At 42.2% G+C, this 144179-nt stretch overlaps 3 protein-coding genes across 3 annotated transcripts in view; 2 read left to right on the top strand and 1 right to left on the bottom strand.

The window, feature by feature from the left end:
* The window catches only part of LOC307241326 (histone-lysine N-methyltransferase SUV39H1-like), a gene marked incomplete at its 5' end in the record, with an annotated part of 14344 nt that extends 3527 nt beyond the window's left edge, over nt 1-10817 (top strand). Inside the window, 3 exons of the mRNA XM_080015363.1 lie at nt 1155-1301; nt 6096-6225; nt 8202-10817. Of these exons, the coding sequence (XP_079871489.1) occupies nt 1155-1301; nt 6096-6225; nt 8202-8335 (411 nt within the window). The 3' untranslated portion in view covers nt 8336-10817. The remainder of the gene's footprint in view (nt 1-1154; nt 1302-6095; nt 6226-8201) is intronic.
* Nucleotides 10818-20281: 9464 nt separating this feature from the next.
* LOC307240787 (putative G-protein coupled receptor 173) lies at nt 20282-21466 on the bottom strand (the record flags this gene model as incomplete). The annotated part of the gene is made up of 1 exon (XM_080014646.1): nt 20282-21466. One exon carries the CDS (start codon nt 21464-21466, stop codon nt 20282-20284), a length of 1185 nt encoding a protein of 394 aa, XP_079870772.1.
* A 51702-nt stretch (nt 21467-73168) lies between these two features.
* On the top strand, nt 73169-143342 carry LOC307241732 (semaphorin-3F-like). The gene is made up of 18 exons (XM_080015946.1): nt 73169-73388; nt 97896-98044; nt 107249-107409; nt 107942-108004; nt 126346-126465; nt 127137-127230; nt 128469-128588; nt 129198-129343; nt 129904-130018; nt 132270-132339; nt 132429-132573; nt 134043-134265; nt 134651-134739; nt 135281-135322; nt 136061-136218; nt 137518-137585; nt 139447-139571; nt 140892-143342. Exons 2-18 carry the CDS (start codon nt 97930-97932, stop codon nt 141342-141344), a joined length of 2307 nt encoding a protein of 768 aa, XP_079872072.1. The 5' UTR covers nt 73169-73388; nt 97896-97929; the 3' UTR covers nt 141345-143342.
* Nucleotides 143343-144179: the final 837 nt, after the last annotated feature.

Genomic DNA, 144179 nt, shown 5'->3' with positions numbered 1-144179 from the left:
CCCAATGCATGCACATCGCAGATACAGTATGAGCAGTGTAACGAAATGTGGTTTCATTTCATACGGCGCTTTTGACATCGCAGATATGAGCAGTGTAGCGAAATTAGGTTTTATTTCATGCGGCGCTTTGTCGTCATGAGCATATCATGAGCATGTCAGACTGCCATCACATGTGGGTATAATCAAGCAGTCCTCTAGTGTTTTTTTAGTTGATTATGTGAATCGTCATTGTTAACTTATTTATTTTATCGTACATTTGCAAATGCACGCAAAAAAATGCATTGCTGATTCGGCAAAATTGTTTCATTTTCAGACATCACGTTAAAACAACCAATATAATTATTTCAATAATAACAGGTGATTGCTTTGAATATCACCCAAAACATAGGAAAGAAAGAATTTCGAACATCCGTCTCCGCTCTGCGCAATTGTGGTGCTGAAGGGACATGGCGCAGACATAGTGCCGCAATGATTAAGTGTAGAAAAGGTAAATCCATATCGGATGGGGAAAATGAATAGGCCTATCTGGGAAAATAAACTTACATTAAGATACATTTTGTGGTGAATTAAGCCATATAATATATACCTAGTGTGTTTTTGAAGCCAATAGGTCTACATCAGAATCTTAAAAGTAACGCACACAAAAAATTATTAATCGGTAAATGCCTCCGACACGTCGACTAGCAAAATACTGTGTCGTTAACATCACTATTGTTTACTATGTAATTAATGAAAATATGAACTGTGTCATCCCATGCTGTGTTGCTTTTCAACTTGTTGGAACTTCCAACTGTTTAGGATGTCAAGTAATTTTCAGGGAAAGAAATACTGAACATGAAACATTACACATTTTAGTACGGTGGGGTGATGAAACCATTGGTGTAACATATTGGTACTGGGGCTTTTTATCAAGATCATTTTTAAATGTAAAAGAATGACATTTACATTAAGGCCATTATTTGCACGGAGAAATTCTGTTCAATCTTTGTGTGTGTGTGTGTGTGTGTGTATCTTACCCTGTTTTTACAATTGCCAGTCAAAGAATTGTATCTCACCGCAGTTGAAAATAAAAAGGAACCAAATCCACTATCCTTTTGATTATCTAAACTTTTTGTATTTTATGATTTTAAGTGGCTTCTGATTTGTTCTTCCAGATTATTACAACAGATGAAGCAGAGAAAAGGGGCCACTTATACGACCACCAAGGTTCCACGTACTTGTTTGACCTGGACTACGTAGAAGATGTTTACACAGTGGATGCTGCGCATCAAGGCAACATCTCCCATTTTGTCAACCACAGTGTGAGTACTGTGCCTCTTCAGCGCTGCTGTGTCTGAAATACATAGAGTTAACCTCTCCTTAGAAGGATGTAAACGATGGCAGCATCAAATCATTTATTAATATAAAATTTCCATTTATATCCATTTTCAATTTAGAGAGAGAGGAGGCAAGAGGAAGATGATTAGATGTATAGATTTATAGATGGGGCAAGAATGATACAGCATAGTATCGCAAAATTTTCCGACGGCAAGAATATATAAAAAACTTTTTTTTTTTTTTTTTTACATCTGGGGCCGGACTAGTGGGGATACATTTACAAACTCTGTTTTTGTGTAAAATGTTTTCGGTCTGCACAAGTGTTTCGCAGCGTTTTCAAAAGAAGTTGGCCAAAACAGATTGACTTTGTTGACAAGGGCAGTATTATCATCATGCATTTAACATATTAGTAATTTAAGATTCTCAACATGTCCAAATCACAAGACAAACAGAAAATCTGACAACAAACGTGACACTTGATTCAGCCCCGGAGGTAAATTCAGGCATTATGGCAGCAAAAGGTAATGTTTGTGTATGGATCGTAAGATCCATACACAATCCTGTCTGGACGCTCAAGTTGGAGAGACTTGAACTTTTAATGGAGACACGGCAAACAAATTTAATAACTTGTAAACATATAATTAAACATACTAACAGTACTGACCAGTGACCACAGACAAACTGGAGCAAAAACCAAACCGGAGGGGGGGGGAAGGTGTGTTTTAGACTTTTTAAAAATTATTTTTACTGCAGTCAGATGAGAAAGAAATGTATAACGATCTGTCTGTCGATCGATCGAGATATCGATCGATCTCTTGATCTCTTGATCGATCTCTCAATCGAGATATATCCATCTATCTATCGAGATATATCTATCTATCTATCGAGATATATCCATCTATCTATTGAGATACATCCATCTATCTTGAGAGCGAAAGAGATATACAGACGTGGACAAATTTGTTGCTACCATTACAGCTCATTGAAACAATGCTTCATTCCTCCTGAAAAGTGATGAAATTAAAAGCAGTTTTCTCATGTATAACTGCATGTCTTTGGTATGTCATAGTGTAAAGCAAAGAAACTGTGAAAAGAGATACATTTTTGCTAAATAGATAAATTATATTCTAAAATGGCCTGGACAGATTGGTTGGTACCCCTAAGCCCCTAAGAAGAAAGTATAAATAATTGGATTATAGTGATATTTCAAACTAACTGTTTTCTTGAAGTGGTATGACACATGTCCTCAATCTTATAATAAGTTATTCAGCCTATTTAAGTTGAGAAAAGTAGTCACTCTGCTGTTTTGTATCATCTTGTGCACCACACTGAACATGGAACGGAGAAAGCAAAGGAGAGAGTCTGAGGAGATCAGAAAGAAAATTATAGACAAGCATGTTAAAGGTAAAGACTATCAGACCATCTCCAAGCAGCTTGATGTTCCTGTGACTACTGTTGCAAATATTATTAAGAAGTTTAAGGTCCATGGGTCTGTGCCAACCTCCCTGGATCCGGCCGCAAGAGGGAAATTGACCCCAGATTGAACAGAAAGATAAAAGAGCCAAGGACAACTTCCGAAGAGGTACAAGCGGAACTCCAAGGTCAAGGTACATCAGTGTCTGATCACACCATCCGTCGCTTTTTGGGTGACAGTGGTCTCCATGGAACAAGACCCAGGAAGACTCAACTTTTAAAAGAAAAACATAAAAAGGCCAGACTGGAATTTGCCAAAATGCATATTGACAAGCCACAATGCTTCTGGGAGAATGTCCTTTAGGCAGATGAGTCAAAACTGGAGCTTTTTGGCAAGTCACATCAGCTCTATGTTCATAGATGAAACAATTAAGCTTTCAAAGAAAAAAACACCATGCCTATTGTGTAACATGGAGAAGGCTCGGTTATGTTTTGGGGCTGCTTAGCTGCGTCTGGCACGGGGTGCCTTGAATCTGTGCAGGGCACAATGAAATTTCAAGACTATCAAGGCATTCTGGACGTACTGCCCAGTGTCAGTAAGCTCTGTCTCAGTCGCAGGTCATGGGTCCTCCAACAGGATAATGACCCAAAACACACAGATAAAAGCACGGAATGGAAAGAATGGATAAGAACAAAATATTGGACTATTCTGAAGTGGCCTTCTATGAGCCCTGATCTGAATCCTATTGAACATCGATGGAAAGTGCTGAAGCATGCAGTCTGGAGAAGGCACCCTTCAAACCTGAGATAGCTTGAGCGGTTTGCTCAGGAAGAGGGCCAAACTACCTGTTGACAGGTGCAGAAGTCTCATTGAGAGCTACAGAAGCAAGAGCTTGAATTTTGTCCTCAGAAATACAAGTGCTGGAACACCTTGATAATATAAATCACCCATTTTGTGCTGAAGTGTTTGAAAAATCCTTGGGGAAAAAACGTATCGAAAAATAAAAAAATATTGAAAACCTGTGATGTTCCCCCTGTTTTTGTTGTAATTCAAATCGCAACGTAATGAAAGTTTTCCAGAATAGCTTTTACGACGGATTATGATGGGGAAATGTGGTTGGGGTTTTCATCAGGCATCATTCCCACTTGTGACGATTCAATTAAGTCAAATAAAATTAAATAGCCCTTCTTAACAGTCTCAGATATTACATGTGAAACAATATAACATATACGTAGGCTAGTGTTAAATTAAATAAAACACATAGCTAAGCAATGCCTGAAGGGATTAGGCCAAAATGCAAATTTCAGGGACACTCCCTGTTTATTCTGCTTGTTAAATAAATAAACAAATAAGTAAACAAACAAACAACAAAAGAAAATGGCTTACCTGTTTCATTTTTAGTTGACTTTGTCAAAGTTTCGTGCCAAGAAGACGAGCAAGTTCACCCATGAGCGGGGAGTGAGACTACGTTTCCAGCACTGCTAAAATCCGTTTGGATACATTATTATTAAACATATTATTAGGGGTGCAGCCCTAATACCATTTGCGCCGTGTGAGCTACGTAGTGTTGACTCCACTGCGGTGTGTGTGTCTGTGTGTGTGTCGGTGTGTGTGTGTGTGGCCTTACTTGCTTGACACCAGCAGGCTTTTAGTTTGATATTTTATCTCTTTAGCCCTTTTTGTAAATATAAACACATTCTGTTCGCATCTAACCCAGTGCCGTGTCCCTCCTTATTTTGCGGCATTTGAGCCAGTTGTAACACACAAACTGCAGGAGTAGAAAACAGTCAAACATTCTGTGTTTGTGTCCTCACACATGGAATTCGCTTGCATACTCCAGAGCAACGGGTCCGAAACGTGTCCGTTTTATTTTAGTCCCAAAAGTTTAAAAAGTTTACAAAATGTCTCTTAGGAACATGCAGTGTTCAGTCCGTTGGAATGGAACCATGTTGTTGGGAACTTCCACACTGAGTGATTTTCTTCCACAGTGAGGCAGGACTCTGGACTACAGGTAGTAGACAGCCACCTTCAAATTTTTAGGACAAACTAATAACACGCAACATGTGTATTGGCTTGTTATCCGAAAAATTGCGTCATTACATCAGCCAATGCTGCGATCAAAGGAAATTCTGAAAATTGTAGTTGTTACCTTTTAGTAGTAATGCTAATGTAATGAAGAGCAGCAGTGCAAACTGATGCTACGTTCCATGGGAACTCTAAAAATTGTAATTGGTGTTGATACTACACCCTGTGTATTGCTGCCTGCAGCTATATTTATTAGTAGTAGCGGTAGTAGTGGCCTAGTTGTTGTTTTAATTATTATTAGGCTTTTATAATTATTACTACATCCTACAGCCCCTTTTACTGAGCATGTTCAAGGCGGGAATGTTACTCCTTTATTCCGCCTTGCCGTTCTGTGTAAAAGGTACGAACATGGAATGTGGGTGCATTGTCGAGCCGCCTCTGAGCCAGCAGCAGAAGTAGTTACAGAGGCGAAACAGGGCCAAAATGCCACCTGTGTAAAAGGCACAGCCAGCATGTCGGGACAGGGGTGTGACGTTTTGATGACCAGGTGTTTCGTTTGTTGGTCGGTCGCCTCCTTTACGGAGAAGTTCCCACATGGAGAAACAATCCAAAAAACTTGTAGTCCCATCAGAGCCTGGGGCATAGAGACGGAATGGGCTTTAGATGACTGTTACGGAGATGTTGCGCGCTGGTGCACCCCTGGCCGCTCATAGCTCCGCTGTCAGCAATTCAACACATCCTCACCCGAGGCTACAGCATTTATTAGATTTAATTTCATTTTGTCATTTTAAATAAATTTCTTAAATCAGCGTGATTCTCCTCAACCGTATGTTATACATCACACCAAAGGTTGATGCTGTTGTGTTGTCAGAGACAGCGCGATTGTTGCAGGGAGAAGTATTGTCTGCTTTGTTTTTGAGGGATTGTGTGGTGTTTCAGCAAACATGAAACTACTTTATTTTATGTATGTTATGTATATTTATAGGTAGATTATTTTATACATTTTAGAAAAACATTAACAACTGGCGATTATGACTTTTTTTTTTTGCGTGTGCCAGTGACAACCGCCAATCACCTGATAATGAAATAACCCGCCCAGCCCTACATAGTAGATGACAATGAGATTAATAATAGATATACAGATGTGTAGATTTATATTTTATTTATATAATAATATTTTATTTAATAAAGATAACACTTTAATTTGAGTCATTGAAAATGGAAGAAATAGTGCCTAAAAAAGTACTTTAAAGCTTTTTAGAATTTTGTAAAGAAGGAATGAACCCTGTTTCGACTTCACTTCCAATTATAGTACAAATGTGAAATATCCTTTTCCCAGTGCACCCCCAACCTCCAGGTATACAACGTCTTCATAGACAACCTGGATGAGAGGCTGCCGAGGATAGCACTGTTTTCGACGCGTGCCATCCGGGCAGGAGAGGAGCTCACCTTTGACTACAAGATGCAGAGTGAGTGTGCCATCATTTACAACTACTCTCATGTCGATTACAACATTTATACCTTTACAGACATTTATATTGATCAGCCTACAACTGATGGCTGCTCTTCAAATCAAGCTTTCGGAAAAAAGTTATTTCTGCACGGACTGCGAGATCTGACTGAGGGCGTGTTAACAATTAATTTACTAGTTCACAAAGACATATGTTTGTTACTGGCAGGGCTCTACCAAGTTTCACATGAACATAAAAAAACCCCCCAAAAAACACTGAGTTTCAATTTGTGCTATGCTAATACTGGAAATTATATTTAAACAGTGTCATAAACCATGACACGAAAAATGGATTTGACTCAATTAAAGATGGTCTCATGATATCGATAGAAGTATGTGACTCAATACTAATGTTATAACTCATTGAACCCTAACCCTAACTCTGGATGGGGGTTTTTAAACCTGATGCTCATTAGCCCAACCAACAAGCATCAGGTGTGGCTGCTCAAGCCACCCCATCCACCACATTCATTTTATGATTTATGGTTATAAAAACCCACTTAGAGACAGGTGTTAGATTAGTGAAGCTGTACATACTGTAATATAGTACATTTGGCAATCGTCCTTAATATATAAATGTATATGTATCTGTTCCTATGCAAATGAACCATCATTTTGACCATCCTCGAATAGTTGAAAAAAATAAAATAAAATAAAACTGCAAACCCCCCCCCGTCGTCTGTGTCTCTGTGCCGGAGGCCCCTGGAAACGCCACTTGGGTGGTGTATGGTGACGAATTTGCCACACTGGCATGTGAGCAGGGACTCGCCGACACAGGGAAGAGACACAGATGACGGGGGGTTGATACAACAGTTTATTGTAGAGATGAGGCTAGGTGGAATTCGCCAGGAGCAGATGGAAAATGTCATGATACAGGGCTCCCATCCTGAATGAGTGTGTTGACGGGGTTTTTAAACCCGATGCTTGTTAGCCCAACCAACGCGCATCAGGTGTAGCTTCTCATGCTACCCCATCCACCACAATGAAATACAAACAAAAGATAAAAAGAAGAAAGTCTTGATGTTAAACGGACAAGTACGGGTACACGCAAGCCAAGCGTTAAGCTTTACATTCAGAGTGTACCCTGGGTATTAACGCAGGTTTCATTTGCATTAACCTATATGGGCAATACAAATTGTACACATCAGGAATGATAAAGAAAAAAAACTCCTTGTGAGCAAACCCAGGTGTTTAGTTATAATGCTTATTCCTTTTTCAAATGTCCATTTTGATGTCAAGGAAATAGTCAACTCCTGTAAAAGACAACACGACTAGCTTTGTCGGCATGTCCCTTGTTTGAATGGTTAACCTGGAAATCGGACAACTTCAGACTAACTTGGAAAGCAGAGAATTGCAGAACCCCCCCCAAGCAGTTTTTCACAGGTTTATATCCCTGGCCTCTGTGACACTTGTCATTTCAATGCTACTTTTGTGATTTGATGTGCCAGATTGGAACACACAGATGTAGCACCCTATCTTAACAGTTGAGGGCAAATTCTGTCGCCAGATCCACGTTCAGATTTTATGTCCCCACAGCATATTCTAGATCCATCCTTGTAAAATGCTGCTGGGATGTGAGAGAGGTTTAGTGGTAGGGCCCACATCTGATTGCGCTCTACTCATGCAATTCCATAATGGCAGATTGGGATCCTACGGAGAGGAGGGTGTCGATCTGAGAGCACACACAGCCCTGGTGGCAACATCTCACCACTGGGGCCTTCTATGTTGGCACCTACATAACAAGCACACCGATCTCTGTGCAACCTTGGCTGTTGTGTGGTTTTAATGTCGTGAGACACTTGTCTTATCCGTACACCTATGAAATCAGATTGTGACGTAAGCCTGACTGCCTTGGAAAGCTGTCCGGCTCATCGAAAACCCCCCGACATCGGAACGAGACATTGAGCTGTGCAACCTCTTGTGTCCTTTTTTCAGTTGATCCAGTAGACACAGAAAGCACCCGAATGGACTCGAGTTTCGGTCTTGCAGGGATCCCCGGCTCCCTGAAAAAGAGAATACGGGTCGAGTGCCGATGCGGCTCCAACTCCTGTCGGAAGTATTTGTTCTGACCGCCGGACGGGAGGTGAATCAACCGTAACCGAATCAACGGCCATCTGAAAATGTAAAAATATTTTGTATATATTTTACGTAAATGATGAAGCTGTTGATTTTTCGCGGCAGTATGCCATGATCACACAATGTTTAAGTTCACACAAGTCTCCCAAGTGTGGGATCTCACAGAACTTAGTTTAACAGGAAAAATATTTGTCGCTCTATGTCAGAATTATTGCAAACAAAGTAAAACTACACCTCCTCTTTATTGGGGCATTTTTGTACTTCAAAGTTCATTCGACATACACCTAGCGTAAAGGCATACATAGTTTGGGTTTAGGCAGTCATTTCAGGTACATCATTTGTCATTTTACCCACCTACACACACGATATGTATGCATTATACACCGATCAGCCACAACATTAAAACCACCTGCCTAATATTGTGTAGGTCCCCCTCATGCCGCCAAAACAGCTCTGACCCGTTGAGGCATGGACGCCACAAGACCTGAAGGTGTCCTGTTGTAGGCGGCACAAAGATGTTATCGGCAGATCCTTTTGAAATGGACCTACACTACTCACAAAAAGTTAGGGATATTTGGCTTTCGGGCTAAATTTACGGCAAATGTAAAAAGATCACGCTACAGTGATATTATATCATGAAAGTAGGGCATTTAAGTAGAAGCATGCAGTGGTGATCTCCTCATCTCAAACAATTTATTGAAACAAAAGGCAACAACAGTGGTGGGTATACCACAACAAAAAATGTCTGTCTCAATAACTTGTCATGTGGCCTTGAGCATCAATTACAGCTTGACAACGACGTCTCATGCTGTTCACAAGTCAACTTATTGTGTGCTGAGGCCTGGCCCCCCACTCTTCTTGAAGGGCGGTCCTCAGGTCATTGAGGTTCTGGGGCGCAGAGTTACGAGCCTCTACATGGCGACTCAGCTGATCCCATAGATTTTCTATGGGATTCAGGTCTGGAGAAAGTGCAGGCCACTCCATTTGAGGTGCCCCAGTCTCCAGCAGCCGTTCCCTAATGATGCAAACTCGATGAGCTGGAGCATTGTTGTCCATGAAGATGAAATTAGGCCTGTGTTGTTCATGCAGGGGCACAATGACTGGATTAATGATGTTATTCAGGTAGTATGGGCTTGTCACTGTACCATTCACAAAGTGTAGGGCTGTTCTGTATTGACTAGACACACCTGCCCACACTGTAACACCACCACCACCAAAGGCTCGTCTGGTGACAACAGTGGCTGATGCATAGCGCTCTCCTTGACGTCTCCAACATCATTGGCAGCCATCATTTTTGCTCAACGTGAATCAACTTTCATCAGAGAACAGCACTGAGGCCACTGGTCCCTCGTCCAGCGTAAATGCTCCCTGGCCCATGCAAGACAATGATGCCTGTGCCTGGTGGTGTGGTCAGGTACCCTTGCAGGTCGTCTAGCACGCAGACCACGCTGATGTAAACGGTTTTGAATGGTCTGACGTGACACTTGGGTGCCTCTCACCTCCCTTAAATGTGCCTGGAGTTGAGTGTCATTCATCATCCGGTTCCGCAGGGCACTGTTCACAATGAAGCGGTCATCAGTGTGGGATGTGGCCAAAGGACGTCCACTTCTATGCCTTTCTGTGACTCTTCCAGTCTTTCTGTATCTCTGTTGCAACCGTGCTGATGACACTCTGTGACACTCTAAGCTCAGTGGCCACTTCCCTCTGACAACATCCTGTTTGAAGCCTCGCAATGGCGAGGTACTGTTGATCAGTTGTTAGGTGTCGTCTTGGTCTCATGATGTCAAAATGTGAACAGCATAATGAAGAGGACTGTTTAAAAAACAATTCTAATTGAACCAGGAAATGTATTGGTCGATTCATGGATCAAACACCTGTTGTGAATTTTGCCGTTCAGCTCCTTGTGAGAGAACAGCAAGTTGTGCAAAAAGTACTGAAACATTGAGCAGTTGGACATGTGCATTTAAAAGTTTAGAGAAGGTCAAATTAAGTTCACCTGTAAAATTTATAGTGCATTTTAGGTTCATCCTGAAATTTCACCTGAAAGCCAAATATCCCCTCTAACTTTTTATGAGTAGTGTATTTTGCTTACAACATGTATCTTATACTGCCCCACAGTTCAGCCTCTGTCTGAAACAAGCCGTATTAGTTCCTGTCTCGTGAAGCCCCTCCTCCCTAAAAGCCCACTTTCTTCTGATTGGCCAACTTCTGGAAGCCTGCAATGAGCCTTGGGCGCCCATGACCCTGTTTACGGTTCACTGGTTGTCCTTCCTTGAACCACTTTTGGTAGGTACTAACCAATGCATACCGTGAACACCTCACAAGACCTGCCTTTTTGGAGATGCTCTGATGCAGTTGTCTTGCCATCACAATTTGGCCCTTGTCAAAGTTGCTTAGATCCTTATGCTTGCCCATTTTTCCTGCTTCCACCACATCAACTTCAAGAAATGACTGTTTTTATGTTTAATGTTGTGGCTGGTCAGTGTAAATATCTCATTGTTTTAAGAGTATTTGAAATTTTCTATTTTTTTCATGGCTCAAGAATGATGGAAATAAATATCTAAAAAATATAAAAATATTTCATTTGAATATTCATTGACATGGGTGTTTGTTTGTTTTAGTTTCCTAGTTTGATTAATTATCTCTTCTGTAAACTGATGTCCAAATTGGCACATTTAAAGCCTAAAAGTGTTTAAGCTCCTTATGAAAATGGGAAACAATATTTCCAGACAGCCTTTTTATATTATCCAGAAAAAATGAAAATAGTCTTAAAGCAGTATTTTGTAAATTTTAATATTTGGGATTTGGCGCAAAACCAGGACCAGGCCCGATAAGCTGAGTGCAATTTCTCTTTTACACCACTGTCATATAACCGGTGTCCGAAAATAATTTGTTTAACCGGAACAATTTGAGCCTTATCGGTCACGTTTCAATAGCAGTCCATGTCACAAACGCAGATATAATGTACACCTAGGTTACAGTGCCCCTTGCGCGGACCTCACCGCTTCCTGAAGCCGCGGGGAGGGAGGGATGGGGTCCCCTGCTATCAATTAAAATGCCAGATGTGCTCGATCTGACAGATCTGCTTGCACATGCGAATCAGACGGTGAAACAAACACCATGTTGCAATGAAAGTGAGGGCTGGCGCGCGCCAGCTGAGATGTGGGTGCCAGGCGCACCACTGGCCCGTCTCGCCTGCGCTGTCTGGGAGGTGGAGCGTGGCTACGTTTTGTATGAGCATTATTACAAGACATTTTGACCGGCAAGTTTATAATTTATCTGGGTTTTTAAAATTGGGTTTTATCAGGCACAAAAAAACAGTGATCACCAGAGCCAAACATCAAGCAAGTGATGTAGTGCCGTAAGGCCAAACGCACTTTTCCTGCGGTTTCCTACCTGAACACAGAAGTTACATAGTGCAAGAACAGGGGTTTCGGCGGGTGGGTGGGAATGAAAGATGTGAAGTGTACCATCAAATTGATTTTGAAGCTGTTATTTTAAAGTAAACAAGTTACATGGTGTTGTTTTATTGACTTCTTCCACTGTATAAGAAGCAGGAAGTTCTGGCGCCTGGCAACCAACCATTTTCCATCAAATGGGATATTACTGTTATTCAAAACATTAGTAAACGATTTTATGGTTTTGTTTTTTTTGTTTGTTTTTAAGGCTTTGGGAGTGCTAAAATGTGATAGTGCAAAACATGTTGTAAAATGTGACTATGATGCAAGTCCCACTTTACCCCCCAAAATTTAGAATCAACATTTTTTTTTAAGGCTTAAAAGATTGCCACATTGGACTGCATTGAAGCACAGGGAGAAGCTACAGTGGAGCGGTAAGTTTCTCAGTAGTAAGGCACTGAGCGAGGTTGTGCCCTATGAAGGGTTGTGAGTGACTGGAACCAACATTTAATGGCCTGGGTTGAAAAGTGGTGAACCTACCCTTTTAAATAACACTTTCATAGATCTCTTGCTCTCTACATTCTAACTGATGGCTAGTGTCTGGACCAACATCTCATTTGGCACATTCCCGACTTGTAACATGGTATTGCGAAGACATAAACCTTATCAATGTTATGCTTAGTTTGTTAATTATATATATATATATATATATATATATATATATATATATATATATAAAATGTCCTTTCCATTGCAATTTTCTTTTTTTTAAATGGATAAAAGAAAAAGTGTCAACCCAAGACATTTCATAATTTATTATTATTTGAAATGTCGTCTTATGTCTTACCGCAACTCTATGGGGGTGTGAAACAAGTAACCCTTTAAAGAAAACACATTCTCTCAAGTCTGTTGTTGAGTTTTTTCTTGTTCTATAAAAAAACTTGTCAAACAATTGAAAGATAATTTAGATTTTTTTTTTGTTTGTTTTGTCGTCATTGACATTTTGGAGTGGATTAAGTTTATTATTCAATAGAATTAGTTTGAATTGTTCCGAAATAATGTGCTTCAAACAAAACAAAAACTTGAATCAACTTTTTATATGTGTATGATACAGCAACACTGTACAACCATACACTTCTGTAACACGTCGTTAGTCGTACATAGGACGTAATACGTTGTCACATAGCTGTAAAGGCAACCTATTATGAAAAACTCACTTTTTCAGTGCTTGTGCACATACATTTTGGTCTCTGAACACATTAACTGAAATAAGACAACCCAGTTTATTTGTGAGCTATTTCAGAAAATGTGATGAAACAAGCCAATCAGATTTGCAGCCCCTTCCTCTATCACATGGGGCCTCAGTAGAATTAGAACCGCCCCCTATCTGACTAACTCCACCCACGGCTGGAGAATAACAAGCACAGCTGGAAACTGCTCTGTTGGCTTATAGACCAGCACAAATATTTTAAAAGAAAGGGGAATTAACACCAACTGGCTGAAGAAACTGCGGACGATATAAATGTAAGCGCTTAAAAAACATTTTCTTTCTGGAATAAAAAGTATGTGGTAGATCAGTGGTTCCCAAATTTTACAGTCCGGTACCCCTTCACACATTCAACCTCCAGCTGTGTACCCCCTCTCGTACCAGGGTCAGTGCAGCACACACGTACACACTAAGATACATATATGATACGCCTCTATAAGACAGTGTGAGTTATCGATAATTTTGCTCTTTATTTAGCCATCTCACATATAAAACCCTATTTGGGCACCAGCTCACGCAGTGAAATTTTTAGAAGTGAAGTTTCAGTCTTAAATCATTTTCTGCTCAGATTCAGTTCATTCAAGCGAGAAAAACATCACTGAAATGTATCAGCCAGTTTGAAAATTGGAATGACTGGAATAGACTGGCTAAGAATTGCTCTAGACTAATTATTTTCACCACGTCCCGAAAAAATATTTGAACCATTGTCCCAAATTTTAAATTTTTCTTCACATTGTGATTACTTCATAAGTACATTGTAATTTGTTTAAAGGCATCCCTAGTGATTCCTGGCATAAATGCAAGACAATTCAAGGGATTCCGAAAAAAACAATTGTATTGTTATACCGTGTAAATATTTGCTTTCATGCTTGCATGTTGACCGAAAGTATACTTTGTTACCAATATAAATTAAGGCTAGACCTACAGGCTACAACTTTATAATTAAGTTTGTTTGGAGATTATATCAAGAGGTCTGGATTTCTATATTGTATGCCATATAAGGCAGTTGTCTCCATATTAACAGTCCGTGTTAAGATTGGCAAGCCACCTACAGCTGCACGGCGGGACTTAGTGACTTAGTTAAGTCTGGCGAACCACTGTTTTTACTGAGTGAATCGTCAGGAAGCCTCAAAGAGTTGAACCTTTCATCACCAGCGCAACTTGCGCATTCTCTACAAACAGCCACCCGCTGCAGTCACAGTGAGATGCACACTCCGCACAATTTATGATTTGCCAGATAATGGAAAACTTGTTTTATTTTAAAATTTTCTTGGGTCACGTTAGTCACGAGCCCTGGTCTGTTTGAAAATGTAAATCAGAATTTATTTGGCGTACCCCGACATCACTACGCATACCCCAGTTTGAGAATGTATGTTGTAGATAGACTGTTGGTTGTTGTGCATGATGCACTGTGCATTTATCCAAACAAAACCAATTAAAATAGTTGTTTTTATTGTAGATGTGTTTATTTTAAATTCTGACCTTTACATGAAACAAATAAATCCACGCGTTGGATGTCCTGGTGCAGTGTCCCCCACACGTTTGGAGCACGGCAATGAGAGTTGGAACAAACTTTTCAATTAGGCCTTGTAGATCTAATATGAGTGATGATTCAGCAACTGGATTGCTTATTTCTCGCCTCAATTTTTTTCAGATACAGATTTTGGGTGGACTGATAAGGCAAAATCAGTGAAAGTTTATGGACTAAATACAACAGAACCCGAAAGTCAAGCTCAAACCACATTTTCCCACAGAACCTGGAACTTGCGCTCAAACCCCATTGGCACACAGAACTAGGGCCTCAGAAACAGAGTGTCCTGGAACAGGATGGTTTAGAGGCATGTTAGAATGGCTAGAATGCATAATCTGAGTGGTATTTTCAGCAAAAAAAAATTCAAGAATGTGTTTTGGGGACCTCTGAGACCTATATTAACTTGTTCAAAAGGCGCATAATAGGTCCCCTTTAAGATTTTAATTTATCTATTCTCTTTAGTAAACCTAACATTCATACAGGGTGAGTAACTAATTTAGGGATACATCAAGGAGTACTCACACTTGGACACTGATACAGACTATGGAATACTTGTATATTTTCATTCACAAGAACTGTGAGATCATTAATTAGTGTGTTTTATTTTCAGTACCTGATTTATCCACTGATTTGTTTGGAACCAGATCGTACAACAATGAAGCTATTTCCGAGTTTCGCAAACGCAGCTGGTACTGGGGACTACTTTTGTGTTGAAGCCTCTGAGCCTCTTACAATTATGTGTGTTCCTGTGTACTGGTTTTTAGAGTATGGCTTCATAAACAATGATTGTTCTGGTGATGTAAAACCAAATCAAAGTGATTTATTTAGCAACACAGGTTGACGTTGTGAGTCTCCCATCAAATCACTTGGAAGACAACTTTGCTGACCGCAGACGGTGAAAGTGTGTACACTGACAATCCGGAGACTCTCCTTTAAGCTTTTTAACCTTTAGGTTTGTGATTTTCCAACACAGACCATGCTAAAATGTGGGTTTCTGTCATTAAAAAAAATAAAAAATTTGCCTCGAACGATTTACTGCTGAGAAACTGCTGCATTTTCTCACATGTGCTTAAACCAGCCTGATGGAGGAAAACAGGAGTTTTCAGTGTTTTTATCGACTCTTATGCGCTTCCTACTTTAGCCAACATCAGGCTTGCGAAGTGCTAAAAAGTAAAGTGCAAAAAAGTAGTACTGAATAAAATATGCTGTTACAAAATTTGACTTTTCCCTTTTTTTTTTTTGTCAAAAAGGAGATTCAAAATGTTTTAACACTAAAAGGTTTGCCCCATTGGACTGCATGTAGACAGTGAGAAGCTGCAGCAGCGTGGTACGTTTCTCAATGGAAAACGCTTGGCGACGCTAAAAAACGGTTATAAATTAACAGAAACAACGTTTTGCATAACTTGTCTTTGTAAGAAGAACAAGAAGAAGAAACAACAGAAATATCCCACTCTGACGTTGAGCCTGGCTATATTTTGTCTTGGATTCGTTTTTAGTTTCTAAAATATGGACTTATTATTGAATTGAGTTTTAGCCCTGTTTCCAAGTTAGAATGCACATTTTACATCACCCCTTTTTTCTAGCTCACATTTTTTGCCTTTTAATATTATTTTTTGGACACTGACAAATATAATACCACATATACTTTTTTGTGTCAAAGGTACTTTTAGTTTTGTAGTATTTGTATTTGTTAACTTCACCATTTCACAAATGACGGACGGAGGCGCCATTGTGGGATGAATGAATACAAAAAAATGGCTAAATTAAGTCACTTTGACAAATGTGCGTATTTATGTATGGATTCTCTTGTGTCTCATCCTCATCCAGCATCTCAAATTTGAATATATTCTTATTTAATTCTCTAAAATAGGTAAGCACAAAATCCAGGTCCTAGACAAAATGGCTCGGCAAATGTTGGTAGATTTCACAAAATGTCATTTAACTTCATTAAATCGATTCTGCGAGGAAGTGTTTGCAGGAGTGATGTCTCCCTTTTCCTCTCATTCACCGGTCACTCTCGCCATCTATACATACGCACATCGTACTTACACAGAAATACACACCGCGCACCGTAAAACGATTGGAGAACCTACATCCCGTCTACTTTTTAAAGGCATCTTGCCGTCCATATAATACACAGTGAATTTACAAAACAAGGTTGTAAGTCAGCCGAAAGCAACTAAAATAAGTACTTGCAGGCTTGACAGCTCAAGAGAAAATCCCTCACCTTCTTCCGCGCTTCCCAAATATAACTCCGCCCCCCTCAAAAAAAGGTAAAATCCTCGAGTTCACACTTTTATTTATTTTTATAAAATTAGAAAGGAGAATTAACTCAGTACCCCGTAGATAAAAAAGAAACACACAACACAACACAACAGCGTTAATACCCCCATATCCCCATTGAACCACCCTTTTCTTTTGTCTTATAAGAGTCCTTTGAGGTCGTAACAACTGGAACAACGTTTCTTCCTTTCCCCCCAAAAAAGTCAGCAGTTTACACAGTTTCACGTTAATCATTCCTCTTTCAGTCAGTAGCTTCAGTACAGAAGCAGGCCATGTATTTGTCTTTATCTCTTTTTTCTTGCATTGGTTGAGGGTTTTTTGCGGGGGGGTTTAAGGCCGTAGCACTAGAAACACTTAATTTAAAATCTTTATGGTGCGTAACTTTGTTAAAAGAAAAAATACACAATTCACACTAATCGGACATTTGGACATTCGATTACATGTTACAATCTCTGTGTCTTCCTACATCAAGACCGAATTCCACTCAAAGACTGAGCTTGTTTTCAAGAGAGGAGGAATGAATGCTCCAAGTTAAACAACTGAACAAGTTTTAAGCAGAAATGGAGGCGGATTTTGGTCACTGGCCCGCCTAACTAGGAGTGGGACTTCTTGACTTTTTTTCCCCCTTACATACTCGAGAGGGGGAATGAACAGTCCTAGTTAATCAACTGAATGTTGATAGATGTAGTTTAAGTTATTGTTTTTACTTTTAAAATTATACGCATGCATCAATTTCTTAATGAATGGCACAGAAAATATAGACACAAAATGTTATCTCAAAACTAAGCTAACTAGAAATTGCCATAAATTTAAGAATATGGAGGGGGAAAGTTTTTTATTTTACCAATTTTTGCAACTTAATACCTGCAATAGATCAGGAATGCATTCATAGTGGGTCTTTTGCCCTAAAATGGGATAAATAGAAGAGAAAGAAAGATCACACAAGCGTCTTATACAAATCCTTGTATATGACAAATACAAATTCCAACTGTTCAGGTAGGACATTTCCGGAGAACCTAAGCTAATGTTTTTGTTTATGTGTATGTCCTTGCTTACTTAAGTCTGTCCTTGCCACCAAACGACGCATGTTGTTGAAATGGTTTCAATAAATGGCTTTGTCCATTGTTGTGATGACTATTTTTCATCAAATCGGATAGAGCAGTAGACATAAGGGCGAATGTTCTAATTTATTTTGCTGGCTGTAAAGGGCTTTTATTGGACGCTCCAATGTTTTCTTTCAGTTCCCTTCAATATTTGAACAGGATAGTTTAAATTTATTTCATTTAATATAGAATTTAAGAATTTTATATAGTGCATGGGTATTAACATAATCTTAAAGCTGCATTAGCAATATTTCTGCTAATGAAATAAATCAGAAATGAACCCCCTCCACCAATAAGGTGAAGGATATGGCTAAATACTGCCATCGCCATCAGTCATCCCCCCACAGTCTACCGTGACATGTGCTTGTTGGCCAATTCTTCCGTTATGGCGTTCCATCAGAGCGAACTGGCTATGCTACCTGTTTAGCTAAACAATGGTAGAGCGTAAAATCAAATAATTTGCAGTGTTTGTGAACCATCTTCTGTGGTATCGTACCTCGTAAAGACCGGACAGGTTATTTATTACACCTGCCTTTGCTTGGGCGATTAATTTCCCAATTGTTCCATGGGATTTCGCTTAATGCAGATTTAGGTTTTCAGTTACTACGGTCAATGAGGCCTTCCATTTGAGTTGATTTGGGAAAAGGGTTCAAATACATTTCTTGTTGGGTCGAACGACTACATAAAGTCCAATTTGTAGTATTAGAAGCAGGCACCCGTATTGTGCAATGCAAACGTTTCAGCGACAAAATTACTTAAATTGTCCCAATGCAACTTGACCTTGGGTCTGTTATGGTGGTGTAATATGTTTTCTTTAACCTGGGTATAATAAATAACCTTTTACTTTGAATTTCAACTGACAAAAATAACTCTGAGGCTGAGAAAGTGTCACAGAATAGAATTTCTTTAACACAAAAATACAATTCCTTTTAGGTACACTCTTACACGTCCTTATGGGGGGATTTTTTTATGTATTGTATTTGGCTCTTCTGAATGACAATTCAAATATTCCATGAACTCCAATGAATCTTAATGACTACTCGGTAAAACTGGTTTGAACCTCTGTTGACTGAAAAGTTTGCCAAGCTGGATTAACCACAATCTTTTGGTTATGAATACACATTTTTAAACACCCATCTTAAACTAGTGGATTTAAGATTTAGGAATGTAGATATTAGACCAATAGTGAACTTATTTTGGCTGTGTTGGCGTCTGAAAGCTCCGTTGGAGAGTGCAAAATGGAGGAAGCAGTCATTTTAGCTGTGTCCCATCTCATTTCCGACAATCTTATATACAATGTAGAATTAAAACTGCCACAGAAAAGAGACGTGACATGGTTTGCAGTGAGTCGTGTGAGGGAGGGGTACATGGTGTGGTTATGTTTCCTTAATTTGTGTCACTTTTTGTTGTTGGTGAGTGAGCAAGCCTGCTAATTTAGCTGTGGAACTAGTATTCTTACCTCTCAAGGATACAGAAATAAACTTGCAAATTTCTGTAACCTAGGCCTATGACCTTTGACTATCAAGATGGCAAAAGGGAGACATACTGTATTTCCTCAAATATAAACCGGTAGTCAAATAATAACTGGGCCTCTAATAAATGCTGGGGGCATGGTCTACACAAACAAATAAAAGCCTGCCTCAAATACAGACTTGGGGAAAAACTAATCAGAGTTGCATTGCTGCAGCATTGCTCCAGTGTGGAGCTCCGCTCCCAAACAAAGCAAATAAAAACAGTGTTTTTATTGAAGATTTAGTTTACTCCATTTCCTACTGCTACAGATCGCTACAATCGCCCTGCTCTGAGCGCGCTCAGAGCAGGGCTGCTTGGGCTTTCCAGCGCTCCAAGCAGGAAGTGGTGCGTTCAAGCCGAATTTGGAAAACTCTAATTCCATCGTCGGCTCATCTCATCTCAAGTCCGACTTTTAGGGCAGCTACTAGCTCTCTATTTTTTGTGTTTGCATGGCATGGCACCCAGACGAAACTTTGATTTAAAAGTCATGCTAAATTATGATCAAATATACTTATTAAACAGAGGGAATTATATATAAAAGCCTGCCTCTAATATAAGCCTGCTTCTAATAAGGGCCTGGTAGCCTCTGCAGTTGAGGTAAATAAAGGCCCTGGTCACTGTATTTGAGGAAATACGGTAATTACATTTCCAACGCCTCAACCATCACTTTCAATCATTTATTTCAAAACCACTTTGAAATAATCATGCATTGAATCAAAGGCCACAATAACTCAAACCCTGCAGCAGTGATCCCTTTCCCTTACTTCTTGAAGCTCCCCCCTCCCCCACTCCATTTCATCAACTGAACATTCACACCTTCCACATGTACAGATCTGCATCTCTCCTCACATGACACAGTAAGGCTCTCGTGGCAGATGAGGTTTAGTCCTGCAACAGGCTGGCAGGTGGGACAGGAGCCCTTTCTTCAAGTCTTTGTTTAGGAAGAAACAGACGATCGGGTTGATGCCGGCCTGGGCAAAGCTCATCCACACAGTGGTGGAGAGATATCGATGCGGTATTGTGCAGGCCTTGACAAAGACCCGCCAGTAGCAGGCCACTATGTAGGGAGACCAAAGCACCAGGAAAAGGAGGGTGATCACGTAGAACATTCTTCCCAGCTGCTTCTCAGCTTTAAATTCGTCCATACCCAGCAAACGCCTGTTCTGGTTGTGCAAGTTCTGCCGGATTCCAAGTAACGTTGGCGGCATTGGGCCCCGGCCGAAGCCAGCAATCCAGTTGGCTGCAGCTTGGCCTGTGGCCCCCGGTCCGTGGAAAGTCCAGTTTTGACTGATGGCCGGCACCATTTGGACGGGCTTCATCTTGCGATGTTTATACTCAAAGAGAAGTAATTTAATGTAAACAACATGTGTGGCCAAGATTAGCACGGCCAACATCAACATGAACCCCAGTGTGTCGTTGGCCTTAAAGTAGCGATGCTCAAAAATGCACTGGTCCTCCTCACGGATGAATTTGTAGGTGCCCACGTCGAAGATGGGCGGAAAGGCCATGGCCACCGACAGTGTCCACACCATGCACACCACTGCCACGCAGGTCCAGAATGTCATGCGCTTAGAGTAGAAGCGGTGGTGGGCAATGGCCATATAGCGTGTGACACTAATGCAGAACAGCATAAATGCAGAGTGGAAACAGAAGAGAACCGCCATGAATGCCACCACTTTGCAGCTCAGCATGCTGTAGGTCCAGGCCGAGCCGTTTTTGATGGACACTAGCACGAAGGGGAAGCAGACAGCCGAGCGGATAGTGTCAGCCAGGCACAAGTCCAGCAAGAAATAGTATGGTGCCTTGTGCAGGGTGCGGTCTCTCAGCACAAGCAGAGACATGAGCAGGTTCCCTACTAGGCTAACACAGATTATTAACCCCAGCAGCACCAGCTTCAGATAGGTAGAAACGGTGGAGGAAGGACTCCCCGCTACCACACCTCCCGCGGTGGCCACCACTGCTCCCATCGGCCCGCCCGGCCCTTGGCTGCTCTCGTTTCCGTTTGCCATTCCATACGGCCCTCCTCCCATGATAAAGCCTTGATTACTGAAGCCACTGCTCTTCCTCCGCCTCCTCCTCCTCCTCCTCTTCCTTCTTCCTTGGTATTCGTGGTTGCTCCCCTTTTAGGGTTCACGATGTACAGGAAGACTTCTGTTTGCATTGCCCCATTTCAAGTAAGGCCCCTTCTTTTGGTGTGGTGAGACGGATCACTCTCTGTCAAAAAGAAACATAATCAAGTGTTTCAATTATGGATTGAATTCATGCATGGATATATGAATTCAAAAGAACATTCTTAAAGTTCAATACAACAATAGACAGTACAGTTTTGCAATTTTATTGAAATGAGCAGTTGCACCTGACAGTATTTAAAGTAGTAAAACATGATAAAATGCCAGAAAATGCAAATATCTTACAATGTCCACGTAACATTATAAGGTAATTTTATTACTAAACAGACTGTGAAGCATCTCCCAATAAAACAAAATATCTAAAAACTATTTTGCTATACATGTTGAATACATTCAATATACTCAACCTAAATAAACCTATATCCCAAAAAGCCCAGGGCAGATTTCCCCTGATTAAGTTTCATTGGATCCGACTAGCCAAATATTACGGACACTCAAAATTTTGGTGTATTATGCAGGGAATAAACAGGGGGACACGGTAACTGAGAAAATGGTCTCCCTGGACAAATGCTTCCAAAAATACTGCCACAAAGAGGTTGTTCCATATGAGTTTAGAGAGGCGGTAGGCTTAATCTTAGTAATTCATTTGGTTTTGTTGTTGCAAAGAATATTACTTAAAATGAACTTACTATCAATGTTTGGATAGACATTATTTTTGTCACCTTTCTAATATTGTCAATATCAAATGACGTTTCTTAAATCATTTAAATTAGTGGCAATGCTGCTTGTTTCACTCCCATCAGTACTATCTGATTCTTCTGTTTTGTCAATTGTGTATGAGTGGGTGAATGCAGTCCATTTACCATTTTACACAGTTAAAATTGTTATATTACAGTATATGATAGCCTTTAACCCCTTTTTATCTCAACACAACACACATGTTTGGAGGGAACTGGTGCTCTCCAGTAGAATTATTCATCCTATAATAAACGTATCACTAAATCAGTCAATGGTCTCTCCAACAGACAGAACAGGTGTTCAACTTGGCAGCCGCTGTAGGCCTGCTGTGACAACACACAGCCCCTCACATACCAATCAGATCAGCTGTTTTCCCCACACGCTACATGGTGTGACCTAAACTATACTCTCATTTTACTTACCAGTCTAGGTAAGGTTGCTAGGCTACAACACCATACCACTCGTTTCTGTCTGAATTTAAGCATTGGTGCCACACGTCCATACAGCGAAGGAGGACTTTGCTATTTTGGTAGTGTTTCACTTCCTATGGAAGAGGATTAGGGCCAGGTGGGAAAAAAATATTGCCACGTGAAAAGATGTTAATGATTTGAATTGTGCAATTAATGTCAGAAAATATCCTCAGGGTTCTGGGGGGAGTGGGGGGGGGGGCAGAATTCAGAGAATCACAGAATCTTGAGACGGAATTCTGACTTCCAAGAGCAATTATCAGGTTACATTTTTTTAATGAATTAACAATCTTGGGCTTATAGAGAACATGGTTTGAAAAAAAAATACAGGAAAAATGTTGATGTTTGTGGGTAAAAGAAAAAGCCAATTTTTTTACATCTTGGCTGGTGGCGTCACACAGGGTTCTATTAATTAGAAGTAAAGAGTATTTATACCAATAAAATCCAGCTTTACAGAAATTCACTGGGTATGTCAACCTGAAAGTTGCTCTTTAATATATTAATTAATATATAATATTAATTATCAATATATTAATATTAACACTGGAATATCAAGAGGCTGCAAAACATCCTTGATGTAAGTCAGTTGTTCCACAGGATGAATGTATGTATGGATTTTTAGACATTTGTGAATATTTTATCAAGTGTCTGTTGTTTGAACACAGACTGTAACACATAACTGACTTATATTGTGTTTCTACATATCTAATTAAAATCAGATTACATTGTCCTCCCCCCCCAGCATATTTCAAGGCAGTCTTTCTGGGGGGGTGGAGTTATTTTCTCCTTCATAGTACCTACTCCTTCATATACCTGGGTGAGTGGAGAGACATGACTGACTGGAGATTATTTAGTCAATGTCGAATACACACGTTGCAAATAAATCTGCTAATTGATAATACACATAAAAGATCACCTCATGGCATTTTGTATATTTCTATCTCTATAAATGCATATCAGATATATCTTTATACATGTGACTTTTTCTGTTTTGTATTTTTTTGGCTATTTGTATATATTTGACAATTTTATTTAAATTTAACTTTTTATTTGTTTATTCTCCATTTGTTTGACTGTTAAGCTTTTCATTTATTAATGCTTATATACTGCAGTGTAACTCAACAAACCGCACCAAAACAAATTCCTATTTATGTCAATGTCCTGAATAGCTGAAATATACTGATTTTGATTCTCTACTTTCACATCGCCCTCAAAGTCACTCTGCCATTTATTAGCAGTGGAAAAGCTCTCTTATTTATGTATTTATTTGAATGGCCACATCTTTTTTTTGTTATTTGATATTGTATTACAAAAATACATGAGCGGTAACTACAGCTGATGTACATGTAACTTGGAACACATCGGTATATTAGACATATCCAAATTTTGGACAAGGGAGGCAAACATTTCACAATTATTGTTAATAAATGAATCATTATAAAAACAGTGTAACAACAAAAGAGAGTAATAGATTTTCCAATACATTTTTTTTAATAATTTGAATTCCGAGAAAGGGCTATTCAGACATAATGGCACCACCGTGAAACCTACCGGAATGGTCTGTGGCTCGTAAGGGGCTTAACAGACATGGAAGTTGGTTGGTGGACAGCGGAGTCATGGCCAGGAAACCGGGTAGCAACAGCGAACCAATACCCTTTCTCAATGGATTTTGCCTCAGCTCTTCGAGAAAGTTGCGTTTATTAAAATAAAAAAAAAAAGAAATAATTCATTAATTTTAATACGGGATTCTGGTTTGCCCTCTCTTGTTTGTTTTTGATTATGATACATTTTTTGGAGATGGGGAGTAACGAGCTGTAGCACACTGAGCTTACTTCTCGTACAACCTAATGTGAGCTTCATAATTATTATTGTTGTTATTATGGTTATTAATAAGAATTTATTAGTAGTATTATAAATCAATAATCACAATTAAAGTCATAAATAAATACATAAAAATGTGTAGTGACGGGATATAAAACCGGGACGTCCCCAGTGACATTTCGTCCACATTTCGTCCACACAAAGGAGGGCGCACAGTGCGCCCCCTGTCGGCGAATTGTCACTGGGGCGCATCAGGGTAACAACCCTTTTTTAAATCCGTTTAAACTAGACGTGGCCTTCTGCGTGTCGAAACAGGTAACGCTCAATCCCTTATCTGAACAGAGACCTTAAATCAACCTCTCTTACTCTCCCCGCAACAGAACCTGCCGCCTATACCGGCGATAACGCGTTCACCAGAAGCAAATTGCGCGCTGGTCTTTATGACGCTGTCTGTGCGCCAACTATCAACGTTTGCCTCAACTGTCGCATAATTAGCCTCATCTAGTTCGATCTGCGTATAATAAGAGATACATAGGCCTTTACCCCCCCCCCCCCCCCCCCACACACACACACACAGTCTGTGACATGCGTCACGAAACAAGCAGAATCATAATTCAGCATGGGGGGGGGACCATAAGCAGGGGCTTCCTATGGTGGATGATCTTACCTTAAGTTTGATGCATACCCCTTGCCACCCTGGCAGACAAAAGGCTTCCTGATCATATTCTAGGCCGGTGTTTGTTTTTAAATCAAAAAATCAATCTGTTTGCTGGCCCACACCGGGGCTAGGGCGATTCACTTGTCACTTCCATTTCCATCGCCGACTAGAAAAACACTCCAGTGAATTCGTTCGAAAACTTGATAACGGACAATAAAGGCATGCATGATGCGGGAAAGCACCCAAACAGACCAGACCATGTAACGGGGAGTGTGCAGAATGATCACACATCAGAGGCCCGTTTCTAAAGCGCCCCCCCGCCCCCCGCGCGTCAAGCCTGTTGCAAAAATCCCCCAAAAACACAGGATGCAGAGAAAAAGAAACAACGCACAGAAAAAGAGCGTTTCCTCTTTTTTCTTGTGCATGTCATGTCTTCTTTGTATTCATGCAACATTCCAGTCCATCCGGCAATACGTTCCAGTCCCAGCGGCGGTGTACCGTTGGAAATCAAGTCGACTACCAAATCACCATTGGTTGGCATTTATTTCCTCCTCGACATTTAATCCAAGGACCCGTGACACATTAACTGATCTTTCTTTTTGCTTCCCCTCATTCTTTTTTTCCTTGATAGTATTTAGGCTGAAGACAGCACACCACCCAGGGTTTTAGCTGATGACACTGGGATTACAATTTCTTCCTTGCGCCCATTGGAATTTTTTTTTTTTTTATTGGGAGGGAGGGAGGGAGGAGTGATGAGCACAACGGCACCTCCTTCTGTTTGGAGGAAAACATTGACCGGAAATAAAGAAGACGAGAATGGAAATGTTGAATAATAATGGCTTCATAGAAAATAATGGAATAATACAAATATTGAATAAGAATTATACAAATTAAGAAACAAAAAAAAAAAAAAAGATTTTTTTTTTTTTTTTACAATATCCACTTGTAAATATTGTAGGTCTCCAGAGTGGAGGCTTGAGAGGAAGCAGTAAACAGCAATGGTGAAGGACATCTCTTCAAGTTCAAGTTCAAATTCGAGGAGATTATTTGTCACATACATATGTATGTGACAAATAATCTCCTCGAATATATGTATGACATACGGTCATACATATATGCAGTGAAATGTCATGACACCTGGTGATTACGCACAATAAGCTCTATAAACTCTAAAAATACTAAAAAAATACTATCTGCATGCCAAAAGTATTGTGGAATGGGTCCATGGCAACCTATTTTTCCTTTTTCTATTTAATTTCATAGAAATGTTTTATTCATTAAATTATTCTTGATGTAAAATGACCGCAGGCCTCAGTAATTATTTGTGAATAAACAAGTCATTTAAAAAAATAATGACCCACTTACATTCTGCTCTGTCGCCTACGCCCCCAGCCCGCTTTGTCAATCACATATCTCCAGTATGAAAATATTTTCCAATTATGAATGGTGTGGGATACACTCTGGAGTTAACTGGTGTGAGAGGCCTTGTATTTCGACAGGAGCTGAATTACTGAGCTACGGGCCAGTTTTTGTCACCATGGGCTGGAGATGAGGGAATATTAAAAGCCTGGAAACATGCTAACATAGTTTCTAACTGGTGATTTTACTACAGAAAAGTAGTTAATTTCTTTATTTATGTGTATATATATGTGTGTGTGTTTGTGTAATGTGTATATATATTCATACATATATTATATGTATTTATACAGTATATGTGTGTATTTATATATATATGTATATATACTCTATGTATATATATATGTGTGTGTGTGTGTGTGTGTATGAGAGAATAATTCGAATGAGCTTATTCTACCAAGTACATTTACATATACAATGAATTTTTCATGGTGTGGATATGTTTTACAGACAATTAGCATTCAAAAAAGCAGCCTGAAACAGTCTGAGATAAATCAAAAATAACAGTAAAATAATATATTATAGATATACTATATTACAATATTACTATATATATATATATGGTATATCAGTGTCTAACCCTGTTTTTACAATTGCCAGTCAAAGAATTGTATCTCACCGCAGTTTGAATATGCAAAAAATATGTGTGTGTGTGTGTGTGTGTGTGTGTGTGTGTGTGTGTGTGTGTGTGTGTGTGTTTTTGAGAGAGAGAAGAATTTGAATGAGTTTATGCTGCCAAGCACATTTTTCTTTCCATGTCACCTCCAGGGTTGTGTATGTCTGTCTTAATACTCTATATACTTTAAGATAAGATAACTTTATTAATCTGGAAATTCTGGAACCACAGTTTGCCTCATCCGATTATTTCAAAACACACTTGCGGATAGTTGCAATTGTGACCAATGTCTTTGCAACATCAAAAGGTTGATGCTATTTAATTAACTTGTTTTCTTTGATAATTGTGATATCATGCATATGCCCACTTACCTGATTGAAAACTTGTACTTTGATTGAATATGATATTACTGGAACAGTGAAAATGCCAGAAATCCTTTCAGCAAAAAGTGAAAAAAAACAAAAGCTGGTGATACTGTTGTTGATGCTATTGCAATGCATTGCAAAGTTGAAATGTCCCCCACATTATATTGTTCACCATATGAGGTTTAATCATTGTTAAGAATTGTATCTTTTTTATGTCCCTATATATGTCATCATCATATCATTGCAATTTCAGATGTTGGTTAAGAAAGTAACAACTGTTACTTTTAGAGCCATGCTTTTTCTGCCTTCACTGAAAATGGGGTTGTTGAATTATTTGCAAATATTTTATTTGTCAGGATTCATCTTGCATTAAATCGAATTTAATCATGAAACAACAAAGGCAAAAGATGAAGAGAAACATGCTCTGTGATTGTGAATCGAAGAAAAAAGGAAGAAACATAATTCTGACTGGTCTTTTTTTATTTTATTTTTAAACGAGAAAAACCTTAATAATCAATCATTTTTTTGATAACCGGTATATTCCCGTTGATTTGAAGATGAGAAAATAAAATAAAACAGAAGTTATGTTCATGTAGTTGCTGTACCTTTCCAAAGGCAATTGCACAGGTTAGTGAGTTTTGACATTCAAAAAGGACCTGGCATCCGTTTAAACCTCTCTGGCGTGTGTCGGATGACCTTTGATAGCTTAAAGAACAGATAACTGCCTCGGTACGACCTGTTTACACCTGTGTAGAATGTCATACTTTTACCTCAACGTGGACTTCCCCCTGTGCAGTGGATGTCCTTTTGCTATTTATGCTTTATTTTTTTTCAGTATTTCTCCCTCAAAAGTGTGCCATTTTGCAACCATTTGGACATGGAGCGTGCTATTAACGACAGTCGTTAATCAACATTGTGACAAATATGTTGCATCTGCAAATACTGGGATAGCATTTAAAAAGGTGAAATCATTCCTCTGTAGTTATATTTACAAAAGTTTTTCAACCCAGGCTTCATTATAATGCGGGTTTCCATCGCTTATAACTGTCCATCGCACAACCTCGCTTAACGCTTCATTAATTGATAAACTTACCGCTCTGCCTCAGCTTCTCTCTGTGCTAGAATGCAGCAGAATGGGGCAAATGTTTGAGCCTATAAAAAAAACATGTTGAATCTTTTTGAAAACAGGAAACTTTTTGTGCTATACCGGGGAAAGAAAAGTTTGCAAATCATGCTGTTATGTTCACTGACTCAGAACGGATGTGAACCCATATGCACGACACAAAAACAATCAGGTAAGAAGTCAAAATCCACAAAGTTTATTTAAAAATACAGGCAGAGGTCAAAACCAGGAGATCAGTCAGAGAAGGCAAATTTATCCGGCAGAGAATCAGGGTCCAGGCAGAGGTTCGGGCGGAAGGTACAGGAAACAGGTAGTGCGGGAAAGCTCAGCGCATTGCAAGAGAGAATCTGGCAGAGAATAAAGGAAAATGGACTGGTATTTATACTGAAGGACTAACGAGGGAATGATCTGCAGGCGGGGGAAACCAGGTGAAGGGAAGGGAGTGACAGGCAAAGCTGTCAAGTGTCATGGCATGAGAAAACGCCCAGATGAAATTAAAACATGAAAACACATATAAATACTGGGAGATCAGGGAGAATTCATGGCAGAACCCCCCCGGGGGTAAGGGGGGCGGCAGTGACGAAGTCCAGCGACGAGGGACCACAGACAACGGGGAATCGGCAGAGGCTGGAGGAGACCAGTTGGGGCTTGATGGGAGTTCCTGATCTGTGAGCATACAGGACATGTGGCCACAAACTGCCTGGTGTCCTGATCCATGGATTCCCACATGAAAGGCAAAGAGTCCTGGCTACATGCTACATGCTTGTTCTCCAGAAGCCTCTGTAAAACCCACTTGACATGGCAGACGTGTTTCTGCTCATATCTTGAGAACATAAGGATATGATTCAGGTAGACAAAAACAAATACATAAATATAATAAAGTCTCTGAAAACATATCATATACAGTATAGTCCGCCCCTCGGGGGCAAAGAACCAGGAAGAAATTCAATACTGCAGTCGTAGGGCCGATGAGGTGGAAGCAAGGTGGTCCAAGCTTTGTTGACACCTCCTTCAGTGGCAAGTACTCAGGAGGTATCCCAGAGAGGTCAGGAAATTCTGCGGGAGGAGAACTAGTGACAGGAGACAAATCTGAGGCATAGTGAGTAGCAATATGAACTCCATTATAGAATGGAACCCACTCCCCAGTCAATCTGTGGATTATGTGTCAGGAGCCAAGGGAAACCCAAGATCACCAGTAGTTGAGAATCTATCAGGTGGAATGTAAGAGTTTCATGATGGTTACCTGATTGGAGACAACGAGTGTTGCGCTCTGGTGATTTCTGCTATTTGGTGATTGTATCACTTGAACTACTTTACACCGCGTTCCAAATCATTATGCAAATTGCATTTAAGTGTCATAAACATTACATTTTTTGTTTTTCAATTGAACTCATGGATGGTATTGTGTCTCAGGGCTCTTTGGATCACGGAAATCAATCTCAGACATCTGTGATAATTAGTTTGCCAGGTGAGCCCAATTAAAGGAAAACTACTTAAGAAGGACGTTCCGCATTATTAAGCAGGCCAAAGGTTTCAAGCAATATGGGAAAGGAAAAGGATCTCTCTGCTGCCGAAAAGCATCACATAGACAATTCTTACCTTGTCCTAGCCTTGGACAAGGTATGAAAACATTAGATATTTCACAAAAACTTTTTTTTTACCAATTCTGTCAGCATGCTGGGCATACAACACAAGAGTAATTGTATGCCATTGCATCTAGGACAGAGTTAGTCTGCAAGTGGAGTGCAAGTTCTCAACCTGCAATGCAACTCTTTATTAATTCTTAAATCATAAAGAACTGCTGCAATTACTCTGTCCTGTGGACGACCTGTAGAATGACAAGAGCACAGTTTTTGGTTATGGAGAGCCACCACCACCCCCCCTCTTTGGAGAACTATTTATCATGTTTGGGTCTATAAACAACTGGTCACCACTCCAAGAGGGGGAGAATCACCACAGTGAGACAAAAAAAACTGGAACTACAACTGGTCACGTGGCCTCTTCCTGTCAAAATTATGGCAGCAAATGAGGGAGGAAAGGAGAGGAATGCAACCAGGAGGGTGCTGGTGTGCACTTGAAGCAGGTGTGTGTGTGTGTGTGTGTGTGTGTGTGTGTGTGTGTGTGTGTGTGTGTGTGTAAGAAGTCCACCGGTGAGTGTACATGAGTTATCCCCATCGGTATTGGTGTAGAAGGTCGGTAATATGTCGCGGCGCCTCTAAGCAGCGGAAGGGGCCCGAAGCCCCCCGAACTCCACAGCCCCATGGACACTGTACGGCTGCAGGAAAGCCCTGAATACCCTGCCCTGCCCCCCAGAGAAGCCAGAGGGCCATGGAGCAACCCCCACACTCTGCCCCGAGGAGCATGACCCAGTTCCAGGGAGCACGAGGAGACCCCACACCCCAGGGGCGCACCCATACAACCAACCCCCGGGTGCAGGCACAAGACGCAGCCGGTGGCGCAGAACCCAGGCCACGGGCACAAGGCACGGACCACGGGCCCAGATCCCGGCCCCACAGCGACAGACCGACACCCCGCCCGCCCCACGGGCAAGCTGGCAGGACCCCCATGCCCACCCACGCCCCGCACAAGGGGGGGCCCGCCCCACCACAGCCGACGAGATGCCCCACCTGCCGTGAGTGCCAAGTGCCCATACACGTAGCAGCATGTGCCCAGCACGGGGCACCTCGATGTTATGTGATGGGGGGTGTACAGGCCAGGTATACAGGCCCTCCGCCACCCCCAGCAACCGGGGCGCCCGCCGCAGAGAAGCCACACCGCAGAAGCAAAAGGCCAACAGCCGCCCCCCACACCCCAACCCACACCCATAACGACATATTTCACAAAAACTTAAACATGATCATTGTACTGTGAAGAGATTTGTGGCTGATTCAGAGCACAGACGGGTTCATGCAGATATAGGCATAATGAGGAAAGTTTCTGTCAGACAAATTCATCGGATTAAGAGAGCAGCTGCTAAAATGCCATTACAAAGCAGCAAATACTGTAAGTATTTGAAGCTGCTGGTGCCTCTGGAGTCCCGTGAACATCAAGGTGTAGGATCCTCCAGAGGCTTGCAGTTGTGCATAAACCTCCTATTCGGCCACCCCTAACCAATGCTCACAAGCAGAAACGGTTGCAGTGGGCCCAGAAATACATGAAGACTCATTTTCAAACAGTCTTGTTGACTGATGAGTGCTATGCAACCCTGGATGGTTCAGATGGATGGAGTAGTGGATGGTTGGTGTCCCAACAAGGCTGAGACGTCAGCAAGGAGGTGGCGGAGTCATGTTTTGGGCCGGACTCATGGGGAAGAGCTGGTAGGCCCCTTTAGGGTCCCTGAAGGTGTGTCAATGACCTGTGCAAAGTATATAGAGTTTCTGACTCACCACTTTCTTCCATGGTACAAAAAGAAGAACCGTGCCTTCAGTAGAAAAATCATCTTCATGGATGACAATGCACCATCTCATGCTGCAAAGAATACCTCTGTGTCATTGGCTGCTATGGGCAGCAAAGGAGAGATACTCATGGTGTGGCCCCCATCCTCCCCTGACCACTACTACACTATTGAGAACCTTTGGAGCATCCTCAAGCAAGAGTTCTAGGAGGGTGGGAGGCAGTTTGCATCGAAACAGCAGCTCTGGGAGGCTATTCTGACATCCTGCAAAGAAATTCAAGCAGAAACTCTCCAAAAACTTACAAGTTCAATGGATGCAAGAATTGTGAAGTTGATATCAGAGAAGGGGTCCTATGTTAACATGTAACTTGGCCTGTTAAGATGTTTTTGATTGAAATAGCTTTTGATTTCAGTAAATAAAAAACTCCTAATGCTGCAAATTCAACAAATGACCATTTTCAGTTCTTTACAACCTATAAAAAGTTTTGAAACTCTGTTGTGCATAATAATTTTGAACAGTGCATTTTGAGTTTTTTATTTTTGAAAAAAATGCTGTTATCATTTGGAGGTTTGATCAATAACATTTGAATTATACCCTAACAGTTGATGACTTGAAAATTATACTGGCTGTCATTTGCATCGACTATTTAGGAAAATCAGAGAAAAATATCATTTGCATAATAATTTGGAATCCGTTGTACATTCATTCACAATTTTTACAAATCATAGCTTCAAAAAATTGTTTAATATACATTAGCTTTTGATTCTGCTTGAATCAACTTGTTTAACTGCTTGTTCTTGTTCGGGGCTCCTGTTTTCTGTAATGTACTTAAATCTACAGTTATCTGCTAGTCTTTTTCTTCCATCTCTCGAATTCCCCCCCTTAGTGTGTTGGTGAAGCTCCGCAAACCTCGGACTACACCGGCGACCAGCTACACCTGCTACAAGCTACAGTGGCTAGCATCTAAGCGCCTACAAGCTATAAACACACTGACCCGCTGTGTGCTGCTCTGACACAGCGGTGAGTATGGACTTGCGTTCCTCGTGTACCCTGCTCCTTGAGAGGTTGTCCCTGCTAGAGGGCAGTGTCAGTTAGTGCAGAGTAATCTGATAACTTTAGATGTGACGGGCACCCCGATAGCGTGGGTCGTAGCCGGCCCACTAGCCAGGCTAGCATTAGACCTAAGCGCTGGCTAGCTGCGGAGAGCCTGTTGGTTTCCAACAGATTTTCCCCTTTAGCGAGTCCTGTAACAGCTAGCCCTCATGGCTCCAGCACCTTAGTCAGAGGTGACTCCATCACCCACCACGTCAAGCTTAGAAGGCCAGCGCCATTAGTGTGTTTACCTGGGGCCAGAGCATCCGTCATTGAAACTAATCTTAGAGTGTTGGCAAGCAACAGGAACAGCCATAAGAAACAGGCACACAGCTATTCTGATATAGTAATTCATGTCGGCTCTAATGTTGTGAGGATAAGGCAACCAGAGATCACAAAGAGTAACATAGCTAGAACTTGTGATCTAGCCAGAAAGATGAGTCGGCATTGAGTAATCATCTCTGGTCCCTTGCCTACGAGAGGCAACGGTAAGGGTTCAGTAGATTAGTCTCGCTTAACTGGTGGCTGGCTAAGTTCTGCAGAGATCAGGAGATAACTGGCCCTCCTTTTGGGGGTGACTCGACCTTCTGAGGATGGATGGCCTTCACCCTAACAGGGAAGGCACCGTCACTCTTTCTAGGAACATAGATAAATGTTTGAGTCAAGCATGACATCTCACTCGAGAGCAGGTTGGGACACAATTAAGTAGAGAGCCTGGTAGTACCACTTTAAAGGGTGTGGACCCGAGCCTAGCCAAGGTAGGGCAGGCTAAATGCAAGCCTGCACATGCTACACCCTCAGAGGGTGTAGAGTCTGCCAGATTAGCTAGTATTACGCAGGACAGTAGTAACCTGCAAAGAGTACTAGAGAAGACAGATCCTGCCAGACAGACTGATGTAGTACAGACTGATGGAGTACTGTGTGAGGCATTTAATCATCCTTCCTCTCATCTGTCTTAATCACAGTGTTTGTAGATCACTCGGCAGTTCCTACCAGATGCAATGACAATTAGTTGCATTTAATCTAATCTCCTCAATTTCCCGCTGCATTTATGGTTCCTCGAATTATAAATCAGGCTCTAAACAATGCAATCTTACTAAAATTAATACCAGGGAGGGAATGGGGGTAAAGGGCATTGATCAGACTACTTAAAGGAGAAATAGTCTAATGAATATCAGATCACTCCCCTCCAAAGCATTGTTAGTTAATGATTTGATCAGAGACAAAGACCCCAATATGATGAGTCTATGGAAGACTTGGTTAAAGCTAAACGATATCTTACCACTAAACAAATCTTCTCCACTAAACTATGGTAACTCCAATGTTACGCGTTCATCCTAGAAAGGAGGTGGTGTTGCCCTTATCTTTAAATCTAATCTTAGCCTCAATCCTCAATTGAACATTGACTAAAACATTTGAGGCTCTTGTTATGCGGTCCTCAACACCACTGACTATCTACTTAGCAGTGATCTACCATCTTCCTGGCCACTACTCAAGCTCCTTAGATGAATTTTCAAGCAGATAATATATTATATAATATATAATATATAATATATAATATAAGTGCTGCTTTTTATGCTGTTGGTCATAACCTACTGTTAGATCGCCTTGACACGCGTATTGACATTAGAAGTTTGGCACTTTCTTGGTTTAGATCTTATCTTTCAGAGTGGACATACTGTGTAATTCATGGCAATGTGACCTCTGGGTATTGTAATGTTACTTGTGGAGTCCCACACGGATCAGTACTTGGTACAAGTACTGATCCATGTGGGACTCAACAAGTACTCAAGCTACATTGCGACAGAGACATTAGTGTAACAATAAATACTGCTAAGTAGTGCTAAGTAATTGTAGGTTAGGAGAGGAGGTACTCACTGAAGAGCTGGGTCTTCAAGTGCTTCTTAAAGACAGAGAGGGAGTTCCCTGCTCTGGTCATTTTTGGCAGCTCGTTCCACCAATGTGGAACTACAAATGAGAATAGCCTGGATTGCCGTGGCTGTATGGCCGGCAGAGCCAGGCAACGCTCATTTGACGAGCGCAGCATCCGGGGGGCAACATGTGCTCTTACAAGAGCATTTAAGTAGGCGGGAGCATTCCCAGCAATCACTCTGTAGGCCAGCATAAGAGACTTGAACTTGATGCGAGCGGCTACAGATAACCAGTGGAGCTCGATGAGCAGCGGAGTGACATGTGCCCTCTTTGGCTGGTTGAACACCAGTCGCGCCGCCGCATTCTGTATTATCTGTAGTGGCTTCACCGCACAGGCCGGCAAGCCTGTTAAGAGTCGAGACGGGACATCACCAAGGTTTGTACCAGCAGTTCAGTGGCATATTGGGTCAGGTAAGGCCTAACTTTTCGGATGTTGAGTAGTGCGAAGAGGACGGTACCGGGAGACGGCGGCAACATGGTCCGAGAATGTCAGTTGGTCATCAATAATGACACCAAGATTCCTTGCAGCCTTGATAGGAACAAGGGATAGAGAGTCGATTTTAATATCAATGTTGTGATAAATACCTTGTTTGGCCGGGAAGACCAGCAGTTCCGTTTTCGCCAGATTTAGTTGAAGATGATAATCCTTCATCCATGTGGATGTCAGCGAGACAATCCGAAATCTGCGTCGAGACAGTGGGGTCGTCGGGCGGGAAGGACAGATAGAGCTGAGTATCATCCGCATAGCAGTGATATGAAAAGCCATGTGAGCGGATGATCGGGCCCAGTGAGGTGGTGTATATGGCAAAGAGGAGGGGTCCTAGCACCGAGCCTTGGGGCACCCCTGTGGTGAGGTTGTGAGGCACAGACAGCTGGCCTTGCCATGTCGCACTGAACGAGCGCCCAGTAAGGTAAGATTCGAACCAGGAAAGTGCACTGCCCGTTATGCCCATACTTGAGAGTATGGACAGGAGTATGCTGTGATTGACAGTGTCAAAAGCAGCTGATAAGTCTAGCAGAATGAGAACCGAGGATTCGGCAGCAGCTCTAGCAGTTTTTAAGGCCTCTGTCACAGACAACAGGGCTGTTTCGGTGGAGTGACCACTTTTGAAGCCAGATTGAAGTGTATCGAGAAGGTTGTTTCTTGACAGGTATTCTGTAACCTGTCTAGAGACCGTCCTCTCTAAGGTTTTGGAAAGGAATGGGAGGAGAGAGACCGACCGATAGTTTTCTACTTGATTGGGATCAAGTGAGGGTTTTTTGAGCAGTGGTGCGACCCAAGCCACTTTGAAAGCGGAAGGGAAAGTGCCGGAAGTTAGGGAAGAATTAATCATATGTGTGATTGCCGGGGTGATAGTCGGTGATATGGCTTGAAGGAGGTTAGATGGGATCGGATCTAGCGGACAGGTAGTAGGACGGCTACATGTTAGTAGTTTAGATACCTCACTTTCAGCGAGGGGGGTGAAACCAGGGAACGATGAGCCTAGGGCTGGAGAAGACAGGTTGTGAGTAAGTTGTTTAGTGAATTGGCTGCTGATGGCTGCCACTTTGTTAGTAAAAAAGGAGGCAAGGCAGTTAGCAGTGAGGTTAGTAGCTGGGGGAGGTGGTGGAGAGTAAAGCAGAGACTTGAAGGTGGCGAATAACTTACGTGTGTCTGTGGCACCATTGATCCTATCGTTGAAGAAGGCCTTCTTAGCAGCAGTGATGCTGGAAGAGAAGGGGGACAGCAGTGTCTGGTAGCTTGCAAGATCTTCAATTGTTTTGGATTTTTGCCATTTCCTCTCGGCTGCTCTGAGGTCAGTGCGCGTTGTCCGGAGGGTGTCAGTCAGCCAAGGGTGCGACTGGGTTGATCGAGCAGGTCTGGTGGATAGTGGACACAGGCTATCCAGACATGAGCTCAAGGTGGAGCAGAGAGAGTCAGTGGCACCATAAAAACCTAGAGGTGTTTCTTAATGAAATCAAACAGTGGATGTCTTGTAATTTCTTGCTTCTCAACACTTAGAAAAGAGATACTGGTTATTGGTCCCGCCGGACACAGGCACCTGTTGAAGGATACCACTCTGAACTTTAATAGCTGTACTATTACCCAAAGTAACTCAGTAAAAACAATTGGAGTTATATTTGATCCCACTCTCTCATTTCAACTGCAGATTAAGACATTACCAGAACTGCATTCTTTCCTCTTCACAATATTGCTAAGATAGGGCCATTCTATCCATGAGTGATGCGAAGACCATAGTCCATACATTTGTAACATCCTGTCTAGATTAATGTAATGTGTTGCTCTCTGGCCTTCCCATGTCTAGAATTAAAAGCCCTTAGTTGGTACAAAACGCTGCATCTACAATCTTGACCAGTATTAGAAACTTTGATCATATTACCCCAATACTGGCTTCCTTGCAATGGCTCCCGGTTTACCTAAGATGTGACTTTAAGGTTTTGATACTTACCTATAAAATAGTACAGGGCCTATCACCTTCCTATCTCACTGACTTAGTGGTACCTTATATACCATCTCAAGCCTTACACTCACAACATGCTGGTCTTTAAGCGATTCTGAGAGTTAAAAAGTAGTTTGCTGGTTCATGAGCATTCTCTCTCCGGGCCCCGCTACTCTGGAATACTGTACCTGCGGAAATCCGAGCTGTGACTTCTGTTGAAATGTTTAAATCAAGGCCCAAGACAAATTTTTACAGTCTTCATTTTGGTTAACCACACCCGTCCTATTAGCTTGCCTTTCACCCTGCCTTCACCCTTAAGCACTGATCCATATCGTTTGCACTCTTTTGCTCTGGTCAGGCTGGTGCAAGCTACTTGGATCGGGACGGATGAGGACCACATTCAAGGAGACATCTACCTGCGGCGCTCTCCACCAGCAAATAGACTCGCATACTGTTTACAGTAGTTTTGACATAACATTGTTTAGAGGTACAATATACGCCACAAGCATCGTCAACATCACAACCTTCACAACCTTCCACGATAACAACCATAATTTCCCTTCATAAACCTATGGTAGCACGCTCATTATCACGCCCCCTTACTCTTAGACTTGGTTAAGTCAGGGACACTGCAGTCCTCTTATTGGGGGGGTGCTGTTATCTTTAGAAATTATTTTAAAAGCACTCCCATCTAACATAGCAGTTTCGCATCATTTGAACATCTTGATTTTATGTTCAATTCTAAGGACCCCGTCATAATTTTAATAGTTTACAGACTGCCTTGACCAAATATTTAACCAAGGAGTTGCTGAGTTGTTATATCAATTTATGTCAAATTATGACAAAATTCTGATTTTAGGTGATTTTAACATACATGTCTGCTGACCCAGCCAAACTTTAATTACTTATTTTATGGAGGTTCTCGACTCTTTTAACCTCCCTCAAGCAGTACGAGAACCTACACATTCTGAGGGCCACACCCTTGACTGAGTACTGTACAGTGGTCTCAGCCCTGAAAACATTGAGACAAAGGATATCTGTGTGTAAGATCACAAAGAGGTTTTATTCAGTGTGGTCACAATTTTTTATCATTCACAATCCTGTCTGCCGCCATGTTTTTAACTCTATGTCAGCGAGCAAGTTTTCTCAGCTTTTAATTTCTGCTGCTTTGCCTTTAACTGCCATTTATCAAGATTTTAACACAGAGGAGCTTGTCTCCATTTTAATGACGTGTCTGACTTCCCTGGACTCTGTCACCACATACAAAGACAAAAGTCAAACAAAACATCACAGCCCTGGCTAAATTAATCCACCCAGGACCTAAAAAGTGTAGGAAGAGAAAGTACCGGAAATGGAATTAACCACGTGCAGCCTCGATATTATCCCCACCACATTTCTTAAAGAGGTGATTGACACAATTGGACCCAGTATATTATCAGTTATAAACAGCTCCCGGGAGAAAGGCATTTTTCCTTCTGCTTTTAAACATGCTGTGGTCCATCCTCTTTTAAATAAACTGTGGTGGATGGGGTGGCTTGAGTAGCCACAACTGATGCTCATTGGTTGGGCTAACGAGCATCAGGCTTAAAAACCCCGTCCACACACTCAGTCAATAATCCAGAAATATGGACAATTACAAAGCGGCATCATACAATCTGCGAAGGGAGGTGAAGGAAGCTAAACGGATGTACAGAGAGACTGTGGAGCTACAGATGGAGCAACGGGACACCAGACGCTTGTGGCAGGGGCTGCAGACTATAACAAACTACAAGAGCAGCGCCTCCCCAGCCACGAGTGTCGTCGCCTCCCTAGCCAACGAACTGAACTCCTTTTATGCGCGGTTTGAGTCTGGCAACAGCACCGCTAGCTCGCCGGCTAATTGAAGTGACACTGCTGGGGATGAGTGCGCACTCTGTGTCTGAGCATGATGTCAGAAGGGCTCTAATGCGGGTGAACACCAGGAAAGCTGCGGGCCCAGACGGCATATCTGGGTGAGTACTGAAGACCTGTGCTAACCAGCTAGCCCTAGTGTTCACTACAATATTCAACATCTCCCTGGCTGAATCAGTGGTCCCGTCCTGCTTCATGAGGTCCACCATCGTTCCTGTCCCGAAGATCTCCTGCCTGCCTGAATGACTACCGTCCGGTGGCCCTCGCCTCGGTGGTCATGAAGTGTTTCGAGAGGCTGATTAAGGATTATATCTGCGCCTCGCTCACCGCACCTTGGACCCATTGCAGTTCGCGTACCAGCAGAACAGATCCACCGATGACGCGGTTTCCAAGGTACTGCACACCACGCTCACACAACTGGATGGCTGGAAGGGGGCCTACGTGAGATTGCTGTTCATCGATTATAGTTCAGCTTTCAATACCATAGTCCCCACCAGACTGGCTGTAAAACTGAAGGAGTTTGGACTGAATACTCCGCTGTGTGCCTGGATCCTGGACTTCCTCTCAGTCCGGCCCCAGGTGGTTACAGTGGGGAAGCACATGTCCGGCTCCCTCACTCTGAACACAGGATGCCCCCAGGGCTGCGTCCTCAGCCCCCTACTGAACTCTTAAGGCGTGGATTACAACCGAGGACGCACGCGTCGCTAGTGATTAATGGGATTTCTGTCGACAGGGTGAGCAGCTTCAAGTACCTGGGATTCCACATCACAGAGGACTTAACATGGACTTTACATACAGACACTCTGGTGAGCCTCACCTCAGGCAGCTGAGGAAATTCTGGATCTTGGTGAGGATCCTCAAGTCCTTCCACTGTGGAGCAGTGGAGAGCATCCTGACAGGCAACATCACTGCCTGGTTTGGGAACTGTACTGCTCACGACAGGCGGGCCCTGCAAAGGGGGTGCATTCAGCTGAACGTACCACTGGAACTACCCTCCCCTCCCTGCAGGACTTATACACCAGGAGGTGTAGTAGCAGAGCCCGCAGGATCATGAAGGATCCTCATCACCCCAACAACGGACTGTTACAGCTGCTGTGGTCAGGCAACGCCTCAGCAGTCACACAGTGAGAACAGAGAGACTGAGACAGAGTTTCCTCCCACAAGCCATAAGAACTGTCAATGCTGACCTCACCAGGGGTCCTTCACAGAGCCACACACATAGACTCCACTACTTTATTGTAGTGTATGTAGCATACTGTACAGCATACTGTGTCACTGCGAGCACCTTGTGTCGATTACGCACATTTTGGTATTTTTTAGTATTTATAGAGCTTATTGTGAGTAATCACCGGGTGTCATGACATTTCACTGCATATATGTATGAACGTATGTATATGTATGTGACAAATAATCTCTTGAACTTGAACTTGAACTTGAACTTGTTCTGGGTTGTTCGGTGTTACCGTATTGCTGCGCCGTACTGTTGTATACTGTGCTGTATATCTCACAAACACTACCTCACTTTATTCACATGCCACTAAAATGCACATATCTGTATATACATAAATAGCCTACACCATATACATAAGTCTATCCCATATACATACATACAGCCTATTCCATTTATCTATTTTATACCCCTACCCTGCATTACCTCTGAGTTCTTATTTTATTTTATTCTGTATATTTGATTTTATTCTATAGTATTCGACTTACTGCATTACTGTAAAGCTCTAAAGCCAGATTGGAAAGATGTTATTATGACACATAAAAGCCAAAAGCTGGGTTAAAACCAGCTTCTCTGAAACCTTTGAAAGAAATGGAAGTTTAGAAATGGGTCTAAAATTGTTAAGAATAGAGGGATCAGGGTAGGTTTATTTGGCAGACCCGGGGGCGGGGTCATGCGGGCTCTGGGAGGCGAGGGGAAGTCAGTGTAGTAGGCTGGCGCTCCCTGCCTCGGTGCCAGCTGTGGCCAATTGAATGACTGGCCAATCACGACAGCTGGGAAGCTCCTTATGTCTGGTTTCTCTTGCAGTGAGGGGATGGCAGAGGGACCGCACGGGAACTTGCAGCGGGACGAACCGTGGGAGCCAGTCTATAACAGCACCTTCGTTATTGTGTGGACGGGACTTGAACCGTGCCGGCGCTTCAGCCCAAAAAACTCTGTGTCACGCGTCCTTGGGGGAGCCAGGGGCAGCAGCATGCGCTACAAGTAGCGTAGTTGACAGGATCGGCCGGCGCTGGTGTAGGCCAAGGCTCGGAATCGCTGTGGGTGTCCCTCCGATGTCAGCCCAGCCGGTCTAGGATCGCCTTCCTCACCACCTTATCATCGAGGCAAGCAGGGGCCGGCAGGCTATGGGCCGCCTGTTGCGCTTCCCCCCCTAAGCAGCGGGAGCAGCCGCAGGGTGGTTTCTTACCCGGACCACCCACCCACAACCGCCGATAGTTCAAGGGTGGCGAGGAAGGCTACGGCGTCGTCCTCGCCTGTCATCCGGTGCAGCGCGACCGGGGCTGGAGGGTCCGGACGCCGCTCGCCGCTCGTTGGTGGGTATTCCCGGAGCAGCTCCCGGAGCAGCTCCTGGAGCAGCTCCCGCAGCGCTTCGTGGTCCGCCTCCTGTGTCCGCGTTATTGTCCAGAGCGTCTGGGTCTGTTGCTGCAGTAGGATTGTTTGCGCCTCCTGCATCTGGGCCAGGTGGCCGACCAAGTTTTGCAGCTGGGACCGCTCCATCTTGTGCATTCTTCCTTAAAATCCTACCGACTACGCCTTTTGAAGTGCGGCCGCTACCCCCGGCTCCCCCAAGGACGCGTGACAGTTTCCCGTGCTGAAGCGCCGGCACGGTGGGGTTTTATTGCACACACTGTTTCAATGGTTCAAGTGCTGTTATAGACTGGCTCCCATGTGTCCCGCCACAAGTTCCCGTGCGGTCCCTCTGCCATCCCTTCACTGCAAGAGAAACCAGACATACGAAGCTTCCCAGCTGTCGTGATTGGCCAGTCATTCAATTGGCCACAACTGGCACCGAGGCAAGGAGTGCCAGCCTACCACACTGACTTCCCCCCGCCCCCGAGTCTGCCACATAAACCTACCCTGATCCCTCTATTCTTAACAATTTTAGACCCATTTCTAAACTTCCATTTCTTTCAAAGGTTTCAGAAAGGGTGGTATCAACCCAGCTTTTGGCTTTTATGTGTCATAATGGCATCTTTCCTGAAATTCCAGTCTGGTTTTAGAGCTTTACATAGCACAGAAACTGCTCTCCTCAAAGTAACCAACGATATCCTTTTCGCAGCTGACGGGGGAAAGTGCAATCTTAATTCTTTTAGGTCTAAGTGCAGCCTTTGACACTGTAGATCATGGCATTTTAATTGACCGTCTTTATACCTGGGTTGGCATCAAGGACACTGCACTTGGCTGGTTTCATTCCTACCTTTTAGAAAGAAGCTTTGTGGTCTCCATAGGTAACGACTCATCCTCTACAACTCACATTACCCGTGGTGTACCGCAAGGTTCTATTTTAGGTCCAATTAGATTTTCTATTATCTATGTGCTGCCTCTTGGCCAAATTATCCAAAGACACAATGTCTCTTTTCATTGCTACGCAGACGACACACAGATATACCTTCCTCTGAGACTGGTGACCCAAACAGCCTAGCTGTTGTTGTATATTGTCTCAATGACATCAACCATTGGATGGCACAGAATTTTCTTCAACTCAATAATTCAAAATCTTAAAACTTGGGAGTACTGTTTGACTCTGACCTAAACTTTGAACAAGAAATTAAGAAAATTGTCGATTTCAAGAATCAAAACAATACTATCACACAGCAACCTGGAAAAAGTTATCCGCGCACTAGTTTTCTCATGATTAGACTACTGAAACTCCCTCCTTTCTGGCATCAACCAAAAGTCACTCTCTCTCAGCTAGTTCAGAACGCAGCAGATAGGCTTCTTACCGGTTCCAAAAGAGGACATCACATCACCCCAATCCTGGCTTCTCTCCATTGGCTGCCTGTTCTTTTTTGTTCTATTTTATTTTTTACTTATTCATTTATTTTTATTTTTTGCCTTTAATATATTACTATTTCTTATTATCATATTGTATCTATTGATTTATTTTTTGTCTCTTTATCCACTTTAACATTTTAATGAAGGGGAAGGTCTACAGGATGGTAGTGAGACCAGCTATGTTGTACGGTTTAGAGGCGGTGGCACTGAGTTGAGGATGTTGAGATTTTCATTGGGAGTGACAAGGATGGACAGGATTAAGAATGAGTACACTAGAGGGACAGCTCAGGTTGGACAGTTTGGTGAAAAAGTGAGAGGCCAGATTGAGATGGTTTGGACACGTGTGTAGGAGAGATGAGAGCTACATTGGGAGAAGGATGCTGAGGATGGAGCTGCCAGGCTAGAGGAGAAGAGGAAGGCCAAGGAGAAGGTTTATGGAATTAGTGAGGGAGGACATGCAGGTGGTTGGTATAAGGAAGGAATAGGCGCAGAACAGAAGGTATTGTAGGTAGATGATCCACTGTGGCGACCCCTAACAGGAGCAGCTGTAAGAAGAAGACGATTTAATTCCTGTTTATTAATGTTACTTTGCCTTTTAAATTCATGATCTGAACACTCTGCTTTTATTTCCTCTTTCAAAGCACTTTGTAAACTGTGTTTTTAAAGGTGCACTATAAAAAGCTATTATTATTATTATTATTATTATTATTATTACTACAATATCCTATGATTTGTCATATTATATTATTATTCTAGCCCACTCGGCATCCATTGCATCCTGAAAGGGGGATTCCTCCTTCTTGACTTGACTTGATATGCCAAGATGTAATGGGAACAGTATAAGTGACATGGCAGAGAAGGTGACCACCGAGAGCTCTGGCGTCGTTGGGTTTCGACAGAGGCTCCCGGGGAATGTAGTTTGGATTGGATTGCATGGCTCACCAGCACTCTCTGGTTGACTGATGAGCCCCTCCTTTTACAGGACAGTTGGACATGTAATGTCCCCCCTGGCCACAGTACAGGCAGCAGTTCTCCCTCCGGCAGTGCTTTCATTCTGCTGACAACAGCCTGGTCCTGCCGAGCTGCATGGGCTCTGCCGAGTTGCTCGAGGTAGGATCCGGCAAGGAAGGAGGAGGCGATGCTGATGATTGCGGAAGACCTTGGGAATGACTGGTCAGCGCCCTCTCACACCTCCGCTCTGACTCAGAAAGGATGTGAACCTATAAGCGCGACACAAAAACCATCAGGTATGAAGTTAAAGTCCACAAGGTTCATTCCATAAAACAGGCAGGGGTCAAAACCAGAAGATCAGTCAGTGAAGGCAAACTTAAATGACAGGGAACAGATAAAGAATCAGGGTCCAGGGAAACTTGCAGAGAATCAGAGTCCAGGGAATCAGGCAGAGGTTTGGATGGAAGGTACAGGAAGGAAGGATGGCAAGATTATGTACATCATTTTTTCGAGAGCTCATTTATTTTGCTAAGTAAACAGCTCCACCATTTTAATAAAATAAAAGTACACATGGCACCATCCATCTATATAATGTATATTAAATATGGAAATGGAGAGAGGTTTGAAGTGTTTGCCTCGCCCACAATGTCAGTCGATTTTGAGCCATCAACACCCACAAACGGCAGGGGCACAGAAGCCCCGTTGCCAGCGGTGTGACCGTATGGCAACAAGACAGGAGCTACTTGGTTTCACACTGCAGCCCCGTCGCCGGCGGTGTGACACTAGCTTTATGAGGGAATAAGCTGCAGGCAGGGGAAACCAGGCGAAGGGAAGGGAGTGACAGCAAAGCAAAAGGGATTGGGCGGATCCAAAATGACATGGAGGTGAGTGACATGGCATAAGGAAATGACCAGATGAAAATAAAACATGAAAACAAATATAAATTCTGACATCAGGGAGGATTCATGACGCATGCATTTTATCATTTTGTTCAGTGTTTTATAGACTCTTTTGCATCCCTGTACATCAACCCTTTTGTCTATTTTTACGTAAGAGACTAGAAAGTGGAAGTGGCTTAATTTTCACTCACCAGGTGTGAAGGCAACCTACTGTTACTCGTTTGTACTGCAGCAATTTCAAAAAGTAGTACTAAATGAAATGGGATTGTAAAAGTTCCGCCTGCCACTTGGCACCCGAGTGGCATTTTCAAGGCCCTCCAACACAGAGACACAGGCAATAGTGTTGAAACGTACTAGTTTATTGGAGAAAGTGGGCAAGATGGAACAAGCCCAGAGCAGATGGAAACATGTCATGACAAATGCTCTTCCCCTGTGTGGGGGGGCGGATGGGTGATATAACCTATGCTTGTTGATTGCTCTGATGAGCAAGAGGCGTACTGACACCCCTTATCCCGGGCCCAATTAACTAGACCCAAGACAGGTGTGGCTGCTTAAATCACACTACCCCCACAACACATACCTCCAACAACAAACTGAGGCCAGAAAAAAAATACAATCAATTTGCCTGGACACTGAAACAGGGTTCCCATACCTGAAAATGACCAGACTCTGAAACATGGTCTCCATACCGTAACATAATAAAAGTCCGGACTCTGAAACAAGGTTTCCATACCTTAAATAATCAAAAAATGTCCACTAAAATGGAAACAGTCCCCTTTCCCAGAGACCTGGTTCCCCGGAACAGCACGGTCCATGGCACCTGTGCTGGCTGGTGGAGGTGTAGCCGTGCTTGGCTGTTGCGGGGACTTTTTGGAGGGGTGGTCTGGCTGCGGGGGTGCTGGATGGTCTCTACAGTGGCTGCTGTGAGAAGCGGATAGCTGTAGGCGGTTACCCAGGGTTGTTGCCGCAGCTACTTCTCCCCCGGTCCTCTGCCGGACACCCTGAGTGCTGCTGCTGCCAGATGGGAGAGAGTTGGTGTTCAGAGAGACAGATGATGAGGTTGAAACACATCAGTTTTATTGTAGCGGGTGGGCTCGGGGGAACAAGCCCGGAGCTGATGTACATGCATCTGCTCCTCTCCTGTGTGTGTGTGTGTGTGTGTGTGTGGGGATGGGGATTTTACCTGTTGCTCGTTGATCACACTAACGAGCGACAGGCATACAGCCACACTGATCCTGGGCCCAGTTACCTAGACCCAAAACAGGTGTGGCTGCTCAAACAACACCACTCCCACACCACAGTACATTTCTCAACAGCAAAGCATTCAGAAAGGTTATGCTATGATGAATATGAATATGAATAAATATATATATATATATATATATATATATATAAATACTGTATATGTGTGTGTGTGTGTGTGTGATCTTAACCAGCCTTTTCATTTTTAAAGGCCTGGATTGGACAGTGAACATATCCTTTACTTCCACAGGACTACAACATATTAAATAATAAACTCTTTTTGAAGAAAAAAGGTTTTTGAATATAACTAGCGAAACATTATGATTTTACAAATTGAGGATGGGCACAAAAATAGCTATCATTTCATGTATCATCTATAATGTTGAAACACACATATATGCTTTATAAAGTGTAATAATTCATAACAGAGGGTGTCAAGCTAATTCAATCAATCTTTGTAAAAAATCATAAAGGCACCAAAAAGTCTCCAGCTGCTTTGTTTTATGACCCCCCCTGCCAAAAAATGGCACATCCCACTCAATTTCAAAATACAGGTGCATACCATGAATATATCTCAAGTGGTTCCAGTTAAGTGAATGCCAAATGAGTCTTTCATACTTTCATCTGGTTGGGCGTTCTCACAGCTGACTCGTCAATATTCAAGCAGATTTTGCTTGTGCCGTGACTCAAAACGAAAAAGAAAATAAATTTGCAAACTGGGAATTTCAGCAGAGAGGCTATTCCTGTTTTTGCAACTTGCTTGCACATGGTGAGAAAAAAAGAGATTCCTCCTCTTTATTTCACAATATAATTGTGGCAGTTTCACCTTTCAGGGACCTCCGGCACAGAGACACAGACGACAGGGTTGTGGACACACCAGTTTATTGTAGAGAATGGGCTAGCTGGAACAAGCCCAGGAGCAGATGGACATGTGTCATAATAAGGGTTCCTCTCCTCAGTGTGTGTGGGGATGGGGTTTTACCTGTTGCTTGTTAGACCAACCAACGAGCAACAGGTATGCAGCCACTCTGATTCTGGGCCCCTATTACCTAGGCCCAGGACAGGTGTGGCTGATCAAACCACACCATCCCCACACCACAATAATCATTGTGTCAGTTTCATTTAAGTGGATGGTTTTTAAATATGGGAAATAACTACACTGGGCTATTGTGATATTGTGTTAAATCCAGTCAACTAAATTGAGGAGGAAACGAGACAAGCATCTGAGGAGAGGAGGTCAGGTAACGAAACAAAGTTGCCCTTTAAAGAACCTTGCTCTTTTAAGGTTCTTTGTGGGAACAAAGATAGTTCTTCTACCTTCATTACTGGCATGACAATTCTACTGAGTTTCCCTTTTTGCGGGTCAATCTAAATGGCTAAAAAAGTTAATTGGGAGGACTTTGCGTTATCCAGAATTCAGCAGCTAAGCTTCTGACAAAAATGAGATAGCGAGAGCTCAAGTTTTAGCTGCTTACTATGGAATAATCTGCCAGAGAAGAAGAATATTAGAGGCAGACCTCTGTAGGCACTTCAAGGAAATGCTCAAAACCTTTTTTTTCTTTTTGTACTAGCGTATTCCAATTCCAATTGGTGTATAGGTTTCCTTTCCTAGGTTGTTTCCTGTTGTGAATTGTACAAAAACAAAGCCGGGTCGAGTCTTGCTTGGCACGGTAATTGTGACTCTGATCGCTTGACTTAACTGGTTCAGTTTGAATTGTCTGAACAACTTTGAAACTTAACCATTCGCTGAGGAACGATCAAAGTAATTTCCCCCTAAGTAATTTCCCCCTGGGATTATTAAAGTATTTCTGATTTTGACTCTGATTCTGATTCTGAAGATCCTTCAAAGCCCAAAGCCCAGCTGAAATGAGTATCATATTTATACCTGTATTTATTAATGCGTTTTGCTTCATATGGAAGGAAAAGCTATACAAAGAAAATGTTGTCTTCTTCTTATTCTTCTTTTTCTTCTTCTTATTCTTCTTCTTATTATTAATGTTATTAGTATTTCAGGAGAACAATCAGAAAAATGTTTGCTCACACACTTCTCAGCCACAGTAGAAAGAATAAATGAGTATTACCCAACAGCATTTTAAGCTGCATACAACAACAGGTCCTTCTTGACCATGTTGAAATTTCACCATGTAGAATGTAATAACCCGTTTGTACAAGATCCCATTACATTGTTAATATTTTGATTATTTACATCCGATCCTTTCTCCTAATAGCCAATTGTATAGAAATATTTGCGTTGTGTTGTGTTTTGTGTCCAATTCTGAGGGACACAAAGGATGGAATGTAAAATAATAAAATGCAATTATATACTTCATAATTTCATTGTGGCCTCGAAAGACTCAAACATGCTAGTATGGTACATTTTATGCAGGCCTTGTTCGGTCCAACGGCATCAAATGTCAATTCAAAAGACTTAAGAATTAGAACTATCCGAGCTGAGGCGCACCTCATTTAGCAGTCTTCATAACGTCTGATTTATCATCGTACATGTTTTCTTGTGGTTTATTTCTCATAGCCAAAACACGTTTCCTGTGGAATAACTCCCCCTCTGAAACGTGTGTCTGTGTGTGTGTGTGTGTGTGTGTGTGTGTCTGTGTGTGTGTGTGTGTGTGTGTGTGTGTGTGTGTGTGTGTGTGTTATCTCTTTCTTCATGTTGAGGCATCTTAGAAAGAAAATACCCAAGAACAGGGAGACAGAGCACAGCCAGTCATACAGTGTGAAACATAAGGTAAGATGAAATTTCAATGTTTTGCGCCAAAAAAAGCATTGTGGTCGTCACCGTCGTTGTTTAATAGAAATTCCTTGTAGGGGCCTCAATGTGCTTGGACGGGGTATTTATTCGGATTGAGCCTACAACAGACGGTGGAGATTGCGTACCGTGGTCAAGATCCGATGTCCCCTTTGATTTGGGGGTAACTGACGTGTCTGAAAAATACTGTGTTATGGAAATGAACATAAGGGAATAAGAAACCCCGGGTGCCAAAATTCATTATCATCATCATTTAAATAATTTTGTGACAAAAACACATGTTTCACTATTGCGCATCGCATTCTCTACATCTTAAAAGTGTACTTTTAAATTGCATTTATCCGCGCACAATTTGAACAAAGTGCAAGTGTTGTCAAAGCGTCTGCGGGTACTTAAAATGTCTTGAATTCAGTGTTTATCAATACTAGGCTTTAAAAGTAGTAAATCGATTAAAATTTTGACTTATGAGATCTTAATTTCAGCATTCAAATATTTGGCCTGATTTGGTTCATCCATATATTTATTTTTGTCAAAATGAGAAAAGTTTTTCTGCATCAGAGTCAATATTCCTGATTTAATGAAACCCTAAGCTGAACTGAACCCAATCCCTACCTGCTTCATTTACCTGTTGGAAAAATACCTATTCTAATCCAACTCACTTATTTACCTGTACAGAGAAATCCAAGAAAATACTTTTACTTACTTTTCACAACAGTTCATAGAATCATCTAGTTTGTAATCTGCCCTGTTTCCACCTAATACTGTACTTATCTTTGCCCTGTACAAAATACAGTATATAGTTCCTACCTGCAATACTTTATTGAATAAGAGTGATTTGTCCAAAGATTTGTCTTAAATGTCACTTTTCATCTCATTAAAATTAGTCTTTAAAAAGTATTACATTTTGTAAAAAGTATACAATAAATTAAATTAAATTAAATTACATGAAATTACATCAAATTCAATTTAGAAAAAAACCCAATTGTGAAGCCACTGCCGTACTTGCAAACACAATGCACATATCACTAATTATTTAAAGATCCTGTGAATACTTTTATTATCTCTTAAATTTATTCAGGTGATGGGACATTTGCTCAGAGGAAGCTGACAGCCTTTAAACTTCAAACTTGTGTTAACTTCGGTCTGTCAGAGTGGAATAGACATTTTGGATACTAATACTAAAACCAGAAATGATACACTGTATCTTTAATCATTAACCATTCATCGCTTGCAGCAACCTTGCACAATCAATAGGATGCATGTGAATGTCCTTAACAATTACATTCTGAATAATGCCAACAATGAGAAAAAAGAAGAGAAAATTCTTATTATTCTTATTCTAATAAATCTGAAAATAAGTATTTTATTTTTATTCAAGGCGTGTTTTTTTTGGGTGTTCCCAAAAGTATACCTCTGGAAGCGCACGCATCATTTATCCATGCTTGAGAATATCCCTCAATGTGCTGATTTGGTTTTAGCCTTTTTTTCTCACCCATATTCATGTAGCCCAGTGACTCAAAAAATCTAAGTGCGATTATTACCATCCTTGGCAACTATGTTTTTAAAAAACTTTGATCGAGAAATAAAGGCTCAGTCATGGACGAGTAGAAATATGCATTTGAGGAATATACTTCTATTTTATGTGTTATGGTGGTTATAAAGATGGCTGAGTGAGTATACGCTATGTGAAAAGTAGTGGCCATATATTTCTGCCAAGACCCAAAAATCTGGATTTCATTTGCAAAAGGACTCTTGACTTTTTCATCACTTAGTTCAAATTTTGTCATTTAAATTGAAGGTAGTTAGTCTTTGTAATTGCATGTAATCTCTTTAAAGTCTGTGTAGACTTTGTAATTGCATGTAATGTTTGTAATGTAGCGTAACTCAAAAACAAAAAATCAAATAACACAAATGCACCTTTAATAAGACTATAATTGATTTATTTATCAGACTGTCATCAGATTCACATTTTAATCCAACCAACTCTATTCCCTTTGCTCCAACCTCGTCAATTATATTATTTTTAGGTTACCCCCCCCCCCCCCCCCCCCCACACACACACACACGCACGCACGCACATTTATTTCAAAGTTTCAGTTTTAGCAAGATGTGTGTTATTTGAGAGATACAAGTGAGTAATAGAATCCCACAACTTTGAAGTGAGACATTCTAAATTTCCATGTAGTAATGTAGTTTTTTCTGGAAAATTCTGATTTAAGCAAATTTGTGGCAAATATGTTTACCTCCCTCAAAATTGAGTTCTGGTTTGAAGTTCACATCATCAACCTTCCACTGCCAAAAGTCAATGGTTAAAATGTCGGAATTTATAAATAACCTTCTGGGATTTGTATACCTTTGTTAGCAATAAACTTAAATTAGACTTAGAATCTGACATGGAGGAAAATAGGCCAGTTTCACTTTCTCCTAAATTTCTGTTTCTGACTGCACACATTTGCAATATACACGCTCTGCGAATTCAAGACATTTTCTTATTTACTCTGAGGAAATGCAAGGTTCCCCACCGCCTCAAAGTAGTCTCTGATCTTGCAAGAAGTCAAATGTTGGTAGCAACACAATAGGCACACTAGAAGCAACTTTAAGAAGTACGTCTACGTTTTTTACCATTCCAGTAATTTCCTTAAATTGGGTTTTTGCCTTTCTTATTCAGAATATATTCTAGACTAGGATGAAGATCAGAATTTTGGCTTTGTTCTATGTCCATTTACTCAATGAAAATAGTTACGTGTTCACTGACAATGGATCCATATTCCCCAGCCTATCCAAGGAAGCCAGAATGGTGCATATAGGCATATACTGTATTTGTTTCAGATTCGGCAATAGGGATTGTATGTGGGGTGAAGGGAAACTATTTGGATGTTAAACTTGTGTTGGATTTGTGCTCAACCTAAAGCTAGATAAACTGTGGAGGCAGTATTACTGTATGTGTGTTATGGCAGCATGGTGGCTCAGTGGTTAGCACTGCTTCCTCACAACACAAACCCGGCTGGAGCCTTTTATGCATGGAGACAGATGCATGTTCAGGGTCACACTCCTGCCAATGCCCTTGAGCCAAGCCACTAGCACCGGAAAAATTTGAATTTATATTTGGTCTATGCTTTCTAAATAAAACGCTGCACAGTCTTTGTGGCTTTCATTGATCAGATGTCTTTGACTAAGATCAACAAATGGGAACGCATGACATAAAAGGTGTCACGTTGCAAAAAAAAACACTTTCATAGACACTCTGACGCAACAGGGACGCTGTTGTTGGTTCTGTGGCGTGTGCTGCTATCATTGTAGCCGGAATTTGCAGCTGTGCATAACCACAGCGTTTCTCTCGAGGCACAAGACAGTGTTTTGAACTTCTGGTACCTTTTTACTCCTGATAAGAAAGCAAAGGCACGCAAATATTTCAAACTCCCGAATAGATTGCATACACAATGCTTTGAGTAATTATCAAAGCCTGCAGCACAAGATAAAGAACAGAGGCAGTTGAGGCAGTTGTAAATGTCAATATATTGAGTTAATTGTTGGAAATACTTATGTGGCAGTTGACAGTCGAATACGCCACCCAAGTGGCGTATTCAGGACCCTTAAGCACAGAGACACAGACAAAGGGGTAGAAAACACACAAGTTTATTGTGAAGAGGGGCCTTGATAGAACAAGCCCCCGAGCAGATGGACACAGTTCACGACAGGGCTGCCCCTCCTGAGTGTGTGTGAGGATGGGGGTTTTACCTTTTGCCCGTAAGACCAACCAATGAGCAACATGTATGCAGCCACTCTGATCCTAAGTCCTCAGTTACCTAGATCCAGGTCAGGTGTGGTTGCTCAAACCACGCCATCCCAACACCACTACTGTACACTTTTAATATAGATAATGCAACTGTGAAATGTCTTTCAAGATCTGAATAGAATCATGAGGAAGTCTCTTGTCTTAAAGATGGTTAAGAGTGCACTCCTGTAACTGGCAGTGACAGCAGTGACTTGAGATGGCCAGATACTCTTGTGATCAGTCCTCGACTAGTCTGGGACTTGCCAGAATATCAGGTTGGTTTAATATTATAGTGTGTGTACTACTGGGATTGAAAAAAGTCTTTCAATGTGTGAAGCTGTCTTTTAAAAGTCTTTTGGTGTATCCCTGTAGTGGATCTCTCCTCAGGAATGCCAGAGACTACCAATGAGAGGCTGAGATGTGGGAGGGATGGCAGTGGACGGCACCCACAAAACCAAGCCGAAAAAACCCCCGAAGAACCACGTTCTTCTACTCTGCTTCAACCCAGGGAGTTAGTGTTGCCACCGACCTCTGGGGGACAGGTAATGGGCACTTCTCCCCTTCAGCATTTGCTACATCTGAGCAAAGAAAAAAAGCCAATGATAGGTCTTACTACCACGCTCCATTCTGCTGCTGTAATACTGTTAATGTAACCACATCCTTGTATTTTTTAAAGGATCAGATCTTTTTAAATGTTGTAGGGACTTCTATGATGAAGAAGAAAGTGCACTACACTGTACAGCTAGGTGGAAATTATGTGTTATTGAAAGCTACAAGACTGTGCGCACTTACAACACTTCTCGACACAACTGCAGAGGTTCATAACTTTTACTGCTTCATTGCCAACAACCTTCAGACAAATGGCGCAATTCATTATTTCCCTTTATAGCATTTAGATCATATTCCGATTCATTGCAACCATGTTGGGAAGTGGCAAATTTGTGCATCTGGTTACAACAGAGTTAAACATTGAATTTTGAATTATGAAAGCAGTATCTTGTGACTCTGATTCTATAAAGACTATTTTACTATGTTACTAGTAAAGTAACTAAACAAGGCAAAATATTTATCTGAATCTGATAACTGCAAAGTCACAAAGATACCAGTTCACTACATTGAGTACACATGTAAGACTAGTTTGTACTTATTTGGACAAGAAGTTACGGAGAATTCAAATGGAAACCCAAATTTTCTTTTAAAGACAACAAAATGTTGACGGAGCGCCATGTTGTTTTTCAACTGTCAAAACCTTCTGAAATGTCCCAAAATAATTCACCCTTAAGGATTATTTTTCAATTCCCAGGTAGAAAAACAACACCAACACAGATTTCTGTGATCGCTAATAAGGGAATGCTTGACATTACAGTTCATTACATAACATGATGTCATTTAGTGCACACTTTTGTCCAAAGCGATTTACAATAAGTACCTTTGTCACAGTAAAAACCAACTGTATGTCACAGCCAGCTAAACATTCTCTAGAAACAAGCAGTACTAGTAGAGTTAGAGAGTATTATTTTACATTTTATGTATATTTTTTGTAAAATATTTGGTAAAGTATGTTAAACAGTCAAAAGAAAAAATATGCTCAAGGGACAGGTCAGTGCAAGTAGATGTCTGATGGAACAGGCAGGTAGTCCAGCCATAGGCGCGTTGCAGTAGTCTAGTCGAGAAATGACAAGCACCTGAACCAGAACTTGTGTCACGTCCCTCGTGAGGTATGGCTGTATTCTTCAGATGTTGTTCAGGGAAAATCTGCAGGAGAAAGTTATAGCAGTGACAGGGGCAGAGCAGGAGAGCTTGTTTTCCAGAATTACATAAAGCTTCATGGTAGTCTGAGATGGAGATACTTTGGTGTTCTCAATGGTGATGGAGAGGTCTGTGTTAGGGCAGTCTTCCCCAGGGTGAAGGAGGAGCTCTGTCTTGTCGAGGTTGAGCTTCAGGCGTTGCCCAGACATCCATGCATTAATGTCTTGAAGACATGCAGAGATGCGCCTCTCAATATCCCAATATTCTGAAGAGGGAAAGGTGAGATAGTGTCATCAGCATAGCAGTGGTAGGAGAAGCCATTGAAGATCACGTCACCAAGGGATTTACTATACAAGAAAAACAGTAGAGACCTTAGGGCCGAACGCTGAGGGAGGGAGGGAGGGAGTCCCTATTACATTTCACTGCATATATGTATGAAAGTATGTATATGTATGTGACAAATAAAAAATCTTGAATCTTGAAATGTTTAGGGTGCAAGGTTTGGATAGGGATCGTCTTCATGGGACCTGTATGAGAGATTGACCAAGTATGATGTAATCCAGGCGTGCACAGATTCTGTAATTCCAAGTTCAGAGAGGGTGGAGAGAAGGATTTGGTGGTTAACTGTGTTGAAGGCAGCAGACAGATCTAGGAGAATCAGGAGAGATGAGAGGGATGAAGTCTTGGCAGTGTGGAGAGCCTCGATCACAGCAAGGTGAGCAGTCTCGGTGGAGTGGTCATTCTTGAGGCCAGACTGAAGCGGGTCAAGGTGGTTGTTCTGAGAGAGGTAGAGAGAGTGGATTGGCGACGGCTCACTCGAAGGGCTTGGATAGAAAGGAGATAAGTTACACAGGTCTGTAGTTCTGGAAAAAAGCTGAGTTGTGGGATGGTTTCTTGAATAAAGGCAGACTTCAGGGCAGTAACAGAGCCAAAGGAGAGGGAGGAGATGATGACTTTAGTGAGGAAGGGCAGGATGTCCGGTGGGATGGTTTGGAGGAGAGTGGAGGGGATCGAGGAGGCAGGTGGTGGCTCGGTTGGATTGGACGAGTGTCAAGACATCTTCTGAGAGAGGATCGGAGGATGCAAGCCCAAAGGGGGGAAGTGACGAGTTGGGTTCGAGATGAGGAGAAGAAGTCAAAGAAAGTAGGAGATTGTAGTGTCTCTGGTTGGATATTGAAGTCCCCCAGGAGAACAAGCGGAATGCTGTCTTCAGGAAAGTGGTGAGGAAGAAGTCCATCTCATCAAGAAAGTTGCTGAGCTGTCCAGGGGGGCAGTAAATCACCACAATATTGAGTTTTGACTGGATGAGATACTGACACAGCATGGAATTTGAATGCGGAGACTGAAAGGTGTGACAGCGCAGGAGACATTATAAGTCCACTCAGGTGAAATGAGGAGTCCCGTGCCACCTCCACGGCCGGTGGGCCTGGAGGTGTGAAAAAAACAAACTACCCAGCTAAGAGTGCCTCTGGTGTTGCAGTGTTTGATGTGATCCAATTTCCATCAAGGCTAGGAAGAGGAGGGATTCAGACCGTGCACAGGCAGTTCCAGAGTCCTCCGGTGTGGTAGGGGCTGCTAGAGAGGGTTTGGTAGATCAGGTTCGAAGGGTTTCTGCACCTGGACCTTCTAATTTTGAGTGATAGTTGTGACAGGGATGGGCGTAAGACACATACTGAAGTAAACAGGAAGAGAGTAGAAGAGTTTCTTGTTCTTCTGCGGATGGAGGTAGGTTAGTGAATCCTCAGTGGTCGTCTCTCAATGGATTCTCACAGGTAGACTGCCTAGACTTTGTGTGCAGAAGCTAATGCTGTAGGGTGACTTGGTGGACAAGTACACATTCACCAAATGGAGATAGGCCCCTCCCAGCAATTAGCTACTACTTCACACCCACTGACAGTTCCTTAACAATGTAAAACAACACAGCTAAATGAGTTTCCTTGGGCAACTAGTACAGATTAAACACAGATTTTACTAAACAACAGATAGAATATAACAATGACCCACGTAAAGACGTATGGATTTTGTTTAACATAATTTTTATTTTTAAAGCACACCTTACTCTTTTTTCTTTCCTCATAGAGTTACAATGACGTCAGCTGCAGAATACATCCAGCCCCTGCTCTGCCATCCCACATCCAATACAGACCTTCCGTCTTACGCCAGGGCACCCAGTCAAGCAGCTCCCCTGCTTCAAGATGTCGACTTGGTAAGCACATGGTTGGACTGTCCCTTATAGTGTGACAGTGGCAGCACATGTTTTCTACAATGTCAAATGCAAGCAAATGGGCTTCTCAGAAGAGCTGCACTGTAAGTGGAATTTCTATTTGAAAAATAGCAAACATATCCTTTAAAGGTGCAGTGTGTAGAATTTAGTGGCATCTACTGTAGCGGTTAGGTTGCAGAAAGCAACCATCTGACTGATGGCAGTGCAACATGGTGGTCTCCATGGAAGAGACGGTGGCCGCGAAACTAGCCAAAAATGTGAATGGGCCTCTCCAGTGTTTGGTTTGTCCGTGTTAGGCTACTTTAGAAGAAACATGGCGGTGCAGCATGGCGGCCTCTGTAAAGCATACCCGCACCCATGTAGATAAAAACGGCTCATTTGAAGGTAATGAAAACAGGATTCTTACTTTAATGGGATTATACACTAACTAAAACATACTTCTGAATATTATATTCCATTTCTGTCAAGTCTGTTCCGTAAATTCTACACACTGCACCTTTAAGTATTTCTGAGCATATTATACTAATAGTTTAGTTTTAGCTTTTGGGGAAATAGTTTCTAGAAAAATATTTACAAATCAATGATTAATCTTAATCTTAATATTGTTAAGTCCTACGCAAACTCTTACCTGTGCTAGAGTTTATTTCCAGCAGGTTATAGGGACATCTAGTGGACTCAATTCCATGCTGTTGAACAATTTTCAGCGGATCAATTAGAAAACCATTCGACAATGAAATGTTGCTCGTTAGACCAATCAACAAGTAACAGGTAAAAGCCCCATCCCTACACACACAGGAGAGGAGCCCCTGTCATGACATGTCTTCCATCTGCTCCAGGCTTGTTTCACTTTGCCGTTTCTCTGCAATAAAACTGGTGTGTTTTCAACCCCATTGCCTGTGTGTCTGTGTCGGAGGGCCCTGAAAAGGCCACTTGGGTGGCTTATGGCAAGCGGGTCTGCCACACTGTGCTCCAGTGTTATGGAGATCAGGCAATTGAGGATGTCTTTAAAACAGCTTTTGGTTCATCTTTCACCAATTTCCACTTCTACCTTGCAGAAAATGGTTCGTCCCAACTGGTTCCTATGTGCAAGGTTGAGGTGCAGGTGGATGCAGCTCAACATGGACAGTCATCTCCCATGCATGCTGGCTCCTCTCCCAGGCTAACTGGTCACTCCCTGCCCCCAAGAAGAGGCAGTCCAAAGCAGAACTCCATGGAGTCCAGGGTGCACGATGAGTGAGTTACTTCTGGTTAAATATACTCCACTATTTTAGGCAATTCCAATTTTTTTGTCTATCTTACGCATGAAGATCATTACCAATTTTATCCCTGTGTGTCCAGTACCGAGATAGCGATGGTCTACATGGTAATTATGTTAGCTGTTATATGTAAGACTGCAGAAGGAATCAACTAGCCTACCTCTGGTAAAATTAGAGAAATACACCTTCTAGTATCTCAAAAGCTGAGTGATTTCATCCGATGTTTATCAACTACTGCGCCATGCTGCACTAGTGTGTCGTGAGAGCTCGCTAAGTGTGCCATGAATTATTTTTAAATTCCACTTAAAAAAAATAAAATAATTATATATATATATATATATATATATATATATATATATATATAATCGAAACAAGTGTTTTTGTTGCAAGATCAAAATTGCAAGGCTGTACTAATGCATCAGTTCCAGCCAGCATACCAACTCTGTGTTCATCAGAACAAGCCCAAGGTTTCACTGAAATTGAGAACTATTAGTAGTGGTTATTGAGTCACTCAAAGTGACTGGTCAATAAAGTTTCAAGAGTTGTTACATTTTCCAACCCTTGGAAACGTTTGTTTGATTCAGTTGGTTTACTGCACGACGAGTGAGGAATGAATTGGAAATTAAGTCTTCCCCCACCATAGCCACTAGTGGGCGGGTGCCCTTTTATTGTGAATACCCGCCCACTAACCCCCCACACCATAACCTATCCACCCCATCACTGGGATAGATAACTGAGAAAACTGTTTTAAAACAAATTATTTGTGATATTTATGAAAACCCATGTTATTTACTACTACTCATTATTAGCTAATGAATTTAACCCAGAGTATATTTTTTGTGCGGTGGCCATTTTAAGATGAAATTTTCCATCCAGTGCATGTGTAATGGATGATTAAAAAAAATGCCCCTTTTGTGCCCTGGGGTAAATATGTTGTCTGGGGAGCTTAACATATTTACATTTCATTGTTTTATTATTATATTAAACGACGAAACGTCAAAGAAATGTATTCTTTGTTATTACAAATTCTGAAAATAAAAAGGCCAAATGGCACCCCTCTAATGGAATGACTTTAATGCCATATTTACGTATGACATCTCCTGCCGGGGATAAAGACTGAATAACAGGGGGCCAAGTACATACCCATGGGGGACCCCACAGTTGACTTTAGATAGTAATAATTTGTCAGAAATCACATTGCCATGGATTAAATGATATGTCCTCTCGAATAAAGCTAGAGCTAAACCAGACATTCACAATCTGGCTGCTGTAGCTCCAATCCTGCCCACAAGGCTGGCAGTGAATTGAGGCTAGGAATTTTACAAAATTGTCAGACATGGTCAGACAAAGCAGAAGTTTCCATTGCACTCGATCCCCACTATATCATCTCTACCTCGTGGCTGCGTTGCTTCAACAGCAATATCTTGCGTCTACTGTTCACATTTGCTGCATCAATTGCTATGCAACGGCATTGCCCAACCTCAAGTCTCCACAGCAAATAATCATATTGATTATGTTTACCTCAAATAATGGTCATTAATTATGGAATGGTTAATTTAATTATTCATTTTTATTTTTCGTTTAGAAAACAAGTGACACAATCGGGTATGAAAACAATTTTTCACTTATAAGGAACACATAGGAACACAGCGATGGGTCATCAACACTTTTAGTTGACCAGTGGAGGTTATTACATGATAGGATTAATATTTTTCAACACAGTTTTTCCAAAACCATTTTGCCCATTTATAAAAAGGAGATTCATAATGTTTCTTAAGGCTCAAACATTTTCCCCATTGGACTGCATTTAAGCACAGTGAGTTGAGTTAAGCTGCAGCAGAGTAGTACTGTGAGTTTCTCAATAGTAAAGTGTTGAGTGAGATAAATGATGGATTCCTATATTTCATTAAGGTCCCTGTTTAAATTAGCAACCTATCTTTTAATGATGGAATATGTCGTCACACTGAAATTTGAGCATTCATAATGTTGAATGATTACTTTTACTTTTGATACTTGACACTTTTACAGAAGTACTGTTTTAGCAGAAAAATGTATACCCTAATGTGTCACGTAAAGGATACTGTACTTTCAGTACAGTTTTTGAAAATAACCAATGTTGACATTGTTTTAAAGATGTATGTATGATATTTATGGAGATTATGGTGATCTTTTTCATTGTGGAGAAACATCAACCACCACCCTCATCCTCCCAGCAGCTCAAGACCTCCTGGCTCACAGACTGCCAGCGCTCTGTTTGTCAGTGGATTGTGCCGCTGGCCCGGGTGTGACGCGGCATTGGAGGACTTCTCCAGCTTCTTAAAGTAAGTCATCGTGAGAGGGTACATGTACAGTTTCAAATCACTTTGAAAATGGTACTTTCATAATGCCGACAATCTCCTGTCAATTGTTATTAATAAGATAATAGACTGGCCTACTATAATTCGCTGATGGACTAAACACATAAAGTAAACCCATATTTTAAATGTTTATATTTTTTATTCATAAACTGACCATAAATGTTGACAGATTAAGATGAATCAGCAATTTCATGTAATGTAAATGCACCATTGAATATACTCAAGTCTAATATTCTAAATAATGTCTTCTAAAGAACAGAAAATTATATTTGTTTTTACAAAGCTATAATGTAGAGTGTTGAGTGGCTGAAGAATGGCTGCAGAACAATAAAATCTTTACTCATACAAATTAATGTTGAAAACGGTTAACTGTACACAATAAAATACAACAATATGCATTAAACCTTATGATCCATCCGTCTATCCATTGTCATGCCGCTTATCCGGGTCCGGGTTGTGGAGGCAACAGACTTAATAGGGTGGCCCAAATGTCCTTTTCCCAAGCCAAGTCCTCCAGCGCTTCCTGGGGGATTTGGAGGCGTTCCCATTATACACACACATAAAAGCACATTTCAGTCTCCCAAGATAACCATCATTGTGAATGTTTGGATAAATTAGGGTTTACTATTTTGTCTTCAGTAATAGGTAAAAGAGTGTAATTCAAACAACACATGTTTTTAATGCTGCTAAATATGGTGGTATGTCAGCTACTGCCGCTGCATTTTATATTGCTCTGTTTCTCTTCTAGACATCTCCATTCCAAGCATAGTCACGATGAGAAGAGCGTTGCTCAGTGGAGGGTGCAGCAGGACATGGTGCACTACATGGAGAGACAGGTGTGTTAAAGTCACTGCTGTGCCCATACCATCCTAGTTCTCTAGTGGGCTTGGTTTGTTAAAAATAACACAGAATGTATACCGTTCTCACTGAATTCTACAAAGTCCACTTTGAAGTATTTTAAAGGGGAGCTATAATGCAAATTTTCACTCTCATATTATTGTTCTGGGACTCCACTAGAGTGGCTTTGCATAATTCAGTTCGAAAAATACATTATACATCCAAGACTGGGCCCTTTACGCAGCCCTTAAATTCAGCCTCTGTCTGAAACAAGCCGTTTTAGCAGTTTCTGAGACGGACAGTTTCTGTCTTTTTAATGCCCCCTACCCTAAAAGCCCACTTTCTTCTGATTGGCCAAATTCTGGAAGCCTGACGAAGGGCATACCTTCTGTAACTTTCACTGATTTCACTTTATCAGTCCACCAAAAGAAGTTTCTAAACAAATTTGAGGTGGGAAATATGCAATCCAGTTGCTGAATCTTCACTCATATTAGATCTACAATGCCTCATTTAAAGTTTGTTCCGATTTTCACCACGATGTCCAGCGCAGAGCTTGGAGCATCGGAGGGATACGGCGGGGCTTGGAGCCCCAAATAGTTCCCCCCAAGCACAATTTGAATTAGTGCTGGGTGGATCATTTAGATTACAAAAAAATCGTCCTGAGATCTGTTCATTTCCGTTGCAACGGGAAACCAATCAGTTTGGATGATCTACGGCTGATCTGAAAGCTTCACCTCTGACCAATCACGTTTGTCGATATAGAACTAATCTCCGCCCCCTCCCTCGTTGACAGGTTGCGCTTGTAAACATAGCAGACGCACACGGAGCAGACAAAGAGCAAGTAAATAAAGAGTAAATATTGATTGTGTAAAATATGTCGGCGGGACGTCCCGACGAAGACGGACACCACAAACTTTATTATTTATTTAGACCTACTTGCCATGTTTATTTTGTTTTTGATTTGATCAAAATTTTATTTTAGTGAAATGTTAATTAAATCGGCTGCACTTGTTACTTATTGTTCACGAACGGAAATTATTTGATTTTAAGTAATTATATTCGTAATTTTTATTTATTTTTAAAATGGCGTTTACTGATGGGACTTATTTTATTTTGAATATTCAATAGAAAATATTATGATGATGCCATTCTATATAAATCCTGCCTATTAATTGAGTGTAAGCTCAATAAACACAGATAATAATTTGACCGGAATCTCTCCCATTTGTCCGGGAAATTGAAATCTTCCAGGACACGTTGACCGGCACCAATTTTTCTAACGGAAACTGATCCGTATTTGTTCAATATACGGATATTTGGCCAAAAATAACCATTTGAGATGTCACCCTCGTCAAAATAAATTCAGATCTGACATTTTCTTCCACCCACTGAGCAAGAGCTAAAGTAGCTTGCCTGAGGTCACTTCTCAGCTCTTGCTCAATTTCTGTCATTGTACTTGGCGGCTACAGGCTAATGCTGTATTCAGTGGAACTGGGAAACTTCTCAAATACCTACCATTCATAATATAATTACCATTCCATTCACCATGACGTCCATCCACACTGACAGCATGTTGAGGAACTCAGTCCCACGTTTCCGTCTAGGAATAATGAGATGGAGGGCCGTTCGTTTACTTCAGCGGAAGTACAAAGTTTCCCGTTCCCAGATAACGTGAACGTGAACATCGACATCACCAGACATCATCTGCTTGGTCTGAAGTGGGCGGATCAAAACAAGTTGATTTGACAGTTTGTGCGAGTCATGAATCGCAGAAATAAAGAGAAATATATATACGTAATAAAATAATAAATAATGGTAAAAATATATATGAAAAAATAAATAAAATCAATAAATAAATTTAAAGTAATACACATATATATGTATATTTGGGAATAAATGAGAAAATATAAAAATAAATCTTTGTTTTTTTTATTCCTCTTTATATTTCCGCATTAATTTATTATTGTATTTATTGTTTTATTCTTCTTTATATTTCCACATTCATTTATTCTTTATTTTATTTCTCTTTATATTTCTACATTTATTCTTTTATTCATTTATTTCATCATTGTGGCACTCAGTATTCCATAGGTGTTGGGTATTAGGGTATTTGGTAGTTCCTGATGGTTAAAGGGACGAGAGAGTGCACAAGACAGAGAGCATTTTTTGAGGCTTTGAGCACCTGACTGTGTCATTGTAGTACACCAATAAGGACCATTGTATTTGGCATACTTTTATTACTTATTCTAAGACCAAAGGATAGGGCAACTAGCAAATTTTTTTTCATAGACTTATAAAATAATTGAATCATGAGTAGAATGGCGAACCGCCATAATGGACTGCCATTTACAACAGTTTCTTTCACCTTTGAAGTGATGCTCATTCAAGGTCAATCAAATAAGTCTGAAATATAAATGAAGCAAGGAGATTGTTGTAGGATTTGGTTCAATCAAAATTACTAAAAATAAAACTTAACTTGTAGTTCACTTCACAGTGGACTGTGTAGGGAACATAGGGACCCTGCCTGGGAACACTCTGATGCACGGACAGCCGGTCACTTTGTGGATGTGGTTTATAGTTGGTTGATAATTGCTCTTGTGTAAAAAATATAACTCTCTAAATGAACATGAACTTCATAAAAAAATGTAAAACGGGGCCTTCTCTTTCACAGCTGACGCTAGAAAGGCAGAAACTCTTCGCCATGCAGCTCCATCTGCACATTTCTGAAAGAAACCTGTCTGACTTGGTAAGTTGGTACTGATCAATCGCCTTGCTCAAGTATTATCTCTCAGATCTGTTGCTCGGACCTAAATTTGGACCTCCTGCTTCAACGCTGTTGCATTTACACTGCTGTTGCACCTCAAGTAAATTTTACTTCCTGCCCGGGGGGGGGCGTTCTGCAAAGGGAGACTCCCAAAGGGGTAACGTGCAATGGGGACTTCGCAATCAGACGCATCCCAGCGGCATCTCCCCTTTACGTGTGACGAGCAATAGGGATTTTGCGATCAGACGCACGGCTTGGCGGCATACCATTTCCATTATTTTCAAAACCTAATGTTGACAGGTATGCATATTGATTGCGCAGAAGAGTGGATCGAGGCACCAATGCCTTTTTAATTTAGTTTTTTTTTGTCTGATGTCAGCGGTAAATCCAAAGCGTAACGTCAGCTAAAGTAGGATGCCAGTAGGAATCGGCGCAGCTTTTTGTGTCTCTCACGTTAGTGTGGATGTAGCTAAAAGGGCAAACCTGTCCTTTTAGAATGACTTGATCATGCTTTATGTCATTTCTCACCACCCCGCTCTCCACTCTCCTGCCACGAGAAGGCGGTTTCAGATTGGCCCTACAGCATGGCGGCCTTCCTGTCCCAGCCTCCAGAGACAGATGGCAATGGAGCAGTGGACTGTGCGGCCCTTGGGGATCTGGGGGACTTGGCACACCACAGCTACTGGCCCACAGCTACTGTCCACTTTCTGCCAGGTGTGAAAGCAAACTTCTCTGTGACACCGCTCTAATGAGGGAGGGACACTGTTGGATTTACAAAACCATCAGTCCTTATATGGTCTGGCTAGAAAATGTTTTGGATTTTACGTAAATCTCACAACACACACATAAACACACATATTTGTAGTTACGGGATGTAAGAGCATACAAAAAGCAGGAGGTTGTTCGTTACAGAGTGGTAAATGTTTTCACCCTGTTCGACTTATGGCTTTCAACTTATAGCCCTTGATCACAATACAGTCATAAAGAGCTTCAGAAACTCGAGTTTCACATGTAGAAAACAACAACATTCTCTAGCCTTTTTAGCCTCCACCCAGGCAAGGGACACAAAGGGAGGGATCCCGAGCTCTCGATCTAGACCGTCCCGCCATTTCCAGTAATTCAGGCGTATAGTCCTCTGGCAACTAGATCTATAGCATTAGATCTATAGGTATTCAACTTTCTAGTGCCTATTCTCGAGAATATTGATATCTCAGTAATGTTCCACTCCTGACCTGATACCTTCTTTTGGTCTTAACTTGGCATGCTCCCACAGATTTGGTTCCCAGTATTGAGTGTTACAAATACAGAAACATTAGGCCGCCCTACACCTATGCACACCTCATAAGATGGGTAAGTTTGTGTTTCAAAAAGCAGAACATACCTGCATGTAGGCTTGAAAGGCCGATTTGTGGTCGAACCCTAACCCTTACGCTCTAACCCTAACAAACCCTGTCCTTTCGTAGGCCATATTGGAGTCTCCGGACAAGCAGCGCACCCTGAACGAGATCTACACCTGGTTCACCTCCATGTTCTTCTACTTCCGACACAACACCGCTACGTGGAAGGTTTTTTATTTTGAAATCAAACCAATACTTCTTTGATTGATATCAATGATTTGCACAGCAGCAGGGAGTAAAACACACTTTGGCTCCACCGGGGGTTTTGAAGCATGTGAGCTTGTATATTGTCTATCTTTCGTACCTTTGTCATCAAAGTGCTACAGGTCTGAGTCTTTTTGGGGTAAGAGATGACATTTTCACTCGCCTCTTTAGAGAACAAAGTTGTTTTTACAAATATGTTTTTTAAATTTCTCAGCAAGGCAAATTTCTGCTTCCTAAAATCAGTCCCTAAGCACTTAAACTTACCCGTAAACACCCCATTTGGGGCATTTAGATGAAACGTGGCCAAGGTCCGAGGTCGCCTCCATCCCGAGTTGGCTGATTCAGCCCCCCCCACCCCCCCCCAGACAATCAAATTTTGCACCCCCCCCCCCCCCCCCCCCCAAAAAAAAACCCCCCAAAAAACAAAAACAAGCATTGCATGGAGAGTTGAGGCTATCTAACGCAAAGTTCCGTGTTCCCAGAATGCTGTACGGCACAATCTTAGCCTGCACAAATGCTTTGTTCGAGTGGAAGGGGCCAAGGGCGCTGTGTGGATAGTGGACGAGGCAGAATTCCAGAGGAGGAAGGCCCAAAAGTATTACAGGTATATTCATTCTGAACAGTCTTGCCTTTTATTCTCTAGAAATCCAAATAAACTTTTGGATCTTATTTTGTGTTGGTATACATCAATTTGTTCTAGCTGATGGAAAAAAGGCCCATTTTTGACTTACAGAACAGTTAGAAATACTAGAGTTTGGCAATGAATTTGCCTGTATCGACTTGTCTTTCAGGGATCACCCTGCAAAGTGGATGACACCCTACACACAGTTTTGTCCAGAGCAACCATGATGGGTATTTTTTCTGGTTATTTTTCCTGAAATATTTTTTTTTAACCAGCAGAGAGCGCCAGAGTGTTACACAGCTAACCCAACCTCACGTTGACGTCCGCAACGATTTATTACCTGAAGGCTTTGAAGAGACTAGTATAGTACCAGTATAGGAGGACCAAATTACTCGAAATGGAATTATTTTATCAATAAATCAATAATTACATGTGTCATTTTATTTTAATATATATTATTTTATTAATATAGATATCTACAATGCGAGCGTGACCTTACCGAAGAAGGGAAAAATGATGCACAAAAGCTAAGAGACAGATTTCCCTGTTAAAACGGCTCTGAAACCACCATTCATTCATACATACATACATACATGCATACATACATACATACATACATACATACATACATACACACATACATACATACATACATACATTCATATATACATACATACATACATACATACATGCATACATGCATACATACATACATACATACATACATACATACATACATACATGCATACATACATGCATACATACATACATACATACATACATACATACATACATACATACATGCATACATACATACATACATACATACATACATACATACATACATACATACATACATACATGCATACATACACACATACACACATACATACATACATACATACATACATACATACATACAATGTGGCAATATACACTACACTTAATGATGAACAACAAATATAACCTAAAAACAACTATATATAAAAATAACCCAATAATAAAAGGGAAAGGTTTTGTCATATACGTACATTAGCCAATGAAATAAAACGATGAACGAGAAAGATGAACCTTAAAGATCAGAATAAAAAAGTAATGAACACTAAACCTAATGATAAACAATAAATATAGGCCTTAAAAAACAAAGAAAAATAAACCAAAAAATCTAACGAGTAAACAGAATGTCGACAATAAACCTAAATTAAAACCTTAATGACATTAATATAAATAATTCGATCAGTCTCCTATTATTACGAAATGCGAACTTTATCATGAAAAAAATAATAATTAAGCACAACACTATCATGGTGAAAATGGCTGGAATTTTTTCATGCAACATTAAAAAAATAAAATGCGACATTTTCTTTATTGGGTTGTTTAATAGTTAGTAGTGATTTAGCAGTCTTGATTTAATAATCTAATTTTGAGTAATTTGGTCCTCCATTGTATATCGCGCTTCATTGTTTCATGCATGAGGCATCAATTGGAGTAAAAATAAATTGGAGAAACTGTCTTGTAATAAACAGTGACGGTGACTGAATACCGATCGACAAACAAGACTTTTTTTTTTTAATTAAAAAAAAAACAACATTTGGAAATAAATAAATATATATTCAAATACATATGCAAATGTATATATTTTTTCATGGTAGCACAAAAAAAGAAAAATTCTGAAAGTATGTATAATATAATATTTGTAATTTGATATAATATTTGATATTTGTGTGCACAATCCTAGGCATGAAGGTATATGCCAGACCTCCTACCAGCTACTCAATGCAATTAATGGTTAATTGTCATATACAGATATATTAAATAGATATTATAAACATTGCAGATATACACAGATCAGCCACAACATTAAAAGCACTGACTGAATAACATTGCTCATCTTGTTCCAATGGCACCTGTCAAGGGGAGGGATATATTAAGCAGCATGTAAACAGTCAGTTCTTGAAGTTGTTGTGTCTGAAGCAGGAAAAATGGACAAGCGTAAGGATCAGAGCGACTTTCACAAGGGCCACATTATGATGGCTAGATGACTGGGTCAGAGCATCTCCAAAACGACAGGTCTTGTGGGGTGTTCCTGGTATGGAGTGGTTAGTACCTATCAAAAGTGGTCCAAGGAAGGACAATCAGTGTCATTCACAGGTGTCAGAACACAGTACATTGCGGCTTGCTGCATATGGGGTTGTGTATCCACAGACTGGTCAAAGTGCCCATAACTGACCCCTGTCCACCGCCGAAAGCGGCTACGATGGGTGTGTGTGCATCGTTTACCTGGGGAAGAGATGGCACCAGGGTGCACTATGGGAAGAAGGCAAGCTGCAGAGGCAGTGTGATGCTCTGGACAATGTTCTGTTGCATTCATGTGGATATTACTTTGACATGTACCACCTACCTAAACATTGTTGCAGACCAAGTACACCCCTTCATGCCAATGGAATTCCCAGATGGCAGTGGCCTCTTTCAGCACAATAATGTGCCCTGCCACACTGCAAAAATTGTTCAGAAATGGTTTGGGTAACATAACAGAGTTCAAGGTGTTGACTTGGCTTCCAAATTCCCCAGATCTCAATCTTATCGGGCATCTGTGCGATGTGCTGGAAAAACAAGTCCAATCCATGGGGGCCCCACCTCGCAACTTACAGGACTTAAAGGATCTGCTGCTAACGTGTTAGTGCCAGATACCATGGGGCACCATCAGAGGTTTTGTGGAGTCCATGCCTCAGTGGGTCAGAGCTGTTTGGCAACACGAGGGGGACCTACACAATATTAGGCAGGTATTTTTAATGTTGTGGCTGATCAGTGTATGTTATAGATAGGAGTTATACATATTGTTCATTATAATTTAGATCTACATAAATCCCATCTTTTTTATACATCTCTTTTTTCACCCTATGTTGAATTCTATATGTTCATTTTTCCATGCATGCTATTTCCTGTATTGTATTCTTCCAGCTAGCTATGTCTGGGGATATGGTATTTTTCCAATTCCTTTTTTCAGCGCTGTAATTAAAAAAAATGTTAACAGATTTTGCTCATTGTCACTCAGAAGTGTGAAATGTAATGGTGTATTGAAAATATCTTCTATAAACTGAGATACTTTGTACCAGAATTTATTTAGGATTTTACTTTCTCCACAGTTCCTCCAACAATAGGAGCCTGTTTTTTTTTGCATTTAGATACTAATTCTGGGGTTAGAAAATATCTCATACTCATCTTCCAGGCAAATGTCCTTCCAAAATAAAGATGTCATTGTACTAACGATTTATTTGAAACTTTGTTGCCAAACCTTTTCTTCTATATTTTTTCCGAATTCTTTGTCCCACCTTTACAGCTTTAATGGTTTTCTCTTTAACACTTTTTTTACCCCCTGAAGAATCTTATATGCATTCCCTATTATAGTTTTGTATTGACCATTATAGTTTTCCATAATATACCTCAAAAGGGGATAGATATTCTGTGATGGTTTTATCTTTTTACCATCTTTTAAATAACTTCTTATTTGCAGGTATCTATAGAATTGGTTGTTTGGGGATGTTATGTCCATGTTTGGTCCAGCTTTTAAAAAACATATGTGTTGTACATAATACGAGACCCAGGTGTCGGTCTACTACCTGGAGAGAAACAAGGACCTCTCTCTCTCAACGCTGTCGAGCACGTTGGGTGGCCCTTGCACTGTGCTGGAACAGCTGTTGAACATGGTGTACAGGGTGTGGCTGGTCAAGCGGTGTAGACCTCCGCCATGATTGGCTCGCTCCCTACCAGCCACTGGCTCCAACCGAGGTGGTATCGGGAGCTGAGCACCAGCCAACAGCAGTGCAGGTGTTACCCCCCCTCTCCGCCGGATCTGACTCTGTGAGATAACCATGCCCCATTCATTTGCATATAATATATGGAAATGTGGCATTATGAAGTAAAAGTCCATTTAAATAAATAAATGTGGAATTATGAAACAAAAGTCCCCTGAAATATATATATATATAGTCTTTTGAAAAACATCCTTTTCAAAATAAAATAAACGATTTATTTATTTAACTATATTTAATCTTTTATATAATTACATTTACATTTATTTATATATTTAATGCCTCATTTAAATATTTCAGGATTCATTTCATAGACATTAATTTCATAGGCACATTTATTCATGTATTTCTTTTATTAAATATTGACTAAAATGGTGTTCCATATTCATCATCCCATATGAATTTTCTCAGAGTATTATCCCATTCCTTAAAACACTTAGGTGGAATATAGTTTGGAAGATTCTGGAACCAAATGATAAATCTTGGGAGTTAATCATTTTAATACAGTTTATTTTGAAGGTAGCAATAATATTTTCGACCTATTCAGCTCTTCTTTTACTTGATTTCCTAATTCTTCATAGTTGTGCTTAAAAATATGCTCTAGACTCTGGAATTGCTACCCCTACGAATCTCAGTTTATTGCAGTCCCATTTAATATTATATTTTCTCTTTAGTCCTTTTCCAATTGGTTGTCCTATTTCCATGGCCTATGTTCTATGAGTATTTAATTTATAGCCAAAGAAAACGCGATATCGCTACACAGTATGGCGGGCAAAATGAAAAACCACAATTTCCTGTTTCTAGTCTCTAGCATGTTGCAGACTTATGGATATGGAAAAAGAGCCAATAAAAGCCTAAAAACCCGGTCGCGATTAGCCTCTCTCTCCCAGTGCCAAAACTCATACTCAGTACATACACCACACAATAGACCGAGGGCTTGTGGGGTGCAGGCTATGCGGGTGGGGATGCGGCAGGCAGCTGCCATCTTGCCTGTCATGCTCCTGCCCAAGCGTGCTTCTCGTCCGTCCCGCGTTCCAAATTATCATGCAAATTATATTTTTCTCTGATTTTCCTAAATAGTCGATGCAAATGACAGCCAGTATAATTTTCAAGTCATCAACCGTTAGGGTATAATTTGAATGTTATTGAACAAACCTCCAAATGTTAACAGTATTTTTTTCAAAAATAAAAAAAACTCAAAATGCACTGTTCCAAATTATTATGCACAACAGAGTTTCAAAACATTTTATAGGTTGTAAAGAACTGAAAATGGTCATTTGTTAAATTTGCAGCATTAGGAGGTCATATTTACTGAAATCAAAAGCTATTTCAATCAAAAACATCTTAAGAGGCCAAGTTACATGTTAACATAGGAGCCTTCTTTGATATCACCTTCACAATTGTTGCATCCATTGAACTTGTGAGTTTTTGGAGAGTTTCTGCTTGAATTTCTTTGCAGGATGTCAGAATAGCCTCCCAGAGCAGCTGTTTTGATGCAAACTGCCTCCCACCCTCATAGATCTTTTGCTTGAGGATGCTCCAAAGGTTCTCAATAGGGTTGAGGTCAGGGGAGGATGGGGGCCACACCATGAGTTTCTCTCCTTTTATGCCCATAGCAGCCAATGACACAGAGGTATTCTTTGCAGCATGAGATGTTGCATTGTCATGCATGAAGATGATTTTGCTACGCAAGGCACGGTTCTTCTTTTTGTACCATGGAAGAAAGTGGTCAGTCAGAAACTCTATATACTTTGCTGAGGTCATTTTCACACATTCAGGGACCCTAAAGGGGCCGACCAGCTCTCTCCCCATGATGCCGGCCCAAAACATGACTCCGCCACCTCCTTGCTGACGTGGCAGCCTTGTTGGGACATGGTGGCCATCCACCAACCATCTGGACCATCCAGGGTTGCATGGCACTCATCAGTAAACAAGAAAATTAGTCTACATGTATTTCTGGCCCCACCTGCTGTTTGGGCTGGAGTCCTGACGGCTTGTGGCTTAGGGTGTGCTGCGATCTGGCAGGACTGCGGAGAGCACTACCGGGTGCCTTCCGGGGCCCATGGGAGGACTGCTTGCCGTTGTGGGTGTGGGTTGGGGTGCTTCTCTGCGACGGGCGCCCGGGTGCTGGAGGTGGTGGAGGGCCTGTATATCTGGCAGCCTGCTGGCATCTGCGGGGGGGGGGGGGGGTGTAACATCGAGGTGCCCCGCGCTGGGCACACGCTGCTCCGTGTATGGGCACTTGGTCTGGTCGGCTGCGGTGGGGCGGGCCTCCCCCTTGCGCGGGGTGTGGGTGGGCATGGAAGTCCTCCCGGCACGCCCGTGGGGTGGCCGGCTCGGGTGGGGTGTCGGTCTGTCACCGTGGGGCCGGGATCCGAACCCAGGACTTCTTGCTGTGAGGCAGCAGTGCAATGCACTGTGGTTTACAAGATAGTCCTGATCAGACGATATATTATACGCCTAATTAGAGATCAAAACAGCCATTATTGTAAATTATGTGTAATAGTGCTAACGTGTAGCTGAAAGTGTAAAAAGTGTACTTATTATTAATTAATTATTAATAATTTTTCTGGGAACTCCCTTGGAACCTTTTGAAAGTGGTGGGGTGGGGGCGTCCTAGGATCACAAGTTGAGAACCACTGGCCCAACCCCCTTCGACTGAGTCCTTGCAAAAAATGGGGCTCAGTCGTCTCGATTAGTTGCTAGTGGGTACGGAGGCTTCGTGGAACCGCGCATGTGGAAACACCTGCCAGTAGACGACACCTAAACGCCTGCATTGGAAATCTGCTGTGAAAAAAAAAAAAAAAGGGGAAATCTGCTGTATTGAATTCACTTTCGGGGCAAAGCCGTCAATGCTGAAAATTCCAGACGTTGAATCTTTTTTTTACGTGGGAAACGACTGGAACGGAACGGACGAGATTTGGAAGTTCAGAGAGTAGTTTGTTGGAAGTTCAAGGTCTCAAGGAGTTTTCTTCACAGCGCGGTGTCGCTATTCGCCGCACCGTTTCAGGTGAGTTTCTCCTTCCTTTTTAACTTAACAGCATTAAACATTTATTAAAATATATTTTTATTTTATTTTATTAAATTTTTTTTTAGCATGGGAGCGCTGTTTTATCTCGTTCGGCTGTAGGCTGTCAGCATCTTAAAACAACGACTTTACGCCAGTTTTTATTGGCTAAAAACAGGAGCTTTTTGGTCTGACATACTAGCGTGGTTCTCAACTGGTGGGTCGGCGTTTACGTCCACTTTAAAAAAAAATCATCATGACGTCATATCACGTCGCACGTCTGACAGTTAATAAACAAACAAAAAAAACAAACAATCAGCTACAACATTAAAACCACCACTAATAACAACTAATATTGTGTAGGTTCCCCCACGAGCCGCCAGAACAGCTCTGACCCGTCGAGGCATGGACTCCACAACACCTCTGAAGGTGTCCTGTGGTATCTGGCACCAAGACGTTAGCAGCAGATCCTTTAAGTCCTGCAAGTTGTGAGGTGGGGCCCCCATGGATCAGGCTTGTTGTTCCAGCACATCCCACAGACCCTGGCCATCCACATGATGGAGAAGAAAATGGGATTCATCAGACCAGTCCACCTTCACCTTCTTCTGCCCCATGGTCCAGTACTTGGTCACGTGCCCATTGTAGGCACCTTCAGCGGTGGACCGGGGTCAGCATGGGCACTCTGACCGGTCTGCAGCTATGCAGCCCCATACGCAGTAAGCTGCGATGCACTGTGTGTTGTGATACCTTTCTATCATAGAAAGTATTAACTTTTTCAGCAATTTGTGCTGCAGTAGCTCTTCTGTGGGCTCGGACCAGACGGGATAGACTCCCCCCCCCCCCCCCCCCCCCACACACACACACGTGCACCGGTTGTCTTACTTTGGATGCATACCAGGAACACCTCTCAAGACCGGCTGTTTTGGAGATGCTCTGACCCAGTTGTCTAGCTATCACAATTTGGCCCTCATCAAAGACGCTCAGTTCTTTACGCCTTCCCATTTTTCCTGTTTCCAGCACATCAACTTCAGCCACTGCCTTTACACTTGCTGCCTAATATATCCCACTCCTTGACAGGTGCCATTGGAACGTGATGAGCAATGTTATTCACTTCACCTTCACCACTTCATCAGTGGTTTTGATGTTGTGGCTGATTGGTGTATGTGTGTGTATATGTGTGTGTGTGTGTGTATATATATATATATATATGTGTGTGTGTGTGTGTGTATGTATGTGTGTACAGTATATACATATGTGAGTATGTTTAATGTGTGTATCTGTGTATATACAGTAGGCCTATGTATCATACATAAATTAAAACCCCCAAATTGCCATACAATAACAAAACAGAATCAAACAGCTGTTATTAGGGCGCATTAAATCAAAGCAAACCCTCTCACACTTTTAGCTTTCACACTCAAGCTTTTAGGATCATTCATTTCATGACGTCAAGACTATAGACAGATGGACCAGTTGAGAACCACTGCCTTACCGTGTGGACATTTGAATTCATGTGATATTGGGATACGTAGCTAACAAAGTCGTCGATTGAAGTACTTATACATCATTTATTTGAATTAAAAGCAACATCTTTTTCTTAAAAGTTTGCCTGAATTGAATAATGTCAGAGGAATCTAGATTTTTTTTCAGGTGTAAATTCTATGTTTACACTGTATCAAGACCATACATGATGCCGTGTGACCTTTTGGTGCTTGTATACATGCGTGTTCAGTGTGTTTATGGCCCTGGGAAAGAAGAGTCTGTTGGTCCATGCTCTAAGGGCCCTGTAGTGCCTGCCAGAGGGCAACAGGTCAAACAAGTGGTGTCCAGGATGTGAGGAGTCCTTGATGATGATGATGATGATGATGATGATGTTTTTGGCCCTGCAGAGGTAGTGGGAGCAGGCGATCTTCCAGGGTGGGCTGCCAGTGATTTTCTGAGCTGTGTTGATGATTCTCTGGAGAGCTCTCTTGTCTGCTGTTAAGCAGCCGGCATACCACACCAAGATGCCGTAAGCCAGTATGCTCTCAATGGTGGAGTCATAAAAGCCCACCAGCAGCTGTTCTTTCTGGTTGTTCCTCCTGAGCACCCTCAGGAAGTGTAGACGCTGATGTGCCTTTTTAACCACCGCTGTGGTGTTGGTAGACCAGGAGAGATCTTCAGAGAAGGTGTGAACCCTCTCCACACAATCTCCGCTGATGTAGAATGGGGCCGGTTCTGCCCTGTGCCTCCTGAAATCCACAATGAGTTATTTTGTTTTTGTCGTGTTCAGTGTCTGGTGGTTTACTGAACACCACGCCGCCAGTTTCTGGACCTCATCTCTGTAAGCCTACTCGTCACCTCCTGAGATGAGTCAGACTACTGTGGTGTCATCTGCAAATTTGATGACGGTGTTGGTGGTATGGATTGGTGTGCAGCCTTATGTGTACAGAGAGTAGAGTGGACTACTGTCTGTGGTCTCAGCACGCAGTGCTGTGGAGAGCCGGTGCTGAGCGTGAGGGTGGAGGAGAGGTGGGGGACTAGTTTAACAGTTTGCCGGCGGTTTGTGAGGAAGTCCTTTATCCAGGTGCAGGTGGGGGAGGGAAAGCCTAGGCCAAGCAGTTTGTCAAGCAGAATGTCCAGGACTATTGTGTTGAATGCTGAGCTGTAGTCTATGAAGAGCATTCTTACATAGTTACCTCGATGTTCCAAGTGGCTCAGTGCGGTGTGTAGGGCTATGATGATGGCTTCATCTGTGGACCTGTCTTCTCTGTATGCAAACTGACGTGGGCCGAAGGTGGGAGTGAGGCTGGCTTTGATGTACCGAGAGACCAGTCTCTCAAAGCACTTCATGATCACTGGTGTGAGTGCGACTGGCCTGTAGTCGTTTAAGCTGTCGGTGGCTGCCTTTTTTGGAAAAGGGATAATCGTGGCTGATTTTAGGCAGGGTGGAATGGTGGCTTGTGCAAGGAGAGGTTGACTATCTTCGTGAACACACCGACGAGCTGGTTAGCAAATCCTGGGATTTGGAGATTGACATCAATCTATAGATGTGAATAACTTGGCAGAAACAGTTTCAATAGTTTCAAGGGGTGTTTGTGATCAAACACCCTTTGTTTATGGCATGAAATTAAGGTTCTAGAGAGGCAGTGGCTCGTGGTTTTCATAGAGCACTAACAAAGTGATCAGTGTCTGATCTATGGCTTTGAGCGATGTATCATTGGAGTAAAAACTTGTAGTTTTTTTTCCCTCAGCGACATGATACCTGCTTCAGACAAAATTTCATTTTATCTTGTCAGAAACAGAGAATATAAAAGATTCATGGAGATGAATAGAGAATCTGAATTCCATTTGAAACCGACTTGAAGATTAAATGTATGCTTGCTTGAGTGTTTCTAGGCAAATTAGTTATTTATTTATTTATATATATATATATATATATATATATATACAGCCATCAGCCACAACATTAAAACCACTGACAGGTGAAGTGAATAACCTTAATCATCTTGTTCCAATGGCACCTGTCAAGCGGATGGCATATATTAGGCAGCAAGTGAACGGTCAGTTCTTGAAGTTGATATGTTGGAAGCAGGATAAATGGGCAAGCGTAAGGATCCGAGCTATGGCTAGACGACTAGGTCAGAGCATCTCCAAGATGGCAGGTCTTATGGGGTGTTCCCGGGTTGCAGTGGTTAGTACTCTACCTACCAAAGGTGGTCCAAGAAGGACAACCGCTGAACGAGCGACTAGCTCATGGGCACCCAAGGCTCGTTGAAGCACATGGGGAGCAAAGTCTAGCCCGTCTGGTCCGATCCTACAGAAGAGCTACTGTAGCACAAATTGCTGAAAAATGTAATGCTGGCTATGATAGAAATGTGTCAGCACACACAGTGCAACACAGCTTGCTGCGTATAGGGCTGCGTAGCTGAGACCGCTAAGAGTGGCCATACTCACCCCTGTCCACCACCGAAAGTGCCTACAATGGGCACGTGGGCGTCAGAACTGGACCATGGAGCAATGGAAGAAGGTGACCTGGTCTGATGAATCACATTTTCTTTTACATCATGTGGATGGCCGGGTGCATCGTTTACCTGGGGAAGAGATGGCGCCAGGATGCACTATGAGAAGAAGGCAAGCCAGTGGAGGTGGCGTGATGCTCTGGGCAATGTTCTGTTGGGTCCTTGGGTCCTGGCAGTCATGTGGATGTTACTTTGACATGTACCACCTACTTAAACATTGTTGTAGACCAAGTACGCCACTTCATGGCAACGGTATTCCCTGATGGCAGTGGCCTCTTTCTGCAGGATAATGCGGCCTGCATCAATGCAAAAATTGTTTAGGAATGGTTTGAGGAACATGACAAACAGTTCAAGGTGTTGACTTGGCCTCCAAATTCCCCAGGTCCTAATCCGATCGTGCTTCTGTAGGATCCATGGGGGGTTCCACCTTGCAACTTAAACTGTTTTACACCAAAATTAGTGGGTATACCCAGTTTTTTTTAGTGCAGGTAGACCCTTTAAAAATAGGTGATTGATGCCTTTCCCATTGCCAGGAGGGGAGTATACCTTTCTTTTTTTTTTTTTTTGATGTGTCACGTTCAACGTAATAAACTTGCCGGTGAAAGGGTGTGTAATGGTTCCAGTATGAGTGGGGAAAAAAACAGTAGAAGTAGCATGGAGTATCCATGCCCGCACCGGCAGCGCCCGAAGCCTGAGGTCATTCATGGAGGAACCACACACATCCTCCACATCCTCATCGTGGAGGGCTTTCTGCTTTACACCTACGGACCTTTGATCGACGTACTGAACCAACGCTATTTTATTTCCATCCCATATGAAGAATGCAAAAAGAGGAGGTGCTCAAGGAACTACACTGTGCCAGACCCGCCCGGTCTGTTTGACGGTCACATCTGGCCCATGTACGTCAAACACAAGAACATCGCGGCGGAGCGCCTCAAAGAGAAGCGCCTGGAAGAGTACGCAGCCAAGAAGGCCAAGAAGGCCAAAAAGCCAGCACTCATCGCCAAATCCTCCATCTTGTTGGATGTTAAACTATTAATATGAATATTTTGTTAATATTGTTAATATTTTGAGGTGAATATGTCATTTCATATTCATTTCAAACATTATACTGTTGTTAAAATAATAATTAAAAAAAAGACAGGATACAACTTAAATATATCTCAAAGCAATTCTCAATCTCAGTTGGACCAGATATTAGAAGTTATTTCATAACTTGATATATCTTAAAAATACCTTCCTGACATCACTGTTCACAGTCAACCTTGTTCCTCTCATTATATCAACATTTTGCTTGTCTTTCAAAGCCACCACAGGCTCCGTTGCTTCATCACAGACCCATGTGTTGCATGTTTGCCCAAACTCCAAGGGACCAGATCAAAATGCTGTACTGCCCAACAGAGGAGTAGAGTAGTAGATCAACTACTTGCAGTGTAAAAACAGGTTAATTATAGGGGTTACATATACAGGACCGGTGCAGCACCGGTCCTGAGCCGGTGTAGTTTTGGCCATGTCAATGTTGAAAATGGGTGGTATTCCCCTTTAAGAGATCACCGGTGTGGCACCGGGTCTTAAATTTGTCATTGAGTGCTTGATGCTGTGAAGTGTTTAACTCACAGTATACATAACTGACCTCTGGAGACGGTTGCCATGACTAACTTTAATAGGGCGGTTCAAGCCAGGGCCATTGTGGCCCATGGGGTTATGGGGGGTGGGACACGTAGGCGATGAAAGCAGTGGCTTGGTCTAGGATGCACTGAAATTCCTCAACATTGTTAATTTCTAAATAACGCAGAAATATAAGGTGAAATCAGGTCGTTATTTCATAAAAACGAAATTAAATGAATTTCCTCATATAGATAAAGATGAAAAAAATTCAAATGGGTGGATGACAAGAATGTAGCTTTGGAATAGAAGTATTGGTTTTCCAAATAGTGGTGTGCTTGTGTTAAATACGGCATAATAGAACATATATGAGAAGGTAATTGTGTTGTGTAGTGCCGGGTATTGGAGTTTGATACTTTAATGGTGTTGAAAGTATCCGAAACAATCCATGGAGCTCAAGTACCAAACTTCCTCACCTGAGCAATTGATCTCTTCCGGCAATGGTTCAAGATTGAAACGAAAGGGTTGTACATTAAAAGCAAATATTTTCATTTACTTGGGAAGTCACATTTTCATCATTGTTGTGGGTTATGGTGTACAGAGTTCACTATTTAGTGTACAGAGAGGACATTTTAATAGTTAAAAACAATCGCTGCCATTGGTTAGATGATGGGAAACGTTTGTTTTTATTTTAATCGTCTTAGTCAGCTGTTTTTCTCTCTAAATGTCTTAATTTCCCTCATTTAGGGGTTAGTTAAGCGTTGAGAATACACTTAACGTTAATGCTAATATAGGGAACATATTCTTCACTGCACACAATCCCACCAGGGTTTCAGTTACATCTCCAGCTTAGGGCTGGAGATGTAATCGGCTAATGTGTGGCTGTTACCTGTTGAGCAATGGGCCTCACTTTTCACCTTGCTATCCTATTCATTTATGGATTTCAGGCTTTTATAACATCAGAAGATGTCATTACTAGCATTGATAGCGATACCTTAACTCTTATCACAGTTCCTCATAGCATTTAGTGCAATATGCAACTTTATTTTCCAGCTCATTCCCTCACTGTTTTGTCTTAAAAACACTTCTTGGTGAGTGTAGTAACACCAGGGTTTATGTGGAAATGTTCACCAGTGGTTCTTTTATGATCGAGTTTTCACTTGGTTCAAAGTAGACTGGCTACTTTAAGCTTCTGCATTGCACCGGGATCTTTTGACTCATAGATGACCATGCGGACCACTAAGCTATCTCGTCCTCCTGCTCTGCTTGTGCCGACGTACAGGAATGTTGAAGGTCCTATTGTTTTCATCGCATATCTGCTTTAAGAAAATCATGTATCTTGTTCCAGACAAATGCTCAGCACCCATGTCCATGCATTTTTACAGTAGCTGATATACTGTAACTGTATAACTAGTGTCCCCTTTCAGGTCAAAGCACATGGGGTGATGTGTTTTTCTAGTCCAGTTATTAATGTTGAGTTTCGTTACCAACCCTAGGCGTTTTTTAAATGACTGTCCGCATCGTTTTTAGAGTCGAACCTTTTATTCATAGCAGTATCATCAGACAACAATGTCAATAACAACTGCATGCAATGCACCATGTTTCTCTGGTATAATAGATATGGCCTAAACAATATTTTTGTTCATGCTTCAATTGCTATATGTGCCTTTAACTATATTCAAGTTTACTTTCCATTGTTGCCACTCTTTGTCTGTAGTTAGCTGCGAAAGTCGCATTCAATTTGACAGGGAATTCGATTGTAAAGAGCGAAAACTGTCATCAATGCTGCTACTTGCCATGGCAACACTGTAAATTTTTAAGTTATGTGAACCACACCGACATATCAGGGTGGTTTGAATTGGAGTCAAACAAATGCGACTCCATGCAGCTGTTTGCAGTTCAGACTAACTATAAAACGCCAGATCTCTGTCACATGCAAGGGGGAAATCCAAATTGGAACACTTTCCACTGTAGCTTTTGCTGTAGAACTTTTTTGAAGAAAGGTCACCATTTTCTTTTATAATAAATGTCAGCCTTCTTACTGTAAAGGAGATAGTCTCTTGCGAGCTGATTGCATAGTATTTAATACCGATCAACTTTACACGGAAGGCCATAAAGCATGTCCATATGTCACAGAGACTTCAAAGGCGGGACCGCCTGGCTTTGGCACTTCAGAATGTTAACCCCTAATCCTTGCTCTGTTGCGCACCTTCCTAAATCTGGGGCCCCTTTTACAGGGAAATGTATTATACGGGGGGTCAATGACAGTATGTGAGGGAAGATATTCCATGCAGCTGTCAGCCCAGACGATATTTAGCCTCCATTCTGGAAATTCTTGGAGTCAAGCCAGTGGTAGAGCCCTGTCTTTCTGAGGGCGGGGGGGTAGTAATTATATTGTGCTGAGCTTTGTCTCATTGTGATTGTCTTGTTTCTGTGTCGAAGTACTGTAGCACAGAGGACTATCGCAGTTTTCTTTGGTTTGCACCTTTACCTCTCAGCTGTTTTAACAGGTTACTTGAATCAAGGAACTTACACACAACTAGATCCTATCGTAGAGTGTTTCGTTGCCTACCATTACAGGTGGTTCCCGGCTCACAAAAGGAAGCTTTCTACCATGCTGTAGTTAACCCATTGCCGGATGTTTTGCCTGATTTGGAACAACTCTTGAGAAGGGACCACAAAGGGAGGGATCCCCCTTCGAGGCCAGCCAGGCTGCAATATATGCTACAGAGTGGGCAACCTCCCCAACTGACACTTTGCACCATGATTATAAGCAAGCTTTCACTGTCTACAAGCAGCTACTGTGTGCAACCAAGCAACAACAATCATGCGCATTTGTTTTTTGTGAAATAGTATCTATTTGAATGTTTAGATCAGGTTTCCCTCGATAAGGAAAACAGGAACAATAAAATGACAGGAACAACAGGAACAATAAAAAAAGTTGAGGTGTTAAGCATATCCCAGATTTAAAAACAGCTGTACAATATAAATAGAAGGGAAGAGAACGGAAGGTAATTGCAAAGGAATGCACTGTTTGTGGTGTCAATGAAAATCACAAAGCGCCGTGAAACAGGTGTCGCAACACAACGGGGGTTAGGCGGGGCGGTGAGGTTTATGTCTCTCATGGTGGGGGTCTCGGTGTGTGTGATGGGGGCCAGGCTGATAAAAACGGTATTCAGTAGAGCTCCCTTCAGCATGCCCTTGTTCATTTTGAACCATTACACATCGACAGAGCTCCGCGTTGAGGGATTGAGCTCTCTGGGGCAGGATTACAAGCAGGAACGGGGGGGTTGAGGGGCCTTGGGACACCTCTCGCATGAATGCAGGGTGACGTGTAAGCTCTTCTTGTGTCCAGTCACAAGGGACGGCCCATCACTACACCCTTTTGGCCCTTGCAATAACAAAAGATACTAAGGCTGCACTTGGATTTTTAGGTGGTATGATATTATTATTGTTAATATTATTATTATTATCAGGGGTCCATCCTGCAGGGCTGGAACATCATTGTTAAAACACGGTTCTTGTTTAAACTAAATGACACGAGAGGTACATTCAGTGACGTAAGTGCACAGTGATTGGTCCAGACATAAGTCCACGGTGATTGGTCGAACCCATGAGTGTGAGAAATGTGAAAAAACACATTTTACTCAGTCCGACCTGACCAAGTCCTATCGCCCTGGGCGGTGGCTGGCCCACAGCGATGAGAGAACGCAGTGGATCACCGTTACAACACTGTACAGACCTGGTATCAATCTGGATAACCGATGCTGAGACGTCATATATCAGTGGTTTATTTGTCACATACATATACATACGTTCATACCTATAAGCAGTAAAATGTCTTTTCAATGCACCCAGAGATTATGCACAATGGTTACTAAACCGAACATAATAGCTAACCCAATTCCTGCCTAGCTAACTAACTGAAACTAACTAATTCCTAAAACGTGATGCAATTAGTGAATAGAATGATTAAAATAAAATAAAAATCTTGACTCTTGAATCAGCCTCTGAGAGTGGAGTTGTTTTACCACAAGTGTCATTGTGAGTGATAGCAATGACAAAACCTGGTTAACAGTCACACAAAGAAGGCTGTTTTTTGTAACTTGTGCTGCGTTTCACAGAACCAGGAAAACTGTAATACAAACATAAAATGACTAAACTGGACCTGTGTTTTGCTGCCTGCAGCTATATTTAGGGGTCCATGGATATTGTTCGGGAAAAATTATCTGAATTTTGAAATCTAAAACAATTTGACAAACAGAAGAATGGCAGAAGCTACAAACACAGTTTGCATGTCGCTTGTTTGAACCAGTATGTCACAAACACCTTGTGGTTGAAGTTTCATCCAAATCGATCCACATACGGAGCAGAAGTTAGTGAAAAACAGACAAAATTTGACCGATATCACAGACAATGCATTTAACACCAAAATATGTCCAACTGGCTAAAAGTATCTGGAACACAACAATTGCAAAACACGCTTGAGGTGTTGTTTAAACCAAAATGAACAAAATGAACAAGATGATATATTGAGTAAGTCGCTTTATGACGTCGTTATACAATGTACTTTAAATGTGCAGGTTCTGATTCAGAATGTACATTGGCACTATGTCCAGTGTGCGGGGTGTAGACTTCGTCACTCATTAGTGGTTTGACATAACAAACTAGGTGTTTACTTATATATTTATGTACTTTCTTACCTAGTAGATGTCTGAAGATCTGTTCGATTGATATCTTATCTCTTTGGTCCCCATTACTTTTCCGTAGTCCACAAAAACTCGTGACCACATTGAGTTGAGTCCAGTCAAATGTGGGCTTGAGTGATGCGTATTTCATGGAAACGTAATTTATTGAAAAAGTAATCCAAGGAAAAAAAGTCACCACTAAAATTACGTAAGTTCAACTGCTATCGTAAATCTCCTTAATCATTATATATATCAATACGTAAACCTACGTAAATACATCATAATTAACGCATGCAAAGACCCAACGTCACCTACCGTAACCGAGAATGCACATGTTTTTACATAAAACAAGGTAAGTTAAAACAATGACAAGATTTGGTTTAATGTAAAAAATATATAAATATATAACTTTTTTTTTTTAAAGAAACATTGTGTATAAACAGTTACAGCTAAACGTAGCAGATTTAAATAAGAAGACAGAAAATGTTGAGCATTAACAAGTTCTTCCATAGTAACTGTAACATGTACCCAAAATGAATAAACTGGACCCCATGTAATGCTGCCTGCAGCTATATTTATTATAATTATTATTATTATTATTTAGTATAGTTTAGTATAAATACTGTGTACTCAGTCTTGGGAACCAATAAAAATACTGGAATCCTCAGTTTCAAGCTCAGTTTCAGTGGCCCTGAGTGTTTAATTTCCTGTAACTGACAACTGAGAACTCAATTAAACTACGGCAGTTAAATTGGCGTCTGGTTCAGATATAGAAACATTTTTTTTAAGTACTAGTGCATCTGTTCTGGACCCCAACATCATTGGTTTTAGTGAATCCCAGTTATTAATAGTTAGGGTCCAGCATGCGTCACTGTGTCATTACATCAGCTGATGTTGCGTTCAATGGAAACTCACAACAATTGTTACTCGTTTTAGTAGTAATGCTGATGTAAAGAGGAGTGACAGCACGAAATGATGCTAAGTTCCATGGGAACTTGAAAAATTGTTTTTGGTGTGAATACTGGACCCCGTGTATAGCTGCCTGCAGCTATATTTATAATTATTACGGTCCGAGCCCACAGAATGTAGTCAAAGACCGTATTGTTATTGCTCTGTTTAAGCCTGTATTGTTATTGCTCTGTTTCTTCTTCTTCTTCTTCTTCTTCTTCTTCTTCTTCTTCTTCTCTTTCTTCTTCCGCCAAATTGAATCGGCTTTTTGATACTTGAAAACTCACGAAACTTTGCACACTCGTCAGTCCCGGTGTGCAAGTTGATATTCTACGGGTCCCGTGCATGGGTGTGGCAAAATGGCTGCCCACGCCCCCTAGAAAATAAAAGAAAATCGAACCGATTCTCACACACACACACAATGCGGCATTATATTGCCACACTGTGTGTGTTTTTGTAAATTCTGTGTGTTTTGTCATGGATGTCATTGCTGCTGCAACACTGGAATTTCCCTTTGGGGATTAATAAAGTATTTTTATCTTATCTTATTTACTTTCATCATTCACATTCACTTTTTTTCCACGAAAACTCAAGAAATTCGGTACACATATGTAACCTCACTAGACTTAAAAATATCTATATTGGTACCATGACCAAAATTTGATGGACCTTCCGAGATCGAGCCACAGGTACGCTTCGACAGTTGGATTACATCCTAGTGAGGAAGAGGTGGAGGAACTCCATCATGAATGCAGAACCATACTCCACATTCAGTTCTGTGGGCTCAGACCACCGCGTGGTCTCCATGCGGGTGAGACTGAGCCTCAGGGTCCCTAAACCAAGTCCTAAGATCTGGCGGGACTGGAAAGCGTTCTCAAACGACCCTGGCCTTCAAACCAGGTACACGGAGGAGGTGAGGAAGCGTTTCCAGCAGCTGGACAAAGTAGCGGAGTCCAGCAACGAATACACACGTTTCATTGCTGCGAACGAGGAGGCGACCAAACTATGTGTGCCCATGATGGAGAGAGTCAGATCCTCCCGGCGATCGAAACACCCTGAGGTAGTAGCGGCGCGAGGGTATGTGGAGGAAGCCCGCCTCAACTATGAGCGGGTACCAACAGTGGAGAGACGTAGGGAGCTGAACGAAGCCAAACAGCTCCTCTTCAACACCTACGACACCATTAAAGGGGAGGAGCTGATGGAGAAAGTGCAGAGAGTGAAGGCAGCGCAAGGTGGACAGAGATATGGGGAGGCCTGGAGGGTAATCAATGAAATGACCGGGAGGAAGAGGACCAAAGAGGGACAGGTCGACGGACACAGCCCTGAGGAGAGGGTGACAACCTGGGCCAGGCACTTCCAGAGGCTGCTGGGAGAGACGGCGGAAGCAGTGGAGCAATATGTGCCAACAGTCCTCCAAGACCTGGGACTTGATGATGGTCCCTTCACGGCTGGGGAGGTCGCCAGGGCAAAAACCACCGTGAAAGTGGGGAAAAGTGCCGGTCCAGATGGTCTACCCCCAGAGGTCCTGAAGAAATGTGATCTCGACGACATCTTTCTAGATTTCTGCAACCTTGCTCTGCTGCACAATCGGCAGCCTGATATGTGGTCTCTATCGAACATCATCCCAGTGCCCAAGGCTGGAGATCTCTCGAAACCGGACAACTACCGAGGCATTAGCCTGACATGTATCCCTGCAAAGATCTACAATCGCATGATACTGAACAGGATAAGACCTGCCATCGACCCTCATTTGAGGGAGAACCAGAACGGCTTTCGGGAGGGGAGAACAACAACAGCCCAGATCTTGGCACTCAGGAGAATAATTGAGGAGGTGAGGAAGGACAACCTGACCGCAGTTCTGTGCTTCATTGATTTCAAAAAGGCTTTTGACTCGATCCACAGAGGCATGATGGTGAAAATCCTTAGGGCGTATGGAATTCCTCCCAACCTACTCCGAGCAATAGAGACCATGTACGCAGGAACAAGGGCCAAGGTGATGACCCCAGATGGCAACAGCGAGGAGTTTGACATCCTGGCTGGCGTTATGCAAGGGGACACACTAGCCCCCTTCCTCTTCATCATAGTCCTCGATTACGCACTCAGGAAGGCAATCAGCGGGCGAGAGCAGGAACTTGGCTTCACGCTAACACCAAGGAGGTCGAGACGACATCCCGCAGTGGTCCTCACAGACCTTGATTATGCGGATGACATCAGTCTGCTCTCCAATAATGTGGAACAAGCACAAGAACTACTGAAAAGGGTAGAGCTGGAGTGCGCCAAAGTAGGCCTGAGGCTAAATGCCAAGAAAACTGAGGTCATCACCTATAACGTTCCACCAGAACATCAACCTCTGACTACAGCAGGAGGAACTGTGCTGAAAGAAGTCGATGACTTCAAGTACCTGGGTTCATGGGTCAACTCAACTGAGCAAGATCTGAAAGTGAGGAAGGCACATGCATGGAGGGCCCTGAAAGGCATGTCCAGTGTATGGAACTCCAACCTCCCCCGCCAAATCAAACTCAGCTTCTTCTATGCGACAGTAGAGTCCGTTCTCCTCTATGGCAGTGAATGCTGGTCCCTGAAGCCAACCCTAGAGAAGTCCCTGGACGGGTGCTACACCAGGATGTTGCGTGTAGTGCTTAACATCAGCAAGAGTACACATGTAACCAACAGAATTCTGTACGAGGGAATACCAAGGGTGAGCGAGAAGATTTCTGTAAGGAGAATGAGACTAGCAGGACACTGCGAAAGACACCAGGAGCTGCCAGCCAGCAAACTGGTACTGTGGGAGCCAACACATGGGCACCGGTCACGAGGACGTCCCACTTTAACATATGTGGATGTACTCAAGAATGATGCGGGAGCACAAAGCACCAACGAGCTGGCCAGATGTATGGAGAACCGGGATGACTGGAAACAACGATGGAAGGCTCGTCTGAGGACGACCTAGAGAGAGAAAATCCAACAGGAAGTAGTTCATGTTTAATCAAAGGTGCCATTTTAGTCACTTTTTGGTCGATTTTTTATGCTTTGTTCTTCGCATACTCCTCCTAGGCGATTTATTGGATCGACTTCAAACTTGCTGTGTGTCTACAAGACACCTTCACGATTAAAAGTTATTAAAAGATGTAGTTTTTGTCAGATGGTTCGGGCGGGGCAAATCCTTGAATTTCATGTTCGAAAAAGGCACTGTTTATGTGACAGTGTAAATTTTTTAATTTTCATGCTCTGTACTTTCACAAACTCCTCCTAGACGATTTTTCGGACACCAACGACACTTGCCCATCGAGGACCCGGTCATCGCTGCTTGCAGAATTAATTATTATTATTGTGGTTGGGTGTGTACATTCCTAGTGTCTAAATCCAGTTGCACACTGGGAGGTAATCTTTTGTCCCACAAATGTGTGTTTGAAGCAGATGTTTTCAAAATACCAAAAGCTGTACTCTGTAAGACAGCGGGTCTTAATTGTGGATTTCAAAGTCCACCACCTGGGATTAAAGATGGGAACCTTGAGCAGCGGCTGAGATGAGGCAGTTCTTGTTACGGCAGAAGCTTTCAGTACTATAACAGTGGCAGTAACCAGTATAGACAGAAACTGAACACCCTTCAAACCGAAGCAACGCCATCTCACCTACCCTCTTGCCTCAACAGACTTCTACTGACATGAAAGTCTGTAGTCACCAGGTAGTAAATGTCCAGTTTATCATAGTAAATGTCCAGTAACTTATCACGTCATTTTATCACTTTCATTCGCTAAAAGATAAAGCTACAGAATTGTAGCTTTACCACTCGAATCCTGTACACACCACCAAGTGCTCCAAGTACCCAAGATCTTTCTAACCAGAAGAATCATTGTCGAACAAAAAAAATGTTTTTAATAAAAGCAGTTTAGCATTTATACCTATAGTTAGTTACATTCCAGGAACATAACAGTTTATTTGGCCCTGACAGAGTTGAGGTCAAGCCCGGGCAGCCTGGCCGGCTCTGCAGGCCTTTGTTAAATTTTAGCCACTCACTCATCCATCCGCCTTTGCTCAGCTTTCTCCACATGCCTATGGAATTATATATCCATCAACTCGTAAGAATATTGAAAGAGAGAATCCGTGGTGGACGGCTATACCTCTCGACCTCCGAATTCTCCCCTTCAGTGTAAGATGCCCCACTTCAGCCTCAAACTTAAGCTTAACTTTGTAGAAGGATTTTCTTATTTTTAGGCCATTCTTTCTCAGGGCCAATAATATTCTGCATATTTACCTGTGGCTTGTTAATTACAGGCCTGGGATTTTTAACGCACAGTCAGCCCTCTTTGAGACGTCCATCCACTCTTCAAGCACACTTGAATGATTTGAATGATTTGTTAAATTTTAGCCACTCAGTCATCCATCCACTTATGCTCAGCTTTCTCAACATGCCTGTGAAATTATATATTCATCAACTTGTAAGAATATTGAAAGAGAGAACGGCAGAGGTGGTCAGCGGCGGACACACCCCCGACCTCCGGATTTTCCACTTCAGTGTAAATTGCTAACACTGCAATCCTGTCTTAGTTTGCCCCCTGGAGATCATGTTAATAATCTTTCATGATGACAGCCACTAAACTTCTCAGATGCTGCTTGTTGGGGGTCTAAAAGCAGAAACTACAGTGGGTTTCTGGCAGTCCAAGGTGTTTTCTGAGTGTTTTTCTTTGCACAGATGGGGGTTAAGATCAGGGAATGCTGTTGATTTCTATGTGAAATGTGGGCCTGTAAAGCCCTTTGGAACTGTACTGTGATTAAGGGCTATACAAATAATCTTGACTTCAAAGTCAAAGAGTTTTATTTTTCAAATGCACAGTATAAAACAGGGTCATTCTGAACAGTGAAATTATTATGACAAGGCAAGCGATAACTACGTAGAAGACATTGAAAGAAGAAATTCGAAAGTTAGAAAGTGTCAGCAAATAAGGGCAAGCCTGAAGGCCTGGGGATAAAAACAGTTTTTATCCTGTCTGGTTGTCCATGCCTGAATGCTCCGGTAATGGCTACCAGGTTGCAGCAACGTGAACAGTCCATAGCCTGGGTGGCTGTAGTCTTTTATGATTTTCTAAGGGATCGTGTGTGGTAGATGGCAGCCGATGATGCGCTGCGCTGTCTTTACCACCCTCTGGAGGGCCTTGCGAGCAGCAGCTGAGCAGCTTCCGTACCAGGCAGTAATGCAGCCAGAGAGGATGCTCTCATTGGTGCACCTGTAGAAGTTGGTGAGAGCTTTGGCAGACATGCTAAACCTCTTGAGTCTTCTCAGGAAGTATAGGTGCTTTTGGGCAATTTTTACTGCCAGGTCTACTTGCCTGGACTGGGTGACGTTGAAGCAAGAGACTCTCCACTGCAGCTCCATGGATGTGAATGGGGGCATGGGCTTGACTTGACTTGGCTTGATACTTTGACGTGAAGATATCTAGTCTGAAGGTGTGTCATAATAGTGAATTGATTGTATTTCCACAACAAACAATATTAATTAACTCAAGGTGTGGCCTTTAAACTATTGGTACGGACGAGGACGCAACATAGGAAGTGGGAAATTCTTGCCACTAGCTTGCTGGTATGCTAGCAGACCGTGCTGTGGTATGGGTGGAGTGTGGAGTTGGGGCTTGACTCTGGACTAGTCCATAGAAAATGTGCTTATTGTTATGTGCTAAACAAACTAAATGTATTTTTCATTGCCTTTTGCCATCTTTTTTTGTCAATCTTATCCTCAACCGCTTGTATACACAATTGAAGAATACAATACACACTGTTTTCTTATTTATGCCTGTGTATGACAGCTTATCTAATAGGTGATGTGCAGTGCAAGGCACCCTGTCAACACCTTTCAAGGCAAGTAGACTTAAGGGTCGAGAATCACTCTCCACATGTCTGTGCGTTCCTTGAGATTAGACAAGGGCTCAAATAAAATAAAATATGTTATTGCTTTTGGGCTTGACAGCGTTTCCTTTAAATATCTTCATTTATCGTGCTTAACAATGTTATTATGGGTATAATCAGTAGTCTATAAGGTCTACAAAAATACTGAAATATTTTGTAGGTTCATCCAAGTGGGAATAATAAGAATAAGACATTCTTAATGTAAGCCACATCATATTAATGCCTTCTCATACGTTCAGACCTACATATTTTTATTGTACTCAAGAACGAATCAGATCTGAATAAAAACCTGATGAACTCAACTTTGTTTGGGGAAACGTCAAATATGTTTGCAAAATTCCCGAATAAGGCCCAGTGATTCTGTTGTTATTGTACTGAACTCTATGGAAATCCCATACCCAAAATTGTAGGGTTTAGACTTGTAAATTTTGTAACATCTTGCACTGCCAATGTTCTTCCACGAGTCTCAGAGCGAGCTGCCCAAGTCTAGGCTGCTCTATTATTTATGCTCCCAGAATGGAAAAAGTGTATTAAAAAAACAAGAAACACACAAAATATAAATTCAAATACACAATTCCTCTCTTCCTCATTTGAAGCGTGTGGATACCCATTCTCAATGGACAGAAGAGGCTTTATTTTATAAATGAACACAGGACAACCTTGCAAGATATAATTTAGTCAGCCTTCAAGTCAAACTCCAGCTTAACTTTGCAGAAGGATTTTCTTATTTTTGGGCCATTCTTTCTCAGGGCCAATTATGTGCTGCAAATTCACCTGTGTCCTGTTAATTACAGACCTGAGATTTGGTGCAAAGTTAACGCAGTCAGCGGCGTGTGTGTATATAGTGTGTGTGTGTGTGTGTGTGTGTGTGTGTGTGTGTGTGTATACAATTTTTTTGCTGGTGAAAGTTAGAGGAGGATACTAAATATAAACACAATGATCACTGTTTATTTATCATCATTGACTGTCTTCTATCCTATGTTGAAGGACTTCTGGAGAAACTTTTCAGTTGCTCCGCTGAGTCCGATCCCGCCCGTCATTCCAGCTTTGCACGCGACGGGGAGGGACAGTCCATTAAAGATATGGGGGGATCTCTTTTGTGTGTGTCCGATTATTATTAGTTATTTCTAGGGCTGTACCCGACTCAGAATTTTGTCAGTCCAATCAGATTTGGTTTTTAAACGTGAATATGTACGGGGCATGGGGGGGGTTTATGAGTTGCTGGAAATTTCCAGACCCACCCTTCCTGGGAAAAACAGGAATTAAATTAAATATTTGTGGTTCTGCGCCCTGATCCCTCCCCCTCTGTGCCCACGGCGTGCCAGCGATGGGGTGCCCGTGATCGTGCGCCAAAACAGTGTTTTATAAGTAGGTAATTTTATTTTACTTTGTTTCCTTATGTAGTGAAACAAGCTCTCGGACAATCGTGCACACAAACCATGTGCCAGGAACGACGCGGATAAGATCCAGACACAGCACACAGTACGGAGAAAGTATAGAAGCTTTATTTACAAAGGTGGGAATAAGATGATCTGGGAATGGAATAAAGGGCAGATGGGTCGTTCGGGGGCCAGAGCGCGCAGGCCGAAGGCACACGGCTCCGAGTGTGGACAGGCTGGTGATGAGGCATAGACAGACAAGAATGCAGGCAAGCACGAGGGAGGTTTTCTGGAGATGAGGGGCGGAAATGGTCAGACAAGGCAAGGAGCAACAAATAAAAATTAAACAGACAGCAGTCTGGAGAGGGTGATGGTGGAGACGGCTTGACCTGAGAGACGTGAAAGGTTAGGTTGATACGCATAGTGAAATGGAGCTAAACTGCGGTGGGGTTAATTATGTAGGTTACTTCAAAAGGGCCAAGGAACTGGCGAGACGATTTATTACATCTGGTTTTCAAAGTGATATCTTTGAAATCCACATGTAAGAGCCAGACCTGTTGACTGGGTGTGTAGTTGGGGGCTGGGACCTGAGTGTGGTCTGCAAAGCGCTGGTTCCACTGGGCAGTCCGAAGCAGGCCGGACTTGGTTTCCCTCCAAACCTTGGGCCAGCCCCAGAAATTAGTCGCACCGATGGCACTGCCCCTTCCTCCTCCTGGGCCGGGAACTGGTAACCTAGGGAGGACACAAAGGGAGAGAGACCAGTGGCAGAGAATGAGTTGGACTTGTGTGCATACTCTACCCAAACTAACTGGGAACTCCAAGAGGAGGGGTTGGAGCAGACAACACAGCGGAGAGACGCTTCAAGGTCCTGGTTGGTGTGTTCCGACTGCCCATTGGTTTGCGGGTGAAAGCCAGATGAGATGCTGACCGTGGCTCCCAAGGCCCGACAGGGGACATGAACTGGGGGCCACGGTCTGAGACAATATCTACTGGGAGACCGTGCAGGCGGAAGACATGGCGGGCCATGAGGTCAGCGGTCTCCCAGACGGAGGAAAGTTTGGGCAAGGCGACGAAGTGAGCCGCCTTAGAGGAGGGCAAGCCGGTGACAAAGCCCTGGGCGACATGTGACCAGGGGTGGCTGGGAGTAGGCAAGGGAAGGAGTAAGCCCACTGGGGGGTGGTATGAGGCCTTACTTCGAGTGCAAATGGTGCAGGACAAGCTCCCATGCGTCCATAGCCATAGAGTGCCACCAGAAGCTTCTTCGTGTGGGACAGAGGGTCTGTCCGGGGTGACATGAGAACCTTGAGTTGTGCCCCCATTGGAGAACCTGGGAACGAACAGAGTCCGGGACAAACAGGCGGTTGGGAGGCACACCTTCAGGGTCGGATTGCGCCCTCTGAGCATCCCGTACCACCGACGGTCGATCGATCTCCCAAGACAGGGCCCCTAGAACACGAGTGGAGGGCAGGATGGTGTCGGGACTAGGTGGAGCCTCTCGGAAGTCAAACTGGCTGGAGAGGGAGTCAGGCTTGACGTTCTTGGACCCCGGCCGATACGTGATGGAAAATTAAATTGTCCGAAACACAGGGCCCAACGGGCTTGACGCGAGTTCAGTTGTTTGGAGGACTGAATATAGGCAAGGTTCTTGTGCTCCCTCAAGCCAGTGCCTCCACTCCTCCAGGGTAAGCTTTATAGCTCCCTGTTGCCTACATCTTTAGAGCTTATAGAGCTTATTGTGCGTAATCACCGGGTGTCATGACATTTCACTGCATATATGATTGACCGTATGTATATGTATGTGACAAATAATCTCTGGAACTTCAACTTGAACATCATTGTTGTGCTCTGCCGGGGAGAGACGACGTGAGAAGAAGGTACAGGGATAAAGCTTGGAGTCAGGACCAGAGCGTTGGAGGCATCAACCTCAATGATGAACTGCCGAGAGGTATTAGGCTGGACCAGGACGGGAGCTCAAATGAAGTGTTCTTTGAGCCGGCAGAAGGCTTCTTCAGCAGCAGGGGTCGAGGCGAAAGGAGCCACGCGGGAGGTGAGTCTGGTGAGAGGGGCTGCAACTCGGCTTGAGTCCCTAATAAAATGGCAGCAGAAGTTGGAACTGCTGCAGCTTCTTGCGGGTGGAGGGAACCAGCCATTCAGTGACCGTGCGGATCTACTCCTCACCTGCGCAGACTCAATGATGTAGTCCAAGAAACCCACGGAGTTCACGTGGAACTCCCACATCTCCTCTTTCACAAAAAGTCTATTCGCCAGGAGCCTTTGGAGCATCCGGCGGACATTGAGCTTGTGTTCAGACAGGTCACGGGAGAAGATCAGAATGTCGTCTAAGTAGACAAAGCGGTTCAGGAAGTCCCTCAGCACGTCATTGACAAGGGCCAGGAAGACGGTGGGGGCGGGGGAGGCATCACTAAATACTCAGAGTGGCCTAGTGGGGTGTTGAATGCAGTCTTCCACTTGTCCCCCTCCCGGATGTGGGCCAGGTGGTAGGCGTTATGCATGTCCAGCTTGCTGAAGACTATGGCACCATGCAGGGGTTCAAAGGCAGAACTTATGAGAAGCAGAGGATACTTGTTTTTTACTGTGATGTTACTGAGTCCACGATAATCAATACAGGGTCGTAGGGACCCGTCCTTTTTTTTTTTGTTAAATGTTTTTTATTCGGGATACAAAGAAATAAGTACAACAGAGGTATACAATAATCAATATTTACCTTCAGGGGCTTCAAAGAGGGCCCCAACAAAAAAAGTAGTGGAACATTGTCTCTGTATCGAAGGTCATGTAACTACTACAGGATGTTGTTGAATTAAGTATATGCAATATTTAAAATATTCAAATAGCTAAATACAGGTAAAACAGAGTGTCAGAGAGAAAGAAAATACATAATAATAGTAAAATAAAATAAAAAATAAAGAAGTAGAGTGAAGAATTGGTAACATTGACAATAATAAAAATAAATGAAGGAATAAATAGCAAAACATCGATGGAAGGGAAACGGATGGGAAGAGGGATTCATCAGGGGGCAAGGTTTGTAAGGAGTTAAAGTAATCTATAAAACAGTTCCATTTCTGAAAAAAATTTGCAATTTTGCCTTTCACTGAATGAGATTCTTATCTTTTCCAGCTTAAGATAGGATATAACATCTCTAAGCCATTGAGATATAGACTGAGCTTTAGGAGACTTCTTTAAAAGTAAAATGCAGCATCTAGCTACAAGGGACGTAAAGGCTTATATATCGGATTGTGAAAAAGTGATCTGGGGGGAACCAACTGGAAAGCCCAAATATTGCTATAGAGAAGGATATCCTTATATCAATACCCAGAACTTTTTTGATATTGTAAAATAGTCACTCCAAAATTTGTGTAGATTGGGACAAAAGAAGAACTTATGACTCAGGTTACAAGAGGGGGCGTGACATCTGTCACATTAGTCTGCAATACTTGGATAGATTTCAGATAGTTGGTATTTTGAAAAATTAACTCTATGTAATACCTTGAATTGTATAAGTTCTAGCCTTGCACAAGGCGTACTTGGGCATATTCTGTTCACTGCTTCATCCCACCACTGATCTGTGAAGTCTACCCCCAGCTCCCGTTCGCAAGCAGATCTTGTTTTGGCAACGAAATGACTTCCAAATGCCATGAGTTGTTCATATATCTTGGATATGAGTGATTTTTGATGGAATTTTAGTCAGAAGGTCATCCCATGGTTGGTTAGCAGGGAGGGAAGGATAACCTGGAAAGAGAGATAGAGAGAGGCACAGTGCCTTACTTGAAAGTAGCAATACAGGCCTCATGCCTCTGCTCTGCCACAGCATGTAAGTGAGTGATGGGGGAAACAAATGATTCTTCATTAAAGGCATCAGTGTGGAGGCTGACTTAAATTTAAAGTGATGTCTGAATTGCAACCAAATGCTAATGGGTAGACAGCGCCACCAGGTTGTTTGTGAAATTGGAAGTATTGGTGGTAGGGAGCAGGTTAGTAGGGCCATTGGGGAAGATGAGGAACATGATTAAGCCTCCAACTTACACCATAACGATCCTGGCGAATGAAGCCAATAGGACAATTTGTGAATACGTGCTGACCAACTGTGCTGACTTATGCCATGCTGAGCTAAACCGAAAGTCCAGACCGATCTTTCTTGACCACAAAGAAAAATCCTGCTCCCACGGGGGAAGAAGAAGGTCGGATGACCTTCCAATCGTACAGTCGTAGGGGCGATTGGGTGGCAGAGAGAGTGCCTGCTCCTTACTGAACACCTTCCCTAAACCTACAACACACAGGTCCAGAGTAACAGGAGAGACAGAGACAGTGGTAGGCTCAACAGGGGGTAGAGCAGAACACAGACATTTTGAATGGCACAGGGAACTCCACCAAACGATCTTGTTGGGACAAGAGACAGAGATGCCAGACTGGGACACTAAATGCGAGTCGAGAAAACTGTTCCAGTACCGGAATACACCAGGGTGGCTTGGACCTGCAACCTGGGGGGTGGGGTCTTAGGTTCGATAGTTTTGCTCACCGGTCTCCCCAAAGCTACGGGTGAGGGTTGTCTTTTGGCCGGACAGGACAGGAAGCCAGGAAATTACCTAACTGTCCACAATATATGCACTCCCTTGCCTTTATCCTCCTTTGCCGTTCTGCAGGTGTGAGGGGGGCTCTACCTACTTGCATCGGCTCCTCCTGCAGGGCCGCGAGGGTACGAGGTGAGCTGGAGACAGCCTGGGCACCGGGAGTGACTCTCGTGAGAGTTGGGGATGGAGCACGAGAGCTGTAGGTGGAGCAGGAGTTGTAGTACCTTTAGTGGCGTCTCTCCCGTATGCAGTGCTCCAGCTGGATGGAAATAGAGATCATAGCGTCCGGATAGGTTAATGCATCCCGCAGTGTTAATTCATCCTTGAGGTTTTCATTCAAACCCTGAAAAAATATGCCACAAAGGGCCTTCTCGTTCCACCCAGTCTCTGCCTCCAGAACCCGGAAATCTAATGAGTAGTCAGCGACGCTTTGCGGAACCTGTTGGAGGTTGAGCAGTCCCTTTTTACAGCGTTCCCTGCACAGACCGGATAATCAAGCACCTTCTGGAATGGGGTCCTGATCGTTCTGTCATGAATGAGGCGGATAAGACCAGATGCAGCACACAGTACGGGGAAAGTATAGAAGGTTTATTTACAAGGGGGGGAATAAGATGATATGGAAATGGAATAAAGGGCAGGTGGGTCGTTCGGGGGTCCGACCGGGCTGGCTGAAGGCACAGGGCTACGAGTGTGGACAGGCTGGTGGTGAGGCATAGGCAGACAGGAAGGCAGGCAGACTAACACGAGGGAGGTTTTCTGGAGATGAGGGGCTGACAGGATCAAACAAGGCAAGGAGCAACAAAAACATAAGAATTCAACAGAGAGCAGTCTGGAGAATACCACACTAGGTGACTGTAAGATCAGATGAGGTCTGGATGAGGAGTTCCTACGGAGAGTGGTGATGAGTGTGTCAAGGAACAGCTGTGTCAGCCAGGCCTGGAACCAGGAACCACACCTACCCTGCACTGTCGGGTATAGACATGGACATACTAGATACAAGAGGGAAAGGGAGGAAGGACAAGGGGACAGAAAGGCACAGCTGGGGCTGTTACACCTTGTTATTAGCACTTCATTGGCCAAAAGTGACAAATGTGTAAAAAAAAATCATCTGACTTATAGCTTTTCTAAAAAGCGATTATTGATTTGATTGAAACAATGTTGTGTTTCAGACGTGATGAACACAGTGTCCCTTTACAGTTAATTCACTTTTTTTCATTGCAGTAATTACTTTTCCAAATGTGGATTGTAACGCTTTCGACACAGAGATGGAGACATTTTACATAGATTTTTCATCAGCTGTTTTTAATTCTCTGTGTAATATCTATGTATAATATGTATATAATTTAATATGGACATACAAAGCGAGTTACACACGTAAAATGTATTTTTTCTTGTTCTGTAGGGGTGACAAAGTGTCAAACACTGCCATCGTCGCCATGGTAACCGGCAAAGCCATCCTCCATGTTTTCCTCCTCGCCTTCTTTGGTTGTTGCATCCACTGTTGCCATGGAGACCGTCAGGCGGCTCCCAGGGTCTATCTGTCTTACAGAGGTGAGCAGTACCTTGTTCTTTTTCTCTGGAGTTTCCTCCTGCTGGTGTTCTGTGTCTACTTCTGAAAGTACTTATGAAATGGGTTGTTGAAACCAAAAAACAGTTCTACAAGTGTGTTTATGCTTGTATTTCTTCACAGAGAGAGAGAGAGAGAGAAAACTGTGATTTAATTTAATGACTTCGTTGCTTTGCAACACTGACATCTGGGGTGATAAATGCTAACCAGTTGCCAAAGTGTAAACCAAATTCAAGGTCATTTTCCAGCAGCAAGTTTTGCACCTTGCACAAGGTAAAATTAAACTATGTACCTGTATATAACTATATATAATGTCTTTGTTAACCCCCACTCATTATGGCTAGTGAGGTCAAGTTTTAATATTGGTTGAGGCCAGTGTTTCCCAATCTTGTCTTTCACGCCACACTTTTTACAATGAAATAATCCCACAGCACACCACTATCATTTGAACAACTACAAAAGTCAGAAACATGTAACTATGCTTATTATTATGGCCTACTAATAGCAATGCAAGACTCAAATACATTTTGTTCACAGTGAACAAATCTTTTAGATTACTAGGGAGTCAGGAGACACTCAGGCAAAAGAGTGGGTGAGTGAATTGACTCGTAAACTGAAAATAATTACTGCGGTTAACAGGCCAATGAATGACATAATGGCATAATTCATATTGAATGTCACTGATTTACACTTTGCACTCTACCAAAATAAATACTTTTTATAGAATTAAATGGTTCTTGTGAGAATTCCATTCACAACTCAGACCGTCTTCTGACTCTAGTTCATTGTTCACAGAAAGTCCTCGCTCATTCACCGTGCGTTAAACCAACAGAATTAAATGAACAAAGAGTCAGAAAATGGAACAACTCTTTTTAATGAGTCAACAACCGAATCTCAAAAAAGAGTCCAATCTTTCATCACTACGAATAGTCCTTACTATAAGAGTGAGACTTGTTCTGATTGAGCTGCTGGCAAACTAGTGTGCCGTGTCACAGCAGTTGAAGTACGGGTACGCCTTATTTAATGACCTACCTGTTAACAACCGTTCAGACTTACAACCAGCTCTCTGACCAGTCTGTGTTGTGCGCCGCGTACAATTTTGCAGCGTGCATGCCGTCTCAACATAGCACATCACCGTTCTCAGTCTCATTCCCGCAGTCTGTCAGTATTCAATACATTAGCATTTGCAATCGCCACGCCCCCTTAACTATGAAATAACACGGGTCCTCGCTTATTGACCAATTCACTTAACGACTAGGTCCTAGGAACGGAACTTAAGTGAGGAGTACGTGTACACTGGACTAGGCTTAAATAGATAGTTATTAAAGACTGCTGTCTGAAAAATCCTTTAGGACGAAGGAGAACAGGTGAGGGAATGACGAGTCACTTCTAGTAGGCCCAGTGACCGTTCTGATTATCTATCTTAAGACAGCATAAACGTATCCAAAAGAAAACAAGTTATTTCTATAAGACAGTTTTATAAAAAGTTCCATTATGGACAAAAGCCTTGAGCAGTCAAGAGTTTCAGGACGAAGTGACAGAAATTGAAATGTTGCAAAAAACGAACATGCTCATAATGAAATTGAGCATGTGAATTTGTTGTTAGCGTGTGTGTGTGTGTGTCTGTGTGTGTCTGTGTGTGTTTGTGTGTGTGTGTGTGTGTGTGTGTGTGTGTGTGTGTGTGTGTGTGCTCCAGTGTGTGTGATAAATACGGAGATGGATGGAGTTTCATGGCCAAAAAAGGTCCAGACCTGGGCCAGTGAAAAGTCTGGATCTCTGGACGACGTTTCTATCTATTCTGGCCTCAAAAACTTAGAAGAATAAACATTGGACCCAGAAAAAGTCTGATGCGAAAAAGTTTATTGTGTATCTGAGCGTCAAGTACAGCATTAAACATTAGGAGGGACTCCAGAGTCCAGCTGACGAAGCAAACCTTTTGGGCTTCCTTTTATGCTCAAGATGTACTTGTACCTGTTACCAGGCATTTTCTTTTTTTGGAGATTCTTTATGCCATATATGGGTGTATGACCTTGGGCCCTTTCTTTTGTCTCAGCTGCATTTGGTCTTTCTTTCTTTGGTCTGTTTTTTGTCGAAAACTTAAGTTCCCATTTTTGGTTTTATGGCACACATTTTTTATTTATTTTTGGATACATTTATGTAGAAGACTTCCATTTGTTATTTCATTACTTCCCTGTTTTGGTTTTATAGCATCGATTTTTAAAAGTTTTTTTATACATATACCTTGAGAATTGGTGGTTTAGTATAACATGTAATCAGTTTCTTTTCATGTGGGGTTACTTATTAACCACGACAATATGTGTGGGGTCACTCAGGCAATTGTGTACGCAGATGACAGTGAAAGTGTGTTCCTCTGCCCAGAAAAGAGGACAGACTGGAGTAAAAAAGAGCTTCCTGCGGTCAGAATGTTTATGTCCATTGTACGCAGTAAGGGAAGCTCCTCCGCAAAGAACACAGCTGGCGGGGGCTTTTTCCAATGGTTCACTCTGAAGTACTCAAGGTCACGCGTTGCTGATGTGGAGCCGTTTCTATCACCTTCCCTGGAAAAAAAACAAATTTTATGGATTTGCTCTTTTTGTCTGCTAGGAAATGTTACAATAATCCCACCCAAAGTGCTTGCAATTGGTTACTTTCGTTCACTAGACTAGTTCATAAAAAAAAAAAAAAAAGTGTTTAGCATGCTCAGCGTCGTAGCGGGGAACTCCTGACAGAAATTTGTTGCTTTGCTTCGTTGTTGTTTGTGCTTGTATGTCGCCAAAAAGCTGATTTGCAGAAGTGCCACAGACTCACCTTTTTCGGTAGCTGCCAAAAAGTTTTTTTGGTTTAACATACAGTATAAAAAAGTTTTGCTCCACTGAACTGCCTTTAAGCACAGTTTTCAATTTGAATATCTATATATAGTTACAAATGTGACCCACCGCATACTTTCGGGTAATTTGGTGGCTTTCGACTTTTTCTTTCATTTGAAAGTGGAGAATCAGAGCTTCCAAACAATGTGTCACTTGTGCAAATCAAGCAAATATTTTTAAAGCTATGACTTGTTTATGACAAGGGTGTGGCAAACTGTGATTCTGAGATAATCACCCTCAAAGTTTTACTTACACTTAGTTCATTCAGCCAGCTTCCAGAATGCAATTAACACAATTAACATTCTGCTGAATGGGTCAATCACAAACAGTGTTGAACAGCGTCAACAACACCAACCTCAACGGACTTCATCACGTCATCAACTTCTTCCGTTGTTACAACAACGGACGTATCGTCGGTCTCCCCCAGTTGTTCTTGAAAATATTCCGTTTCATCGTCACATTCAGGTTGAAATCAGCTGTTTGAAATGTTCTCAAAGTCCAGGATCATATCAGTCTCAGCGTTGCCGTCATTCTCCGCGTCGCTGTCGGAGAACTGACAATCATCATGGAGAAATGAAGTCCAGTAGGCTTCTCCTCATCCATAACACAGAGAAATGAAAGTTTTCATAGACAAGACCGGTCCTCGTCTTGTTAACGGAAGTGACCTCAGCGACGTCAGCAATTCTTACTCGATGATACACGTTGGTACACGCCCCCTCCACAACGATGTATTTTTGTGCGTGTGTAAAAGTAGTACAATTTAAAGGTTGAACTCTATCAAAACGGTTTCACATTGTGACTTAACATCACATGGAATATGGATGAATGATCTTCACCTGAACGGTCGCTTTAAAGGAAACATCGATCAGTGTTGTTCAGCGCAATTTGGCGTCTCGGTAAGTGACCTGCGTTTCCCCATGAAATCTAACGGGAATATTTAACTCCACCGTTTAACATTTTTCTACTATTTATAAATCAAACTCGGTTTTGAAAATACATTAAGAGATAAAAAAAACAACATAAAGGAACATGAATCAGGAAAAATCGAATTTTCATTCAAGAAAGGTTTTTTCAACTTATTTGGCTGCTCCTGGCGATTTTAGAAATGCGAGAGATGGTGGGTTTTGCTGCGGTGGGTCACATGTAGTATACAGTATACATTTTTTCTACAGTGTTAATTCTCCTGTGGTATCTCAGATTAAGTTCAGCAGAGCATTTTTGGGGAACTAGCACAACTGGTGGATTATTGTTTGTTATATTCCATCTTATGTTTAGTTACATTTATGTTTAATCTTTACTAGGTGCCTAAAGAAACTGGCCAGCTCCTCCCTTTTGGCTTGGATCCTTCGATCCGCTCTTAGAGGAGGACCTACTGACACTTGTCCAATCCAATCAACCCATCACCTGCCTGCTGGATCCGATCCCCTCCATTAACGCATGGATGTTTGGGCACCACCTGAAGCTCAACCTCGACAAGATGGATCTCCTCCTTCTCCCTAGTGACTGTAACTGCCCTCACACAGACCTCTCCATCACCACCAAAAGTATTCACCTCAGACTGCCAAGGACCTTGGGGGTAATTCTGAAGAACCAGCTCTACTGCTCTGCCCAGATTGCCGCTACAACTCACTCCTGCAGGCTTCCCTCAAATCCATTTGAAGAATATGCCCATACCTCATGAGGGACGCAACACAAGTTCTGGTTCTTGGGCTTGTCATCTCCCATCTAGACTAGTGCAACACTCTTCTGGCTGGACTACCTAACTGTTCCATCAGACCTCTACAGCGCATTCAGAATGCAGCTGCCCAAGCCACTTCCTTCGATCACGTCACTGGCTTCCCCTCTCTGCTCGGATAAAATTTAAGACGCTCTCCTACAAGGCCGTCCATCGAAGTGCTCCTCCATATATCCAATCACTGGTCAGGTTCCAGACTCTTGACTCATTTGCTCCACTCCACCACCCTTGGAGGCCGCCTCGCTCCTCCGCCGCTACATGGTCTCAAGGGTTCATCATCCCAGTCGCGACCCCTGACACCCCAATGGTGGAATGAGCTCCCCTCTGTGTCAGAATGACTGAATCGCTCCCGATCTTTCGTTGCAGATTGAAGACCCATCTCTTCAGACTGCACCTGGACCGTACTTGCACTGACCCATCTACCCCATGAGGAGCTTTTTTCCTTTCACTGTCTAACAAAATTTTTCATTTATATATATATATGAAATACAAAAAAAACCTAAACATTGTTAACTCTACTAGTGCAACTTATTTCTAGAGAATATTTAGCTGGCTCTGACTGTGATATACAGTGGTTGATACTGTGACAAAATGTACTTTTTGTAAGTTGCTTTTGACAAAAGCAATAATATTATATATATCAGACTAAAATAAGTAAAGCTTCCTTTGCAACCCCATATTGTGAAGAAAATTATTGTTGATTAAGACGATAACATTGTACTTCAGTGTACTTCAATTTTCGTGACTATACAACACACAGTACAGTACCTATTTTTTTCTTTCTTTGCAGAGTCTAAACTAGCATCCAGACAAGACTATCTCATGGTCATGTCTTCAACCGTGACCATGTGGTTAAAGAATAGCCCACAATGGAATATTTTGTTTCGGCTTTTGATGACAACAGGTGTGTGTGTACGTGTGCACGAGCGTGCATGTCTTCTCAATAAGTACCAGCCCTTTCCAACCCCGTCCAAGAGGTTAGTATATTTGTCATGATAAAGCCAAGCTTGGAATGAGATAAGAGCAGTCCTGAGAATAGAAGTCTTGAGCTACACACACACACACAAACACCCACACACACATAGAGTGTCTGCTATGCCCCGCACTCTGCACAGCAGTGACGTTTGGAATTCCACACATTGTTCTGTGGACCCCTCGTGCAGCTGCAGTGCAGACAGGGAGACGGCGACACTTCCCCACCTAGTTAGAGCCCCGGATAATAACAGCTCTGTCTCATAAACTGGTGGGGAGACCTGAGGTATCGTTTAAACAAAGCAAACATGCACGCACAATCAGTTTTGACTGCTTGTTTACTGCGTAGTGGGTACAGAAGGCCCCGCACCCGATAACCAGTTTAGAGAATCTACCTACTTAGAGCTGGCCCTTAGGTCGCAAGATGCTATTTCACTGTATTTTATGTTGCATTAATGCAGTATTTTTTTCGTGAGTATAAAAACATGCAATTAATTAACTGTTACAATAAGGAAAACTATAATCCGGACTATAAATGGTGTTGAAACAGTTTAAAGTGGCTCAACTGTGACAACAGTAATTATCTGTATTTTTGAAAGCCACTTGTTTTGTTGAGTTTTAACATTGCCATGTTTTTAGCAGACCTTTTAATTTTGTTCCTAGTAGCTACAGCCGCAAAAGCCACAGTGGCCTAGTTTTGTAATCATATGTCCCTTATGGCAATACTTTTACAATTACAGCAATTCCTGTACAGCAGTAACATTTACCAACATTTTCTTTTTTGTTTACATCGACATCCTCAGGGTCTCACTGTGCTGTGCCATAATAAAAGTTTGATATATACTTGGTAAAGTCATTTCTAAAGCTCATAGTAATCGGAAGCCATCACATGCTTATTGATGGAAATGTCCTTAGAACTGCCATCAAAGTGACTTTGAGAAGTCATAAAGGTCTGGCAATGGGAAGGTTTTGCTGATGTCATGTCTTTGTTATCATTTTAACTAATTTATGTCTGAGAAAATGACAGTGACGCAGAAAAGTTTCTGTAGATGGGTCAACTGTGTTTATGATCACTGACAATGATAATATATTCCACCGAAGCTCTGTTTGCCCAACTTTTAAACCGTATTGTTGCATTCAAGTCTTGGCCCGTGGGAAAGTACAGCATGTTAACATAATTACAGAAGACACCCATTAAAAGATTTGCTTAAAGGTTGTGTGTTGGGGAGGGGCCATTCAATCTACGTTGCTACTACCAACTCACTTTGATCTGAGTTTTAAAGCGTCTCACGAAGCTGATGATTGGCGGCATATAGATGAATGAAGCGCTATATGCACTAGGGCAACACTGTCACCATGGCCTCCTTAAAATGTATTGCTAACTCTCACTCCCTTCCCTCTCCTGCCCCCTTCCACAATGTAGTACAAGTGATACAAATGCTGGATCACACGGTGACACGGGAGCAGCTTTGGTTTGAAAGTTGTTGAGAAAGGGTGAGAGATCTGACATCACCAATGTACCCAATGTATTAAAATCAGCGTGATCGTTTTCAACCTGTCCTACACTCTCTGCCTCTGGTGAAGGAACGTTCTCCACCCGTTCTACCTCTCCCTGTTCGCTCCGCGCTCCAGTGCAGCCAGTGCGGGCAGGGGGACTGCCCATCGTTCCGACACTCCATTATTCTGAAACCTCAATAGTCCGAAAAATGTCCCATTACATTCCGGAAGGTCCAATGACACCATCCTGCATAATAATTAGCCATGTGCTTCGGTTTGTTTGACAAAGAATGGAAGATTCAGTGTAAACAATGGACAGATGAAGAAAGCTACATTTGCCTCAGAGTAGATTCATATAATTATTATTATTTTGAATGTTTGTTTAAATTATAGTTAACCAAATTTGTTAACTTGTTACACATAATACAGAAGCACATAGCTAATTATTAGGCAGAATGATATCATCAGACCCTCCCGGGTGCAATGGGACATTTTTCAGACTATTGGGGTACCCACACGCCTAACTGTGAAAGACACGTCTAGGGTCTTTGTGGCACTTTTAAGAAGTCAAATATTAAAATGAAAGAATATGAAGACCTGTCTGTATAGACACTTGAGGTGTTTCAGTTTTACGTCTTTGCAGCCAAGCGCCACGGTTCTGATCGGATTCGCCAAATTTTATTCACAAAAACGAATAATTTTTAAATATTTGAACGAAATAAATATTTGTAAAAACCCACTATTTGTGCTTTGCCCCACTCCTACTTCACGTGCTTGTTCCAACAGTGTTACTGCTTCCATTCACAAAACTTGAGGTGTGGAATCGCCTGTACTGCTTTGCTGGAATATCGATGCCTGCTCCCACTGACCATCCATCCATCCAATCATTATCCATCCAGATCAACCATCGGGAATCATTGGGTCTGGGACAAAAGTGTCCCACTTGGACTCAACTACCGCATTCCCAACCCCACACCAAATTAACCATCTGTGAACCCTCTCCAACCAAATTTTACCAAATATTATACTATTACCAAAAATATATATTATTATTAATATTCTTTCAATTATCCCAATAGTACATCTGTCAAAAATAACCACATTACAGGTAAAATACGAAATTTTATAATATCTTCCACAAGATCAGTTAGAGTATGGAATAGTATATTGTACATAGATCAGAGTAAAGAATGACCCTGCATCCCTCTCTGGGCCATGGGCCTGGATAACCTAGTTGAGTGCCAGGCTTCAAAAAAGTATCCTGAGAAATTCGGTGATTATTGGGGGGGAATGTCCATGTTGGTTTGTACTCTGTCTGGCCCACACTAAAAGATTTTCCAAATCTTAACAGAGACCCCACACATAACATATAATGATGAATGTTTACAGTTTTGTTCCAATTGTGTGTGGAGAGCAATGATTCCAGGCAGATTCTATTCACAAACCACTCCCAACTCTCAAAACTGCAAATCTTGCAAATCTCTTGTGATCAAACGTGACTTTAGAGTAAACAAACACGGCGGACAGTGGGCAGGAAGAACTAGCGATGCTAGTTTTTTTTATTATTTGTTTCAGAAAAAGGAAAGGAAACAAGAAAAAACTATGGATAAAGTCACAGAGACTGCGTGAACATGCACTGTACATGTTACTTTATGCTTTGTAACGTTAGCATTTGCCACCATGGCTGCTGTTGTGTTCATGACTTCTTCTGTTTCAGTCAGGTTGGCTCACAATCATCCATCGCTCTTTCCCACGTGACAATCAACAGCCTGCGTCCTTGGGGTTCCCCCCATACCTCAAGATATCGGATCGTAAATATTCAATTTAGTTTAATATTTGCAATTTGAGGAGGACGGACTTCTGAGTAGAGCGGGGAAAGTAAAAAACTCTCTTCATGTAACTCACACAAAAATAGTGATTTTGCTTACCATCGTCGGAAGGGGGGGAATAGGGCCCGAAATCATCTTGAAGAAGACGCTTGTCATCTCAAATAGGGATTTGCTGCCCCCCTGCAGCAAGTTAGGTTAACACAATACATTAATATATTTTCTTTATTAGCTTTTCATATTCTCAGTCAGTTGAAAATATGCATATGCATTATTTCATCCCCTCTCCAGAACTGATGGAGACCCGGACGGCACGACCCTTCTCCTTCTCCTTCAACACCAGTGACTACAGGATTCTTCACATGGACCAGGACCAGGGGAGACTCTACCTTGGCAGTAGAGAGTACTTGGTGGCTTTGGACATGCACAATATTAACAAAGAGCCGCTTATTGTAAGTATAAAAACCTTGCTCTGTTTTTGTCTTTTTTTCTTGTGTCTTTTGTTTTTCTTTTACTTCCAGCTCCTAGTCTCTTGTCTTTGCATGGAAAGAGCCTTAAAAACTTAATAAAATGCACAGTTTGTGACCTTTTTCCTCCCGACATAACAGTGCTGTCTGACAATATTGTGAGCTTCCCTATTTCAACAAAGGGAGTTTAATGTTTAAAAGCTGCATTTACGCACAGTGAGAACTGCTGGAAAGCGTTCAGCAAAGTTGTCCTATGAACAGTTGAATTATAAGTGATGATAAATTATGATGGGAACCAATATTTTAACAAGGCCTGGGTTGAAAAAGAGGTGACCTATCCTTTAATATAATATCTAATAAGTCATGTTGGAGTGTGACATTTATGAGGGATTATTAGTGATACACCTAAATTAAGACATATCTAGGACCAGTTTGTGATAATTTATAAGAAGCTATTTGAGATGAAGGGTAGTTGCGATTACAAACAATGCTTTTTTTTCCCCTCTGTGTCCATCAGATCCATTGGCCTGCTACAGCTGAGAGAAAAGGAGAGTGTCGGATGACGGGGAAGGGGGGGCAGGTGAGTTTAACTCATTCTTGTACAAATATGAACAAAGCTTGTTCGTGGGTGCTTAAAAAGTCTTAATTTGTCTTGTCAAATCAATTTAAAGACTCGTACTCACCTTTTACCAATTTCTTATTGAAATACAGTGTGGCTTGAAACATCTCAAGGAAGTATTATCAAAAACAACTTCATGGTTCAATAAGATTTAAACATTTGAGCATTTTGCATTCAAAAGAAGATCCTGAACTATTGAGTTTGTAAAAATAAAATAAAATAAAATAGAATAAAATAGGCACACCCATTTGGTGTCTGAAGAGACACGTGGGTTAACGTTCGCCTCTTTGTCAGGAAAAGAACTTCCCAAATTTTGCTCTTGGTGTGTTGAGGTGGAGAGTGCGGGAGATATGCATATACTATCCTGTTAGTACTTTAATGCTTGTTTACTTTAATTCTACTTTGTCTTTATGTTATACTCGTAGAAAGTTTGCAGATCCCATTCCAACAGGGGAACTGAATGATTGCATTAAATTGATCATAATAAGAAACTATCTGTGTAATCTGTTTGAGCACTTAAGGATGTGTTTCAAACAATGTAATGGTGCTTGTAAAAGCAAGCACTACTATGCTGGGGAATGTGGTTAAGTCCACCAGTGAAAATTATTTGACAATTGAGTGAGTTCAAGTGCAGTAATTCAAGACCGATAATCCAAGTGAAATCATTCGCTGAGACTCCACTGAAATAAAAAGATAATTCACTGAGGAATGATTAAGATCCTTCATGGCCTAAATAGATGAGCCCAAATCTGAAAAGTTTAATATTTACCTTTTTTACTTACTTTCTTTCTTTTTTCTATTAATTTTGCATATTTTACTCTATTCGAAATTGCGAATGCATTTCACTTGTTTGCTTCGCTTTTATTGTTACTACTGTATCTGATAGCCTTCTTTGAATGTAAAGCACTTTGAGTTGCATGTTTGAGTTGGACTTTAAGTTGCAAATAAAGGTTATTATTATAATTATTGTTTTATTTTTATTTATCTAAAAAAACATTTTTTTGGGGTTATTGTTCAGATTTTTATTATTATTATATTATCCTTGGCATTTTTCGGGCTAAAAGTGGTTGAGGGTTGAGCGCTCATTAAAACCGGGATGTCACGGACATCTAGTGGTTCAAGTTTCATCCATATCTATCTATCTATCTATCATATCGTCATCCATAAGGTTGCTGGTTGGATCCCAGGCTCCTCCTGCTAGCATGCTGTAGTGTCCTTTAGCAAGACACTTAACCCCTAATAGCTCCTGATGGCTGCGTCCGTCGGTGTTTAAATAATTGTAAGTCGCTTTGGATAAAAGCGTCTGCTGAATGTAATGTAATGTTCACTCAATGTAAACTGATTTAAGACATAAGGTATCAATAATTTCAGCATGTGAACTATAGTTGAGTAGGCTAGAGCAATAGTTACAGTAGTAACAAATCTTCTCCATACATTAGTGCAGTTCAGTTGTCCTTCGGAAGGATTATAGTGAAATAGTTTTACCCGTTTACCACTTTGCTTCATTTCAACAGAACGTATCATATCTGTCATGATCCTCCCCCTGTCTGCCACTAGGGCTCTCTGTCTCCCTCTAGCTCCCCATGTCTGCCACCAGGGCTCAGTCTCCCTCTAGATTCCTCTGTCTGCCCAGGGGCTCTCTGGCTCCCTCTAGCTTCCCCTGTCTGCCACTAGGGCTCTCTGACTCCCTCTGTCTGTGTTTCATGTCACTTCAGTTCCCTGTCACGATACACCTGTCCCCAGTCTGTTATCACACCACCTGTCACCACTTCCCTCGTCACTCCCATTGTACTTAACCTGGTGCTCTTCACTCTGTTGGTGTCGGTTCGTGCTTGTTGCTCATCTCTGCCTGCTTGTTGCTGCCTGTGTTTTCTGCCGAGGTTGCTGCATGCCCTTTCCCCCGTTCCACGTCCCTGCCTGTTTTCCTGTGTGTACCCTGGACTCTCGACTCCTGATTCCCGCCGGATTCCCTGAGTCCGGCTTCCCTGAGTCCAGCTTCCCTGCCTGGTCGTGAGTTCTTGTCTTCCCTGTCACAGTCCTTGCCAGTCCTGATCCCCTGACTGTTCCGGATTATGTGTTTCTTCAATAAACTCCTGTTAATATTCCCTAACCGTGTGTCTTGCAATTGGGTTCCTCATTGTGGCCATCCTTCCCGTGACAGTATGAACCGACCAGCTATGAACCCAGCAGACCCGGTGTTAGGGCTTTTTTCCCCTCATTCCTCACCCGGGGCCAATCTCAAGCCCCGTGAGCTGGCTATAAGCCTGCTGGTCGCAAGCAGGCTCCTCGGCCTGGACGTCCCCTCCAGGCACCCCGGACTGTTCGCCCCCCGCCTTCACCCCCCTGAGCTGGCTAGGCCGGTACCTGTCTGGTCCCCTCCCGCCTCCGAGGATGCCGAGCTGTCCCCCTTCTGGGGGTCACGCTTTGCGTTTTTCTCTTGGGACCCCCCGGCAGCCTCCGCTGCCGGGCGCTCCCCAGCCGCCGGCCGCCTCCCCCGAGGTCGCAGAGGTCCTGCCAGTACCTGCCCTGATGCTGGGTCGACCCCCCCCGACCGGTCCGGCTTCCGGACCCAGTCTCCTAGATGTCCTCCGGAAAGCCTCCTCCCACCTGCCCTGTTGGCATGGGCAGGGTTCCAGCTCTCTGGCCGTCTGCCTGAGGGGTGCCTTCTCTTCTTTAACTAAATTATCCAAAAACCTCCACCACATACTTTGTTGGAATGAATGTCCAGTGGCGTCAACATTTAACAATGGGTGGACTACGTTAGTGACAAACCTTCATTTCTCAATTTGGGCTCTTCATCTTTCATGATTTGGTGTGAGTGAAAGGGGGTGGGGGAGTGGCGTTTCACAAATCTCACTGTGGAACTGTGTTCCAGGGTTGGGTGATCAACAGGACAATGGGGATGGTGACGAGAAAGATGATACACAGATGTGACCAATCTTTTCCTGTTGACGGGGCTTCATCCTTTTCAAGTACAGGTCTTTGCCACTGTATTGGCAAATCCTCTTTGTGGAGACAAAGATTACCAGCACTTAATTTTGTTGGGATTGTAAACTCAGTTAACGTCCGATGATTCTCCAACGTTGTTGATTATCTGGTCCTCTGGAAGGTTGCAGACTTTCTTGCAATGAGATGCGTGTACCCATTGTGGTCGTTCTGCCACATTAACTGCTGCTTCGGTGGTGAGGACGACCTGGAACTGTCCCAGGAATCTAGATGAGTTCCAACTTTTCGTCTTGAAGTCGCATCTCACCACCCAGTCACGTTGTCGGAGGTTGTGTAGTGTAGTGTGTAGTAGTCCTTCAAGTGGGACGTGTAGGGCTGCTTTGACCTGGGACCACACAGACTTCAACACTTTGGTGAGAGACATACAATATGACAACATTACTTGGTCCACATGATGTAATTCATCCGTGGCTTTAACAGAGGGGCATAGACCTAATCGCATTGACTTCCCGGTCAGCACTTCATGCGGGGACAGTCGGGTCACACCATGTGCTCGTCCTGGCAATCCCATCATTATTGATGGCAGGCATGAAACCCAAATAAAGTTTGGTTTCAGCCATTGTTTTTGCTAGTTTATTTTTATTGTTCCATTTGCTCTTTCAACAGCACTACCGCTTTGTGCATGGTAAGAGCAATGAAACCTTATCTGGATCCCCAGATAAGCAGAGAGCTCCTTCAACACTTGGTTGGCAAAGTGACTACCATTATCCAACCTTAGCTTCACTGGGATCCCCCAGCGTGGAATTATTTCTGTCAGTAGTGCTTCTGCCACAGCACGGGCATCATTGGTTTTACACAGTAAACATGTAAATTATCACCATGGATTTGAGGTGCTCTAAGTGAGCATTCGGAGTAGGGTGGGAAGAGCTGGCGGTAGAAACACCTGTCCCTGCATTGTTCTGTGCACAAATAACATATTTTTCACAAAATATGTTCTCCAAAACTGAAGCCTGGGATTTCGTAATGTTTACTTTGTTGTCTAACCATCCCCCCTTTTGACACATGGTCCTTTCCATGTGTCAAACGAGCAAAGTTATGAAAAAGCCGGCTGGGGAGATATGGTTGCCCCTGTGGGCCATGCCAAATGTCTTTTTTGCAGTAACCTTTTGCCTTCCAAGGTTAGTAAGGAAATCAGAGTCCTCCTCATCTGCAGGAGAGATTACCATTGTTTGAGCACGAGCAGTGTCAGATACAGCGGCGGCTTCGGCTGCTGCGTCGGCACGAGTGTTACCTTTAGAGATGGGGTCAGAGGCATCAGTATGAGCAGCACATTTACAAATAGCAATTTGAGCTGGGTCATAATGGCGTCCAAAAGGTTCTTTACAAGGTCAGCATTAGCAATGAATTTCCTGGCGGAGGTTAAGAACCCTCTGTGATGCCAAAGACCACCAAAATCATGTACAACACCAAATGCATAACGACTGTCGGTATAAATATTAACACTTTTCCCTTCGGCAAGAATACAAGCAAACAATTAATGCAAACAATTCTGCAGCCTGGGCGGAAAGATGCCCAGGGAGTCTGGCAGATTCCAGAGTCCTAAAAGAACTCACAACCAAGTATGCCACAAGCGGGTCATCAATCTTTGTGCCGACCCATCCACAAAAGTTCCATATCATAATTTACAAGAGCTTCAGCAGCAAGATCTGGATGGGGCGAAGCCACAACGGCTATCGTTGCCAAGCAATCATGTGGATCCCCATCGTCAGAGGTGGGGAGAAGAGTGGAAAGATTAGAAACGGTGCATCGCTTCAAGGTGACATGGGGTAATGAAAGCAGCACACAGAAATTAGCCATTTTACTCTATAGCAAGAAAGTGGCTACAGCATGTGGTACTAAAACAGTAAGCAGACAGTAGGCCACAAAAGAGGCATAGATTGATGCAATAGATGCAGCACTCAATGCACGCATACAAGCAGGCAACCCACTTGCCAAGTGATTCATGTGATTGTTATAACACAGCAGACATAAAACCATCCTTCTCATCCACAGTCAAAGTGAAAGGTCGTCATATCCGGAAAACCCAAACATGGGGAAGATGCAAGAGCTTGTTTAAGAGCAACAAAGCTTTCCTCCACCTCAGGGCTCCAATCAACCCTATCTGACAATGATTAACCCTTCCCATGAGCCATTGTTGATAATGGTTGGGCAAGTATCGCATATTCCACAATCCAAGAATGGCAATAACCACAGCAGCCTAAAAATGCCATCACCTGGCTTTTAGTTTGTGGTTTAGGCATATCCAAAATGGTGGCAACTCTAGAGTTGCCCAGGGTGCGACACAATGATGAAATTTCATGACCCAGATAATGAACATTGTTTTGTGCCAGCTAGAGTTTGGTTTTGGAAACTTTGTGACCATTTTGAGCTAAAAAGTTTAGGAGGGCCTGCGTATCTGCGATACATGACTCCTCATCTAACGAGCAGATCAGTAAATCATCTACATATTGGATCAATACGCTGCCATTCATAAATTTGAACCCAGCTAAATTTTCACCTAATGCAGCAAAGAACGCTGTTGGAGACTCCGCATATCCTTGTGGCATGTCCATGTGTAACGTTTCCCTTGAAGAGTGAAAGTGAACCAAAATTGTGAGTCCTCGTCTACTGGGATGCTAAAGACAGCATTTGCAAGCTTAATAACAGTGAAACATTTTGATATACCCGGGACTTGAGACAAAATCAATGAACAGCGTCATTTACAGCTTGCTAATCCCGAACAAGACGCCATGAGACTCCGTCCGTCTTTTTACCAGGCAGTATTGGTTTATTGCATGGAGATGAGGGACCGGGTGCAACAATGCCTGCTTCTAAGAACGATTGAAACACTGCGGTTATACCTAAAACGGCGTCTGGTCCGGATATTGTGGTTTATGCGCTCGGTAGGAGGAATTTGCTGTGACCATGAGGGGAGTTTCCCTCTTCATTAGTCCAACATTATAGTGGCCCAGAGTATCTCCCCTCTAAAGCGGGGTGTTCCTCAGCGTTAAAGTTAGCAAAAATCCATGTTGCGTTTTCTTTTGTTGTAACAACATGCAGGAGCTGGATTGATCATACACTTGTAAAGGTGGATAGATAAGGAAACTACCAAACATAACTTTTTGGGCTAAATTGACTCCCGTCAGGATGCATCTACCAATCTGTTATACCAGCACATTTTGCAATCAAAGGGCCAATAGATTGCCATGATAAATGTGACCCACCGCATACTTTAGGGTCATTTGGTGGCTTTCAACTTTTTTTCCCCGCATCATTTGAAAGTGGAGAATCAGAGTTTCCAAACAAGGTGTCACTTGTGCAAATCAAGCAAATGTTTTTAAAACTATGACTTGTTAATGACAAGGGTGTGGCAAACCATGTTTCTGAGATAATCACCTTGGAAGCTTCGTCGAGACTTGCTTAATTCAGCTAGCTCGCGGAATGCAAATGGGGTAGCCAAAGCCACATGGCTAATTGACATAATGCTGAATGGCACTGCTTTGTTCTTGTGTTTTGAGGGAACGTTGAACAGGGTCAGCAACACACAACTAGTTTTGTTTTTAAAAAAGCTTTTATTTAACAGTAAGAATATACATGTTTTATAACCTCAATGGACTTCATCACGTCATCAACTTCTTCCGTTGTATCAACAACGGGCGTATCATTGGTCTCCTCCGGTGGTTCTTGAAAATTTTCTGTTTCATCATCACATTCAGGTTGAAATCCACTGTTTGAAATGTTCTCCAAGTTCGGGATAATATTCGGCGTCACTGTCGGAAAATTGACTATCATCGCGGAAAATGAAGTCCTGTACGCGCTGCTTAAACTGACTTGGCACTGGTCAGATTAAGGTCCGCGATTTGATTTAGATCTTCCGCCACCGACTTCTCGTAATCCATAACAACACAGAGTTTTCACAGACAAGTGAAACCGGATCTTCACCTGGACCATCGCTTTAAAGGAAACGATCGATCAGCGTTGTTCAGCGCTATTCAGCGTCTCGGTAAGTGACCTGTGTTTCCCAATGTAATCTAACGGGAATATTTAACTCCATGGTTTAACATTTTTCTACTATTTATAAATCAAACTCGGTTTTGAAAAAACGTTGAGAGATAAAAAAAACAACATAAAGGAACACGAATCTGGAAAAATCTCATTTTCCTTCTCCACTCATTCTCCACACAGGAGAGCGGGGCAACAGTTGGAGAGTATGAAACTGTGACGGAATGTCATAGTGTTAGATTCATCTTCATTGTCCACTACATCCACAGGTACAGTGAAACTCTCTATCAATCTCAGTCCTGCTGCTCCACCGACGGCAGTCGAGTGTCCCAATAATGGTGGACTGGATTTGAGTTTGTTAGTGCATAACATTGAGTATCTTGCACCGGAATTAAAGAGTTTGTTCGTCGGCTGGGGACAGAAGCTGGAGAAGCTGTTGGATTTCTGGGGCCATCCTCCGGGGCGTGTCACAAAACTGGGGCTGGAATTGGAATTTGAGCTGTGGTTGTAAATAGGGTGGCAGGTGATCCAAGAGCGGATCAAATTTGTTTGGCCCCGGGACATTTACCATGTGATGAGTGGTATTACCTTGTTTCTGCTTTATCTCCCTATTTTGTGCTTCCTTTACCCATGTATCATATGCTTTCCAATCTACTTTTCCTTTTCTATTCTTCTTTTCCTTCTCATAACATTCCAGTTTTTCCTTCAATTGTCTTGGTTTGTTTAAACCAGGGGTGCACACACTTTTTCGGCTTGCGAGCTACTTTTTAAAATGACCAGGTCAAAATGATCTACCTGCATTAAGAAATGCTAAATATATTTATTTATATATATACTGAACATACAATATATGTTGGCGTACCCTGCATCACTGCATGAACCCTAACGGCACAATACAATTAAATACATTTATGGTCACTACCTTACTCTGATGACTTGCACTGAACGGAGTCGGCCAGGGTTGCGTAGTCCGGACAGTAGCTGCTGGTAGCCAGCCTCAAGCAGGCTTCCAAATGATCATTAGTCATGGTGGAACGGTATTTGGACTTAATAATCTTCATGTGGGAAAAGGCTGACTCACATAAATAAGTAAAACCGAATAATGCAGTCAAGGAGGTAGCAAATTTCCTCATGTTTGGATACTTTTCCTCTGTGAGTAAGTTACAAAACTGTCCATGAGCCCTGGACTTCAGCTGAATGTCAGCCTGTAGTGTCAACATCATATTCTCTACTGCATACGAGTTCAGGTGAAGTTAGTTACTTAGTTAGTTCCTCCCGTTCCTTCTGGAACATTGGGCAACGAGTCCCCTCCATTTTCTCCGGTCCATGGCGACCCTTCTTGCTCCATGCCAGCTGACACCCATTTCATTTAGGTCTTCCTTGGCTGTCTGTCTCCATGTCTTCTTTGGCCTCCCTCTCTTCCTCTTTCCACCCTCTGGCATCCAGTCCATTGCCACACTTGCTGGTCTCTCTCTTGGCAGTCGGAGTACGTGCCCAGCCATTCTCTTTCTCCTAGCAGAGACAATATCGGACAGGGCTGCCACACCTGCCCTTTTCATCACCTCCTCGTTGGTGATGTGATCTCTCCATGAGATCCTCAAGATGGATCTGAGGCATCGTCGATGGAAGATATCCAACTTGTTGGTGATGCTGGCTGTCTTCATCCACGTCTCACAGGTGTAGGTCGCTGTTGGGATGACCACTGACATGTAGAGGCATATCTTGGTGTCCGTATTGATGGCTTTGGACTACCAGATGTTGCGGAGCCGTTGGTATACTCCTGCAGCTTTGCCGATTCTAGTTCCTACATCTTTCTCCACGTCTCCTGTATTTGAGATGTTACTTCCAAAGTATGTGAAGTTCTCAACGTACTCTACATCCTGTTCGCCTACAGTGAGAGGTGGAAGGTGTTGGTCCTGTCTGACGGTCATGGCCTTGGTCTTTTCTTGGCTTATCCGTAGCCCGACCTTTTCCCCGTGCTTATGGAGGTTGTTGGTCATCTCTTGGAGTGCAAGGTGGGTATGACTGAACAGAGCCAAATCGTCCGCAAAATCAAGGTCGGCCAGTCTGTCCCCTCCCCACTTGATGCCAAAGATTTCACCAGTGATGGTCTTCCTCATCACAAAGTCGATGTCAATAATGAAAAGCAAGGGTGACAGGATACAACCCTGTCTTACTCCAGTGACGATGTCAAAGTCTTCGGTTGAGCCGTTGTTGACGTATTTGGGTGGTACACCATACAGCTGGACAATCTGCCACAGTGATTCCCGGTGGATGCTGTCGAAAGCTTTCTGAAAATCTATGTAGTTGATCATGAAATTGGACATTGGAAATTGGAAATCTGGAATTCTTGGCACTGTTCAATGATGTTGCGAAGAGAGAAGATCTGTTCGGTGCAGGACCTCCCCTTCCGGAAGCCAGCTTGCTCTGCCCTCAAGAAATTATCTACCTCTTCTTTTAGGCGTTGGAGCAGTACACTGCAGGATACCGTGCCAGGGATAGACAGCAGTGTGATGCCCCGCCAGTTGTTGCAGTCTGCAAGGTTTCTTTTCTTAGGCAGCAGTTCCCTTTTTATCTTGGCCATCTTCCTTTCATCAATCAATTTCCACGTCTTGTCTGTTATCCATCTTTCTTTGTTGGTACCTCTTCTTCTGCCTAAAACTGCCTCTGCAGTCTCAGAGATGGCGCGGGAGAACAGGCTCCACTGCTCCTCAATGGTTGTTGGATGTTGTGGTACCTCAAGCTTCTCTCTCAACTCCTCATGGTAGCTTTGTGATATGTTGGTGTTCTTCAGCTTGTCCACCACGTAAGGTCGCTTGGGCTGCACCTTTTGCACTTTCTTCAGCTTCAGCCTGATTTTACCCACCACAAGGAAGTGATCTGATCCTACATCTGCACCTCTGTGGGAGCGAACGTCTAGCAATGACGAGCACCACCTTGCGTTGATGCAGATATAATCCAGCTTGTTCCGGGTTTCGCCGCCAGGCGACATCCAAGTCATCTTGTAGATCTGCTTGTGTTTGAAAAAGGTGTTGCCGATGCTGAGACCATTGGTGCTAGTAAACATCAACAGTCTCTTCCCATTGTCATTTGTGGAGCTTGCAGACCCATGTTGTCCCACTGTGGTGTTAAGGCCCCTTCTGTCGCTATCCAGTTTTGCATTGAAGTCTCCAATCAGCATCTTGATGTCATAGCTGGGGATCTCTTCAAGCACGGTTTGGAGCTGGCTGTAAAAGGCGTCCTTGTCTTCCTCTGAGGCAACTTCGGTGGGCATAGACTTGCACAATGGTTACTTTGGCATGTCTGGTGTAAAGCCTCGCTGTGATGATGCGGCCGTTCACCGGCTTCCATCCAACTAATGCTTTTGCTGTGCAGCTGGAGAGGATGATGCCGACTCCATGGGTATGGTGATCTTGCTTCCCAGAGTAAAGAACGGTTGCTCCATCACTCATGAGGCGTCTCTGCCCAGTCCACCTCATTTCACTAACGTCTAAGATGTCCAGGCGATAGTCTTTCATAGTCTTCAGCACCTGGTCCATGCGGCCACACTGGAACAACGTGCGTACATTCCATGCGCCTACTTTGGTGTTGGCCTTGGTGTTGAAGATCGGGGTTATCAGGGGTCGGGCTTCCTGATTTCACCCGGCCCTGTCATTGATACATCCAAGGATGTGCCGTCTCTTCCTCGCGTGATTTACCGGAATGGCTTCTTCTCGTCATTTCTGTAACATGCTTTTTTTCCGGGGTGAGGTTGTTAACCCCACGCCCAACCCCCAACCTGGAGGACCAGGTGCTGACTTTCAATTTTTGATGCGAGTGAATCAACCTCAATATCTTCCCTAAATGGGTAGCACATGAATGTAGCTATTGGCTCGAGTAAAGCAAAGTCTTGAAACAGTTTGTCAAAGTCTGACAATTTTCAATCTGCTTTTTGTAGCGCACTTCCAATTTGCGCACACGCCTTCCCTTGGGTCTCCAGCTCTGATGCAAGGTTTTGAAAGCTCCCCAAATCATGGCACTGCAGCTTTGAGGACAGAAGTTGCATTTTTTGTTTGAAAGCATTAACTGAACTGATCATGTTGACCATGGTTTTGTCTTTTCCTTGCAGCTCTAAATTCAGCTCATTCAACGTGAAAAAAAAAATGGCACGTGATCTACCTTTGCGATCTACCGGTCGATGATGATCGACGTATTGGGCACCCCTGGGTTAAACTTTAACTGCCGTTAGTAGGAAAACCCAGTGTCTTCCATAATTATAATTGTTGTACCATGTCATTCCCATGTTTGTCGACTGTACATTTCGCCAGACCGGTCCATTCAGTTCTCGGAGTGGTTTTCATCACGCTCCCATTTCAGCGTGCGATTGGATCCGGGAACGATAAAGAGAAAAGGAGGGGGGAAAGAAAATAGGTTATTACCACACATACAGACTTGTCTCTTTTAGTTATTTCAAATTAAGGCAGTATCTTTGCAGAAATCCCACCAGATATTTTGATTATTAAGTTACTGTTTCACCAGGGACTCGTGTGAAGCTAGTTTGACATGTTATGTTCAGCAAACATACCACGTTTATCTTGTGTTTATTGACACACACACTATGCTGATCTCGTGTTTATGCATTCGCTTGTTTCATCAAGATTTTTTATCAGCCAGGTAGCTAGCATACCCCAATACACTGATTAAATCAGTCCAAACTCATCTTATCCATACGTGTTCTAGAGTGGCCAGGCTGTCACATGCGCCAGACACCAATTAGATCACCCAGGATTCATGTAAAGTATATCACTACGATAGAGTAAGTACAAAGAGAAGGAGAAAAAACAAACAAACAAACAAACCCTATTGGAGTACCTGGCAAAAATTAGCAAAATATGGGAAAAACAGTAAGCCAACCACACAATGGGCTGTCAAACTCTAAATAAAACTAACTAGAAAGCAATCTGCGAAAACTGGACTACCAGTACCTCCAAAATAAAAAAAATCGAATGTATATATTTTTTAAAAGACATGTATGTATAAATATATATATACTTTGTGTGTGTGTGTGTATATATATATATAGTTGAAATTTTTTTTTTGCGCTTTGCGCTTGAAGCCCTCCACCACAGTCATGGTAACTTCATTAATGAGCAGGGGCCAGAGGATTCTTGGGAGGATCCCATGCTGGTCGACCCATGTCTGGAATCTTCCCGGGAGGCCAGACTTGTCCACCGCTCTCATTCAGCTCTCCAGATCGGCGCTGGTGGCCTTGATGGAATCAGTGTCCTTCAGGCTGCAGTTGAAGACCTTCCCGAGGCTTTTCACTGGTCTTTCGGTGACTGACAGGATCTGGTCTTCTCCCAGCCTGTATCAGAAGCTGTCTGTGACCTTCCCCTTCTTCAGAAACAAGGAACAGAACTTTGCAGGTTTGAAACTCATGCGTGCCCAGGGCACAAGCTTTTCCAACCTTTGGAGAATCCACCTGGCTCCTGGCACTGATGTTGTTGTCACCCTGAGGTCTCCATAAAGGCTCTGATGGGGGGTTGCCTTACTCCGTACTTGCTGAGAGGGCCTCGGCACGCAACACCTCCGCTGTCTTAACCAGCATATTCATTGCCATTGCAAAGAGGGTCACCGAGATGGTGCAGCCAGTGATTATCCCTACTCCCAACTGGTGCTAGTCAGATGTTGATGAGCCGGAGGAGGCCCTCAAACTGAACTTGCTGTATTAGTCCAGGATGAGGCCTTTCACCTTCTGGAGTACATGGTGTCTATCCAGTGCAACCTCGACCAGCTTGTGGGGTATTAAGCCATAGCCATTGGTAAGATCCTACCACAGTACAGCTATATCCCCTCTTTCACATCTCTGATGAGCTGGGTCACCACGCCAGTGTGTTAAAGGCAAACAGGAACACCCGGTATGCCTCCCTCTGCACTGACGTGTCAATGTAGTTGTTGTTCAGCAGCAAGTTGGAGAGTCTCTTGGAGACGACGCTGAAGAAGATCTTGCTCTCCACGCAAAGCAAGAAGATGATCCAAAACTGGTCGATATTCTCAGATCTCTCCTCTTTCGGTTAGAAATACCCCCTCCGCGTATCTCCAAGACTGGGCAATCTTCTCTCTTCTCCAGATCACCCTCAAGGCCATACAAAACGATGGAGTAACCTTTGGCAGTTCTTATAGACCTTGTAGGGCACTCCACTTGGGCCTGGCACTGAACTAGCTCTTGCCCTCCTCACCACGTCCTTCACTTCACTCAAGCAGGGCTCCATCTGCTGTTGGCTCTGGTGGTGTAATCAGCGCATTGCATGGCCCTAGTGGCTGATCTCTCCTGCTGTCACTGTAGGTGCACTTGAGGTGGTCGTTCATGGCATCTCTAGTGCAGGTCAAGCGACCAGTCCTCTTTTGACCAAGTAGTTGCTTGGTCAACTCGAAGGGGTTGATCAGGAATGCCGCTCTCTTCCTTGCTCTCTCTCTCTGCCTCCTTCTGTGGCTGTCCGCTGGAGTTCAGGAGTTCCTTCCGAAGGATTGCCCGAAGATAGGTTAGGGCACCCTTCTCAACTTCTCCTGCTTTCTTGTACTGCCTTTTGAGCGATTTCAGTTCTTCTCTGAGAAGCTAGATTCTCTTTGCTCGGCCTTTTGGAGCATAGGCCGATGGTGCGGGCTTGAGATCCTTTGTTCAAAATCGCTCAGCTGCGATGTTTACTATGATGATGATCATAATTTTCAGCCGGCGGTCCACATCTCCCTTGGCTGTCTCTTCCAAGATCTGGTCCACATCCTCATCAAGCTGTTGCCACTCAGCTCTCTTGGCATCACTGTCAGCTGATGTTGCTGCTTGGTAGCTCTGGCCGTCCTGTACGTTGCAGGCAGCTGATGGCACTTGTGGGTTCTGTGCACTGCTGGCCAAAGGGGTAGCCAGTGTGTGTGTTTGTGTGTGTGTGTGTGTGTGTGTGTGTGTGTGTGTGTGTGTGTGTGTGTGTGTGTGTGTGTGTGTGTGTGTGTGTGTATATGTGTATATATGTGTGTGTGTGTGTGTGTGTGTGTGTGTGTGTGTGTATATATATATATATATATATATATATATATATATATATATATATACAGTGGGGCAAAAAAGTATTTAGTCAGCCACCAATTGTGCAAGTTCTCCCACTGAAAAAGATGAGAGAGGCCTGTAATTTTCATCATAGGTACACTTCAACTATGAGAGACAGAATGGGGGGAAAGAATCCAGGAAATCACATTGTAGGATTTTAAATGAATTAATTGGTAAATTCCTCGGTAAAATAAGTATTTGGTCACCTACAAACAAGCAAGATTTCTGTCTTTCACAGACCTGTAACTTTTTCTTTAAGAGGCTCCTCTGTCCTCCACTCGTTACCTGTATTAATGGCACCTGTTTGAACTCGTTATCAGTATAATAGACACCTGTCCACAACCTCAAACAGTCCCACTCCAAACTCCACTATGGCCAAGACCAAAGAGCTGTCAAAGGACACCAGAAACAAAATTGTAGACCTGCACCAGGCTGGGAAGACTGAATCTGCAATAAGTAAGCAGCTTGTTGTGAAGAAATCAACTGTGGGAGCAATTATTAGAAAATGGAAGACATACAAGACCACTGATAATCTCCCACGATCTGGGGCTCCACGCAAGATCTCACCCCGTGGGGTCAAAATGATCACAAGAACGGTGAGCAAACATCCCAGAACCACACGGGGGGACCTAGTGAATGACCTGCAGAGAGCTGGGACCAAAGTAACAAAGGCTACTATCAGTAACACACTACGCCGCCAGGGACTCAAATCCTGCAGTGCCAGACATGTCCCCCTGCTTAAGCCAGTACATGTCCAGGCCCGTCTGAAGTTTGCTAGAGAGCATTTGGATGATCCAGAAGAGGATTGGGAGAATGTCATATGGTCAGATGAAACCAAAATAGAACTTTTTGGTAAAAACTCAACTTGTCGTGTTTAGAGGAGAAAGAAAGCTGAGTTGCATCCAAAGAACACCATACCTACTGTGAAGCATGCTTGTGGAAACATCATGCTTTGGGGCTGTTTTTCTGCAAAGGGACCAGGACGACTGATCCGTGTAAAGGAAAGAATGAATGGGGCCATGTATCGTGAGATTTTGAGTGAAAACCTCCTTCCATCAGCAAGGGCATTGAAGATGAAACGTGGCTGGGTCTTTCAGCATGACAATGATCCCAAACACACCACCCGGGCAACGAAGGAGTGGCTTCGTAAGAAGCATTTCAAGGTCCTGGAGTGGCCTAGCCAGTCTCCAGATCTCAACCCCATAGAAAATCTTTGGAGGGAGTTGAAGGTCCGTGTTGCAGAGCGACAGCCCCAAACATCACTGCTCTAGAGGAGATCTGCATGGAGGAATGGGCCAAAATACCAGCAACAGTGTGTGAAAACCTTGTGAAGACTTGCAGAAAACGTTTAACCTCTGTCATTGCAAACAAGGGGTATATAACAAAGTATTGAGATTAACTTTTGTTATTGACCAAATACTTGTTTTCCACCATAATTTGCAAATAAATTCTTTAAAAATCAGACAATGTGATTTTCTGGATTTTTTTTCTCATTTTGTCTCTCATAGTTGAGGTATACCTATGATGAAAATAACAGGCCTCTCTCATCTTTTTAAGTGGGAGAACTTGCACAATTGGTGGCTGACTAAATACTTTTTTGCTCCTCACAAAAAGTTAGGGATATTTGGCTTTCGGGTGAAATTTATGGAAAATGTAAAAAGTTCACGCTACAGTGATATTATATCATGAAAGTAGGGCATTTAAGTAGAAGCATGCAATGGTGAATGGTGATTTCCTCATCTCAAACAATTTATAGAAACAAAAGTGCCCTTGAGCATCAATTACAGCTTGACAACGACGTCTCATGCTGTTCATAAGTCGACTTATTGTCTGCTGAGGCATGGCACCCCACTCTTCTTGAAGGGCGGCCCTCAGGTCATTGAGGTTCTGGGGTACAGAGTTACCAGCTTCGACACGGCGACTCAGCTGATCCCATAGGTTTTCTATGAGATTCAGGTCTGGAGAAAGTGCAGGCCACTCCATTTGAGGTACCCCAGTCTCCAGCAGCCATTCCCTAATGATGCCACCTCGATGAGCTGGAGCATTGTCCTCCATGAAAATGAAAGTAGGCCTGTGTTGTTCATGCAGGGGCACAATGACTGGATTAATGATGTTATTCAGGTAGTATGGGCTTGTCACTGTACCATTCACAAAGTGTAGGGCAGTTCTGTATTGACTAGACACACCTGCCCACACTGTAACACCACCACCACCAAAGTCAGGTCAGGTACCCTTGCAGGTTGTTAGCCACGCAGACCACGCTGATGTAAACGGTTTCGAATGGTCTGACGTGACACTTGGGTGCCTCTCACCTCTCTTAAATGTGCCTGGAGTTGAGTGGCATTCATCATTCGGTTCCGCAGGGCACTGTTCACAATGAAGCGGTCATCAGTGTGGGATGTGGCCAAAGGACGTCCACTTCTATGCCTTTCTGTGACTCTTCCAGTCTCTCTGTATCTCTGTTGCAACCTGCTGATGACACTCTGTGACACTCTAAGCTCAGTGGCCACTTCCCTCTGACAACATCCTGTTTGAAGCCTCGCAATGGCGAGGTACTGTTGATCAATTGTTAGGTGTCGTCTTGGGTCTCATGATGTCAAAATGTGAACAGCATGATGATGTTTCACCTGTAAAGGTTATAGTGAATTTTAGGTTCATCCTGAAATTTCACCCAAAAGCCCAATATCCTTAACTTTTTGTGAGTAGTGTATGTATATATGTGTATATACAGTATGTGTGTATATATATATGTATATATGTGTATGTGTGTGTATATATATATATATATATATATATAATTTATTTTATTTATTACTTTTTTTTTAATCACATGAGAGATTGAGAAACAGTGTTGTCTTTATTTCCAATCCTGTGTCCCAATACACCACATGACCGACAGGAATGGCTGCCAACCTGTGTCCCAATTCACCACTCGACCGACAGGTGGCTTTATTTATTATTATTATCAATTTTACTTAGTTATTAATTGATTTTCTTTTATTCTGACAACACCAGTTTGGATCACTATTCTGCTCCTTTTCCTCAACACTTGCTACAGAGGGATCAAGAGTCATCTAGTATATACCTATAGTTTTTGAATATATATATGCTGTATATAAAAAAACCCCACGATCTTTCTGATCGATGCAATGCAATTTGTCCACTTTATCCATGGTCCTCCAGACCAATATTTCCACTGTCCTTCCTAGCCTACACAACACCTGTTTGACACGCGACACATCTGTCTGCGGGTGAGGGGTTAACAAAGTTTGTTTCATGATCCTCTAGGTCGATGCAATCTCTAAGCTTACTCAAAGCTTTTTTCCCATTCAAGCTTACTCAAAGCTTTTTCTCTAAGCTTACTCAAAGCTTTTCCTACAATCAACCTGATCGGTACAATATCTCAGTAGGTCCTCACCTTTAAATTTGTTCGGGATCTCGTGTTGTCTCTTCTGGATCTGCTGTCACATCCAGATGACTCCTCAGATGTCTTACCGCCGGTTTCTGACTGCCGTTGTGCACTCAACCTGGACGCGAAGAGGTCCAACAGAGTCAAGCAGAGAATCCCATTCTCATCATCAGATTGTTGGAGAATTCTCACGGTGTGGTTGGTGAGGTTAAACTGTTTCACTATCAGGACCAAAACTCAGAGTATTAAAGATATTTATTCTGCAGAATAAAGAGAAAGATACAGATACACTTAAAAACAGTGATGCTGTCCATTCTAGTTTTACATCTGAAGAAACCAGCTTTATATGCAGAGAAACGGTTGTGCCTATGCTGAGACTAGCCATGTTATTCGCTGGTGCCTTCAGGAACACCTGAGAACTGTCTTAACAAAGAGGAACATCAAACACTATCATAAAAAAAAAAGCATACATCGAGTATTTACACAAATGGTCCTTTTACGAGCTAGAAAAACAGATAACGACTAAAACAGTTGTGCCATTTGTGGGAAAGAATGCAAGATCTCCTGATGATGAGGAGCCTGGAGTGATCACCAAACAAAATCTATGCCCCTTAGAATTTAGGCATCACTTGGTTGTAACATGATATCATTGAACATTGATAATCTGCATCTTCTCTCACATGAATTGAATGTTGAATAGCTCACTTACAGTACTGTGGAAAAAAAGATTCTAATTAAGAATTTCTAATGTCTGCCTCTTTGAGACACTATTTATCAATTGCATTTAACCAGGGTATTCAATTTTTCTTCTTTAATTATTTAAATCAGGGGGAATGCACCAATTTCGTGCGCCTGATCGAACCCTGGAACCGTACTCATCTCTACACCTGTGGCACGGGTGCCTACAGGCCCATCTGCACCTTCATCAATAGGGGATGGAGAGCCGAGGTGCCATGCACACACAGATACATATACTGTATATCACACACACACAATAAAACACAACACTGATGTTGTAGTTGTAATTGTTTAATAACACATGGCGGTATTAGTAATTGATTACATAATTCAATGGATTACCAAAATACATGAAAATATTTGATATTACTTTTAGCTGACTCACTTGTCTAGCAATGCAAATATTCACAGACGACACCAAATTGAGATGGAAGAAGCCTGAAACTAATCAAAATATGAATAAGAAAAAACAAAACATTTGTTTTAAGGGCAACAGAAACATCTGCCATATATGCAATTTACGCAGGTACTGTACAGTATATGTACTTCGAGAACATCAGCTGTCGAGCTTTGAGAGCACTGGTACTCTGAGCAAGTCAATAGTTTTCAGCATAAAAGTATTGTCAAAACCGTTCAGAATTGCGTGCATCTCTGTAACAAATCGTAAAATAAAAACCTTACAAATAATTTAGCTTACAATAAAAAAAAAGTAAAATATTTCTTAAATATCTCAAATAAACAAATACACCTATATTCCTATATAAGTCCCTGAACTATATAACCTGGCCCGATTACAGACACTTAAATAAAAAATGTTTTTTTGTGTTTAGTATAGCATAATACAGAGGTGAACAATGTATTAACGTAAAAGTTGTTTCCAGGAGTACTTGTTCCGGCTTGTGCCGGGTTATGTGGATTCCGGGAAGGGCAAGTGTTCCTATGACCCACGACAAGCCAATGCGGCAGCTCTGATAGGTGAGTCTTCTGGTTCATACAGACTATTTTAAGTGAGATTTAAAAGGATATGTTGGCTACTTTTCAACTCAGGCCATAATCAATGAAATCTCGAAACAGTTCGGTGAAATGTTGTGTTTTTTCAGTTGTTCCTGGCTTTTCTGAGTAGAAAAATCGGTTAATTTTACAGGTGTTCTTGTGCTTACATTTCAAAATGTTCATTTAAAATACACTAATTGAGGGACATTTTGTGAACTATATCCAAAAAGGGTTAACAATACACCCACTGATGCACAAAACTTGGACACATCCTCACTGTTGTTTCCTGGATTCACTGGGTGTTTCGGGTCTTACAACAGACACCCTCCTCCAGGCGACCCGACCGGGGTGATCAAATCCCGGCCTGTGTACAAGTGGCATGCTACACCCACTGCACCCACTGCTCTCCCCTTTTCAACCAGAGCCATCTGGAGGCTTTTTCTGCTGCCTCCACGTTGTTACCGATGGCCTTTCTCCGGTTGGCACCTGTTATGCCTAGTGTGCCGTAGGCTTTGCTCAGGGAGTGGCTCGCGAATCCCCGACTGCCCACCTCCACTGGCATGCACCTGGTCTTCCAGCCGTTCCTCCGACAGTCGTCCACCAGCTCCTGGTACTTCTCCCTCTTTCTTTCTTGAGCCTCCTCCATCCTCTCCTCCCAGGGAACCGTCAGCTCCAGGAAGAAAAGTTGTTTGTGGCCTCTGAGACCAAGATGATGTCAGGTCTCAATCTGGACTGGGTGATGTGCGGTGGAATTTTCAGCTGCCTCTCCAGGTCAACTGTCATCAACCAGTCTCGGGCCGTGGAGAGCAAACCAGCAGAGCAGTTCTTTGGTGTCTTTTCAGGCCTTTGTCCTTCCTTGACAAAGTGGATGGCCTTGGCTCTGGCTTGGGTGTATCGGCTGCCCTTGATCCCCTTGCTGATTTCTTCAGGGATCGATTTGAGGACCTGGTCGTGCCTCCATCGATACCGACCCTCACCTAGCGCCGTGGAGCAGCTGCTCAGGATGTGTTCCAGTGTCCCTGTTTTGGAACACAGGGGACATACAGGTGTTAAAGAAGAGTTACTCAGGATTTTAAACTTTGTCTCACCCTACTTTGATTGTTTTCACTGTAGATGTTCTTTTAAAAAATATATTTTGAAATGTTTTGCCAAAGCGCATTTGCGGCACTTGGGGTCAGAGGTTGTGACATTATTCAGACTTTCATTTGGGTGGAACGCAGACGGGAATCTGTACGCAGGCGTCCATGTTGACTTCATGGGTACAGATCCTGCGATCTTCAGAACCCTGGGGGACCGTCCGGCCGTCCGAACAGAACAGTATGACTCCCGCTGGCTCAATGGTAAGGCTCTCCCTTTTACCAGCTCCCGCAAAAAAATGTGACATGTGACATTTCACATTCAACTGCATGCTTCCACATGTGAAATGTATGTGTATAATGTGTTTTTAGAACCAATTGCTGCCCTGTAATTCTGCAATAATACTTATTTAAAACTCATAACATATGGGAATCACATATAAAAGAAAAATAAAATAAATAAATATATATATATATATATATATATATATATATATATATATATATTATTTTATTTATTTTTTCTTTTAATTTTCCATTTAAAAAAAACATTTATTTTGACCTTCAGTTCATAGTTTGAGTCATTTCTATAAGAGCATAGTTAATCTAGGTTGCTAGGTTGGCTTATGTGGCCATTGTAAGCAGTAACTAAAGGCAGTTTTTTTGGGCAGTTCCTCCTAGAAAAACGTTTATATTTTTCATGATAGGGCAATTTTGTTCAAGAGAAATTCTTTTTTGACATTATTGGAATTTCCAGCATTTCAAATAAACTGTTTCCTCTCTTTAGATAAAAAAAAACAAACAAAAGTTTTTTGTTTTTTTTACAACCATTGTCTGAAATGGATCTGTTCTTTATTTCTTGCCATTGTGCAGAGCCAGTGTTTGTCGAGATTGAGAAGATTCCAGACAGTTTGCAGAAGAATGACGACAAGATCTACTTCTTCTTCAGAGAGAAGAGCTTAGACGCGGGCGCGGGCGCCAATCCCGTCATGGTGTCCAGGGTGGGCCGTATCTGTCTGGTGAGGGCAGCCTCGTAAAACCCGCTGTCCGCCAGGGGCTGTTAAAGGAAAGGGTTGGTTTTTCTTCAACCCAGGCCTCATTAAAATGTTGCTGCCCATCATTCTTATAACTGTTCACATCACAACCCAGCTGAATGCTTTTGGTATTGTATGGTATGGTATAAACTATTGATATATGCTATTGATAAACTACCGCTCTGCTGAAGCATCTCACTCTGCTTAAATGGAGTCCAAATGGGCCAATCATTTACAGTAAATGGGAAATTCACATTGTGTACTTAAAGTGCATTTTTCAATGATCTGTTTACTTAAGTATATTCAGCTTCAGCGACTTCAGAGCTTTTACTCCACTACATTTCTAACACAGTTGCCTTCCTTTCGTTAAAAATAAATCTGGATTTTATATTTATATATTTCAAAAGCCAAAGCAACTTACTGAAGCAATCAGATCGCTTAGTCCTCCGACTTTTGGAACAGTGCAAGCTTGCATGCCAGTGTAAGCTACAAGCCACTAGCAAGACGTTTTAATGTGAACCTCTGTGATATGATTTTCCCTGCAGAACGATGATGGTGGACAAAGGTCACTGGTCAACAAGTGGACGACCTTCGTGAAAGCGCGTCTGGTGTGCTCTGTGATCGGCAGAGATGGGGTTGAAACCCATTTTGATGAGCTGAGTAAGTTCTCAGGGCCATAGACCCTTAGGCCCCTTTTACACCCAGCATTTAAAATGTGATCTGTATCTGGATATCTTATCTTGATAATGAAATATGCATGTTAAAGCAAGGTGTAAAAGCACGCAGAATGCATACCAATCTGAATGCTATCAGACCTGCCAGACCAAATCTGAAGATGGTCTGGCTTGCATTATGATTAGATCTCAGCCAGGTGGAAATGCACTGCGTACAGCTTGAACACATTTGTGAGAAAAGATCTGCCCACAAGTTAAGAGTGTCACCTAACTCCGCCGCTTTCTGCTCGATCATGGAAGTGAGCCCGGGAAAAACAGGTACAGTAGCTACGGTAGCGAACGCTACGTAGCTTCAGTAATATTACTAGTCTATTAAAGTTATTTCAAATCGATGATGCTCCTTCCGTGGAGCAAGGAGGAAACAAGTCCAGCTATCTTATTTGCATACTGACATCACATCACTATGTTAACAGCAGGTGTAAATGCAAAGGCCCTTGATTGTATGTCATTTTCCAGATAACTTATTTAGATAGAGATCAAATTTGACTTCAGAACTTAAGGACACTATGGTGCTCACATTTTTTTTTCTTGTGGATGTAACAGTGTTCAAACTACACATTGCGTCCCAGACAGGCGTGTTCAAACTACGTGATTCTACATTTGGCGAGCGGAGAGTGAGCATTCCATATACGCTTCTATATTATACTGTTTTTACACCAAAATGTGTGGGTTTACCCGGGTTTTTTAAACCCCTGTAAATTTAGGTGATTGGCGCCATTCCCATTTCCAGGAGAAATGCCTTTGTTTTCTTGTGTGTCACGTTCAACGTCACAAACACGTTGGTAAAGGGGCAAAATAAGTACATGACTTCTGATTTTGATTTCAGATTCTAAATCGGATACGAAATGATTGAATGATACACATATATCCCTCTCTAGTTTCTGTGCCAGCGTCCTGAACTTCAATTCGCATCGCATGGCACAGGTAAAGGGGCCAAAATTAGCGGGTCGACCTGAGTGTCCTGTTTACATCAGAGCCGATCTGAGGTGGAGCCGATAAAAACCTGTCTATTGCAGGGTCATTTGACCCGGTACCGAAACCAGAGTTTTATCTTTCCTTAATTTGGAAAAAAGAAATAGAAAATGAACGCAACTTTACTCAAAAATACACAAATCATTCCTTATAGAGAGTCAGAAACCACATGCAAAAAGGTCTGACGCTCTGCAATGAGGAGAATTAGACTGTAAGCTAAGTTGCTGAGCAACTGGCAAACTAGTGTATTTGGAATCTAGCTTTAAAGGTGCAATAGACAACTTTTCAACTTTCCCCCCTAGCATTTCCAAGTGCTATTATTGTTGCGATACTGTAGCAAAAACAACCGGCTTGCCTTACCTTTTCATCAGAGATTGACTCTGTGAAGTAATGAACTGCAAGAAAAGGTGTTCTTTATTTAGATTATCAAACGGACAATGGATCCTTTGGTGGTTTCTGGTTGCTAGCGTTAGCTTTAGCTAGCGTCAGCAATATGGCTCACACTACCGCTAGCAGCCTGGCTATTTTTCAAATCAATAAACAACTGCAAGAATCCCAATTTGTACCCTGACCTCAGTGCTACGTTTTACCGAAGTAAAATTTCTGGTTGTATAAATAAGTATGTAGGTTGTGTTACTTATTGATCCAATAGAAAGAATGCCAACCGAAAGTCAGTTAGAAATACTTTCAAGTCACGGACCTCTTTCCATTGAGTGAATGGCCGTCCAAGGTTCACATTCTGAATTGGATAGTGATATCGAGACTTATAAGGAACCAATCTAAACGCCAATGGTGTCATTATTCTGTAGCCATTACACTGTACAATCAACATTAACTTCATAATGATAAGTTAAAGCTAAAAAGTTTTATATTGCTACTTTAAAGTAAAATATCCAGTTAACCAAACTACAACTATCTCTTACTTGCACTATGACAGCTGCTGGGGCTGAAGTCTGATCCGTTGTTGGATTCAGTGTAAAAGCAGCAGAGTTTGTGAAAGGGAGCCTTGCCATGAAAAAAGTTTGCGCCATCTAGTGGACTGAATTTCCTGTTGCGCAGACATTTTTAAATGAATTATGGGGAAAACATTTATAAAGAATGAATTTCGGTATAGGATTTTAAGTTTTGGATGTTCTGTATTTGTTCTTTTGTTTCTGATTGAGCGTCATAATGTGGACTTGAAACCTAATTTGTACTTTCTTCAGGGGACATTTTTATTCTGCCAATGCAAGATGCACGGAATCCGGTCGTGTACGCCGTCTTCTCCACTGCCGGGTAAATAGATAAATCCACTATCTTTTACTTTGACAATAATGAGTCCTGTCTTTACTTTTGGCCGTAAAGTTTGAACCTTTTTTCGTTAGGTCTGTCTTCAAAGGCTCTGCTGTTTGCGTGTACTCGATGTCTGACATTAGAAACGTTTTCAATGGACCCTTCTCACACAAACATGGCCACAACTACCAGTGGACTCCCTACACAGGAAAAATTCCTTATCCTCGCCCTGGAACAGTAAGATATTTTTTTCTTTAAATGTGATAATTCTGTATTTTTATTTGTATTTTTTGGTGATGCTAAGTGAATATTTTGGATATGTATTGATTGCAAACACTGTGATCATTTTATACTGTAAATGTTAATACTGTTAATACTGTTGGTACAAAGTAAAACACATTTTTTTATTTATACATAATTAAGGCTATCAGAAGCTTGTCTTCGCAACATTTCTCCAATGAATTTTGATAAATCTCATACCGAGTGAAAACACTCGCCACTTTTCAGAAGCATGATGTATCCTATATTCCCAATATCCAGTTTAACTCTAAAGTTCAAAAAGAACAACAATTAATTGTCGTCTCACGTATTTTGAGTGGATGAATTTCCCTCTGGGCGCACTGGGGCATTGTCGGGACCGAGGTGGGATCCACGTGGCCGCTGCCCGGCCTACTGTACCCCTGCGTTGATCTTCGCCTATCTCTCCCAGTTCCAGAACTTAAACTCAGTACAAACACCACACAATAGGCCTTGGGTTTGCGAGACTGGTGGGGTTCGAGCTATGTGGGTAGGGATGTTGCAGGCCACTGCGATCTTGCCCATCACGCTACTGCCCCGACGTGCTTCTCGTCCGTCCTGCAATTTGAATACCACTTGTTTTAGTTTAGAACACATACACTCGCACATAAATCTTACTCCAAACAACACTCCACAGATCAGAGTCTGCAGGGCAGGAGTGGTGCGAGTGGGGGGTTGGAGGGGCTGGCTGACATCCAGGTGTCCTGCGCTGAGTGCACTTGGCTACTTGGATGGGTGCCCGGGGCTTGCGACTGGTGGGGCGTCTGGCAGGTTGCGGGAGGGCGGGCCTCACCTTTGCATGGGCCGTTGGTGGGCGTCGGGGCCCCGCCGCCGATCTGTCGGCACGGGACCTGGCTCCGGGCCTGTGGTCCGGGGCAGGCCCGCGTTCTGCGACTGCGGGTGCATCTTGTGCCTGCACATGGGGGTGGGTTGTATGTGGGCGCCTCAGGGGTGCAGGGTCTCCTCACGCTTTCTGGGACTGGTTTATGTTCTCAGGGCCGTACGTGAGTGTTGCTCCGCGGGTTTCCAGCTTCTCTGGGGGCTGGGGTGTCTTCTGTGGCTGCGGGGCAAGGTGCTAGGGGTTTCCTGCGGTCGTAGAATGTCTATACGGCTGCGGGACTCAGGGGTGGCTCGGGGCCTTTTCCGTTGCTTGAGGCGCTACAATATAAAACCAACCTCATACACCAGAACCAATTTGTACAAGCCCTGACACGCACTGGCGGCACACACATCCCCATTTTTTCATCTGACATTTCTATGTTATGCTTTTCCATGTACATTTTTGTTTGTTTTGTTCTATGTTTATTTGTCTCACCTGTGGGGATTCTCTCCCTCTTGGAGTAGTGATCAGTTGTTTATAAACCAAAACATGATAAGATCCTTTTGCAACCTCTGCTTTGCGTCTGCAGTGCCCGGGCGGGACGTTCACCCCCGGCCTCCGCTCCACCAAGGGGTTCTCGGACGAGGCGGTCAACTTTGTGAGGGCGCACCCCCTGATGCACCAGCCCGTTTACCCCGTGCACAAGCGCCCCCTGGTGCTCAGCACAGGGGTGGATTACCGCTTCACCTCCATCGCAGTCGACCTAGTGGACGCCACAGACGGGAGATACGAGGTGCTCTTCCTGGGCACAGGTCGGTGGCCAGATACAGTATGTGCCTCGGAAACATCTAAAAGTGTAAAATCCAATAGGAAGCATTCTCTCGAATTTATGCTTACAACCGCATTTTTTGGAACCAAATTTGTATTGTCTGATTGCAGTCGTTAAGGCAGGATTCGTTTCTGGTAACAAAGTGAAGTCGTTGGGAATTCTTCACACAAAGCTCAAGCTTGGTCAACTCTAACACATACACCAAACTGTGGCAATTCTGCTTGGCTAGAATATAAAATCTTGAACAAAATAGGTCACGCAGCATGGTTTTCAGTGAGTCATGAAGGCAGGAGTTCATTCTGTTCATTATTTTTCCTCATGATTATGTTCAAAAGGAAAAATTATGTTTCCATTTTTTTCTTTTCCAGATCGTGGAACAGTCCAAAAAGTCATAGTGCTTCCGAATGACACCACAAGTACTGAGCAGCTCATCTTGGAAGAGGTGGAAGTCTTCAGGGTAATTTCACTTTCAACTGTAGTGTGGCATCTATAAACATCCACCATATATACATCAATTTGATTCAAAGTGGGTTTTTTTTAATGCTGTGTTGTCTGTCCGTCACAATGGAGCTAGAAGGAATGTGAAATCTTCATATAATTTTGACGGACTTCAGTTTACCTTAATCTAGCATATAGAGCTAAGGGGAAGAATTCTGACCATGCCTCTTTTATTCATTTTTTGTGCTTTTCTTATATTAAAAGCTTTTAAAAGAAAACTTTTTTAAAAGAAAAGTATGTCACACTCTATGATATTCTGGAATCTGCTCTCTTTAACATTTAAGCCAATTTGCTACCGTGGCTGAAATTGGAAAGCTATGAGACGTTAAATGGGAATTGTAATATATTGCGTGCGTGTGTGTGTGTGTGTGTGTGTGTGCGCGTGCGCGCGCGTGCGTGTGTGTGTGTGTGTGTGTGTGTGTGTGTGTGTGTGTGTGTGTGTGTGTGTGTGTGTAAAAACATGGTCAATTGAAGCATTTGTCTTTTATTTGCTCTTGCAGACTCAGACTCCTATAAAAACAATGAAGATATCTTCCAAAAGGGTAGGCCTCATTATGTCACGTGTTTGTTTAAAATTGTTGCATAAAACAACTTTTTGACTGTATGTTTTGTACTCACACATCCCTTAACTGTAAGAATTTATCTGCATAATAAAATCACTTCAAAAACTTGAATTAAAGACTCCTTCGGGGTGAATTAGGTTTCAGGTTTTGGCAGTTGCAAGAAAAATATCTTCAAATATCTAATATAAAACTTAAACTACAGTATTTTTTGTTTTTTTTAGCTTGTGGACGCCAGACGCGTCCACACATTTATGGGCTGGCCTAGTTAAGCAGCGAATCCCTCCTGCCCAACCTGCTTTGCTTGGGGTGTTTCTGCGCTCCCTCAACCTCCCCTGCATCCACCTGTTGGGCTCTACTCTTCTATCCAATGGGGGGATTCAAGCTCATCACTTCTATATTACTAGCTCATTAAGCATGCCTCTGATTTCTGTACACCTCGCCGGTAGTGATGAGCTGTAGAGCCCAGACGCCTGAACCCAAATAATGCTAAATGAATAAAGATAATTAATAAATTAAATCTAAGCGTTGTCTGTTCGTTCCTCCTCGATTTATCCATACATTTCCCCTCCTAATGTTATCAGCCCAAAAATATAAGCATTTCACTTTGATTATATAATTGAAGGTGTTTTATGCGAGCGGACCCAGACCCTTGAATACACACAGACAGATTTACGCAGTGACTTCAAGTTATGGGTATGTATTTGTCACCATCCACAGCAACAGCTGTATGTGTCTTCAGAGCGAGGGCTCACCCAGGTCTCCCTGCATCGATGTGCTGCCTATGGTAAAGCCTGCTCAGACTGCTGCCTGGCCAGGGATCCCTACTGCGCCTGGGATGGCGAGACCTGCTCCCCCTTTACCCCTTCTGCTAAGAGGTATTCTTTCACTCTAATCCTAAAACAGATGCATATGGGTTACAATTCACAAATATATATCATACCATAAATAAATTAAAACACAAATGGATGGACAAAAAGAAGAAAGAATACTATATGCACAAATCTGTATTAAGATTTTTGGTAAACCAACTGAAAACCCAACAGAAACTAAAAATAAATACTACAATCCTCAAATTTTACATTTGAGTGCAAAATACACTGAATATATCTCTCCATCCACAAATAAAGAATGTATGCACTAATGTATGTGTTGTGTGAACCATTTTTCAAATAAATGTGGAATAATTTATATGTGCGTAAATTTAATTGTATGTCATGTGATTATTCATGTTTGAATTTGTATGTGTGATGATAAATGATATGTGCAGTATGAGTATATACATTGCATTTTTATTGTATATGCACCTATTTTGAGAACCTTCGTGAGTGATAATTAGCACAAGGAATACACAAGGATAGATACACAAGGAATTTCTCTTGGTGCCCTGTGCCAACGTAGATCAAATACAAATATCAAACAAGAATAAGCTTAAAAAAGATACCAATAAAATCTGTTGATATACAAACAAGATTGTCGATATACAATAATTAAAAAATATATTTGTACTTAACTAACTTAACTTATGTTATGGCCCTTAAACTCTTAACTACACCATTTCGGCGTACTTTGACATATTTTATTTAATTAAAATGTTTTTGGCTTGTCTCAGCGGTAGCCCCTAAGTTGTTGTTTTGTCTTTTTTTATTACAACTTAAAACTCTTTTGACATTGTTGGCAGGGCCTTTTTAGAGAAGACAACAATGAGATAAGATAATACATTATTTATCCCCTGTTGACAGAGAATTGTATTAGTCAAAACAAATGTTTGATTAATAATATCAAACTTTATTTCACTTTTTTATAGCACCTTTCATACAAAATCTGCAGCTCAGAGTGCTTTTCCAGACATTTGGGAATTGATTCATAGTAATTCATGCTTCAAAGTGAATCAATAGTAAATTTGAGAAGTAATTTTTTCAATTCTATAGACGTAATTACACAACTATAAAGAGGTTAACAAGCAGTAGCACTTGTGCTATCTTTGTGAGCTCACTTTGGACAGATATGCTTAGGTATTTCAATTTTACAGAAAATAAATACTTTAATTTGAATGGAAAACATCCATATATGATGGAGGGGAACTCTGAAGGTGATACTGTAGATGTAGATGAGTCTTCATTCTCTACGAAAGTCTCAATGAACAATACCGCTCCTGTCCTTATGTGTTCTGGCAGGCGGAGTAGACGACAGGATGTCAAGCATGGGGATCCGCTGCGTCAGTGTCGAGGGTTTAACTCTAAAGGTACATTACTGTGACTTTTTGGGAGGGTTTCCTGTTCACTCCAAAAATCAAGCGCAGGGTTCAACTGGGGTTCAGGTGTCCTTATTAGTGTGGGTGTGTGTGTGTGTGTGTGTGTGTGTGTGTGTGTATATTTATTTATTTCAATATAAAATGTTAATTTATAACTGCACAGCAGCTCACTGTGCTTAAATGCAGTCCAATGGGGCAAACGTTTATTCCGTCAAAAATCTGGCTAAATTCTGAGTCAGAAAAATCACATTAAAGTTAAAGCGTCTTAATATAGTTGTTGAATTTGTTTTATGTAACAGTAATATCACACTTGATTTATAACACACCCAAAGTGCAATGTTGGCTACAGTAGTTTCCTTCCTTTCCTTTCCAACTTTCTTTCTCGTCTCTTATGTTCGGACGGATGTGGCCAAGAGTGTTGATTAATGCAAAAGAGTCAATACAATCCTGAAAAAAACAGAAAAAATGCACAGCTTGAAACCATTTTCTACATTATAACATATAAAGACTGATGACATTGTGACCTTACTGTTTTTCGAAATGGAGATTTAGTATCTTTAATTAAGGCTTAAACGTTTGCCCCATTGTACTGCATTTAAGCACAGTGAGAAGCGGCAGCAGAGTGGTAAGTTTCTCCATGGTAAATCGTTCAACAAGGATTTACTACAAAAAGTAAGAAACATCAGATCAATTACAGAGAAATGTTTTTGTTTAGAGTGGAATCAATTGAAATGTCATATGAGTCTACATTGTACCAGAGACCTAGAGCTGCTGTTGTATTTGCTTATGGATCAAGACCCATTTTAAATACAAAGAACAAACATACCGTATGTAATATGTAAAGTAATGCAACACAGTACAAACACATCCCACCAATTTCAACAATTACAGTTGTAGCTCACATTTCAATTATATTGTGACGGTTGGTGGGGCGACCAGGTAGACACAATTAAGGATATGCAGACAGAACCTCAGTGTAAAGCTGAAGGCCAATATATTGCTCGCCGCGAGGCTTACAACTTCACCGGGGTTGAGGTTTCTATTCGGAAAATAACCGCCTGGGATGGCCGTGTCCCTTTTTATTACAGATTTCTCTTCAGACACTCACTTCCACTCGCACCAGGCACTCGAGTCAGTTCCCTTTCTCCTCTCCTTCCACACTCTCTGCCGGGAAACCGCCCCCTAGACACCTGGGACAATTATCCACTATCCTGGACAGCTCCCCTCCAATCAGATGAACTTATGCAAATTATAACCCACCAATGAACCTCAACCCCGGCATCACTGTCTACCTCCTCTCCCCACAGTTTAAAAACACACAGTGTTTGGCCCTAAAAAAGGTCATACATACCGAACCTTGGGCCCACTGTACCATTGCATCCCTATAACCTATGTATAATTGAATATATTTTACACACTCACTGGTGGCCCTCCCTTGAAAAACAAACAAAAAATAAATAAATACTGTTCAAACTACAATAACACAGTGTGGAATTGTATTGTTTGAGATAGATATGATTTTAACATTTATAGCGTTTGATTTAAGTTAAGAAAGGAATAAGAAGTAAGACATATAATAAATGAATAAATACAATAAAGTAACATATATACACATCCATCAACAGTGTTAACATGGAGTAGCACTATGTTAACTTTTAGCCCAATGTGGGTAAATGGCGGTTACATAAATAAGTATTGGATATTGATTTAGTAGAAATGTGTTGATGTGAGGGTTAGATTTAGGGTTAGGGTTAGCTGCTCTATGGGGTAGAACAGCAAGTAAGCATGTGATACATGGTAGCAGGTAATAGAAAACAAGAAACCCTCTCTTGTTATTGTTCTTTCCGCATAGAGAGGCGTCTGCGAGAGGCTGTCCAGTTTGGCGTGGAGGGCAGCAGTGTGTTCCTGGAATGCCAGCCTTCATCTCCGCACGCCACGGTGAAGTGGCTTTTTCAGAGGGATGGTAGGAGGAAATTGGTAAGGATTCACCCCTCGATTCATACCGTTGCCGAGACGTTCTAAAAGCCTCCATCCAGATTTCTAATCAGCCAGAGAAAATCATCATCCAAGGCGAGAGACGTTTATTCAGGGTTCTTACCAGGTCCTTGAGGTGCTTGAAAAACTTGAAAACAGGCGGAAAATGTCCAGCATAGTTGGAAATAGACACTTATAATAGTAGATGACAATCAGATTAATAATAGATATATAGATATAAAATATATTACATTACATTACATTTAGCAGACGCTTTTATCCAAAGCCACTTACAATTATTCCAACACAGACGGACGCAGCAGCCATCAGGAGCAATGAGGGATTAAGTGTCTTGCTCAGGGACACTACAGCATGCTAGCAGGAGGAGCCTGGGATCAAACCAGCAACCTTTAGATTACTAGACGACCAGCTCTACCTCCTGAGCTACTGTCCCCGTCATTAATTATATACTAATATAATTAATAGACGATGAGACTAAGATGATTTTATATTTTCATGTGTCAATAGTTGTTTGTCTGAAGTCCTTGAAAATTAAAAGGTAGTGCTTGAAAAGAACTTAAAAGTCCTTGGATTTCATTTTGCAATGCCAGAATGAACCCTGTTTATTTGTAAAACACACACACACGTTTACATTTTGTAATACAGGTTTTGTTTTTAAATGAATGGAATGTTACAAAGAAAAAAGCTGATTCATAAAATTGAAGGCAAAGTTTTAATTTGAAAAAAAAAAAAAAAAGCGTATCTACGTCTCTAATTAAGACATAAGACAAAAATCTTCAAGCCACACATTATGGTTATGGCTTTGTCATTGCATTATATATAATTTTAATCATGAATTTCAACTGATTAGCACAATACATTTAATAAATACATGCTTAATTATAGAATATTTTAGTACCTAATTTTGATCCTTTATTGTTAATTTTTCACCATGCTGAAGAAGGGAGAATCATGGGAAATGATTGCTCACTTCAAAAGTGATTTGTAAAAACATAACCAAATGCTGACATCTAGTGGTGGCGTCATGCATCTAATTTTGTAGCTAGATCTATAGATATTTGTTAATTAATCCCCACAAGGGATTTTCTTTGTTGTAGGATCCAGAGGTAATAAACCAAAAAAATGTAAAAAGTAGAACAAAATAACAACAAGAGAAAACTTTGAATATTAATAAAAAAAAAAATAAGAGGGAATTTAATATATATTATATGTTAGAAGAGCGGCAATGTTACTATTCAGCAAGTATGTCATTGTGAGCAATATACGCCCATGTTAAAACTACAATCTGTTCTCCTCCTCAAGCTCCACCGGGACCAGGAGGTCCTGAAGACGGGCCGCGGGGTCCTGCTGAAGGCCCTGACGCCAGCCGACAGTGGGGCATACCACTGCTTCGCCACAGAGAACAACTACAAGCATGCGGTGGCCCGCATCTCCCTTCGTGTCCTCGACAGGGAGATCGTGGAGGCCCTCACGTCCCTGGACGCATCCCCGGCCAGCGAGGAGGGACCATGGGGCCCCCGCCATCACCGACATGACACACGCGACATGCCCCGAGAACTGCCCGTCCTCCCGCCACAGGTCCCGGTCCATCCCGAGATCCGTCTCATCAGCCAGTACTGCGAGGCCTACATGCAGGGGCTCCGCCCGGACCCGCAGACCAAACTCACCAGCCGCAGACACGCTGAGGGGCCCCCTGAGGAAGTGGCAGAGTTGGATGTGAGTGCACCCACAAGCCACAAGTCTTTGGGCTTTTGAAAGCCCCATGGGGAAGCTATTGTGTATTTCAATTCTGCTGTTATTCCCAGTTATTTTTATTTTTTTCGTTATTTTTTTTAATGCCAAACCATGGAAGGCGATCAAATCGTTTATCCAAAGAAAAACAGCCACACCACAAGGTTAAAGTAAAGTGCATGTCACTAGTCAAATCGGCTTGTCTTTCAGAGTTTTATTTCCCTTTTGCTTATAGGGATACTGCAGTTATTTATTTACAGTATTTACAGTATTAGCCAAATTGGGGCATTAGAAAAATAACCCACTTATACATCAGGAGTCTCAAACTATAGGCCCAGGGGCCACATGGGTGACATTTTAATGTGGTGATAATATATTGATAAAGATGGCCTGCAAATGATTATTTTTAAAATCACAATGCTTAGTTAATCCACACAATTTTACCTTATTTTTTAAAAATATGAAACAAATATGAATAAATATATCATGGGAGCGATTTTTTTGAAAAAGACAACCTGTCCAGTGGCCCAAAGGTCATTTGAATTTGAGACTACTGTTTCATACATGATCTGACCGTCCCAGGCTGGTTATCAATGAAACTGAATGAAGGCATTCTGGGAGGCTGAGTTACCTCTATGTTGGGGTACACGTGTATGTACCCACCCACATGCCTCATCCAAGCACAAAAGAGGTTAATCCTAACCCAAAATATTGATTTCTAGGGGACATGCATAGGTCCGTTCAGCCAATGAGCCAACCAATGATTGTCATAGCGGCACCATGACACATAGCAATGTCATAACGGGAAAAGATCGACTTTTCATTATTGTATTGGCAGTATCTTTAGGGGGTGCTAAAACTGTTCCACTGCAAAATGGCTTTTAGCATTCACTTTTCATTTTTCAAGTCATTAGGATGGAGCATGCTTTCTCCTGGCATTTCAAATAATTAAACTGACGTCTGCAATTTCACAAGGCATCAGAATTTTACCAAACTCACTGATATCTGAAGCGTCACCAAAGTTTTAGTATTTGTTAGATGTTTTTTTTTGCATTGTTTTGTTTTTATCTGTAGGAGTAACATTGGCTTAGTCGGCTTGTTAATACCTTACACCAGCTTTCAGGTCAGTGGACGACAGATAAAATGTGGGACCAAACACTATTCCATTCTTTCAAAAAAATAAAATAATAATAATAATATGACCATGTATTGGAAAGATTTAAATTAATGCAATGCAGCTATGAGACACAAGACTTCCCCAACTCACTTTAATACAAATGTAGGGAACAGATAGAACCAGAATTGAACTTCACATCTGGCGGTTGTACTGTGGTTTTATTTTGAGAATGAACTCTCATTCATTAGGATATTGTGCTAATGTAGGGGGATGGTAGCTCAGGAGGTAGAGCTGGTCATCTAGTAATCTAAAGGTTGCTGGTTCGATCCCTCCTGCTAGCATGCTGTAGTGTCCTTGAGCAAGACACTTAACCCCTAATTGCTCCTGATGGCTGCGTCCGTCGCTATTTGAATAATTGTAAGTCGCTTTGGATAAAAGCGTCTGCTAAATGTAATGACTCTGACTCTAATGACTCTTTCTTTTTGTGTGTATGGGACAGAGCCTGTATGTTATTTTATATGCAATACTCCAGTAACTGTTCCGTGCTCCATTTGGTCTTCTGCCACTGTTCTGTCCCATGAAAAAAAAATTAAATAATATTGAGACTGTATATATTTCTGTAATTTAAGCACTTTGGTGGTGGGAATGTTTAGGGATATAGGCTGTCCAAACCAAGGAATGTCATTTGGAGAGACCCGTTTTACGTTGGCCTACAAGATGAATGGGCTGAAACTAGAGAGAATTACCTCTGTTTACCATCTCGATGGAATACAATGTTGTAGCTTTAAAGGATAGGTTTGCTTTTTTTCCAGGCCATTCCTTATTAAAATGCTGGTTCTCATCATTTATAACGGTTTATATCACACATAACACTTTACGATTGAGAAACGTACCACTCTGCTGCAGGTTCTCACCATGCTTAAATGCAGTCCAATGGGGCAGATATTTAAGCCTTAAAAAAAAACAAATAAAAAAATTACTATGACAAAGCTCTGACATGAAATTTTAGCATGTAACATGAAATATATGATGACATGTAACCCCTACCATGTAATGTGTACACAAATTATGAGTTAATACAGAGTTATGAATTATTTTTTTGTTAATTCCCGCACCTGAGAAAAATGAGACATGTTCATGTTTCATGAAGCAAAATTCTATAATCATTTTCTTCTTTTGGGAGGTTTTTTTTGTTTATTGTGAATTTATTTAATGTGTTGCTGTGTTTGTGGTAGGTTTTGCCCTTGTTGTAAATATTTTATTACTTAAAATACTTTTCTTAGTTATTTTTTCCAGAAAACAAAGTATACTGCAAAAAAACAATATCTCAAAAAGTCATACATTTCAGCAGTGCTCAATTTGTAAATCAGGAGGTGCCGGAACACAGACAGGCTGCTGATCGGGTGGGTCAGGGGGAGGTCAGAGATCGTATGCATAGAGTGGGTGGGTGGACCGAGGCTACATCTACACTAAAAACACAGGGGCAGATTCACAAAAGGATTGTGCGGCTTTTGCGCAAATAACAAAAAAAGCAAGGAACGTGGTTACGTCTCATTAGAACCGGTATGTCATAAACATGTCGTGGTTTAAGTTTCCACATACGGAGCAGAAATTTCTGAAAAACCAACCAAATTTGACCCAAAACACAGACGTCATCGAGGTCATCATAAATCATCAAATGCCAAAATGTACAACAGGGCTAAAAGTATCTGGAACACATCAATGACATTAGCTACGAACAC

The sequence above is a fragment of the Zeus faber genome, assembly GCF_960531495.2.
Source record: "Zeus faber genome assembly, chromosome: 15".
Classification (NCBI taxonomy): domain Eukaryota; kingdom Metazoa; phylum Chordata; class Actinopteri; order Zeiformes; family Zeidae; genus Zeus; species Zeus faber.
This window is presented reverse-complemented; position numbering and strand designations above follow the sequence as displayed.

What these genes read in the sequence shown, in the direction of transcription:
- LOC307241732 (XM_080015946.1), top strand. Translation starts at nt 97,930, where the DNA reads ATGGTAACCGGCAAAGCCATCCTCCATGTTTTCCTCCTCGCCTTCTTT. An exon ending in AACCCATTTTGATGAGCTGA is followed by an intron (nt 130,019 to 132,269) that starts GTAAGTTCTCAG and finishes TACTTTCTTCAG; the next exon opens with GGGACATTTTTATTCTGCCA. An exon ending in CTTATCCTCGCCCTGGAACA is followed by an intron (nt 132,574 to 134,042) that starts GTAAGATATTTT and finishes TTGCGTCTGCAG; the next exon opens with TGCCCGGGCGGGACGTTCAC.